Source organism: Fringilla coelebs (assembly GCF_963513975.1).
Source record: "Fringilla coelebs genome assembly, chromosome: 3".
Lineage (NCBI taxonomy): Eukaryota > Metazoa > Chordata > Aves > Passeriformes > Fringillidae > Fringilla > Fringilla coelebs.
In genome coordinates, this window is record NC_140030.1 from 5347297 (window position 1) to 5482205 (window position 134909).

The following is a 134909-nucleotide window of genomic DNA, read 5'->3' on the forward strand; positions in this document are numbered from 1 at the left end:
CTCCTTGCCAGTGTGGGTGTTCAAGAAGCAGAGCAGACCTTGGCTCTGTGCGAGCCCTGCTCAGCAATAACAGAAACACCTCTATGTTATCACCACTGTGCTCTGCACAAATCCCCAGCACAGCCCCCTGCCAGCTACTCTGAAGAAAATTAACTCTACCCCAGCCAAAACCAGAACAGATTGCTCCAAGCCCTGTCCAGCCTGGCCTTGAGCACTTCCAGAGATCCAGGGGCAGCCACAGCTTCTCTGGGCGCCCTGTGCCAGGGCCTCACCACCCTCACAGGGAAGAATTTCTTCCCAATATCCAATCTAAACCTTCTCCTGCTAACAGTTCCTCTCCACATTCCTTGTAGGAGCTTTGACCAAGCTGCACCTGGGCAGCTCTCACCACCATTCCAGGTCATCCCCTATTCCAAATTCTGGATCAGGCTTCCAACTTAAGAGGTGAACATTTCCCTCTGGGAAGGCAAAATCTGTCTCACATCGATATTCCTGGGGGTAAATACTCTTGCCAGGGTCAGAGTGGTCAGAGTTGCCCTTTGTGAGGTACAGAACATCCAGGGACCAGCTCTGGAAGGAATCTACCCCAGTGGAAACGAGAAATGTGCTGCTTTTAGATACCCAAACTGAGCTGAGACAAATCCTGCCCCACCAATATGACATGATCACTTCGAATAAAGTGATTTGTTATAAATAAATACCCAATTGTGAACATGGCTTTTTCTAAAAAAAATAAAGAAATAGGGTTTTTTCCCCTCCTTTTAGAAAGGAACTGAATTCCTGTATAGTTGATAAAAATGTTTATTAGCAGTATTGCCCTTTTGTCTCTTTTCTACTCAGTTAAAAAGCAAAGAAGCAACACTCCATCATACCCTGGTACCCCAGCTACTGGTTTTGTCAAATATACAGGAAAACAGAGACATTCTAATTCACAAATACTTCTAAAAACAGTGGAGGATCTCCATCAATTGTAATTTAAACCTCTCCTTGTGTCCCAAAGTTAAAATATATCACCCTCAGCCTTGCAGAAATGTGCTTGTGGAGGGATGATTTATAAATCATTCAGTAACAGACGATGTTACAACTAAAGCAGTGGGAGTTTTGAAATACCTACATCAGATTAGGCTTGTGTTTATTTCAAAAAAAGCTCTGATCTACTTTGGATTTTTGGCAGGCACAACATGAGCCCAACATGAACTACTGTAAATCAAAGCCTTTTTTGAAAGTCAAACTTGGAATGTTTCCAATCTCAATTAAAAAACATTTGATGTCTTTTGGATTTCAATTTTTAAAAAATATTTTTGTTCTTCTCATTTACTCTGTCCAGACCTGTCCATAACAAAGATCCCAACAGGAACTAATGAAATTGTAAATGTTTTTATGTTTCTTTTATTTGCGGCCCCTTTTTAAAATGTATTTTTTTCTCAATGATAATATTTTAATAAACAAATTAAAGGAGAAAAACATTCACAGCCATCCACTTAAATTAGTCAAGATTAACATTTCATATGCATTGAATAGTTTATCTCAGACATAAGTGGTAGCAAAAAAGATAGAAATCAGGCAGCATTCAAAATCATGAAAGCTATTCAATGGAAGTTTTCATGCCTTTTCTCCCTCACCCTTCCAAGATTATCATACACAAATTACTTATGAATAACTCAGCTGCATTTGTGTGGTCTAACATACAAATCCATTAGCAAAAGAGCTGCTGTTTAAAGTTAAAGAAACCCTAATATACAAACATTTTTGGTTAGATAAAAAATATAAATATCAGAGGAAGATACACTGAGAAAACATGTTCCATCCCAGAAAACACACTGCAGCTCTGGGCTCAGGCTCTCTAAGTTCTGTGATATGGATATTTTGCTACAATGGCCATTAGTGTTTCCATAAATGTTATTTCATGGGTGCAAAGCCTCAGCCAGACTTCACTTGAATTGTGTTGACACAGGGCTGCAGTGAGATGCAATGTTAACCATCCTTCAACAGAACTAAAAGGTGTTTATTTCTGGGCTTGATCCATATCTGTCTCAGCATTTCGTAGCTCGACTTGCCACATTCGGTGACATTCAATAAATACCTCAGTGAAGGGAATGTCACATAATTCCAGGACATGTTGTTGGCTCTGAGCAGCCCAGGGTTACCTAAGCCTTGTCATGGCTCTGTCAAACCTCAGAGCGTGATACATTTCTGTGACAGACCCTGCACAAAACCCTGCAGTGGAAGGAACTCACTGAAACTTTCCCAGTATTTCTGTCTGATTATTTTCTGAGTTGGGGAAGCAAAAAGCGAAGTTTTCAAAACGAGGAGAAGTGAGACCCAGGAATGTGCTGTTTCATGACAAGGCATCTTAGCTTCAAACACCTCAGTCTAAGTGCACCTGTGTGAGAGGAATTTGTTACCTATAACTTTGTATATTTTAAATGCCAGCGCTAAACCACCACGAAAGAGGTGAGCTTACTTGTTGCAGTGTCACAAGAGAGGGAGTCAGTTAAATTCCTGACTGGGCTCTGAGTGTTGTGATTCTCGACATGGTCTGCAGCACACTCTTCTCATCCTTGTTTTACTAATTAACTACAGATTACTTACCCTGACAAAGTGCCACTCAGCTCCAAGCTGAGGAAGCCACATTTCAATGTCTATAGAGCAGCAGTGCTGGTCTCCATACTCAAATGAGATGACAAAGCTCCCTTTACAGCCAATGTAAGTTCTGGTCAACACCACCAATAAAGATAATTTTCCCTTAACAGCATTTCAAGGTGTCCTTCCTGACCTTTGGCTACTCTCCAAAAGAATTTTGATTTCACTTCGATCTTGTTATTGTTTCTGCTGATTGGGGGACAGTGTTTTGTGGGTCTTGGGGCACTATATTCCTATTACTAAAAAATAAATAATCTTCCAGTGATTCTCTATCTTTTTGAAGTTTATTCATTTTGTGTCTAATTTTGTCATCCCTGTCAGCAGGGTCTGCAAACAAGGTCTAAATTTCAACCTCCCATCCTGATTACCAGATGATAAGGGCCAGTATCTCCAAATCAACAAATCTTCAGCTACTTAGTCTTAAGGACAAGCCAAAGGAAAACAATCATTGCAGAATCACAGATGATATAAAGTGCTACAGCCGTGGGTTGTGCAGCTGGCTTATGTGATAGGTGGCAGAGGCTGTCACAGCTTTGCACTGTGTTTTCTCTTGTCCTGTTGCCTGGCACCTCCTCAGCCCCACCTCTGATCTGCAGACCATTTTTGTGCAGTGTCACCAAGCCTGAAAAAGTCCATGTCACTGACCTGCCACCAAATATGCTCAAAGGGGTTCAAGCTGAAGCTTGGATAAATTGGGGTTTATCACAACATTCCTTGTTCGCTCTTTTGTGGCAGCCTACATGGTAGGAGGATAAAAATTGTTAAGGCAGTCATTAGGAGCTCATTAGGTGTCATTAGGGGGTCAGTTGGGTTTTTTGGCACATATTTCTGAATTTGTTGCAATCATCACTCTGCTAATCTCTGTTCTAATAATGTAGATAGGGAAGTAATTATATATTTTATGAAGAAAAAGTGTTACGGATTAGTCCACATTATCCATAGCTTAGAATAAAAAGATGACCCAGTTCACTCCCTTATTTTTCCTTTTAAGTTTGAATTAAAACCTACCTGAAATAGTCTTATGTTGCTATACTTTGGCTCTTTTATCACCCAATTCTTCTTCTGAGTCTTTTTTTCATGCTTGCCTTTCAATATCTCTTTGCAGCATTCCAGCTACATATTTGAATATTGCAAAAGCTGTGAGTAAAACATTAGAACAAGAGAGCACGAGATAAAAATTCCCATTTGTGGATACAAACCTCCTTAAATTGCCATTATATATTTTGATGATTTCTTAGCCTGTGGGTGCTATCACTATAATTTGCAGTGTATAAGTTTTAATAAGTCAATTATAAATGTAATGTATGCTGAAAATATCACCACGGTAGCAGCTTAATAAACAGAGCCCTTTTTTAATCTTATCCTCAAAACAGAGTTAATGTACCGCTCTTCTAATTTATAATCAAAATGCAAAACAAAATTCAGCTTAACAGTTATAGAGTAGCTGAGGTGCTTCATATCATTAAATTGAAATACCTGAAGGCAAACCTGTTCTCTGACTGTAAAAGACACCAACCAGCTACACGTGTATATGTGGATAATTCACATATTTGTGTCTGCATATGCATGTACCTGCATTTACTTCTACCTACATTTTCAGATAGTTAGGAAACAGATATACACATATTCCTCTGGAGTATATGATTTCTCAGCAAGGCACAAAGTTTATAGCAGAATGAATTTGTCATATCCATGGCTCCAGCGCAAAAAGGGCATTTTGCAGAATATATGAAATCTGGTTCTTAATAAGGTACAACAAAACCCCAAGGAAACTCACTCACAGAGTCTCAGCCTTACATGAACATTATTATTATTTTTCTAATTCCCACAGCAGTCGAACCTATGTTCCTACAGGGTATTACAGTCATAACCTGTCTTCCTGAAGTGCCTGAATTCTTTACACAGCCAACACTTCTGCCTTGGGAAAGGCCAGGTGTGTCCCTGACAGCCAGGTAAATGGAATAATCCCCTGATAGAAAACCTGAATCCTTGTTGATATCTTTCATTTTGGAAAGTTAGTCATCCAAAATGAGATGTCTACTCTGTGTTATTCACTTAAGCTCCTTCTCCTCTGTGTGAGAAAGATTAATATTTCCAAAAGATTAATATTTCCATCTCTTCTGAGAAACCTGAAAGCTGAAGTTGCCTGGAGTGCTGATTTCTCTCTGCTAATTACACAGGAATCTTTGGTGATTAATGTAAACTTCATGCTTAAAACCGAGGTTGTTTCATTCCTTTCATTCCTCCATCCACAATGTTAGAGGATGATCTGCCACATAGCAAGCTCAGGATATTGTATGAGTAACCCTTTGTGTTAAATATGTGTCAGCTTATAGGAAATCAGACCTTCTGTTGTTCTTTTAGCACACAAGGTACTTGAAAAAAATTTATTTCCATTGATGTCTTCTGAAAATAACAAAATTACATGAAGGCATAATTCACATAGGATTGCTCAACCCCCTGCAATGACTTCTTAGTTATTATTTATAACACAAGCACATGGGTATAAACAGTATTTACTGAGAGGCAGCAGAATGAACTTGAGACAGAAGTTAAACCCAAAAGATGCATCACTCATTCTCCACAGAAAAGTCTTTTGTCCCATTGCTTTGAGTGCTTATCCCATTCCCATTGCCATGATTAAGCAGTGTCCACTTTGAGTCCAGTAACATGACATACTTTTCAAATTTAATTGCATTTAAAGAATTGTGTGGGAAAACTTTAATTTGACTGAATGTATGAAATTACCATTTGTTGTAAGATGGAGGCAAATGAGAGGGATGCCACTGATTCAGGTGGTGACACGGATAAGCTCTCCAAAAACATCTGGAAAACCTTGGTTGATTCCAGTTTCAACTTATACCAGAGCAAGGGCTATACCAGAAAGAAAAAAAGCAACAAAACAGTTCCAGATACCACCCCTGATTTGGTCTTTCCTCCTCTCAGACTGACATCTCCAAAGCCCTAAAGGTAGGGTTCAGAGAATGGTTTGATTTGAAAATTACCTTAAAGATCACATAGTTCCAACTCCCTGATATGGAAGGGATCAAGTGATCTCATATTAGACATTCATATGATACTTGTCTGCTTCTAAGCAGATTATTTTTTTAGGAAGTCTTTCCCTTATAAAGGGAAAAGGAGTACTTTTAAGACAGAATTCATGTGATGTATTACAAATGTCTAAGATAAGATGAATAGGAAACTGAAAAAGCCAATTTCTCTCTTTTACAGGACAGATAGCCTAGAAAACCCTGAAGACATCAATGCCCATACTCAATCCCTCTTCAGGGTGTAACCTGCCATGTTCTCAGAATGCTTTTCTGTGTAATTTGCCTTGTTCAGTACACTCAGGCACCTGTGCTCCCCTTTTTAGCTGCATCTGTGATGCAGAGGGACAAAGGCATAGCAAAGCATGCTAGCTTTCCCTGGGATTCAGTAGGAAGCCAGAGAGCCCATCCTCTACCTTTGTGTTCCAGGATATTTCTAAATTTCTAGCTCATGGACTACATCTCCTTTTTGTTTGGAAAGTGTTTGGAAGATGAAGAAGATTTGGATGGGTGGGTAATTTTCCTTGTGTGCAACAACAAATAAGGAAGTTGTTGGGATTGCAGGGTCAGAGGGAATGTCCTGACTCAGAGGGCTGGCCATGAACATGACCAGCACCATCTTCTTTCCATCAGTTTCCAGCGCCTGAGGGAGAAACAGGACATTGGGAAGACTTTTACTCCTTTATTTTATCAACGTAGTAGTAACACCCCTGTACCACAGGGAGTGGCTGAGCAATTTCGCATCCAGTGTGACTAAAAAGCATGATACTTCATGAAAAAGAGACACATTTTATGACCTTTTCTCAGTTATGGCTGGTGTTACATGAGGAAGATGCACTTAGATGTGTGTTGATAGCCCCTGGAAGTCTTCTGTGCATAGAGATAAATTGAATTGACAAAAACAAGCAATAGTTTTGAACTGAGATTGGACTTAGGAATTGTAATGGCACAAGAGAAGGAAATTTCTAAAAATTATTCTTCTATAGCTTCTGAAAAGATATTTTGATTTTTTGGCAAAGTTTTCTTTTTAACTGCCTTTTTTCCACCTGTACTTGTTGAATCTGAACTTTGATGGGTCATATGAACAAAATACATTTCGAATGCTGTCTACACAGACCATCTAAAATCTGGTAGTCTACTACAGTCACTGATGTCCTGTGCTGAGCAGCAAAATCTTTTGCAGGAAGGCTGAAGAGAAAACCCCAAACAGCTCAAATCAAAAAGCATTTGCTCTGACAGATGAAAGAAATAAAATAGAGAAGTAAAGGACATCCCAAATTGCAAAATTCAAAACGCATAAAAAAGTGGTGTTGGGTTCAGCTGGGGTAAAACGCCATCACTGTTCCCAATTCCCAGTTCAAAAGCCTTGCACATAACCCAGGACATTCCAAACATTGTCATCAAACAGGCTCATTCAATGTGTTCTGGTGAGAAGTTTTTCTTTCAAATGGATGAAATTCCTGTGAGAGCCAAGGAAATCTATCAGGGAGCTTTATCTATTGTCCAGACTAGAGGCAAAGAGTGGGCTCACTCACGGGAGGGTTAAACATAGGGGTCTCTTGGGGGTTTCTATGTCTTGTCTCTTCACTCCTGCAAGTCAAAGAGCTTGAATTGCTCAGACTTTTCCTCTCATCCATGTCCTCAGCAGAGGCAGCAAGCCCAGCTCCGGAGTCCTCAGTCTAGATGAGGATATTATCCTCAGCTTTAGGAAACCTTTCTGTTTTCCTCCTGCAGAGATAACTTTACCCCACCTCAGCGATAATTCCAGCCTTCCAACCAAAAAAATAACCTAGTAAGGAATAGGCAAGGACATGTTTGCCAAGACTCACAGATCATTACTTTTCCTGTCCACTCCTCTCCTCCTCTCAGCTTACCTTAAGCTTACATGGAAATCTGGAGAACTTAATGAGAGATATCAGAGATAATCTTTCCCGACACTTGCAAAGCGTGCCTTGCCTTCCAGACAGGATTTCCTCAGTCTGCTCAGTTCTAGATAGGAAACCATCCTTCGCTCTGCCAGTACCACTCAGGCACAACAAGGGAGAAAGGGGCATTACACAGAACATTTTCTACTGCTGTGCCGTATCTCATTTACTCTTGCTACTGAAATACACAGCCTCTAATTAGCTCGTCCAGCTCCGCTCTTTCTTTTTTTAATCTGAGATGGAAAAAGGAAAAAAAAAAAAAAAGTCATTTATTACCGACTAACATTCATTAAAACTTGTAACTAGTTTGTTTGTTGAAACCAGACGGCATTTCCTCTCCTTTCCAACCTGCCACTGTGTGGTATATTCACATATAAGGCATCAATAATTATACAATGCATTACAAATGAGCTTTTAAAGCCAGGATGCAAATTAGGAATGTAAATGTGGCTCCTAAATTGGCTATGTTAATATGAAATATGATTCTTTCTAATAGAGTGGGAGTAAGCCCCAGTGGTATTGATCTTTTCCCTTTTCTGCTTGAAACCCCCCAGTTAAGCAGCAGTGTCTTTTCACCTCCCCTCGCTGAGACTCATCTGGTCAAGTCGAACTCTTTCCTCTTATTTGCCTGTGCTGAGCCATGAGCACTAAATGAAGCGAGTAATTTGGTGCATTGTTGGGGGGGACGGGAGGAGGGGGACTGGGGAAGGGGGGCAGCTGACAGTGAATGGTGTCAGCTGCAGAGGCAGCAGAAAAAGCCGACATCTTAATAAAACAGCCTCGGGCAAAATCCCATTAAAGCCTTCAGAAGCTTGTTTCCCTGCAGTTGAGCAGGTAGGCGTCGTGCACTGCGTGGCAGCCCTGAGTGCTCTCTGGGAGCCCAGTTCAAAAAAAAAAAAAAAAAAAAATAGGGGGAAAAAAAATTGAGTGCTTTTTTTCACCCCCCCGTCCCTTTTCACCCCCCCGATCTAAATCATCCACCAGCCTCTGCTCCTCAGAGTCATTTGCAAGGCAGAGAGAGAGGGAGGGAGGGCGAGGGAGCGCGGAGCGTGTGCGCCTTGATGTGCGGGGACCGAGTGCCGGAGCAGCGGCAGGAGCTGCTGGCGAGCGCCGCTCGCCCATTAGCGCTCCAGCGCAGACCTCGGGCTGACCTTTGGAGAGCAGAGGGAACGGGGGGACACGGGCGGAATGACAATGAGGACACGCTGGGGCACCGCGCCCTGCTCGCCACAGCCGCCGAGCTGAGGATGGATGGATGGATGGATGGATGGATGGATGGATGGATGGATGGATGGATGGATGGATGGATGGTGACACCTCTGGCCCGGCGGCATGGGATGGGGCCGGGGGAAGGCTGAGAACAATGGGAGAGGATAAAACTCTCCCCCAAATCCCTAGCATTGATTCCAGATAGATATATGTGAGGAGGAATTGATGCCTTAGGATTTTAGCTTTTCTATTTTTCATATATCTGTAATCCTGCAATTCTTTAGTGTATAGCTCTAAACTCCATGTAGAGTGTTAGCTGATGTCCCTTCACATTTTGGTCAGACAAAACTGTTCCTCTCTAGGCCTGGGAATCAAGGACACCTCACTGCCTCAGGCCTTGAGAAATGTAAACAAAAGTGGGTTGGGGTGCAGCAAACTTGGGTAAATGACCTCGTTACCTGAAGCTGTAACTGGAAGATTAATATGTGAATGGACCAAATTTATAAAAGTATGAGAACCCGTGACCCATCATCCATTTTTTGGGTATAGCCCCTGGGGGTGGGGGGAAGCTTCATCTGCCCTAAATGTACCTGAGAGCCCTTCAATAAACATAACCACTTTTTATTATCTTAATTTTGTCTAGCTGGTGTTTTTAGGTAATCCCAAAAGGCATCAAAATCACCTTGTGCATGTTTTGCTTGAAAGAGCAGTGGATGGACATAATTCAGATACCACAATGCCAGGGACTGGACAAGCAAACAGAGCCAGGGAGATCACCAATGTCCTTCAGCAATCATGGCTTCAATAAGCAAAAAGACCCAGACACAATTAAAATGCACAATTAAAAATTTTTTTCAACCCTTTTTCAGCCTGAAGGCACCTCCTCAGTGCCACACACATCCTTTGCTTGATGATGCTTCTTCCTCATAGATGAACTCTGGGTGTATGGACTTCTGGAGCATTTCTAGACACTATTTATACACAAGTTTAAATTGCAGAGGTCTGGTGGATATTGACAGTTCAATGCACAGGGAGGAACAATTCTGCCTGACTCACACCATCACACAGCTGATCTGACTCTAATAAAGCATGGCAGCCTCCTAAACAGATAGAGGATGCACTTTGTACATTTGAAAGACCAGTCAGGTCTCTTAAGAGAATAGAGTCTGCTTTGGCTCAAGATCACTGTACCTCTGCATTGTATATTTAATGTTTGATGGGTGTCTGGCTAGGAAAAAATTGTGGCTTTCTTAAGTTAAATCAATTTTATCTGTTCTGTCAAAACCATTTGGGCCTGTGAATGACCCCGTGCTGAAAGAATTTCCTTAATCATCTGGAACTTGGTGCAGCAGCTTTTGTTCAGCTATCAATCATTTCTACTGAGGGCAAGGAAACAAGAAGTCAGCTTGGCTCTTATTTTAGTCAAAAATTACAGTTTAATCTGCACACATTCTGACTTCATTTCCCTCTCTGTAAATCACCAAGAGTAAGAGCCAAGCTTTTGCTTTTCCCAGCCTCTGCCATAGGTTGTAATATTCGGGAAAGTACCAGAAAGAACAATAAGATTTCTGACAAGTGGACTCATTCCATTATGGCTAAATTACTTTGGTTTAGCCAGAATCATAAGACCAAGCTGAGCCATCAGCTGGGTACATTTCTTCAGCAGGAGCTTCTCTACATTTCAGATTTTCCCTGGAGCTCAGCTAGAAAAATCTCAAATCATTCATGTACTCTGAATTCCTACTTCTTTTCCCCCCTCTCTTCTTTACCATCTTTATTCACTCTTTATCAATTTCTCATTTTCCCTATTTCCTTGCCTTCCTCGCTTTTTATTTTAAAATCTGTCTTTCTACTCTGGAAAGTCCCAAAGCATTTTCCAGCCTGCAGTTTTAAAGTTTGATTCCCCCATGAGTGCACATCCACTGGCAGAAGTTGAACGAATGGGATTATTCCCTCACCTCTGAAATGCAGCCACTTCTGAGGTAGAGCACTGCAGCCACTCTGTCTTCAACATGTGCCTGGGTCTCTGGAGAGGGAATGAAGGATAACCTTTTCACCTGAAAGTACCTTTTTCAGGTAAGCTGAATATAACTTGGAATCAAGCCAGAACACCACAGTTAACAACTCACTCTGAGCATAGCCTGAGATTATGACCAGAAATGTCAGAATATTCCTTTGATGTCTTTCTAATGGACCTGTAAGTGGAAACTGCAAACGTTTCATCTTCCTTTTATACGTGTCTGTATTTATTGCAACTCTGTGTGTCTGTGCCTGTGTGTGCACACTCCAAGATTTTGGAAGCAGAGCCCTCTGGAAAGACAGATTCAAACAACCAGCAGGGAATGCTTTCACAATGGCAATGTTTTTAGTTCATTCATGTTCCAGTGGATCTCATCATATTTGCAATCCTTTATAATACCTCTGTGGAAAATCAAACAAAACTGTGTGGTACAGTCCCAGGAAGGGCTTCCTTCTGGAGTGAGATATTGTTATTTTGATGGTGTGACAGTAAACACACTGTGCCTCCATCACCTCCTTTAGGCTCATTTGCTGGTCATGGATTGTTTCTACAATTCAATCTTGCTAAAAAGTCATTTAAATATCAATAAAACTGTCCTCGAAGTCTGTTAATGCTTTCTCTTTTGTACACACCCAATTCCTTTGCCCTTGTACAAGCTCTCTGGGTCCTTACCTTTAGCTACATTTATGTCTCCAGAAGTTCAGCTTCAGAGAGAATTTTTCTGCCTCCTACCTGAAGCTTCACCATGGCCAAGACAATGAGAGGAAGTCCTTTAAGTTTACAGAAGAGACCATGAAAGGGTCAAGAATGAAGTAAGCTCAGGGAAGATGCCACTTTAGATCTCAAGACTGGATGCCTCTCTTGGATGCCACTTCCATGCCTTGTACTGTCTTGCTGAATCATGTGATCAAGTCACCATCTCAAGCATTACAGTGGTGAAAAAAAGACAATCTTTGAGGTTATACAAGTTTTTTCTGCAATTTTATGGTGAGGTGTTTTTGCTAAACCAAAGCAGAACATCTCCAGATCCGAATTGCTGAAATTCATGTAAAGTTTGCCACAGACAACCATTAGAGAGAGTAAAGTCTTTTTTTGGGAGCAGCAGTTGCCTTCAAATGGAAAACATCAGCAGCAAGGTTTTGACACTTCATTTATTTATTTTTTCTGTGTGAGTCAGAACATTGAGATTATGGATTTTTGACCCAGCTGCAAGAATCAGGAAAATCCTAGCATCGTTTTCCAGGCTTTGTGTTTTTTTAAAAGAGAAGTAAATCTGTCTTTTGTATGACCATTGGATTGACTTTTATATGAAACTCATTGTTGTCTGGTTCATTTGATCTCCAAAGGGTGAAGGAAAATGCAGTTAATTGGTTTAAAACTCCTGTAAATAAGGAACCCTAACCGTGGCTGAGGTGTAAAAAGGACAAGAAAAATTTGTTGCTTTTCCCCTTTCATCAGTGTAGTAGCATCTTTGCTACTGACAAAAGACACAAATCAGCAAAAGGAAACCTGGCATCAACAGACGAAACAATACTGGGTGAGTCAGAGCCTTGATTTTCCTTGGATCTGTCAAACACGCCCTTGTGTGTCTGGGTGCACATGAATAAATACATATGTATGCAAAAATATGTAATGGCCTGTCTGTTATGTGTTTGTATACATTTGAATCAGGTGTAAACACCAAAGCAGCGACGGTGCATTTGCACATTCAGGTACACTTATTTCTTGAAAAGCCACCAAAACCCCTCCTCCCTTTCTATGTTCATGCTTCCACACTTCTGTGTACAGGAGCACACTCCTTTCCTCCTGTTTACCCTTGTCAGAGAACTTAAAAAAAATATGGAATTTGGTATTCCATCCTGGTGGAGAACTTAAATCTACAGTGCTGTTCTTTTTCCTGCCTTTTTTTTTTTAAATAAGTGTAATCAACAAAGAGAAACTGTTCCAATTTTCTTCAGCTGCTTGTGTTACCTCCTGTGATGAATTCTTCAAAGTGTCCATAAGGAGGTGTCTCTCAAGTGTGTAGTCCCTCACTCAGTTACCACCAGGGTTCTGTGTTTGAGGAAGGTGTAACACAGAAATAATCCAGCTCTGTCCTGATCCACCAGAGATATGAGAAAGAGCAGAGCCACCATTATGTGATCTCTTAATGTGCTTAACAGGTATTAAAACCACAAATAAATTGTCAGGTTGCATAAAGAAAGAGGTATCTCAAATAAAAATTTTCCTGCATCATAAACACTATTTAATTTGCTGCATGAATTTTAAGTACCATTTCTCCATGGTCTATTTACACTGAAGTCAAAAGGAAATCTTTGACAATCTTCTGGATTTCTCATCATGTGAAAAATCCCATTGAATTCACAGGATGTACATGAGCAAATACTTAAGCTTCTACACACACTGTCTTAGCAGGATCAAAGCCTAAGGTCAAATCTCATTTCCAAAAAGCTTTTTGCCTTGCGAATCAAAGCAGATTTAGTGTAAAAGAAATTCTCATTATTGCCTTCTCTTTCCATTCAGCCATGAAATAACCCATATTCCTTGGAACAAAAGTAGGTTTTGGGCACAAAAATCTTCCAGAAGAAGGATGATAAGGAACACAAGCCTGTATGAGATCCTGTTTGTCTCAAGACAAGGCAATTAACCTGTGATTTCTTTATAATGGTGTAAAATGCTATATTTTAAATACATACACCTACAAACTCTTAATCAAAACATTGCCTACTATACATAAATTGTTTTTCTGTCTATAAGATATCACCTTAAGCTGATGCTCTAAACTAAGCAGTTCTGCTCTGAAAAATGCTGAATATTTGAGCCAGTTTTATCTTGTCGTAGTCACCTCCTGCTTTCCATATATTCAAAGAGGGTTTTTTCCCAGGGTTTCCTGTGAAAACTCTCTCGTAATTTTGGCACAAGGATTTCCTGGTATGATGTGTGTTTTGGGTAGCACAGGAAGGACCTGTTCCCCCTATTCTCATCAAGTTGCATCAGCCTGGGGGCTAGTACCTGCAGGTTGTTCCTTTGGTAGTAAATTAGTGTCAGGACAATGGAATCAGATGCCAAAATTACCTGTTTATAGAAATATATAATTAGAGCAGTTCTTGACATCTTTTGGCATGGACCAGCTTGCACTCACCCCCTTCAAATGGTGAGTGCTGTGGTTGGCCTCAGCACTATTCCAGAGGAGCAGAAGGGTGAGTCCAGTCTATTTTGAAAGACAAAAGACATTATTAAATGTGGCCAGAGAGGAAGCTCTGGCAGTTTCAGTTTACTGGAAGAGACTCTGCCTTAAATTCCATCAAAATGCTTTAAATGATCCTCAGACTGCTTGCCAGAGGGGGCTTTGCCTCCACTGCTCCCAAATGCTCTTCAATCCCCATGTGCAAGGCAGATCCCAGCCATGGCTTTGCTGGGAAAAGCCCAGGGTGGATTTTGAGGACAGACATACATGCAGGAGTCTCTGTATACCCACATGGGTGTGAAGATGTTTACATAAATATGTCCTTATTCTGAATGGAATTTTAGAATGCAAGCTTGATGCAAACAAATGGAAGAAAAATGAAAAACTTCTTGACGTTCACATTTGTTTGGGGCATAGGGGGGTGTCAGAATGAGAAAAATAACTGCATTTTATTGAATTCATAAATTCAAACAGAATTTTGTTGGAGTGTTTTTCTGGTTATAGGCAAACTAAGCACATGGATTCATATCCTCCACTGAGCAATATCTATACAGTTACCGTAGCGCAATTTTGTCTTCAGATTAGTTAGGGGTAATTCTATTTTGGTTTATAAAGTCAATGGAGCATGACATTGTCACAGGATAGTGGTATCCCACTGCTACCTCGTTTAAGCAATCAAGCAAAAAATAAAGCATATGTTACACCTTGTAATGTATTCCTCATTCTTGTATCCTTACACTATTCTCATTGTCATAATGATCCAGTATACCTTTATCTGCTTGGACTTTTTATATAAGTTAGCTTCTCTCTAAGGTTTACAAATGAATAATTTAACCAACAGCCATGTACTATATATTATTTTTTCACCCAGAAGCACAGCCTTCCTGAGTTACAGTCCACAGAAGAAGGTTCAGCTACAAGAGGAATGGCCTACATCTGACAGCAAGCTTGGGCTGCTGCTCCTGTCGCCTGCCTGGTCTGTGTTAGGTGAGCCTCAGTCACTGTGCTCCTCTCAAAAGAGTGACTTCCACAGACTATTTCTGACACACACGAGGGCAGGAAGGCACCTGAGGCTGGTGTTCAGCAGGATTCCAGGGAAATAGCGTGTGACTCCTGTAGGAAATGAGAAAGGAGATCAACCCTTCTCCCACTCGACTGAAAAAATGCGAGGGCAGGTTTATGCTTAAAGTATTTGATGCAGATCAAAATGACTGTGCTGAATCCTTGGTTTAGCCCTGCGAGACTTTGGGTGAGAGACTTTGCTTCTGAAGCACTTAGGATGATGCTAAAACATGCCAAAACCTATGAAAATTTCTAGAAGTCTAAAAAGCCTAAAAATTTTCTAAAACCCTAAAAGCCATTAGGAGTTATGTCCCTGTTAGTTCTCTTTTGCTTTATTATCTCATTAAGAAATAATTGCAAGGTGAAAAAAAGGAGTAATTTTTCTCTCTCTGCTTTTTCTATCTAGATGGAAACATCATTGTTGACACACTTCATGCCACTACACATTCATGTCAATCTCTCTCATAAGCAGCTCAGAAAGGTGCTGCTGTGGCAGTATTACCAAATAATAGGAACCTACATTCACAGTTTCAAAGTGAAGATGTGGAGTCTCAGTTAAGTTTCTAAAACATCAATGCCTCCAATGAAATTCTAAATACCTTACAGTGTTTTACTTCTCCTCCACCCATCAGTGTAGAAGAGTATAAAACCCATCCGTGTCCTGCATCACAGATGCCACCCTGTTGGTGTTCCATCCATCCTTGGTCTCTTCAAATAGTACCAAATGTCAGTGCAGAGTCAGTCCTTGGTGTGCTCTCAATTTGTTCATCAGTAAAGACAGTTAGACAGGACATTTTTCCTGAACTTTTAGTATAATTTGACTAAGTCAACACTTTGACCTTTTTAGTGGAGTCATTAGTGTGTTATTATTTCATAGATTGTTTTAAAAGGCATTTCAGGCTATATGTCCTGACTTTATGCTTTAAAAGGCGTTTAGGGCTATATGTCCTGACTTTATCCTTAAAGCCATAAGGAGAATAAAATTACAAAATTTTTCTGTGAGGGTGGTGAGGCCCTGGACAGGTTGCCCAGAGAAGCTGTGGCTGCACCATCCCTGGAAGTGTCCAAGGCCAGGCTGGATGGGGATTGGAGCAGCCTGGGATATGGAAGGTGTCCCTGCCCATGGCAGGGGGGTGGAATGAGATGATCTTTCAGGTCCCTTCTAAACCAAATCGTTCTGTGATGCTTGCCCTACTCTGTGGTACAGCGGCAATAGTAGTAGATATGCTGCTAGATTTTTTTTATTTTTTAATCTTGGATGAAACTGGGGAGCCTGGGAAGTCTGAAATTAAATTTGAAGTTCTATGCTGTAAATGGAACTTTTGTTTTGTGTTTTATACAGTATGTTGCACATAAGAAACTTTACCCATGGCCAGTACTCTTGAGGAGGGGACAGAGAAGGCTGATGAAAGAAACACTGACTTGTAGCAAGCTATTTTCTTACTTCAGTAGGAAATAGAAGAGACAAATTTCAGTTCTCCAAGTCCAGTCTGCAAAATTCTTATTCCTTTAAGCTGCACCAGGATGTGAGGAGTGCATGGGAATTACCAATCTGATATAACTTCAGAAATGTTCCTTCTTTGAAGAAGGGTCTGGTCCAGATGATCATCCAAGATTCCTTGTAACCTAAATGGTTCTATGACTTAATTTTTTTTTCTTTCTCCACTTGGGAGCCCTGTAGTGAATTAACATATATGTGATGATCTAGAGCCTGAGCCTAGAAACAAAACAAAGAGTCAGTCAAATTAACTGCAGCACTTAGATGAAAAAAATTCCTTTGTCAAGTTCACTGTTTTCTTTGTACGTCTACAACAGAATTGCCATATTTTGATCCCTTTTTCAGCCAAGAGCTCAATGGAAGTCAATGTAACTCCAAGCTGTATTACAAAGGTTTTATCTCAGTTTCCAAGGCTAACTATATATGCAAGTCACAGACTCTCGATTTTGTACTGAGAAACCCAAGATTTATTTTTTTTTCCTCTGTCAGAAGCCAGGACACTAATCCTGGAAAAAGAAAAAAAAGTATTGATCCCATACCTATTAATTTAAAAATATGTGGTTTTGAACTGAAGCTGGCTTTGAGGAAGCTGTAATGAATACGAGTCACGATCCAGCATACTTTACTTCTTTTGACTAATGCCCTTTTCCATAGGAACTGTGAAAGGGAAAAAAATATCTTCTTTTGCCGTGATTCTTTCTTATTTATATACACACTCTGGGGCAAATGACTTTCCTGTCACTGGAGGGACATCAAAAAGGAAAGCAGTTGCAAATTTCTCACAAGAGCTGAACTTCCTGGAATACTTTACTTGGCTTCCAGAAAATATTATTTAAAAAAGTGGTTTCTTAGTTTCACTTGCTCCTTGAGGCAGGTGGAACTGAGAAATAGCTAAAGGGTGGTTCCATAACTAAAGAATTGTCTAGAGTATTTTATCTTGATTTTCTAAAGTATTCAGATCTGTCTTTTCAGACTCGTTTACTATTAGTTGGACTTCCTGCTGATAATTTTTATATATTTTTTAATTCCCTGCTTGAAATAACATAAATGCGAATCATTTTTCAAGAAATTATTCATGATCCTTTTCTTTTTTTCTTTTTTTTTTTTTTTTAATTTGGCATTTTGAGACCAACATTTTGAGCTCATCAGAAAATCTTAGGTGCACAAGAGGTCTTAAGAATTTAAATGTGTTTGGCTTACTTCTAATTTCTATTCATAATCAGGGGATGATAGAGGGATTTTTATTTGTTTCTATTTCATCCCTTGAACCTTATCATCAGGCCTGATTCAGCACCTATTCTGTGATAATTCAAGTGGTGAAAATCCATTCAATATTGGTTATAATAGATCACTAGTAAATTGAGTGAGATTTTTTTTTTCCTCAAAAGCTTTTATAAAGTTAATACTAGCTAGAAAATGACAATATTAAACAGTGAAAATTGCTACAGCAGACATAAACATTTATCACGTAGATTGAAACATAATTTTAGGCAAAACCTCCTCCTCTGTTACCAAGCTTTAGTTTTAAAAAACTAGGTGGTCTGATTGGAGGTACTGCTCTCCAACGCTGCTTAATACTTTGGAAAAAAAAAAACAAACCAGAAGAAAATAATAATAAAGGAATTTTGCAAAATTTTGCCAGGAAATATATTTATTTCTGTTCTAGAAGATTATTGCATGGTGGTATGGGAGCAATGAGATGGGCACTTCTGGAGTCCCATGCACCCTTTGGAACAGATCATATTATTCATAAAGTGTTAAAACCTTACTTCCTGGTAAGTGGTGATGAGATTTCTGTAGCTTCTCAGAAGAAAAAATCCAACTCTTTTGTAAGTTTAGGTTTTTGTATTTGGATCATATAATAAGGTTTTTGTGCAGCCCCCTGCAAAGTTTGGGGTTGTTTACTCTCTCACTTCTACAGAGTTTGAATATAATACCTTATCCCATCTTTTTCCCACCAATAATTTCAGCCTTGCCCTAGGCCAGTAGACCACCTTCATATAATTTTTGGCTTTAGTGTCCAAGTGATGGAAGAGTCCTTTCATTCAGGGTATATATTAGATACCAGTCTGCTAGAAAAAAAAACAATTACTGTTATTAGATCATACTACTGTTTTATTTGGCATGTGTATGTTTATATATATAAAAGATATATATATATTTAAAAAATATATATAAATATATATATAAATATATATATATATAAATATATATATATAAATATATATATAAAAAAAAAATATATATATATATATATATATATATATATATGTTTACACTGTAGTGGAGTGCTGGATCCATGCAGTTCAGGGAAATCCTTTCTCAGCTCTTGCAATTTGAATCTCCCTGCCTAACAGTATTTTTACCAAAGGCATTCCTACTGCTGGGGAGTTTAATTCTACTTACAGACCACCTGTTTCTGTGTGGCAAGGAGTATTTTCTCCAACAGATCCTAAATGCACTGTGAATGATCAAAGTGTTGACTCAAATTTATTACATGAATCTAGTGCAGTTCCCTTTCCTCAGTGAAAGTCCTTCAGAGAGGTTTTTAAGAGCATCTGTCAAGAAGTAAGTCAGAGTTAGTGCACGGGGTTTAGAATTAAGGAATGGTAATTTTAACAGCAATTGTTCTTGGTCAATAATCTTTTTCCTGTGAGGATGGTGAGGCCCTGGCACAGGGTGCCCAGAGAAGCTGTGGCTGCTCCATCCCTGGAAGTGTCCAAGGCCAGGGTGGATGAGGCTTGGGGCAAGCTGGGATGGTGGAAGGTGTCCCTGCCCATGGCAGGGGAATGAGATGAGTTTTAAAACATCCCTCCCAACTCAAACTGTTGAATTGATTCTGTGTGGTTGAACTTCTGGGTACGTGACTCAGTTTCATTGAGTGTTGTCCTGCTACTCCAAGCTAGTAAAAAATTCCACATTCTTTCCTACACCTTCACTGCTCTGCTGTAACTGTTGCCACAGCACTAACTGTATGCCAAAACACACTACATTAGTGCACTTGCATTTGTATTCAGGACAAACTACCAGTTCTAACCTAATTTCCTTATAGATGCTACAGACCTCTAGTTTAACTACAGCAGTATCCTGCCCTTGCCTTCGCTTTAGACAAGAAACTCTCTAATTTGATAAAAACCCACACATTTATTTTAGATTGCCAGACAAATTCTACTGGAAGCTTTTGCAAAGGGGGCAGGGAGGGTTTCTTTCCAAGGGTAACAAGCAGCCAGACAGCAGAAATTGTTTTGGTCCCTAAGATGCTGGAGCAATTGAGCCAGGCTCGAATCTCTCTAAGGCATCGCTGCAACGATGTAAATATGAGAAGCCACAAAGGTGACCTAGAATTTTCTTCCTCCTCCCATCTCTGGGGTGGAAAATTTTCTGCCGTTGCCTCTAGATGTGGTTTCTGCCAACCCTCTCTCCATTTTCATCTTTGCCTACAGAAGTCTCCGTGGAGGCTGGTAGAAAGGGATAGCTGGGCACTGAGAACTTGTCATATTTACTGCTTTATCCTCCACCAGTCTGCAGGGGAAAAAAGTTGCTGTGAAAGGTGAATAGATGGAGCAGGAAAGTGTCTGACTTTGGAAGGGAACATTTAGTACAGAGACTTTCAGACTTTATAAAATTTCAGCTACAGCTCTTTTCTCCTCCCCATACACAGACAAAATCCAGCCAGCATCTCAACCAACCTTTCAGAACCTTTTTCTGGCTTGAGGCTAATTGCAGCTCTGCATTCTGGGAAATACAGAGGGTGTCCCAGCCATTGAAACCAAGCCTTAATTTGGACCTGCTTTCCCTCCTTATTAAACTGTTGGTAATTTGGTACATGAGAGGGCTGCTCCTGTGAGCAAGAGACACGGCCCCCTCTCCATCCTCTTATACTACAAAGCTTGCATTTTTCATAGTGGATTAGCAAGTCTAGACATCTTATAAAATGTCAATGAATGTATGGATCTTCAGTGTATATTTCTCAGGAGAGCTCTGCTTGTTTGCAATGCCGCTCTCCCAGCCCGATCAATACAGCCACAACAGCCTTCTGCATTTTCTGTCAGAAAACAGAACCCTGCTCGTTGGATTTTTTATTTTTTTCTTCTTCTTTCCGAGGCAGTTAATCAAATAGTGGAGGTAGAGAAAACAGAAGGTGGGCGGGGAGTTGGATGGTATGCTGAGCACCCAGGGAAGTTGTGAATAAAGTGTTTTATTTTAATTATTATTACTAACCACGGAGGCACGATAAGAATTATCAGGAGGAAAATCATACCTCAGGGGCGAGACAAGGACTGGGGAAGAGAAGGGAAAGGAGGAGCAGCTGAGTGCAAGAACCCCCACGGGATGTGATTATCTCCTGATAACAACATCCCCAGACTTATTGCTATTATGAAATTTCATTTCTGCATTTTTTTAATATACACAGATACATATATAAATTATTTAGGTGAAGTATTTCAATTCCCCGCAAACCGCGAGTTTGCATTAAAATGCTTCAACTGTGAGATTCCCAGGTATATTAATTTCCACTCTTTGAGGATGTTGAGCAGTCCATCAGAACAAACTCTTCATCCTCAGCTGTTTTATGATATTATCACAATGTATTTGAGTTGGGGAATGGTGGGTGGAACAAGTTTTCAGAGAAATAGTCTTGTTTGGGTTCCATTTGGTTGCTGGAGGGGAAAACTCCGCATAAAACGACTCTGGCTGTTCAGTAAGGCATCCTGATTTCTTCTTATTATTATTTTTTCCCCAGCACAGTTCTATTTCTTGTCTCCTTTTAAGAAGTCCCAAGTCCCCTCCCCATCTACTCTATCTACTCTAATAACAGAAAGGGGGGATTGCAGTCACATGACACATGGACCTCAAGGACTGTGTGTTTTGTATGTTGAGTTTTCTAGCAATTATATCCAAGAATGAGGACAGCTTTATCTTGTTATTTAAATCAATCTCACAATTTCACTTGTGATTAAAATCTCTTTAGTTCTGAAAGATACTTTAAAAATCCACCACATTTTTTTGTTGGACTGGCCCAGATTATGTTGGTTCTTTCTAATTACCTTTTAATTTTTCCAGAAACTTTTATTTCAATTCAAGGCTTTGACTGCAGCTTACAGGTGCCATTTTTGGTTAAAGTTCATAGAATCAACAAATGGTTTGTGTTGAAAGGGACCTTAAAGATCATCTCATTACAGCCCCCTGCCATAAGAAGGGACGCCTTCCACAAAAGCAGATATCTTAGGAATCACTGCAAATCACAGGGATCACTTTGCTTATTGGGTGAGCTTTAAAGCCCTTTGGATGTAGTGAAAAACTCGGTGGCAACTTAAACATGAGATCTTGGTGTCAATCACATAAGAAAGTGGAGAATATTTTTCTTCCTTTCTCATTAAGTTCACAAATTCCTTTAATAATTCCTTTGTTTGGTTGTTTTGGTTTTTTGTAATCCCAAAAATTCAACATCAGGGAAAACACTGGAGTTTAATGTGGCCAAAACCATAGAAGGCTTAAGATGCTGCAAAGAATCAAGTGAGCTAAATCTTTTTCCATAAAGTTTGGCATTCTTTTTCTCTTTTCTTGTCTATGTGCTCTTTGAGCTATTCCCTTTTTCTAAATTATTCATTCCCTATGGAATTATTTGGGAAATCTACTGAAATATCTGGGGGAAGGTATTATACTCAGCCAACACAGAGTTTAGGGAAATCTTAAGCCAGTGTAAAAAGACATTTAATACTCTTAGATCTACGGTTATGGTTTTGATATGGTCTCCTTTCTGTTCCATATCAGAATGAGTGAGAGCCTGGGAGTGTAATATTCTGTTCCAGTTTGTTATCTGATAAGGCTTTGACAATTATATTTTGCTATGAAATGATTTGCAGAAGGGAAAATTCAGACTGGGAAAGAGAAATTCTGATGAAGACCATACTGATTCTTACTTCCATTTCTGCATTTGCAGTAATTTCACTGCTTGATTTGTGTGTTGTTTTGATGCTTTTTATCTCTGCTGACATCTCTGGAGCAACGCCTGATACACATTTGTTCAGGCAAAACCCCAATCAGCCCTGCAGAATTCATCTAATTGTTCCCCTTCACTACTGTAGCACAGAGGCATGAACCGAAGACAATGTTTCCTAGGGTTTTTTTTTTAATCTACTTGAATAATTTTCTGAGAAAGGAACCCAACACTACTCCACTTTTAATTAAATGAACACTTTCAGCTGTAGAGATCACAATACAATTGCAACCTACGGACTCACTGATCTTAGTTGCTCTGACATCACTAAGAAAATCTTACACCACTACAAACTAAAGATAACACTACAGATCCTCGTCTTACACAGCCTTCTTTAGCTCTGTTGAAATCAATGGAATCATATTTATTCTATCCCCGGTGATGCTCTAGCTCAGGATCAGCACCACAAGCTTAGGTAGCAGGATCGGCATCCCAAAACAAAAAGAAATAAAAGTTAAAAATAAACACATATATACATGCAAATATATGTATATATATACACATTTATATGTGTATACTCAGGAATAAAGTTGCAGAAGATTTCAAGATTTCAGGAAACTCCATAATTTTGGATATGAAGAGGAAATGCCAGGCTTCGATAACCCAGTCTGGGTGGATGCTCTCAGAGCAGTCACCCCTCTGCCCGTGAGCCTCAGAGTTTTGCAGCAGAAAGGTGATACAATGGATGCTTTGCTGTTTCTAAGCTCTGATTTGCTCCATCTAGTGCTGAATCGCCGAGGACTCTTGTTTAAAAGGCAGAAATAAGGTTAAAGAAAAAAAATTTTAAAAGTTGAAAACTTTAAGGGTTCCATTAAAACTTAATTGGAGCAGATTTAGGACCATGATGTTGTTTTGATAGAAGCCCTAGCAGAGACACCAAACAGGTACAGAGTCAAGTATCACAGAATCACAGAATCATTTTGATTGGACAAGACCTCTGAGATCATTGAGTCCAAACTTTAAAAGTTGGAGGAAAGTAAGAAAGTGTTATTAATTTAAGTATTTGATGGATATGCAAACATTCTGCTTTGCTAGAGCACAGAAACACTCAGCCCAAACACCACTAAAAGACCTGATATAATTTTGCCTCTATAAAAATGTTTCAAGTCATTTTGAAGCTGGACAGGATGTTGTGACCATAAACTGCTTTTCTTCAGAGGGTGTAGCTAATTTTCAGGAGAAGAGGGATGCACTTCACAGAGCTCAAAGGAATGCCACAAAACTGATCCTTAGGTTGGAAAAGAAGCTCTGCGATATCAGGCTTAAGGAGCTCAACTCAGATTATCAAAGGGAGAGTGGAGAGGTGAGTTGATCACTGTGTAATGTTCTTAGAAATGTTTGATAGCAAACAGGGAGCTTGTCATCCCTGCTAACAAGGGCATAACAACATCTGATGTCTGAAAGATGAAGTTTACATAAATACAGTTTATTTAAATAGGATGGAATTCCCTGGCACTTAGAGGATGTGGCTCAGTGGCACCTGACCAGTGCAAATGCACTTGGCTGTTGGATTTTTTTAAAGTGTAATTTGACCTCTGTTTACCCATATATTTGTATTTAGGTGTAGGAATGTTTATTTGGTTTGTGTCTGCAGCAGCAGCAGCAGGAGGAATCCAAATGCCTCACTTCAAGTACCTGGAAGGAATCCATGGTGATGCGTCTTTTGCATGTTCAGGAACAACACAGTCTATATTTAGGCAATGCTCACAATTCCAATTCATGTTTCTGAATTTTAGCCTGATATTTATTGTGAGAGAATTTTTTTTGGAGGGAATATCTTGCTGTTGATGCTTTGCTTTCCTCTGAAATGTAAGAGGTTTTTTGCAACTGGAAATGAGATATAATAGAAAGAATTATTTTGATCCCGGTTCTCTACATATTTGCCATCTACACAGAGCTGGGTATTTGAGTGAGATTTGTTCAGTTCTTATCAGTTCTTCAAGAACCTGACCTCCCTCAAGTCTATGGGGTTTTTAGCACTTAAACTCTTCTCCCAACACATTTTGTCTTCCGCTTGTCTGTGTTGAATTTCATCTGCCACTGTGTTGCCCAATTACCTACAGTAGTTTAGTTAGGTCCACCTGGAGTTCCCACCAATCCTCTTGGGCCCAGATAACCTAAATAATTTTATGTCTGTGTCATAATAGCCATAAAATAATTCTGTGTCAAAACAATTTTGTAAATTGGTGTTTCAACATTTGTAACAGGAGAGCTTAGTCACATATTAACCAGCAGGAAGAAAGTCTCTCCTTTTTATTAATGTCTGCCTATGAGTTCAGTGTTTGGAATGCAGTCCTACCTATAAATCAACATCAGAGACTACAACCCAGTGTGTTCAAGAGCTTTGTTTAAACATCAAAAGAAGAACACAGACAAGCGCTATGGTAGAAATATAACTAATCACTTGCAAATACATCTTTCCTGTCAGTAGGATCTTAACCTTTTTGTTTAATGTTACTGCTGGAAAATGCACTTATTTACAGTCTATCTATTTTCCTTAAAGCAATAGACAGGTTTGCTATGAAAAATGATCATATTTATTACTGCAATAACACAAACAGGACTTTAGAAGCGTTCAGTTGTGGGAGGTTTATGGAATCTTGGGAATTTCGAGGCTTCACAATGATTAACAAGAACAGGAATTACTGAGATTGCCGAACATGTTTGGCCAGCCCATCACTTGATAAAACAACAGTTTGCTAAAAAGAAGAAATATATGTAGGGCTTTTGCTCGTTTGTTGACTAGTAATGAGCACAACATGATTGCATGTGGCACATTGATTATATCAAATTAACTTCACACTCTTCTCCTGGCTTTCTTAGCTCGTAGGGGACTCCACTAGGATTTAGCCACAGTGTGCAGAAAATCCTAGAATCTATAGACCATTCCCTTTAATTTGAATGCTGAAGATTATGGATAAAAGATTGGTCACTTCTAGGATTTAAGACTTCAAAGGAAAGGAAAATAAAGAGAGACACAGAGGGGAAAAATACAAACAAAGAGCTCCTGTGAGAAAGAAAGGGAAATGCAGACTCCTACAAGATGTGGGGCTGGGTTCGATAGAGCTCCTGAATCTGATTTTCCACTTACTCACACAAACTCCACTGAACTCAATGGCATTACTCCTCTTTTACACATTGGGAAGAGAAAGCAGAATCAACCCCATTTTTCTACTGTAGCGTAATTCATTGCCAGCAAACAGAAAAAAAAAAAAAAAAGATCACAACATTCCTGGTTTGCTTTCATCTTTTGGGCTTGATGGTGTTTCAGTCAATACAAGATTGTCATTGATCAGCAGCACGCGCTTTGTCAGCGGGATCAGGACCTCTGTATTCCTTGTAATCTGTTTTGTAGATAACAAAAAGTGCTCTTCCCAAAGGTGTGAGTTCTAATGCAAAAATAAATTTTAAAAAAAATGGTAGTACATTGGGTACAGTGCCTTCCTTCACATGATAAGACTTGTCCTAGCTCTGTCCAGATACAAACATTCCAGCAGGGTTGGTCAGCTCCAGAGTATTCAGCCCCAGGTGGGAAACTCTGGATGGCACTGCATTGCACTGCCCACTTTGGAATCCAAGGTCTTACCATCTGTTGTGGTTTAACCCCTAGAGGAATCTGCTCACTCACCTCCCCCTGGTTCAAAGAGGGAGAGAATCAGAGAGGTAAAAATGAGGCATCTTGCTGGACAAAATAAAGACAGTTTTATAGGTAAAGTAAAGTCTGCGGAGAAAGGCAAAGCAAAATAAGGAACTCATTCCCCATTTTCTGTGGGCAGACAAGTGTTCAGCCACATCCAGGGAAACAAAACTCCATCACATGTAATGTCTGCTTAAGATGAGAAGACAAATGCCAGAAACTGAACAATCCTCACCCTTTCTTCTTCTTTCCAACAGTCTTTATTGCCAACCATGACACCATCTGCTCTGGAATATCCCTTTGGTCAGTTGGGGTCATTTTTGCCCCCTTCCAATGCCTTCTGCACCCCCACCCTCCTTTCTGGTGGGGTGGGGTGAGGAACAGAAAGACCCTGACTCTGTGTGAGCCCTGCTTAGCAACAGCAAAAATATCCTTGCCCTGTCAACGCTATTTCCAGCACAAAACAAACACAGCTATTGTGAAGAGCTTTAGCCCAGCCAAAACCAGCGCAGCCTATCCCTTGTGCAGACACACAGCCCTGTGGTGATGCACCACAGGTGTCACGAGACGTGATGGAGCTGCCTCCACTCTCCACATGCATTTATTCCATTCCTTCATCTCACTTTTGGCCTCAGTAGATATTTTTCTCCAATCTCCCAGGGGCTTTGTGTCACTCAGTTTGGTCCTCTCACTTCAACCCCACTATGAGTCAAGAGCACTGGCTCCTTTTAGAGGCTTTTTCACCATCTGAAGAGGAAATAGAACCCAAATGCTGATGGCAGAAACCTCAACTTCCCCTTGAACTCAAGGAAAGAACTTCAGTGTGTGCTGTACTACTAAATTAGGCAACAGACATGTTCCTAAATTTGAAGCCATGAATTAGTTTTCTATTCTCTAAGCCTTTCTTTTTCAGGTTTTGTTCTTTCTACTCTTTCTTACATTTTCTCTCCATTCTTAATACCATCAGTTAGCAGAGGTCTCTCCTTTCAGTCACTAGTTCCTGACTCTTCATATCCTTCCACCTCTGCTCCACTGTGCATCTCAAAAATGAACTGAAAAGCAAAATTATGACCTTCTATGGGCTTTTATTTCTCAGTGTGAGTTTTTTCTAGTATTTTGGCCTAGTAGCTGTTTATTCCCTATTCCTGTAGAACACTTCAGGCTTCAATTTAAATGAAAGCTGCCCTGACAAATAAGACTGCCATGAATTGCCCCTGTCCTAATGTAAGCTACAGTGCTTTCATTTCCTGGAGTGCTAATGGTAAAAACACAGCACTAGTGAGCATCACAGGCTGTACAATGCATTATAAATAAAGGTACATGCACTACACTATTCAAGATAAAAGATATTAAGCTTACTGTAGGGGTACTGTAAAATTTAGTGCTCAGTAGAATATGCTAGTAGTCCCTAAAACAGCAGTCAGAAACTCACCAGGCACAAAGACAAAGCAAATTCAAGAAAGAAACTGTCAATAGCACATGCTCTAGAAACCTTCAAAGGGTTCAGGTCTGATCTATTTGCTCTTATTCAGTTACACTTTTTTCTTTTTTTTTGGTTGGGTTTTTTTTTTTTTTTTTTGGTGAGCTGCTCCATTGAAACCATGGTGTGGAAAAAAAAGAGCATTGTGCAATGGGGAAAAAGTCAGCACCTGCAAACTCTGCAAAAGAGCTCTTGCCAAAACCATGCTGCTTGAGACCCCGTCAGGTTCAATAATGCTCAAATAAACACGCACCCTCCTTGGGCTGTAACCCCTCCTGCAGCTTTAGCTCTGGATTGATGCAGTACCTGACCCTCCAGGATCCTGGAGAGCTCAGTTTCCTAAGCTGAAACAGAAAATAAATCTTGTCTGGGGCTTCACTTCATTGACTGCAAATTTTATGGAGTTTGTCAAGGCCACGCACCGGTTCCTACACTTGGGTTGCAACAGTCCTGTGCAGTGCTGGGACAGAGTGCCTGGAAAGCTGGGAAAGGATCTGGGGGTGTGGTGACAGTGGCTGAACATGACCCAGCTGTGCCCAGGTGGGCAAGAAGGCCAAAGGCACCTGGGCTGTACCAGGAATATTGTGACCAGAGCAGTGACTGTCCCATGTGCTGGGCAATGGGAAGCCCACACCTGAAATCCTGTGTGCAGTTCTGGAAGGGCCCCTCAGTTCCAGAGGGACATTGAGGGGCTGGAGCGTGTCCAGGGAAGGGAACGGAGCTGGGGAAGGGTCTGGAGCACAGGTCTGAGGAGGAGCAGCTGAGGGAGCTGGGAAAGGGGCTCAGCCTGGAGAAAAGGAGGCTCAGGGGGGACCTTCTGACTCTCAACAACTCCTGGACAGGAGAGTGCAGCCAGGTGGGGATTGATCTCTTCTTCCAGGTACCAAGTGACAGGACAAGAGGAAACTGCCTCAAGTGGCATGAGGAGAAGTTTAGATTGGATAATGTCGTTACATGTGTGGGTTTTTACAGCAGAATGCCGAGAACTTTTCCTCCAACAAACGTACATTGTCTCTGATGTTCTCTGATGTTCTCTGATGTTCAGGTGCACAGCACTAGCTACATAAGCAAAGCATTTGCTTTTGAATTCCCATCCATGCAGCCTCATAGAATTTGGTTTTGCCAAAATATCAAGTGTTGCTGATCACTGTCTGGACCCTCATATGCCATTATTTAACTCTAAATTTCCTTTAAGTTACTGGAAATCTGCTATTTGCTCTGCAGTACTCTGCACCCCTCCTGTCATGCCATTAAATCTTCAGGCCTATTCAGATGTATTATTCATATACTCATTGCTTCCAAATACAGAATATCAGATATAACTCAGCTGGGCCTCCATCCTGGAAAAAACATACCTGTGTTATTCTCAGCACCCGAGCAGAGAGGAAAAGCTGGAGAGAGTCCTTAGTCTTAAATTGTGCTTACCTGCTTCTAGGATCATGGCTCCTGTCATTAAGGGCTGAAATAGCAAAGTATCTTGGTCTAATTTATCACTTCTTTATTATTCCCTTTAAAAATATAAGTTGATTTTAAAATAAAACATCCTTCTGAAGTGAAAAGTTCAAACATTTAACTTGAAAAAGAAAAGTCTATTCCAAGACATCTAATGTTTCATCTTTTCTAAAGCTCTATTTCAATGAAACTATTGAAAAAATGTGATTGAATTTGGGTGTATTTTTGTTCCTTCCAGGAAAATGCAGAATTGAGTAGTTCCTGCCTCTGAACTGCTCAGCTACAAACTTGCACAAAGTCCAGGGGTTTATAATAGAAAAATAAGCATAAAATAAGGGAAGAAATAGGCTAAGTGAGCATACACATCACTGTTCAGTGGGGTGCAGTGCTACTTGAGAGCCCTCAGAACATCCAGGTCACCTAGAAGGATGACCAAGTGTGAAATGGGGATTCAGATTCCCATTCCCTTCTGGAGCAGCAGGGCAGCAGTTGGCATTTCAAGTGTGATTAAACACCCTGGAGCTGTGTCCAGCATTCTGCATGACCATCACTCTATTGGTTAACCAGCTCTCAACATGCAGCTGGCAGAGCAGGATCTGGTCATGAGTCACAGAATGGAATCATTTAGGAAAAGCCCTTCAAGGTCATTAAGTCCCCATAGATGGGGACATTGGGTCACCTGCAGGGAAGGACCCATGTTGAAAGTGAAGATTTCCATTAGATTGTACTCTCTGGCTTGACCACCACTGTCTCCAACCCATTCTCCAGATTCCACTGGCTTTTGGCTAAAAGAAACAGTGCCAAGGAGGTGAAACAGTGGAAGAAGTGGTTGAAAACTGAGGTGTAATTCTACAGGACCAAATAAATACAGAGCATCCCCAAAGCATGGGATGTGACAGATCTGAGCACGTAGTGATCCTCAAAGCTGGGGAGATGGAGCTCCAGATCTCTGAAAGCTTTCAACAGTAGAGCAAAAAAGAAGTATACATATATACATATGCACACACACATACATACATACATATGTACATGCATACAGAGATTCGTATATACATATATAAATATATACATACACTGTGTGTGCCTCAATTTTAATGATTAAGGGAAAACTCTACTCTCTTATTTATGTCCTTGGAATTTTCCAATGACCAGTTCAGGAGCTGTGAGCTAACCATGCTTTCCAATGGCCTGTGTGCAGCGAGACAAGCTCCAGCTGAAAGCTCTGTGCCCAGACACTAATCAGATTAAGGACCTGCAACACTCCAGCTGGAGCCCTTCGAGCGCAGGCAGCGTGTTCAGAGGCAGGGGCCGCTTGAACAATATGTGCCTGTGCATAAATCCACCTTCCACTTCTGCCTGGCCATGGGGCAATTGCCCATCCATTGAGAACAGGGCATTCCCTGCCACTCCGATTACCTCCTTCCCCTGCAGCCACTGGAGCTCTCGTGGATGCTTGGAAGGAGGCGCTGGTTTTATGTGAATCAGAGCTGATGGTGCAGAGGCCTTTGGGAAATAATCAATTACTGTGTTGGAGCAGCGCCTGGTGCTGATGGAGATCTCTGCTGACAAAAGCCCTGCCCTCACAAGGTGCTCAGCGCTGGGTCCTCATTTTGCCTTTCACACCTTTCAGGACAGGGCATCCTGATGCAAATAGACCCAGCAGAGGCTTCAGCTGATCTGGCCTTCGGTGTAAATTCCTTGATTTACTCTGGCAATAGCAGGACTTGGCACCAGGACCTTAACTTGATTTTTTTTTAAATTATCTAGGCCCAACATGCTTTGATAGATTCTGTTTTAAGAAAAGCTATGTAATTGCTCATAAGCAACTAATTGTCTTATAATGCAGATTTAGCCATTATTATAGTTTTGTTTTATTTTGATTTAATTGCTGATGATTGTCTTATTTGTGTTTCTTTAGCCAAACTCCCTGATTGGAACATAAGGGCACTCTTGTGAGGCTTTTGAAACGAAATATGCAGTGGTGCAACAACAATTCAGCCCTAAGCCCTTTCCCATTAGTTATAATAAACACTGTAGCTAATCCTAAGCAACACTAAGGGACGCTTGAGCTTGCAGACTGTCACATCCTCTCAACGTGCTCTCCAAGAAAAGGCGTGGGGGATAATAGCACAGTGCATCTCCTCCTAGTGGCAACGCAAGGGACATCACAAATTCACGGGATTCTACCACTGTGACAGGATGTCATTTCAATTGCCTTATTAACCATATGAAAAAATATATCACAACAGTGAGAAAACTTCTCAGTTATCTATATCTTACCCCTAAGGCTATTGTCATGAGCCAGTGGCATACTAAGGGAAGAGTACTAATTCAGTTGTCAGCTGCCTTGCCTATTAAACAGGAGGAAAAAAATACCAGCAACAAAATTGAAACAAGTAATAAGGGTAAGAGAAAGGTCTGGATACCCTTGTCCACTCGATTTCTAGAATTAAACAAATACAATTACTTCTCCTGTTTGCCCTGTCACATAGCATTGTACTTGGAGTATCATGCTGCCTTCTAATTGAGTATTTTCTCTGCTTAAAATGGTACATGGATTGCACTTTAAAAACGTAAGTGCTGGAATATTATACTCCAGGTTCATGACCTGCATTGTAAACCATAAGAGGATGAGCAATGATCAGCTGAACTAAAACATGTTCAGGGCTGGAAAGAGCAGGCTCACTGCTAAGGATTAAGGAAATCTGTTGGCTTCTCTGTAGATAATCTGGGTGGTTTGATTAACCATAGACAAACTCTTCATGGCAGGAAGTGAACAGTCTCCAGGTGCTGATTGTACAGAGATCAGAGAGTTTTCTTAGAAAAAGGCAATGAGATGATTGTTTGTGCCCCTGCTCTTTGCAGGGGCACTGCAGACAGGGTTCAGTTTCCTTATTTTTGGTGTCACTTGGGAGGACTTTGCAGCTCCCAAGGACACAGATCTTTAAACCCAGTGCCAGACCAGACCACTCTGTGCACATATCACAAGATGCCTCAAATGTCCCCATGACCACATTTAACCAACTGGAACCTACCATGAAACCCAAATGTATAAACAAATTTGTTAATATTAGTGACTGGTAGTGTTTCACTCCAGTTTCAGAGCACTGTGCTGGTGTTAGTAGTGGTGCTGGAGGAGGTGTAAATCTGAAAAGTGTTCTTTTCAGAAGATATAATTTTTTTCCTCACAATTTTGGTGGCTGATCTGGTTTGAGACATTTGGGGAAGGTTAATTTTAAGACTAAGCCACCCAGTGTGTAATGCATCTGCCGAGCCAAGAGCTACTATGGATACCAGGAATATTTGCCTGGACAAGCTGTGGCTGCCCCATCCCTGGAGGCGTTCAAGGCTAAGTTGGATGGGGCTTTAAGCAACCTGGTCTAGTGAAAGGTGTCTCTGCCCATGGCAGATGAGTTGGAATTAAATTAAATATTTAACTTGTCATCCAACACAAGCTGTTCTATGATTCAATGAGCCCTCCTTGCCTTGGGTCACATCTCCAGAAGGATTCAGGAATCCTGTAAGTTCATGGTCCATAGGCTTAGGCACATGTTGCTTCCCCAACTTCTTCTCTGAATCCACTTTTCCATCACCTTTACTGTATTTTGTCATTTGCACTTCTGCCATGGATACGTGCAATTCTACACCTTTGTTTTGTTGGGATTTTACAGGGGTAAGTGACTACAAATTAATGGTAAATAGTCCTTTCAGAAGACAGAAAAAGGTCATTCCAAGCCTACAGGAAAAGGGTGGAACTATTTCTAGTTATGTGAGCAGGACCTCCACTCTTTCCTAGGTACCAGCTAGTTGCAGAAAGCCCACTGTAGGTTATGCAGGATGATAACTGGAGCAGGAAGGTGTTCCAGTGAAGATTGTTGAGTCTGTAACCATCAGAGAGCTGTTAATTAAAGTCCAGCTATGGAAAGAAGATATTCTTTCTCCAGATGGAGATGTGGTCCTGGGTGATCTGCTCTAGGTGGCTCTGCTTGAGCAGAGAGGAGAGGGACCAGATGACTTCCAGAGGTCACTTCAATCTCAACCGTTCTCTGATGGAGCAGCAGCTGGTTTGGAGCCTCTGGCAGAACAGTTCTAGAGCTCTTGTACCCTCTTCACCACCTGAATCCCATAGGAGTCTCATTTTTATGGAGCATTCTCTGTACCAACTGTCCCAAGAGGTTTTGGGTCCATCAAGCATCACAAAGTGGAGACCACTCTGCCATGACCCAGCTGGTTTTCCCAGGGCACACCTCAACAGAGGTCCCAGGAGAAATCAGGATGGCCCCTGCTGCAGCTGGCCCCAGGGGCAGAGAAAAGGCCCTCACACTGTTCATCCTACCAGTAGGAATGTCACATTTAGCCTTCCCTGCATTGTCATCCTTAATAAAATCATAACAAATAAAAGTATGGCACCCATCTGACCTGCTGGATTGAAGATATTGGGAGGTAGGATAATTGGTATTTCCAGGGAGCAGGAAGCCAGTCTGGGTGGTTCTCTTCACATTATACCATGGTAATGTTGCTATCATTCAGAGTACTGATATCCAGTAACAGCAGCTTGAACAAACTTATAGCTGTGAAAATAAGTTAAAAACCTCTCCATGGAGATATTTCACTGAATAGTTGTTCTTAGTATTCATGAAGAGAAATATTTATTTGTCTGAAAACATAGATCCAGTTCCTTTCAGTAAATTATTGCAGACAATACAGAGTCAAAAGGGCATCTTTTTTCTCCTTTTTTTAAAAAAAAAATTATTTGTAGCAAGCCTTCAGCAATTTGTAATTAGATCTTTCATGCTGAGAGAAAAAAAAAGGAGAAAGAAAGGGAGAGAGAGACCCATATTTCTGCAAAATCATTAGTACTTTTGGCAGCAGAAGGCCGGATCCTCAGCTGGTGTAAATTGGAGGTAGCTGCAGCGAAGGCAACAGGGAGATGCTGATTGACACCACGGATATCATTCCCACTGGAGCAGCAGCAAAGGGTGGTGAGCCTGTGTTAGATCAGACACTAGAATGTTTGAGAAGAAGATGGAGATGAGAGATATAAGACAAAGAGCAGAGCAGGGTACAGACTTGTGGAGTCCTGAAGAAATCAGGCCTGTGGACAGGCAGGAGAAAATGGAGAGGAAGGGAAGGATTGAGAAATCTGATAGCCACAAAAGTCTGCTAGAAATCTAAATGAAGGGGCAGGAGAGACATGAGGGTATTGAAAAAAGAAATTTAATTTTTCAAGCTACTCAGAATTTAACAATGGGTGCTTGAAAGAGTATTGGGGAGAGATGAATCATTTCAAGTCTTCTAATAATCAATTACTGAATAGATCAGTTAATTTAACAAGGGCTAAAGGACCCTTTTTATATTCATTGCTCTAATACAGTATCTCCTGGCAGTTCTGGTTTTAGCCATAAAACTGAGTCAGAAAAAGCAGTCCAGCAATTTCTCTGAACCTCCCAAGTGGGACAGAGAAGAGATGCAATTATTTAGATGCTGAAAACTTTGCAGCAGGGGGGAGGTATGGTCATTGACCACACTGATACTGAAGAATGTCTCATATCTACATGGTAATATACATATTTATCTACAGAACAGTATGTGAAGGAGGACTATTGGACTATCCCATGCACTGGAACTCAATGAAAATTGAGTGAATGATTCATGTCCTGGTCTCTGCATTTTTCATGACAAAGGCTCATCCACATCCAGGTGTTAATGAAATCTCCAGTTTCTCTACAACAGAACCATCACTGTTTGCTTCTGTTTCTTCAGGACAAATTACCTACTTGGGACCATTCCCAGGAGAGTTAGATTAATTTATATTGTCCTTCATCTCTGTCCCTGTGCTTTGCTTCACACTTCATTGAGACTTCAGTTGCAAAAGTGCTTTTCTTTCAAGGCAGGACTGTACAGCTTGCAGGGAACTGCAGTATCCTAAGCCTGCTAAAACTGTCCTTGACCAATTGATTTGGGAGTCTTTTACTAGGATCTTGTAAAAGATAACCTTTACCCCAGTTAGTCATCTGGATTTTCTACCATGGTCTGTGGAGGCAAATCTCTCCAGAAGGTGCTTCATCGTCCTGTTGATGTTCCTGTTATTCAGTGTGTCCCAGTCTCATCTATATTTACCTCACAGTTAAAATCCTTGTTTTTCAGGGGGGAAAAGAGAATTTTTCTTTTGAGAAGTAAGCCTTTGTGTGTCACACACACATTTACTTCCCAGCCTACACAAGCCTGTCTCGGAATACCCAGTTCCCACTTTGAACTCTTCCCATTTACAAGCTGCAGTCTGCGTTCTCCAAACACGCTTCTGGATTTTCTACAAGTAAACTATTTCTGCATATCAGACTATCAGTTCCTCTGTCCATCTGCCTCATTCATCTTCTTCCCAGCTTATTTTTTTTAGCGTTCTTTTTGCTGCTGTATCCCTGTGCTTTTCTCAGGGGAAAAAAACAAGCCAAACTGCCTGCAGGTTAAATTGCCTGGAATACTTGGGTGAACAACAGGTCTGAGGACATGGAAAACATTTTTTGCTTAAAAATATCGAACAAATGTCTGTGGGAAAGTTCTGGCAGTGTGACCATCTGTGTATTGACATATGTTTGCTGTGGAAGGCTGGATCCAGCATTCAGTGCTTCAGTGGGAATCTTGAGTGCCCAGAGTGTGGAGGGCTCAGCCCTCTGTGCCATGTACAGGTCTGAGTCACACAGCATGACCTAAACATCTTCACAGGTGGGACAGAAACTCCAGAGCACACAGAGTGAGTTCTGCTTGGAGCAATCAGTGATTCCTTTTAAAAAATAAGAGAAAAACTTCAACCAGGTCAAAAACCCTAAAAGCAGTGATTATCCTGTATTACCAGTAATAAAAACTTTGCAATCTGAATTGAAGAGTGAAAAGTCTCATTTTGTCCATGAAAGAAGATTGCCGCTTCCTTCAGAACATTACAAAGCATTGAAATTTAGAGTCAACACTGTCTTTTCATTGAGCAACCACTTTAAATCAACTTGGCGTGTAATCCAACAGAATTTATGGGCTTGAGAGGGGCAGAAAAATGAAGGTTTTGCTTTAATGTGTCTGGGGGAAAGTCATGGACTGTGTAGCTGCATCTTTGAAAGGCTTCACATCACCATTAAAACATAAGGCATTACTTAATTTTTCTTCATCTAATTACTGTTTTATGCTGCACTGTGGCACGGAACTTTCCAAGTCATTGTGCCAGAATTAACATCTTTCCCACAGCCAGTTTTGCCTTAACGGTTATAACACAACGAAGTGGGCTTTGTGAAGGCCCAGGTTACCCTTAAAACTCTGGGGTTTGATAGAAGAAGCATCAAGAATGGTGTCTTTCACTGTGATGTGTCTTTGCCTGGCTGAGATTGGAATTACAATAGGTGAGACTGCACAGTGAAACCATACATTAATGGGTCATGTATATTAAGCAATTTAATCCAACCCTGGGGTGCCCAGCACAGGAAGGACATGGAACTGTTGGGCAAATCTAGAGGAGTCCACCAAGTAGATAGAGAGGTGGAGAACTTCTGCTATGGGGAAAGGCTGAGAGAATCAAGTCCTTCCAACACAAACTGTTCTATCATTCTATGAGTCACTGAATTTTTTTCTGATTATTTGAAAGATATTTGCTCTGAACTCAAAAGAAAATATCATTAAAAGAGAAAAAAAGATGTTTTGATCTGTGGTTTATTGAGTTTTTTAAACTCTAATATGTATTTTTAATTATCTGTGTTGAAACAATCATAGAGATATTCCTAATTGTAGCTTTCAGTTTTATTTAAAAAAAGCATTTTTTGTCATGGCTTTTTGCAAGCACTACCATTTACCAAAGTATTTTATTAAAAATATGGGTGCGAAAATTAATGGGAAGTAGGTTCAAAGGCAGGGAATGGGTGGGTGGAAGTTCTTTTTTAAAAAGTCAAAGAAAAAAAAAATTTATATTCCAGCTAGAAGTTTCCCAGAGAGTATGGCATTTTTCAGGACTGTTCCAACTGCTCTAATGTTCTGATTGCCTTACCCAATTCCAGGATGTCTGACTGGGCTCATGTGCCTATTTTCAATCTTAAATTTCTTCACTGGGGTTCCTCCTTGGGAATTCTGTTAAGAGTGTAGGAGGTAAATCACACAGGAACCACAAATGCTCTGTGTAAAGGAAGCCCTGTGACATTTAAAATGCCTCTCTTGAGCCAAGGTGTCTTTCCCAAGTAAGGAGAAAGGGCATTGCCCTTCCCTATTTTTTTTTCATCTGGAAGTTTGGATTCATTCATTTTGGAATAATAAGGAACAGGAAGCTCTGGATGTTGCTGGGGTATTTGCTTGGCTGTGATCCATGAGGCCAAATCAGAGATATTTTGGTGTCTGGAAGTGTAGGGTCATTTCAAAAAGGCTCGAAATTTTAGCCACATATTTCAGCATACAACAACCTCTGGAAATTCCCAGTAAGGCACATAATGAGCAAAAGGCATCATCCAAACACTACTGACTTCAGTATATTAAATTTCATTATGTTAATTTTAGTAAATAAATTCCTTTGTAGATGTTCTCATATCCCTGTCCTGGTCAAAATGATTTAATGACTGAGCACAGAAGCATAGAGAATCTCATGGCAAGAATATACTTTTGAAAAGTTGTTGATATGTTTTCTCAGAGGGACTTATGGGGAGATTCACCTGTTTGGGAAGGGGGATGGTGGACATAAACTCTTAATTGTCATAGCTGATTCTTTTGAAAAAATGTTACGTCCAGTCTATTCTTTGGGCACCATATTTTTTTCCCTGACATCACAATTTTTTTTCAAAAAAATTGCATCAAAAAAGAGAAAGAACAAGTGTTTTCTGCTGGTCTAGGCAATTTACTGTGCCAGAATCTAATGAGACATGAATAAGGCCAGAAATGCACATCCTTTCACTTCTTTAAACTTTCCAGCTTATAGCTGCTTCTGATTTTTCTTCAGATATCAGCACAAGTTTGCTGCGCTGTCAAAGCTTGTGTAGGATCACATGGCTCAACACCAGCAAAAATCCCTTATTTCATTCCTGCCTTTATTCTGGCCTAAATGGATGGCTCTGAGTCTGAAAAATAAACTGCTCTTTCCAATAGAGCAAGAAAACCTTTTCTGGCTTCCCTTCCTATCTTGACATATTAAGGGAACAAACAAAATCCAAACCCACAAAACTCCTCAGGACTAGCATCTAGTTTTTGGATGCTATATATTTATTCATTTCTTTGGTTGGTTTTTTGCAGTATATTTCCTCAATCACCAACCAGACCAGGAATTTCTCCCAACAAACAAGAAAAAATGTATTTAAACAATCAATTTCCCTGCTCTGACACACTGCAGAAGAGTTCAGTGATTAGGGAGGGGCAGGAAAAGGTGGTCAGATAAGACAGGGAAAAAGCAAGAATCCTTTTGGGCAGCTCATGTTTATATCATTTGTGAAATTGGGATCAATGAGCTGGTCCAAAATAAAAACCAATCCCACCCAGAGTAGCTAAATTTACATGCTTGTGGAAAATATCCTAAATGCATTTTTGTGAGGAAAATAATCTATATAAATGGCAGAATTAAAAAGGAAAATGTACTTGTCTTTTAGGTTAGCAGCACTACTAATTTTTTCCTCCTAGAAAATTTCTAGAAAGTCTAAATTTAGAATTTCAAATATGAATGCATGAAACAACCTCACATATTTGGCTACACATACTCATGTAAAACTCTAGCAAGTCCATGGATGTGCATCCATTCATTTTATTTATTTATTGTTACTCAGCCTTACATTTGCAAAAGAATCATAAATTCCCTAAGTCTGGAAAAGACTTCTAAGATCATCAAGTCCTTCATATAAAATACATAAAACTATAAAGGCGTATTCGGACCAAAATAGTGAAGATTAATCTTCTCCTCACTCTAGAACACGACAAGGTGTTTTCTGTACTGACAGCAGTTTTGCTATCCACAGGATCCAGTATTTCCATAAAAATAAATTAAAAACAAGTAATGATGGGGTAAACTCAGACCAGAACAGTTTCTTATTCTCCTGGTATCCATACAATTCATAGAGGTTATGATAATGGTAAATTATATGAATTAAAATGGATTAAAATAAATACTGCAAGTGTGGAGAGACCTCTCAAAATCATGACCTGATAATATTGATTAATTGTATTAAATTATATGGGCGTCAATTAAACACAGATTTCTGGCTGTGCTGTACTGAACTGGTAGCTGTAGAACATTTGCACTGGTTTTTATTTTTTTGACCTTATCTTAGCAAAAGCTGTCCATATTCAAGATTTTATGTCAGGAATATTGTCTTTTATTTCACTGCAAGTAATACATGTGGAAAGAGGAAGCACAACTGAAGGCTTTTTATGATCTCACCCACATTATTAGGATCAGGCTTGAGTTTTCACTTTCCCCAGCGAGATTGTTGAATCGCAGCCTGGTAGGACTGTCAGCTCATTCCTGTGTATTCCTCATTCAATATTTGCCATTCAATATTCCCTGGATTCACTGGAAATTACATGGGGAAGACCAAACTTGTGCTAAATGCCAAGTCACAATCTCTGCTTTATATTGAAAGTGGAAACAAATCAACCACCTACTCCTGACTCAGAGCGAGCCTGGGCAAGCGAAACCACAGAATCATGGAATCAGGTGGGTTGGAAAAAGCCTTTAAGGTCATCAGGTTCACCCGTTAAACTAGCACTGCCAAGGCCACCACTAAGCCACATCCACAAACCTTTTAAATGCCTCCAGAGATGGTGATTCCACATCTTCTCTGGGCACTCTGTTCCAATGCTTAACAAATGCTTCCTTTTCAAGAAGAATCACTTTCTAATAATCAGCTTAACCTTCCCCTGGCTCAACTTGGGGGCATTTCTTTTGTCCAACACCCACTTGGCTGAAATCTCCTGTCAGGGAGTTGTGCAGAGCCAGAAGGTCCCCCCTGAGCCTCCTTTTCTCCAGGCTGAGCCCCTTTCCCAGCTCCTGCAGCTGCTCCTCACCAGACCTGCGCTCCAGACCCTTCCCCAGCTCCGTTCCCTTCCCTGGACACGCTCCAGCCCCTCGATGTCTTTCTTGTCATGGGGAGCCCAGAACTGAACCCAGGGTTGTAGGTATGGCCTAAGCAGTGCCCAGCACATGGGGACAATCAAAACCATGTCCCACAGCCGCTGCAGGAGCGGTGCCAGCTCTCTGAGCTTGTGGTCGGCACCGCTGCGCTCCGGGGAGCTGCCGGAGTTTTCGCTGTAACAGCATTGCCACCTAGTGCTCCCGCCGTACAGTTCAGCCAGGGCCCGGGAAACGAGGTGTTTCAGCAGCCAAAAGTACAAAACAAGTTTGTCTAAAAGGGTTCTTATACTTCGAAGGAGTGGACAGGCTGACAGAGATACCCTGGGGTTTGGGGGTGATCCAGCTTGGTTAAAGTGCGTGTAAAGGGCTCCCAGGAGATGAGAAACTGATACAATAACTGCACACTTCTTAAAAAAAACTAGAGTTCAACATATGAAATCTATCTGCTCTAAAGCTATAAATGAAATCCAAACTGGTCATCCAGACTCCTTAAATAGAGACAGAACAAAATACATCCAATCTACATGAGAATTCATTTATTAAAATCTTGATTTATTAATAAATATGTGTTTATTGATGAGCATGCGTCTATCAGTATTTATTGCAATAAATACAATAAATATCCTCTCTGTGTTTTCATTCTCTCTGCTCATTGTCCAGAGAGCCACAGGGACTCTGAATGGATGCCTGACTTACAGGTAGGTATTTTGGGTGAGGTGAGTGCAATTCTACACTCAAAGTGTAGACTACAGCAAAGTTAGGAAAGCAGTGAGAATCTTTATAACCGTGTGTTTTCGACAGGCTAACACCCCTCCTGTACAACAAACTTTTTGTGAGAGTGCAGGAACACTCCACTTCTGAAATAAATCAAAGCTTGCTTATTTTTGTAGTGATGTGTGAGGTGTAGTTTCACGCTGCCTTTTGAGGAATTTGGGGTTTTGAACATTTTAAATTGGATCTCAGTAACTATGCTACTATAAAGAGAGAAAGGATACCTGCAGGGGAGAGATAGGATTTTATTCCCAAAAGAAAACAACATAAGAACATCTATTCTAGAGAGTCTTGGGGACAAGGTTAAAAGTTTTGCTCACTGTAACTGTGTTGATATGAGTTTTTGCCAAGTGAAATTGCTGCCTTTTCTGCACATTTCCAGGTCTACTACAGGAGGGAGATTCCTGGCAGGAAAGATGTGGAGATGAGATTGAAATGGACTGGCTGCAGATCGTGCTCTTGAGTTGTTCCTACACAGAAAGATTTTAAAACTCACTTAAATCACCTGTACATTTTCGTACAAGATCTAATTTTGGGCACTGTCACATTGTTTTCATAGACTCATAGAATTTTTTTAGGGTAGAAAAAGACCAGTAAGGTCATCAAGTCCAACTGTTAATCTAACATTGACAAAAACTGCCAAGGCCACCACTAAACTGTGTCCCCAAGTGCCACATCTACACATTTTTAAATCCCTCCAGAGGTGGTAACTCCACCACTGCCCTGGGCAGCCTGTCCCAATGCTTGGCACCATTTTAGTGAAGTCCCAGACTGGCTTTAAGCAAAGACAAGGTGCTTTAGCTAAAGTCATATTGGTCTACAAAGGCTCTGAGAGCATGTAAGTATCTGATGCTAAAAAATAGGACACCAGATCTTACTGTCTCATTGGTACTAAGCTGGGAACAACATTCTGAGGAATACCTCTACCACAAAATTTAAGTAAAATATAATCATCTTCCCCTTGTGTATGCTTTCTCACTGAACAATTATATTAATTGCAACACTGGCATGGGTATATTAAATAACTCTCTTGGAGTGATTACCCTTACTGCTACCAGTTACCCTAATAAAAATACACACAGAATTGTGTTTCCTGCTTCTCTGAGGCAAGATGTGTCTGTACAATGATAGAAAACACAAGTCATTAGAGTTCTGGTTTGAAATCTCCCGTAAATGTTGTTCCATCAAAACCTCTAGGCAACTTGGATTTGGATGAATCCAAATGCAGCTCAATCCGTCACCATGAGATTTCAGGGTTACTCTGTTGGCAGTGCCCAAGTTACATGGGGACAGTTCAGATAGGAGCTGCCTGGCTCAATAATCCATGGAGACAAAAGTCCTGATATTTGTGATCCTTTACAGTGACATGCTCAGTATCCTACAGCTGTATATGCAAACTTAAAGAGTTTAGCAAATCAGCAAATTTTCCTTCTGGGCCTTCTTGTTCTTGAACCAGAGGAGTATTCCACTGTGCCTCAGCTGTCATCACATGCTTGACAGATTTTGGAATGGGATATAACAAGGTGTCCAAAACCATTGGAGACAGATTTTGGTCCTGCACGATACGATCAGCAGCAACTTGGTGTCTTTAGAAAGCATCATGTGCCCTGGAAAACTGGCAAGGGGAGTTTCCAGCTCCATACATGACTTTGTAGGAGCTTATAGAAGTTTCTACTCCTTTTAATGCTTTTACAATGTGTTTTTCCTTCTTTTAAAAGTAGCACAGAGACCCCTGGTATTTCTCTGAAATACGTCTGGTGTTCTAAAATTTATCATTATAAGTATGATGCTTATCTGATATTGGTTCTCTCTGTCATATGGAGGTGATCTTTGTCATCATACCATAACCTCCATTTGTGTAAATAAGAGATGAACAAAGCTTTGTTATTCAGATAACAGATTCAACTTGGGAAAATCTGTGTTTAAAGCAAAACTGGAGCATTCCTTGCATTAAGAGTATATAGAGTTGGCCCTATCTCAACCAATCTTTGACTTCTAGATTTGAATATTAAGGAAATGTAGAGAAGGTGTCAGGTTGGAGTTCAGCACTGCTAAATAAAGGGATTTTTTTCTGAGACATGGCAGGGAATTGGAACTACACAATTTTTAAGGTCTCTTCCAATCCAAACTGTTCTATAATTTCCTGATTCTCTAAATGATGGAAATGTACCAGATCAATCCCACTCAGAGCAGGTATTGCTGTAAATGACTTCCTGCAAAGTAAGGTAAGGATGAGCTCAACCAATTTATTTCCCAATAACATTCTGGGACTCACGACCATACTCAAACCATTTTCTGACCTCAGAGTTATGAATAAAAATTCCTTCATGTCAATATGCTGATTGTCCATGAACTTCAGTCACCTCAGTCCTGGTAGCACAAGGCTGTTCAGAAGGAGGAGCTCAGGCACAATGACAGTGGCCATTAATAATTGTGTCCTCATTTCATAGAACAGAATGAGTAACCTGAATTAAACTGTTACAGTTGTAGCCAAAAGTGGAAGTGCTAGAATACTGGTATATGGTAGGCCTTGCTAGACTAAAAAGGAAGACATTAAAATCTTAATCAGTGCAGTTCAAAATGTTCCCTTTTTATAGCAGATTCACTGAGAATATTTTTATGTAGACACAAGATTTGCAGAAATGGCTTGACCATTAGAAAAAGGCTGAAGAAAATTCCAAGCTGCCAGTCCCTTCACCCAAAATAGTTTCTTTATCATGGTCACCAAACAAAGAGATCTCAGGACTGTCAGCAGTGAGGTCTCATGTGCAGAGGTCTGCTCTGTGGGGTACAAGAGATTTGGGTTATCCCTCATTTGGGGTGCCATTGGAATCAGTTTACCACATAAAATGAGGTGTACTTCTCCACAGGGAAGAGCAGAAACAAAATCCATTGGAATGAATTTTAAATTGATATTTTACTGAAGCTGGTAAACAGTAGGGTTCCTCCAAGATCCCTAATTCCCAAATTAAGAAGCACAACAGACTGTCATTATGCAAACCTGCTTAAATTCAAGTCCAAATGAGTAAGCGACTAAACGAAATAAAGCAAATCTTAGCTTTGACTGCAAATAACATATTTACAAATGTAATGTTGAAAAAGAAAAGTAAAATAAAAGTCATATTGGATCAATAAGAACAAAACAAAGTTGATTTTTTTTCCTCCTTGTTTTTAAATTTTGTGGGGAAAAAATCCTGTTTGGGAGTTTAGGACTGGAAGACAAAATATTGCACATTGTAAGGCCAAGTGAAATGTGCTGATATTTAAGAACAAAAAATCAGTGTACTGGATCAGACCAATATCCTGTCTCCAGTAGGAGCCAAAAATTAATGCCTACGTACAATATTCCTTCAGAATTCTCTCCCAGACTGCAGTAACTTACAGCTCAGGGGTTTCATGAGAATCCTGCTTTTTACAGAACACCATAAACTTCTTGTCTACAAAGCTGTATGGGCAACACTTGAAATTATCAGAAGATTAAGCCCTTGCGATATCTGATATCGGTGTCGGAAATAGGGAATTCCATTGGCTGGCTGCCTGTTCCATGATGAAAGACTTTATCTTAGCTTGTTTTAAATCTCTGATCTGCTCTTCCACTGGATCCACCTCACTGTTGCACCAAGATCATGATCAGTGTAGTCCTTCTCCAGTGTACACATTTTTATTGAATTAAAAGGAAAACATCCCCAAACATAGTTTGCTGAATAAGCATGACTTGTTTCTTGCTGTGAAATGGAAAAAAGGAAAATACTTGTGTCAAAACCACTCTTCTCTCCAGCTGCTGGAAGGTACATAAGACTGGGCACCCCTATAGCCACCACTACTCTTGTGTGTAGAGGGGAACATTTTTGAACAGAAATCCCCACTGAGAGCTGAAAACTGCTTTGGCATCACAGCAGATAGAGAGTGGAATTCTGGTCATGGCAGCTATTGCTGGAGGGAAAAAAAAAAAGGTTTTTTTAAAAAAAACATGTCTCTGACATCATTTTATGGGCAATGATGCCAAAGTAAGGAAAAATTTGCCTCTGTGACTGAAGCTTTCCTGCATATTTCCTCTGGCTTTGCCCGAGGTCTCTGATTTCCTTTCATATGTCACTATTTTTATTGTGGCTACAATTGGTGGTGCATTTCCTATCTGAACCCAATGACCCCATTTCTGTAGCATTGGTGCATGCTTCCCAGCTCAGAATTGGTAGATGATGACATGCCAAAAATGATGGAAAATACTTCCTAAGAAATTTTTATCTCCCAGCCATTAAAAACCTGTGTGCCAGGTCGCGCACATGTACACACCCCTGAGAGTCCTAAATAAGATCTCTAAATTTCAGAACCATAGAATCACAGAATGGTTTGTGTTTGGAGAAACCTTTAAGCTCATCCAGTTCCACCTCTGCCATGGGCAGAGACACCTTCCATGATCCCAGGCTGCTCCAAGCCCCATCCAACCTGGCCTTGGACACTTCCAGGGATGGGGCAGCCACAGCTTCTCTGGGCACCCCGTGCCAGGGCCTCAGCATCCTCACAAGGAAGAACTTCTTCCTAATATCTAATCTAAATCTCTCTTTTAGTTTAAAACCATTCCCCCTTGGCCTTGTCTTTTCTGAAGCATACATTTTCTCACCAATCTGCATTCAGATGTCAACGATTAAATTGAGGTAAGAAGATGAGAACCTCCTGTGAGCACCAGTGTTGATCCTTATTCATTTTGAAGAGCAAGGAATACTCAGGAAGAAATTAGCTTCTTGGTTTGCAGATCTCTGCTGGATGGATATAAACTTACTTTAGAAGGAGTTAATTAAGTTCTGTTGAACATTCTGGATAAACTGAGGCATTCATTCTGGACTTGCAGATTTTAGGAAGACAAACCAATCTTTTTTTGGTCTGATTTCCAGTAGGTCCTGTCTCCCAGGACCTCTGAGGCACCTGGCCACTACGTGGACATGGGCTTTGGTGGTGCTACCACGCAGGTAAGAGCAGGGCAGTGGAGGAGGTGCAGAAGAGCAAACTCCCACCTGGCCATGGATCACCTCTGTGTTCAGAACATCCTAAAGGCTCAGCCCCAGTGTTGACTAAAACCATCAGCAAGGAACTCTGTCATGTGAATTTACACAAAGCATATTTCTTGGGTCAGGCACAAAATCAAAATTCCTTTAAGGAAGACGAGACTTTAAACACTTGCTGTCGGGGAAAAAAACTAAATCTCCAAAGGCCTTATCTCACACATGATACAGTCACAAACATCTGCTTCCGCTTCAGTTTTTCCTTCTGTTAAAAACTAAAGAGAGTGTTTCCAGATCCCTGGAGCAGCTGTCCCTTTTAAGCCACATACACAGCAATATGACACACACTGTTGGCCTGTGGATGGGAAAATGCTGTATTTATCAAAACAGACATTTTTTATCTCTTATTTTTGGACAATTGTAGGGTAAAGAAGTGGAATTCTATGACCAGACTTTTTCATACAATATTTTGAATTCTGAATTAGAAACTGGCAAGTGTATCTGGTGTATTTCAGGAGTCTCATCAACAGAAAATGTGAGATGCAAATTCAACTTAAGCCTACAGTTTAATCCTCATTAAGGGACTCATTGGTGTCCACTTTATCAGAATAATGAGATAGAAAACAAGAGTCCTGAGGGAGGCCTTAATTAGGAGTTTTGGCAGGTCTGTTAAAATGAGTGTATGATGACTGATTCAGGGGTTTGCTGTCACTGCATTTTCCTGCTAATATGCTTTTGCAAATATACCTTATATTCCTATGCCTTAAAATGCATTTGGGGTCTAATTCAAGTAGCTCTCCTCATTCTGTGGTTTTTCAAATCCTTCCTCCAAATTCCTGCAGACCTTCAGTCCCCCTGCCCAGTCAGACATTAGGACAAAAGCATTACTTGCAGGGCTCCTTACAAATTGTTATGTGTTGATGGCCAGTGGGAGAGGTAGTTTGTATCTTACAAAACTGATTGAAGAAAATCTAAGGCAAAAGGAGAGGAAAAAAGTTTCTGCTTAGGACTCTCATATTCTGTTCAAGCAGGAGCAAATAATTTATTCTCTTTATGCCTCTAATCACTGCCTAGAAAAAGGAACAGATTATTTTTTCTTGCTTGTGTTACTTTTCTTATTATTGTTTCCTCTTTTAACCTTCCTTAGACAAAGCCTTTATATTGTGTGTGCACAGACCTCAAACTCCTGCAGCAAATCCTCACTACAGCACATTCCTGTTGGACTGAGCACATCTCCCTTCTCTGCTTTCTCCACAGCTCAAGCACCACCTGGCACCAGACTTGGCTGCTACTTTGGCCAAATAAATGCTATTTCATGGACAGGTGAATCTCCAGAAGCTGAATGACTCTGCAGAGCTCTGATCCCAGAAGCAGGGAAGGGTTTTCAGTACATCAGACAATCAGTGGGTCAGGAATGTCCCAGGCCTTCAGCTGCTGGAGTCTGGGGCAGGTACTGGAGAAATACCTGCCTGTGCCAGCCTTGCTCTGGCTTTCTCATGACTCTTTTACTACCCAGCAGCAGGCTTTCCAAATATATTTCCAGACTTTTGCTCTGACTATAAAAGCAATAAATTAAGTTTCATCTGTTATGATTATACTAGCAATTGCATTTAATAACAATTTATTACTCTAGTATAATTCTATGGCTATAAAACTAGCCAGGGACTTCTCCCTGATGCAAGACAGAGTTCACATCCTCACAGATCAGCTTTCTCACCCTCCACAACCAACAACTGCGCTTGAATTTTCTACCAGCCATGATTCCTGTGTGCAAACCCCGAGATGCTCTGTGGCTGATGCTGTTTGGAATGGGCCAAAAACGAATCCAGGAATCATTCCAGCAATGAACAGTGCAATTTTACCACAAGGCACTGCTTGGGGCTGGCTCTGCCTTAGGAGCACAGCTCCACTTGAAAACTTTCCTCATGAAACTTCTTTGAAATCCATGATTGGCACTTCCCTTCTTGCTGTACTGTAATCAAAGTGCTCCAGCAAAGTTGTTAATTTTTTATTTTACAACATAAAATTCATAAGAAAACTGAGAAAACTCGAGCAACTGGTTGAAAATCTAGAAGATAAAATGGTACTTAAGCATTTTTGCTGTCACTGAACTAAAAATTGTTTCATTTCCTCTGTATAGATACATACAGTACTTAGTACTTACTGTTGTGTATTGTTCTTCAAGTAAATAATAAAATGTGAGCAAAAAGTGAAAGTTCACAAAATATTTAATCTTTACTTTTAAAATGTGTAGGATTGGATTGAAGTTCTACTCTTGACTTTTGGACTTTTGGTCATATTTTCAGTACCAATTTCTTCAGACAATTGTTTTCTGGAGAAGACAGAGGAACATGATTGGCATAATTTAACTATCACTGTCCTAGAGGAAAGAGTGCCCTGACTTGGAAGAGGGTCTGTTGAAATATTTGCAATAAGAATGTAGAGAAAAGTGAGTTATTTCACTGCAGATGCTTGGTATGGAACAGTCAAAGGGACCCAACCCAATACAGACACTTCCTTTATGGCAGAATTTTTATCCTTAATAAAAACAGAGATAGATGTTCAAAACTCAAGAACATTTTGGCTCATTCTGTTCTTTGCTCATGACTCAAAGGGGCATCTGGAAGAGAGGAGAGTGATCCCACTGGGATCAGGTGACCAAGAGGTTAAGCCACCACAGGCAAGGACTGGACCTTCTACCTCCACCTCCTGTCAAGGCCTCTCCATGTTGAAAATTTTCCACCCATTAACTCTGTTATTCATAATGTAAATATTAAAAGAAAAGCAAAAAAAAGGTAAAAATCCAGCAGTGAATTTTTTTTCAAGGGGAGGTTTATTGGATAGTAGGAAAAAATTATTCACAGAAACAGTGGTCAAGCATTGGAAAAGAATGTCCAGGGAAGAGGTGGAATCAGCATTCCCAGGGAGATTTGAAAGATGTGTAGATGAAGAGTTGGAGGCATGGTTTAGTGGTAGGCATGGCTGGGGGAACCATTGGACCCAATGATTTCAGAGGTCTTTCCCAACCTTAATGATTCCATGATTCCCAATTCAGAGCAATAATTACTCCATGATTGAAAAAAAAAAAAAAACCAACAAAAATACATTGTTTTCGTTGGGTTTTTTGTTCTGGTTGACTAAAATACTTCAGCAGAAATAATCCCTTTGTAAGGTAACATAACTTGTCTCTCTCTCTGGATAGGAGATGGGGGGGAGGTCCCTGTCCTGGCCAGGAACAGGAAATATTGGGTTATCAGTCCCAATTTGCAAAGCTGTGCTTTGTATGAGGACATTGCATAAGGCCTCTGGAAAGGCATCCTAAATGTTTCTTTTCTTGAAATGAAAAAATTTGAGATAGCAAATAAAGACAAGAAGGATGTCCCACTTTTCTGGCAAGGCTCCAGTTTGATAATTGCAGTTTCACCTTTACACATTCCCTGGGCAATTTTAATTGCAAAAGCTTATGTGTGTGTCCCTCTTGAATTCACGGGGCATTGCTCAGTTCTGATTCATGTTTGCCACACTGACTCCCAAAATATAGTGAATTTTCCTGGCAGAGCAGAAGGATGTGTACTAAGGTTCTTTAACTGTGAAATTCCATACACTGGGAAATGCTGTGTTCACATGTGCCACATTCAGGAAAAGATCCTTGGATGATCTGAGATCACAGGAAGGCTGTATGTCTTCTAAGACATTTGTATCAGCTTAATAATTTCAAACTGAAGTGTAGCTTTTATAGAAATACCCTGTTGCTATGATGGGTAATATAAGTCTATATGCCATAAAAATAATTTATATTTCCACATGTTATTTTTCTTATTATTTAGCTATGAATGAAAAAAGATTTTTTTTTCCTAATATCACCTTGCCTTACATTTAATTCCAGGCAGTGTCATGAACTTTTCACTATGAGGCAGAAGATTCTTATGGTTCCTGATATGGTTCTGTGCATGTGAAATAAAAATTCAGGGCTGTCACTGTTTAGCCTTGGAGATGCATTAAAAGAGGTGGAACTCCTTAAGTTTTCCAACACAAGGGTTTCAGTGCTAGCAGTAGCTTCCCACATGATTTTCAGTTTTCCAGCATCCTTTTTTAATGTCTAGAGATCCAAACTCAATAAAGTATTGATCTCTCCAGTGATGTGCTTGGAGATAAATTCACTGCTATTCATTACTGACCCTATGTTATATATGTAAGAATATTATTAATTGTCACCCCTTCTAATTTTTTTTTGCTTGCAGATGATGAACCAAATCTTCAAATAGTGTTTTCATGTTTAGAAGTATGACTTCTCTTCTAGTATTATTATTTTTTAGTAACATTTAATTGATGTTGCTCAATTTTCTATCATTACTTACTATATATTACATCTAATAAAAGATTATTAATTAAAAAACAAACAATTTAAACATGTTGATGCTGAATAGGCATGTTTGACTAAATATTTCAAGTCACTGTACTTGCAACAACCAAGTTATTTTACCTCTGAACAATTCACAGAATTCTTTATGTTGTATCTTTTCTTCCCACTCAGGAACTTGTTGGAATAGTGGTTCTGCTTGCTTACAGATTTGGGGATTTATGGGCTTATTTGGTACTTCTGGGCATGCAGCAGGTAGTTAGTCAACTGTAACAGCTCCTGAATCCCAGCTGTGCCTACTAAGCACATTGAAACCTGAGAACATTGGATCTGCTGCAGACATTTATCCCAAAAATCCCTTATCAGAAATCCCTGTGCTACACTGCACCTCTGAAAAACACTGTTTATAGCAGAAGAGTTTTATTCAGACCAAAGAAGTTTTCCTCTGCCCTACAAGCCACCTCTTGACATCAGCAGTTTCTCTCCCTCTTTAAGCATCCCCATTTGAGGGACAATATCGATAAGGTTATGGAAAATCAAGTGTGGAATCACCCAGACATTTCAGATTTCCTGGAGGGTTTCCAGCAATGCTCTGCCTGTCTGCACCACATTTGACTCCATGGTACCTGCACACCAAGCTGAGTCAGAGGCACTGGAGTTGCTGATGTTTTTTATCTCTGAGAAATACACTGTAGATGATTTCAGAATTGCCTCAGGGTCTTATTCGTGAGGTTTTAGCGCGCATCGGTTACAAGGGGAAAACAGTATTAACCAGAAACCAAACAGAAAATAACTAAACTGGGTCATTCCACAGCCAGTTATTAGAAGGGCTTTCTAATCTCTCAAAGGCTTTCCTATTTCTGTCCAGACACTGGTTTTATAAAGTGTCCCTTTGGGGAGACAACTTGCATCTTCATTTTCCACTCCTGTCTTTCACACTTTTGTGGAAACCTTTGCAGTCATTAATCACCAGTTTGCAGCAAAACAAGCAGAACCTCTGAACCTGTCTCACACCAGAGTGCCATTAAGAAAAACAATTTGCCATTTAACTCAGTATTGTTCACATGTGAAGTTTATCTCTCCTAATGAGACATTGTTCTCCATGGGTATTTTTTTTCCCCTATTTCATTATTACAGCTCCCTTTAGGCAGGTTTCCCTTGAGTTTTAATTATGAAAACAACACCTGTTTTCAATGCCACTGTTGGAGTTTTCATCTGCTCCAGAGAAAGCATTTGGCTCTCTGTTATCTCCAATGTCTTCCACTCTCTGCATTGATTGCCCAGAAAATGCTTTATCGATTTTATCTTGACATTTCAGTGAATGCCTCATCTTCCTCATTCTTCCTGCCTCTGAATTTTAGAAAGAGCTACTTACCTTTGCTCTCTCTGGGCTCCCAATTAGGGAATACTTGTGATTTTCCTTTTGGGTTTTAAACCCCTCTGTGATCAGACCTTTTGCTGCTGTGCCCTGTGCAGCTTTTTGAACCTGCTCTCCAGGCCACGAGAGAAATTGAAGGATTTTTTCTTTTTCTTGGTCTTCAGTCAAACCTTAAGACATATTGCAGTATTTCTAACATTTGCTCTGCTTTTAAGCTGACTTTATGAGTTGTTTTCATCCTCCACATTTATGTTGGTTTGTATTAAAGAGCCTGGTGTTGTGTCATGTTCAGTACATCCATCTAATCATTAAATTATGCTGTTGGCTCCAAAATCTTGGGCAAAATTTTTTTCCCTAAATTATTCTGGCTATATTTGAAGTGTTATGTTAGTCTTCTATTATACTGGAAATAATAAATAGTGGTGAATAATAAAGCAGTTTTCACCTTCACTGTCTTCTGCCTTTAATCCATATGTAATCTTTCATCACTGCTGAGGGGCAAATAAGGCAAAAATAATAATTTTCACAATGTATTAATAATAACAGTAATAATAAATCAGCTCCCATCTAGCAACTTACATTGAAAGAACCAAGAAAGTTAGTTTTAGAACACTGCTAGGCTTATAAAACATTAGGATGCTGGACAGACCTGAGCATTAAAGAAAAAGACCTATACAGAAATTTCTGCATTTTCCTTAAAGAAATGGCAGCCACTGTGTCAGAGCCAAGAAACATCCTGACTCCCAGATCTGGATTAAGCAAAGACCTGGGTAAGGTTGATATCTCAAAGCACAGCCATGTGCACAGGGAGTTTGGGATCTATTTTGTCCAGCACTAACCCAAAGAGCAAGTGACTTAAACCAGAGGTTCAGCTTCCTCCCAGAGCTTATAAAAATAAATAATCAAAGTATCAAGACACTTGTTCTTAGAAAAGGATGGATCATCCCCAGGTCCGTCCCTCTCTCAATCTGACATCAGAGGAATCAAACTTAGATTGAAAGGTTAAGTTTTTTAGGCAGGGATTGGTATTTTCCACCATAAATCTTGCTAACAGAAGTGGTTTCAGGTGTCATATTCATGTTCCAAATGAGATAATCAGCCTGGCACAATAAAATCATCTGTGTAATGTTAATGGAACACAAATTATCACCCCTCCTTCCATACCTCATTTAATGATTGTGTTATTTCCCAGTTAATTCCCGGTCCTCCCATTCTCAGAAATCCAAATATAAATTAATAAATTAAAATTTAAAATATTAATTAATTAATTAATTAATGTTTTATAAATAAATCAAGAAGATCAAGTAAACAACATTAGCAACGTTTTCTTTGGCCTTTTTTAGGGTGTTTGCAGATGAAAAAGTTTAAAATTATGCCATGTCTGTTTATTTTTTTCTTCTCTAGTAATGGTAAGTCAAGCCAATTTCATTTTCACCATGAATTTTTTGGATCAGCGTTACCTCACTGATAGAAATAAATTCCATAAAAATTTCTCACCCTGATTGAAAATAAGCAAGAGATTGAAATTAATCTACTCTTAGATTAAAAGTAAATAGTTAAATAGGTAGATAAGCATTGGAAGAATGTTATAATAGAAAATTTACATTGACATCCCTCCTTCCATCTTCTCCACCTTCTCATATTCCTTCCAGATCTCATTTCTCTTGAAATATATAAAAAATTTCTTGAGGACAGATCTTCAATTTTGGATTTATTTGCAAAAAACTTCCCTTTGAACGTATGCATGTGCATATTTGTGAATGTATATATCTACATACATCTATATATACAGCATGATTTCTGGGACAAGCTAAAAAAAAATTTTGGTTTAATTAGATCTCCATGTCATTAAAATATTCTGTTCCTCAAAATGATGGTTAATTTTTTTCATTTTCTTATTTTGAAGACTGAGAGGAATAAAGGTGATCTTAAATAAGAGGAATTCTCATGAACAGCTCCCATACAAAATTCACAGATCATATTTTAAAATATTATTTTAAAATAAGTAATGGAGAAAAATAAGTCTAATGGAGAAAAGCATACTTAAGTGATCTGTAAAACACAGAATTAGCAGACTTTTCAGTTTGTTTGGAAATGCTGTGTCCTGAGTCTTCTTTGCCATTCCAAATGCAAATGGAAATTTCAGTTTAGAGATGGTCATGTGCAGCATCTTTGTATCTTTCCTGCCACTTGAAAGAAATGTGGCAAATTCCTATCAGAGGATATGAATATAGATTTAAGCCTTATGAATATAGATTTAAGCCTGCATTCTGATTTTTGTCACAGCTTTTGAGTTCTTAAATTCAGGTAAGCAAAAGTAGAATGAAGTTTTCCTCAACTGCACAGGACTTCCTGAGCAGCCCATCACAATTCCTATGACAGTCTGTTTCAGAATTGTCCCAGTTTTCCAAGTCCCATCAGGTCAAAATGTTTCCCCTTCAACCTGGCAAAGTAAATAAGGTACCTCAGCTTTTCTGAAGCCATAATTACAGCAGAAAATTTCAGATACAGTGAAAAGGCAATGAGGAGTTGTAAGGGCCATCTATTGTGGTAAGTGTAATAGTGGATCATGTGGGAAAGGAGCTGCATGATAAAAAAGGAGATGAAGGGATCTCACAGTGGAGACTTGTTTTATGGGAGGGTTTTCAAGTTTTGGACTTAGGAGTAAATTTTTTTCCCCAGGGTGTTCACAATATGTCCTGTAGCCTGTGGTTCAGGCTCTTCCTAGAATCTGAAAAATGGGGATGTAGTAAAAAAAGAAGTGAGACAGAAAGAAATACAGGGAGAAAATCTCTTAGTCTTCCAGAAGTTTTACAAGCTCTGAGCAATTCACTAGAAATTCACTCACTCTATTAATAGCAATATGAACCTGGTCTAGTGGAAGGTGTCCCTGGTCATGGCAGGGAGTTGGAATAAGAGCTTTGAGTTCTCTTACAACCCAAACCATTCTGTGATTCTATGAGGAGTCTATATTGTTGCAGAGAAAACCCCACAGATTCCTATTTAACAGGCATTAGTATGATCTGCCCTTTAACATGTTGTGAATTTGATTTACATCTTTTTCTTATTTTTTTAATCTGAAAAAAAAATCCTATTAAGGTCTGAACGAGGACATTCCAATGGAGTTGCTTTGGTTTTGGTTTTTTCTTTTTAATTGCAGGAAGAAAAAGGCAGGAATAACATTTTCAGCTCCCCATGATCCCAACAATTCAGATGACTCACATGCACAAAGTCATATCCCTTAAAGCACTGGCTTGAGGGAAACTTTGCTAAACAAACCAAACATTCATCAAGGGATAATTGCCAGCCCTGGATAAACGTGCAGAAGCCAAAGAAAGCTGAGGGACGTTTTATGTTGGCAAAGGCCATTACTCATCGGGTGGCAGTTGTAGCTTTGGAACTGCAAATGCTGCTGTGCTTTGTTAACTTTGGTATTCACAACAAAAAAATAAATCCAACAAATAAAACAACACAGGAGTGTAACAAAAGCCCTGCTAATGTTTAAATTTTATAGTGAGATACAGCCACCAGGCACTAGCAGAGAAGAATATTTCTGATTGGCTACCAGCTGTTGGAGCTGCATAGATGAGCTGGAAAGCAGCAATTTACAAGCTATTTCATATTTAAAACTGTTAAGTCCTGTGCAAAACAATGTTTTCTTTCTGAGAAAAACAGCAGGAAAAAAAAATATCCCCAGAACAAAGGAAACATTCACTAGAACAAATTCTCCCACCACAACAACAAAATTCAGATTTCTCTTTCTTTTTTTGAAATACTTTATTTCTACAAGTGAATTAGTGTCATTTCTTTATGTTAAAAATCAGACTTGTTCCTTAGAAACATTAATTACTGCCATGTCATGAAGTGTCACAGTTTAACTTGCAACTCATTTTTTAATCATTGCTGCATCAACAGAGTTATTTTAATACAAAGTCTTCCAAAATTTCTGGATGCAGCTACGTAAATTGTGATTAACTAAGAAAGATTATGGTGCTTAAACTAGAAAGGAAGTAATAAATGTTTATTTCAGGAAAATGTAAAAGATTTGTGCAAAACCATTGCATTCTATATATAGTCCTTCATTTAACAGCTCTACAAACCTGCAAAAGTTGGTTCTTGTTGAAAACTGCCAGGCTACATACAATGAAATCTGGAGTAATAACACCAGAGAGCTGTCAGTCAGCCATCCATCCATCTAATTGGCTTCTTACCATCTTTCCATCATGTTTTTTTTATAACTGGTCGCCTCTGGCTAAAATGCAAATCATGAGGAAGAGCCGTCTAGAAAAAGCTGCTGCTTTCTTAATTATCTGTCAGAGTATGGACCAGTGGACCCTGGGCCGTGGAGTGGAGTTATGCTAAGCAGAAAGGCATCATGGGAATTGCAGTGACAGCTCATTTTCCTCCTGTGTTTTTTCCGCGTTCGAATGACAATGCAGAAATACGGGTTTTTCCCACACTTTCTCTGAACACCTGGGCCAATGCTCAGGGGAACACAAAGCCAAAACTGTCACATTTCCAGACATGGTCTTATTGCTGTCACTGTGACAGGATTGTTGACAAATGCCAGCAGTCATCTCAGCATCTTGGGAAATGTCTGCCGTGGTTGTGTCAACAGCCTGACAGAAATTGTTAATGTTTAAACTTCTTCCACTGACAGAATCCTGTCTTGCTGACAGTATTTGTCATATGAAACTCAATCTTTGTCAAACTTGCTTAAAAATTAACACTTCCTCCATTTCTTTTGCAGCTAACTGCCTGTGTGCTTTTTTTTCCCCTTCCTTAAGTAATAAGATTTCAACAAGGTAATATTCCACAGTCCACAATGAGTCCAAGAGCACAAGCACATTATGAACTTATGGCCAGCTTGTCCTTTTGACCTCTGCTACAATGATAATTATGCTTTTATTCCTTGCCCATTTTTTTTGCCTTAGGAATCAAAGTTCTGAATTATTCAAGAGCCATAAAAATCCTATTTCTCAGTGTACAATGTGGAAAATCAATTAAACAGAGTTAGCTTAGCACTTATATAAAAATCAAGTTGCAAGTTTGTAGACATACATTAACTGAGTCCTTCTCCAACTCCAGTTTTGAAGGTCAGTCCAAATGGACAGAGAATCAGGAGCAGTTAAGTTGTACCTGAGCACCTCATTCCAGCTCTAAATTTGAAAGTTCATCAACACAGAATCACAAAATGTCTTGGGTTGGAAGAGACCTCAAAAATCATCCAGTTCCAACCCACTGCCATGGGCAAGGATGTTTCCCACTGGATCTGAGCCCCATCCAACCTGGCCTAGGATGAATATAGGCTTGTACCAATGAAAAAACAAGCCACATGCTTAAGGAAGAAAATTTGAAGGATAAATGTGCAGCCAGAAACGTGGAGACCTTCAGAATGGTTCAAGGCACGGTCATGGAGCTCCATTAGGAAGAATTTTGCCAATGCATCCATATTGATACCCAAGCCCTGTCCCCTGGTGGAATTATGCAATCCATTGATATTAGGATCTTGTTAAATCAGTTGAAAAACCAAACCCTGTCTGTTCACATGGATTGGGCATTCAGCAAGGGTGATGTCCTGGTTACATTTTAAAGCTAGATATTTATACCTTCTCCCAGTGATTGCCTTCACAGAAAATATTTAGTGGGCTATTCTCTAACCTTTGGGGGAGTGAACCCATTCCACTAGTAATTCTGGCAGAGCCCTGATCTTGTGCCCCAAATGTTTCATTAATATCAGATATTGTTCTTTGTTTACCTTCTCAACATGATTTCTGCATGTTGTCATTTTCTGGCCACTGTAAAGGACAGAAGCAAGCCCTAGGCAGGCAAAGAGTTGCTCACAGGTAGTACTGATATAAAGCAATAAAATCAGAGAAATGGAATGTGGGCCAGAGAGGTAAGGCTGCCTTTTTCTTCACTGAATCTGCTTTTCAGTGTGATCTTCTCCAGTTGCATAGGCTGAAGTGCTAAAACTTGGGTGCCTGAAATTAGTTATGCAGCACCACACATAACAAATTAAGTAAGTAAAAGCATCTGACTCTTCCACTGCTGTCAGTAGTGGCTAAAGGTTTTCAGCAACTCTGTGAGCCAGGTATTTCCATAAGCACTGGGTTCTTAAATAACTTTTGGCATTTGGTCTAAATGTTGAGTTTGGACTTCTTATTGTCACATCTTTCTTCTGCTGCTGGGTGGTTTCCTGTGCAAGGTATGAGAACAGCTGAATACCTAAGGATGAGCCCTGGAGAAGTCAATAGCCTGAGCAAAGGACTGCCTGCAAGACTAAGAAATGTGAGAGAAAAATGAATCTGTTTTCACAGTTCTTAATCATATGGACATTTATACACTTTATGTCACCCAGAGTTCTTTCACCTTCGACTGGCAAGAGAGATTAGGCAGTGCATTTTCTGTGAAATACTGGGATTTTGGGTGATGAACCTTCCAGCACCATGATATGAGTAGCTGATACTCACAGAAAAAAAAGGTTTTCCTGAAGAACAATCAAGATATCAAGGAGGAGTGGGCTTCCATTAAGAAGCAGCTGGGAAAACATTCTTCATGGTTCATGTATGATTCAGCAATTCTTACTTGAGCTTAAGAAATTATTTAAGAACAAGGCCTTATTTTGCCTGTATCTTCGCTGTCATACCTACCAGACTGAAGTAATTATATCCAGCTACTCTGATATGTCTAAGAAAACAAGAGCTATAAGATTAAAGAAAGGTCTGGCATTATTATTTCTTATTTTGAAGTGATTTGTATGCCTATAATCAAAGGTTTTCTCTCTTATACATCCTAGAGAGTGAAATAAGTCTAAATGGGTTTGAAATCTTGAACTTTTAAAAAATTCCTCACAAAAAAGTGGAGATATTGACTACATAAACATGACCTGAAATTTAAACACTGTTAAATTGAGATATATAAATTTTTGCCAAGCTTTCCTGAATTTTGCATTGTCTAATCTCACAAAGATTTGTTTATGCTGCTATATTTGAAGCTGGTTATCAGGCAAAATCAGTTTTTTTCTTCATACAGGAATGATGTCAGATGAATGTAGCAGATGGCAAAATTCAATATTGCCGATGTGATCTGTAATGCTAAGAAAGCTTCAGTTCAGAAATTTTAAAATTCTTCCTAAAGCAATGACATCCCTATTTATGGGTAAATAAACTCAACAGACCAGCCAGAGTTCCAAAGGTAAGTTTGTACTGGTGCAAAGATGTATTTATGGGACTTTGTCAGAGCCAAGAGGTGAACTGATTTAGGACCCAAGTTCCAAATCTCATGTTCTCAGAATCTTGCCCTGTGCATAATAGAAATAATCCCATATGTGTCTGTCAGAAAGCATGCTAGAGAGTTGGAAACAAATCCATCCTGCCATTCCTGAGTTAGCTCTGGGTGAAAGTTATGTGTGTCTGTACAAAACAAAACTCTGGTCATAAATTCATTTGGCTTTTAAGCTGTCTCTGTCAAAAAGAAAAGTTTGGAGGTTTAAACTTGATTTCTAATTTTCATTTATTAAATTTGCCTGGAAAAAGAGAGGGGTTTGACTGCTAAGAAGTGAGGAGTGCTGAGCAGTTTCATACCAGACACGAGCAGTGCAAAGACTTGATCTGCGCAGATGGGATCCTACCAGATGTGAGGTGCAAAGCTCAGCCCTGCAGTGAGAGATTTTGGATCCACGCAGGGTTCATCTGGAGGCTGCTGGAGCTGAAAGATAGACACTGAAAACTTAAAGTGGCTTTTTGTACTCCCTGGCCAGCCTTGCAGCAGCCTGCTCTTCCCCAAGTATTGGCGCATCTGCGCGCAGCTTCTGGGAGTGATCACCTGCGCCGAGCGAAACTGAAAATCCTTCATTCTCCTTGACACAACCAAGATGATGTGAGGAAGAGAGCAGAGCTGAAAAGCCTGTGAGAGCAGAGCAGAGCATCCAATATACAGCCTGAGTCCTGGGCTAAATAATTATCTCAGGGTATTGTATTATTTGCATAATTAAAAAGTTTGGCTGAATTTCCGACACGCTGTCTCCTACATGGGGGAGGTGGTGGGGGCGAGTTAATCAGCAGGAGGAAAGTGAAGGTTAATGAATTGTTATTCAGATGGTGCAGGCCCTGTGAGATTTGTGGATAATTGATACCATTTGGGAGCTAAGGCAGAGTGGAAGACGAGAGAGGAGCTGCTGCAGCAGCTAGACTGGAAAAGAGCAAGCAAATGATAACTTAGCAATTATCATTTTTATGGGTTTGTTTGTCTTTTTTTTTTAACTTCTTTCTCTCTCTCATTCTTTTTAAATTTTTTTGTTTGTTTTGAGTTCCCTCATGAGTTCAGTAGAATTAAGATGGATGCAAAAGAAAAATAAAAAAAAATTAATATCTGGCAAAAGACAATAGCCTTAGAAATCTCATCTGGAAAATTGCCATGGAGGGTGGAAAAGATAATTTAGTGTGTGCTGGAAGTATGATAGCAGCATCAGGTTTCAGAGGTTCCTTTCACTTCAGTATGGGATTTTCTCAGCAGGCCAAATTCCCCTTTTGCAGAAGCCCAGGGTAAGCCCTGTACACCCTTAGCCTGCTACTGCTGATTGCTCATGCTATGAAAACATTTTGAGGACATGAACTCCAGCACCACTGCACTCAGCGCTGTCCAAAAAGCTCATATCCCAAGGACTCTCCTGTTTTAATCAAGAAACCAGCATGAGAAGAAATCCCTGAGGTGACCTGTAGCACCTAAAGCTGCAATCATGTGAGTAAAAGAAGCCACATATCCTGAACTGGAGTGCTATAAATCAGCAACTTTAAATAATCCTTCTGAACCACCTTGCAAGGGGTCACCAAGCCATCAGAATTTGACAACATTAGGAAGATATGAGAAACACCACTGAGAGAATTCTGTCCAGGCACAGCTTTAAGATAATTGTGATTAAAGATTGGCAAGGAGGAAGTGTTATCCATCTTGGACATGTGTCCTCGCCAAGAAAATTATTTATAATTTAATTCAGATAAAATTATTTCTAATTTAAACTATTTATTTAAAAGCATCAGCACATATAATTTAAGCCAGGCAATATCCTCATAATGGAATTATTTAGGGGCTCAAAATAAATCTCAAGGAGATCCTTGACACTGGCTGCCTACCAACATCCCTTTGAGACATTTCACAGACACATTTCAAATGCTTACTTTTGGCCCACAATCAAAACCATATCAACAAACAAGTTGATTTTTTTATCAGTACAGACACAGAACAAAAAGTTATTTTAGCATCAGCGCTGTTCTTATAGAAAACTGTTAATTTTAATGTATAAGACTTCCTTATCTTTCAAGTAATCATCTTTGGGGGTCCTAGGTTTCCTGAATGGAAATCTGTCCATTCTCTGCTGCTCCCACTCCAAAATCAAATGGATGTTGAATATTTGGCCTGCAGTGAGTGAGCATTTTGTGAAGGACTGAAATCTGTGTTCCACACAGAAAGGTGGAGAGGAGAGATTACACAAAGCAGGGTAGGGACAAATTGCTTCTGTTTGTTGCTTCTTATTTAGATGGAATCTAAATAAGAGAACTGAGGAAGGGTTTGAGTTGGAAGGAACCTTAAAGATCCTCTCGTCCCCTGCAGGGACACCTTTCACTAGACCAAGTTGCTCCAAGCCTGCAGTTAATGGTGAAAATCACAGGTAGAAAATAGCCTCAGAATTATTTTCCTCTGCTTCTAAGACATCTCACATTGCTGTGGTAGAAACATGAGACCTGTAGATACAGAATGTTAGCACTAAGTTTGAGTGCCAAAGGTTTTGATGTGATGTACCATGTAATAAAGGAGACTATGCAGTGGCTTCAATTTCTGCGACTTGGCAGAAGAGGGGCTGCTAAGCATTGCTCAGGCATTGGAACAGGCTGCCCAGGGAAGTGGTGGAGTCACCTGCAACTGCTCAAAAGGTGTGTGGGTGTGGCTCCTGAGGATATAGCTTGGGGCTGGACAGTGATGTTGGATGAATGTTTAGAATTGGGGATCTTAGAGGTCTTTTCCAAATTCAGTGATTCTGTGAAAACACTGAAAACTCTGAGATTTAGTCTGATTTTAGGAAAAGCTGATGTTCATCTGTAAGACATGCCTAATGTATTAGTAAAGCCTAGTCTACACATCAGCTAAGAGGAAGAGGAACCCAGCACAGCTCTTACTGGTATGAAAGAGATAATTTCCTTTTGGTACCATTCATTATTGCCTTACTGGAAAATCTGTATGTTGCTACCAGAGAAAGCTTGTAGCACCCACCCCCCAAGAATGGGGATTCTCTTTCTTGGTTTTGCAGCAAACCCACACAAGTTTCACCCAAATGAATAAGATCAAGAATGATATTTATTTGAACTTTAATAGTACTTCCCATCTCTTCTACTGATGTTGGTCTAGAACAACTCCATTTTCCTGTCATGTCCCACAGAACACATATTTTCCTTTCTACCTTGGCTGTCTGTCTTTGAACTCTTTTTTTTTTTAATCTTCTTTTCTTTTTTACTTTGTATTCTTTCTTTTTTTTCCTTTTTTTTCATATTACAAGTTCCCGCACCTTTGAGACCTTAGCAACTTCAGGAAAGTTTTATTTATTTATTGAATAAAAAATTCAGTGGGAAAAGAACACACACTCACACGTACCTGTATGGTGGGAAGGGGAGGGGGTGCAGAATCTAGGGCACAGCTTGCTGTGATGAAAAAGATGACAGGTGCCCCCCACTGCAAGCGTGGGACTGAGAGACCGTGGCTTGAATTTAAGGAGGATTCGAGTGACTTCAGGGAGAAATCTTCTACCTGCAACATTTCCTTGTAGTTAAAATACACAGCACACTGCTGCAGCTAGTTATAGAGACAGGCAAGTGTGAAAATTAATTTAAGAGGCAGTTACACAGATTTTGGGTGAAGGTCTGAATAATGAAAATAGCACTGCTAGGGACATATTTTTGGCTGATTCCAGTGCTGAAATACACTGTAATGTTGGCTGATCTCAATTTAATACAATCCTGCAAGCAGGTGTCCTTGATGGTGCTTCAAGACTTCTTGCAAATAACTCCTTATGTCGCCACTTTTAAAATATGTGGGCAGTATTGTTGGACAGAGCTCATAAAATACAAAATAAATGAAAAGGAAAAAAAAAAACAACATGGCATTTGCACTGAGGAGTGAAGAATATGAAATAACTGGGTTATGCTCTAACAAAGAGCATGGTGGGAAATGCAGCTCAGCAAATGTATCAGGGGAACTGAAATAAGAGTTAAATTAAAACTTTCTAGGTTGATAAATGTGCTCTGGGTCACATAGCAATGATCAGAATAAAAGGTTGGATACATGGAGAGAGTTACTGACTCATTGCTATTTCCCTGCAGTCCATCATATATAAAATACTGCTATTTGTCCTGTCTTCTGTTCCTATTTTTTAAATTTTCCAATATTTGGGTGCTACTGCCTCTGACTCAGGAACTGCCTCCATCCTCATAGCAATTTTAGACACAGTTTAATTAAATAGGCACATCAAATCACCATGCTGAGAACCTGAAACCTGAAAAACATAAATATAAAGGAAGATTTCTGAAAATCAGACATATTAGGCACAATTATCAAAAGGCAGGATGAATCCTTATTGCTTCAGCTCAGTAAATCCAGTCACACTTGAATTTTCACATCTATGTTTAGTTTTCTAATACTTGTGCAGTCAGGATAAGCTAATAATCAATATTTCCTCACTGTTAATAAAATGGGACAGCTTCAGGGGAATATTCTACATTAGATATTATGTATTGTGGTATGCTGAATAACTCACTCAGGATGGCTTTTATTTTTTCCCATTGACAACCTCCACTTTCAGCTTAGCTTTCAGACCTCTATGCTATCAATATACTTTGAATTAGTAACATTCCTACATAGCTGAATTTTAGTCAAATAAAAATACACAGATAAATCCTACCATTCTACCATCTTCAGTAACAAATTTAAAGATTTTGTTCCTCTCTTTATCAATCTCTACTATTTTTTATGGTAGCAAATACCTGATTTGCAAAAGAAGCAGAATTTAATGCAGTCCTAAGCCTTGATTTCTCCCAGAAAGAATATGTGGAGTTTTGCTGCAGCAGATGCCACAGCTGACCATTCAGTTAAAATCTTTCTGCTTTATGGATCTAGTGCAAAATTGAATCCAGTCTGTTTGATTAGCAAAATCCAATTAGTTTAAAGCACAATCACCTGCTCTTGGAGTATTAAAATAGAAAAGGATTTTAGTGTGTGGAGGAGCTGAGCTTTCCAGGAGCCACCAGGGATATCTGTCCTTGTGACAATGGAGAGTAGATAATCCTATACTATGACAATTTCTTCTGTTCCAATTGGTGGAAAAGCAGGAGTGGAAGAGATTGAAGCCTTCACAAGCTTTTTTGCCCAGCCTAGTGCTTTACCCCAAAGAATATTTCTTCTGCATCGACAGCTGCACAGCCAAAGCAGCTCCGTCTGTTAAAATATGCAAATGACCAGCATGCATCTTTCCTCCCTCTCCTACTGGGCAGGGAATTCTGAATCTAAATTTATGGTGGAAAAAATCCCAGAGAATCAGAGTGAAGTGAATCTCAAACTGGGGGAATGCAGCGCATTTGGTTGGATAATGATTTCAGCAGAGGGAAACAAAAATGAACAGGGACAGGCATACTGGTTCTAGTAAAGAAATGCCTCAGTTTAGATTGGCAGAATCAGTGGACAGGACCAAAGATCACTGAATTTGGGGGAAATTAACAATTAATTCAGAACACTGAGAGCTCATTGAAAGAAAATTTAATTTTGAGTTATCACTAAAAGTACACTGAAAGAGAACATAAACTGGTGAAATGGTCTAAGCTGAACAAGAAAATTCAATTTGCCCAGATTTTATTCTTAATTAATTTATTTATTCAAATAAGAGATCTGCATGGACTCCTTTCTCTGTTGTGTGTTCATTCATTTTGCCTTTTGGTCTATTTGGCTACTGTTAATGTAAGCAATGATTTAGGCAAGGTAAGGGTACCTGATCATGTCAGTTCAAGACACCCAGTGCTGGCCTGTCCTTACAGCCACTAACTGTGGTGTCTAACCTCAGCTTTTATTCAAAACCATTATTCAAAGTCTTAGCTATAAATTTTAATATTTTCTGAAAGAAGTGAAGATTAAAGATTAACACATTACAACTACGAGGAACGTTTGGTCTCTCTCTAATTCAGATTGTTGTGGTACTTAGCATTACAAATTCAGATCTTTATTCAAAGAATAACAAATTAACAAGCTGGAACATGTTAATGATACATCTGACCACTCAGTGTAAAGTTATATCACACTTGACTTCATAAATAAAGAAGTTCATTTTTCACTGTTCTTTATTGTACCATTCAGAATTGACTCATAAACCCTCCACTAAATGAATCTGGATCTTGTTATTAACCTCTTTAGTCATATCTCAAAAACTGCTTCCCAGAGTCATATTTTTTGAGTCTTTTTGGAAAGCTCACCGAAAAAATCCAAAATGTTTTCCTTGAAGTCGGGTTATACTATCTTTATTTACTGTAGTTGTCTTGTTTCAGTTTCTTCCAGTCCCTCCAAACTTTCCCTTACCATGATTTTTAGAATATTTTTGTCTTTACACCCTAAGTCTCAGCAGGTGAAGGGGGAAATGCCAGAGGATTCTGTCTTTGTTTCCATGGTCATTTAGACACCTTGGTTAGAAGAATTAGAAAGAAAAAGAATATTTTTATGGTAATATTTGGTGCTTTCCTAAAACAGTGATCTTAGGCACATGTTGCACCCTGGATACATCACTCTCTGAGAGCTTTTCTTAGAATGCTGAACACACTCTAGTTCATTCTCTAGTTTTGGGGCATTTTTTTTGCATGTCTCAGTAAAGTTCTAGATCAGAACAAAAGTTTCTGATCCCTATAGTAATAGGTAAACTAATACTTCTATGTTTGCACTTTATTGAATTTGTATGGAAAAAAAACAATGAAGATAACCTGAAAAAAATAATATTTAAGCTCTTTTTTCAAGATGTAGGTCATGTCCTTTTTTTTCCCCAATAAAATTCCCTTTCAGCTTTAGTCCAGCCACGAAGAATTGGATTTGTGGCCCCTTTTTACTGAGGGAAAAGCAATGGCACATAATCTATACAGCTGTGCATGCAGCATCTGGCAGAGGCTCAGCAGGTTTTTACTTGCCAGCTAGCCACAGTTTTGGCTGGAAGAACCAAAGTTGTCTCAACTTTATTGGCCCTAATCACACCAACACTTCTAAATTGCAGTGAGTGCTGACAAAGTCCTTTCACTCCCTAGCAATGACTTTGTGATCTAAATTTGTTGTCCTTAGAAATTATTATGTTCATAATGCTGACAAAAAAACTTTGCTGACATACCGCATTTATGTCAGCAGATCTCAAGGATCTTTGCAAAGGAGGTCAGGATTTTTATGCCCATTAGCAAACAGGGAAACAGACATAAGCAGGTGGAGTGTGTTTATTGAGGTTTTATTTCTTTGTAAAGTATATATTTAAAAAAAAAATAGAAAAGAACAGAACCCAATTCCCCAGACTCCATCTATACAAACAAACAGCTCCACGGCACAGATTTGAGCTGGGTGCCACAGTCTTCCCACCATTTGTTGGCAGATTCCTGAGCAAAGCATTGTCTGGAGCCAACAACCATTCTAAAATGCCAGGTCCCTCTGGTGAAAGGTCATTTTAGTTGCTGGTTCTGATTCATCCCTTAATGTAAACCCATGCCTCTTCTTATGATGAGCCCTATTTTCTCTACATAATCAATGGATTTTTTTTGCTTGGCTTGAAATAATCACAAGAATTTTTACAACTCTCCAATTCATAGAATCACAGCATGGTTTGGGTTGGAAGGAACCCAAAAGATCATCCATTCACAACACCCCTGTTTGTCTTTCATTAACATGGTTGTCTTTGCCAATGCTGTCACACCTTTCTCAAAAAAAACACCCAACAGATTTTAATATAGAGCAATGAATTTTAAGATAAGAATACTAAAATGAAATAAAATATAAACAGTTGTTCATGCCCAATGTGAAAAGCAAGAATTAAAGACATCAGACCTGAAAAGGTGAGATCCCATGAGAGTTCAGGTCCCTGTTTTGCTGAGGAAGCAAAAAGAATGTGTGAATAAATCTCCCATGTGGAAAGAAGGCAGCAGGCAGTTCTAGAAATTAAGATGGAGTACCTGAACACAACAGCTACATTGACTAAGCCAAGTGTCCTCTCACTGACAGGGACCAAACCAAAACTGGCTTAAAAAACAACAGCAAAGATAAGCTACCATCCAAACCTTTCCTACTACCTTTCCTAATAGCCATATATTTTTAGTGATGATGTTCAGAAATTTTCCAATTGAAGCTTTTCATTTTTCCCCCCTCAGCAGGATATTAGATTATGTCCATTTCACAGAAACAAGTTTTTCAGTGCATGAGAAAGTATAATTTTCAAGGATTTTTCTATCTCAAGAGCATTCCAAACTGTGAGTTAACTTGCCACTTAAGAATGTGTAAAAAAAACCTGCTTTGGAAACAAAATGCTTTAAAAGGATGAAAACAAACATTGTTTTTGACCTGATCCAAAATAGTATCTATTTTGTTTTATTTTGTCTAGTAAAAAAATCTTTGCTGTTTCACTCTCTCATTTTGTACCAGAATTGGAAAAAAAGTGTGATAATTTAAAATTATCATGGTTTAGACGCACTTTTCTGCCAGTTCTGATTTTGAGTTATTCACCTCTGTCCCACTGCCATCAGAGAGAACATAAAAAATCCCCATGAAGTCTTAAATGTTCAATATATTTTATACGGATTCAGTAAATTTTATATGGAATTAGGAAAGTGCAGGCCAATTCCACCTGCTGGGGACAATCCCTCCTGGGTTTTCCATGGAGGTGTCACTTCATAAACTGGGAGCAAAGTCCACTGAAGCTGAAGCTCTGCTCATGCCATCATCAAAATAACCCCTGTGTAAGGGAGACAAATAATCCTGAATTGTTCCTTTGAGATGCTGGGGTATCTAGAGAGACCAACCAATTTCTTTGAATATCTATTTCATTTTTTTCCCCATACAGAACTGTATTGGATGTAAAATTCATTTCTAAATCTGAAGGATGTCTCCAATTTGTGATACTTCCGAGCCCTGACTTTTTTAGTTAGAAAAGGTGATAGTTCCTCAACCTTACCTAGAGTTGATATTTTCTATTCTAAGAAAAACTATGTCATCAGAGCTGACTTTCCAAAATTGCCCAGTCTCAAGGACACCAATACAAATACAATTACAGAAGTGTTTAATTATATCTATTATAAGGCCCATAATGCAAACTTAAGATGATAACAGTAAAAAATTTAGCAGCTCATCTTTAAACCAAGATTATCAAGTTAGGTTGATTAAAGTGATGTATATAAATCTACAGAAAAATTTCTTACAAAATACCCCTTCCATCCCTGGAAGTGTTCAGGGCCACGTTGGACAGGGCTTGGAGCTACCTGGGACAGTGGAAGGTGGCCCAGCCCATGGAAGGGACTTGAAACTGGAGGATTCTTAAGGTCCTCTCCAACCCTAACCATTCAGTGATTCTATAATTCTATGATCACACAGTTTAGCAGCACTTTTCAAGATTCCATGGATAGTGAATAGTTTTACATACAACACTTCTGTTTTGTTTTTTGAGATATTCTGGCTGAATAAAGTAAACTGTAAGCACTGTAAATTGTTTGGCTAGTATAAAAGTTTAAATGCTTGAGCTCAAAGATCCAGATGCCAGCAGAAATAAATCCTGGTGTTATCCCTAGCTTTTTATGCTACCTCAGCTTTTTGCCAACTTTGGTCATAATTGCAGCATTAAATAAAAATAAGTTTTAGAGACTTTAAAAAAGATTAAAATCTCAATAACAGAAAAATACCTTTATTTTATACATTAATAAATAGTGATTTGCATAGCTCAGACATGGATTTATACCTTAGGTCTAGGGCTGACACCTATTCCTATTCCTCATCAGAGACATTTATTTTAGATAGGTGTGAAATGTGTGTCTAATGCTGAATCATGTCATTTCTAAATCATATCAAGGTCCTGATTCCTAGGAATACAATATAGTGTGGGGTTTTTTTTATTATTATTGTTGATTTCATTTCAATTGTTTGCTCTCAATGGGCATTTTGCCATTGAATTCCTTGAGCCTTGGATAAAGCCCTCAAGGAATGGCAGTGTGTGACGTCCTTCCCGAGGTTAACCCAAACCTTCCATTTCTATGGCCTATTAACCACAGGAGACATAAACAAAAATACAAATCCTTCTCATAATTCAAGGAACTGCTTACACAGGGGTGATTTTCCAGAGTCTCAGTTGCACCTAAATGCACCATGAGATTAAGAAAAGTCTTTTCCCAAGCAGTTGCTGTGCAGGTGCTTCATCCAACTGTGACTTGGCAAACTTTTCTGTAGGTTTACACAGTCCATGGTTTTAAGTATTTCTCAAATACTGCACAGCAATAATTAGCAGCCAGAGGCAAAATAATCATTGCTAGATTCATTTAATGCTAAAGCCAAAACTAAAATATTTTGTGCTGGTTGAAATGTCAGACCTTATCTGCATTATTGTAAGATCAGATGGAAAAATAGAAGTGCTATTAAACATGGCTCAGAATAAGCCTCCAGTTTGTAAATGCATTAATCAGAATGTAAGGTGTGCCTTCTAGTGGATAGAGAGGGACAGCTGAAATGAGCAGGTTGAGCTAATATATCAGCATTACTGATTTATGAGGGAATGCTAATAAATAAATCAGAATTAAAATTAATAAATTGAATCAATGTTAAAATAATGTGGGTAAACATTAATATTTTAGCTCAATTACAGTCATGGGAAGTTTTTAGCAGAAAGGGGTTGATAATGCTTCTGATCAAAATATCTAAAAGAGCAAAAATAAACCAGAGGAGGTGTTTTCTTAAGGCCCATGATTTCCATGAACTGTTTCACTTTCTAAAGATTTCTAAAATTTAAGCCATCTTTTTTCATCTAACAAGTCTTAAAAAGTTGCTTGTAACCATTTTATGAAACTTGAAATTTCATCCACACATGTGAGAGAAGCTACACAGGAGTGAAAATCTTCCACCAAATGGGTCCAAAAATGTGTATGACTGGTTTTCCTGACAACCACACCACAGGAGCAATTTCATAGAATTACAGGAACTTAGAATGATTTGGTCTGGAAGACACTTTAAAATTCACCTAATTCAACCCCTCTGCCATGGGCAGGGACACCTTCCACTAGAATTTGCCATGTTCTACCCACCAAGAATTTTCTTCTCTGAATTATGGTGAAAGGACACTGAAGGATGTCAAACAGCCAACTTCTGCTTGGTCACTTTTCTTGTTGGTAAATTAGGAGCATTAGAAGTGGCTGAACTGATCTAATTTTTTTTCTTTAAATTTTGAAAAAAAAAAAGAAAAAGAGATGCTCATCTCAGACCTTGTATGCCACGTTTCAGCAAGGAGTGAATTTTTACGGTCAAATTACAAGCCCCTGAAAATAGGAGTTTGTAATGGAAAGGCTGATACAACCATAACTATGGTATTGCAACTGCATCACTATAAGAAAATTGGCTTAGATAATATACCCTTCTGGAATGACTGCGGTTCTAAATGATCCTGCATCGCCATAAATCTAAGCTAACTCAGTAATTCAAAATTACTAAAATTTAAGTTTAGTAGCAATAAGCAATAAACTTATGGCTATTGCTATAATAACCGCTGGTCTGTGCTCCTTTATTTCACAGCAGGTGGTCTTTGGGCTGGTTTGCAGCCAGAATGAAAATACTTCCAACTAATTGAAAACTAATTCCTGAAGTTGAGCAGAGGCACATTTCCAAACTTTCACACAATTCCCTTTCACTAACAAAGAGCTTGGTTATTTGGAGGTTTTTTTTTCCTTTCCCCTTTTCTCTTTAATCAGTGCCTAAGCATATTGTCCCTTTTTACACTGTTTTATACTAATATATTATATGATGACAGCTGACTCACTGTATTTCTGCAAACTGTCAAGGGAAATGCACTGAGGAACATGTAAGTTCCTCTAAATACACTGGGTCCCTTTACATCATCCTGCACCCCCCACGTCTCTTATACACCTAAAATTCCAAATGCTAAAATCTCACGCCTGTCTCCTGTCAGACTGATCAGCTTCATGCAGGCATGACTTTAGTGACTGATTCAGGCCACCAGCAAATGAGAAGAAAATGAGGTTAACAAAGTCTAATTCCACAATTTAGCAGAGTTTGAAATCTCATTTTTCTTTCTCTGAAAGTCATTGAGGGGCTGGAGCGTGTCCAGGGAAGGGAATGGAGCCGGGGAAGGCTCTGGAGCACAGGTCTGAGGAGGAGCAGCTGAGGGAGCTGGAAAGGGGCTCAGCCTGGAGAAAAGGAGGCTCAGAAGGGATTTTCTGGCTCTGCACAGATCCCTGACAGGAGGGGACAGCCAGGTGGGGTCAATCTCAGCTCCCAGGTAACAAGTATCAGCAAGAGAGGAAAAGGTCTCAAGTTGTGACAGGGGAGTTTTAGGTTGGATATTAGGAAAAAAAATATATAGAAAGTGTGGTGAACCACTGGAGCAGAGTGCCCAGAGAAGTCAGGGAGCTGCCATTCCTGGAAGTGGTCAAACAATATGGGGATACAGCACTTAAGGACATGGATTCATGGTCAACATGGTGGTGGTCTAGCTGGGCAGTCGGACTGCCAGCTGAACTTAAAGTTCTTTTCCAACCTTTATTCTAATAATGCTGTGATAGAGGCAACACAGCATCTATATCCTTTCATGACAGGCTGAGGCATAGAGTCATAGAATGGTTTGGGTTGAAAGAGCCCTTAAACATCATCTCATTCCAACATCCTGCCATGAGCTGGAGTGCCTTGCTCTAAAGCAGGTTGCTCACAACCACATCCAGCCTGGCCTTGAGCACTTCCAGGGGTGGGGCATCTCCTTGCTGGGAGATGCCTCAGCAAACTTTTGATTAATTGGCTCAGTTATTTAATCCTTCAAGATGCAACAATAATAAATAAAAATAATAATAACTGGGACCTAGTTCTTCCATTCTTTAAACTCATGTTATGTTTGTTTTAAGTGCTCCTTGGTCTGCAGCAATACAATCCCCTAGGAAGCAAAATGAAAATCAGAGGTCTTGCCAAAAAAAAATTTTTAAATGGGTTTTATTTTTTGCCAACATTGCATGGGACTCTGTGGAAGACACTTAACAAAATCCTGTTATCTGTGTCCATCAGGCTCAGGAAGGTGATCCTGCCCCTCTGCTCAGCCCTGGGAGGCACATCTGGGGTGCTGTGTCCAGTTCTGGGCTCCTCAGGACAAGAGAGACATGGAGCTCCTGGAGTGGGTCCAGTGCTGGGCAACGAAGATGATGGAGGGACTGGAGCATCTCCCTGAGGAGGAAAGGCTGAGAGAGCTGGGGCTGTTCAGCCTGGAGAGGAGACCCAGCTGAGAGGGGCCCTCAGCCCTGGGTGTCCCTGTGTGCAGAGAGGGCTCAGAGCAGGGCCCAGGCTCTGCTCCAGGGCCCAGCAATGGCACCAGAGGAACGGGCAGGGACTGATCCCAGCAAGTTCCACCTGGACAGGAGGCAGAACTTCTTTCCTGGGCAGTGACCCTGAGCACTGAACAGATTGTCCAGAGAGGCTGTGGAGTCTCCCTCACTGGGGATATTCCAGAACTGTCTGGACACAATCCCACGCCCTGTGCTCTGGGATGGCCCTGCTGGAGTAGGGAGGTGGCACTAGAGGAGCCACTGTGGTCCCTTCCAGCCTGACCCATCCTGTGCTGGGACAAGCCAGCAAGTGACTCCTGCCAGAGTTCTGCCTCTCAGACTGCCTCACTAGAAGCCCTACAGGGTCATTATTATTTCATAGAATCAGAGATTTATAGAATGTGCTGAGTTGGAGGGGACCCACAGGACCACTGGTTCCCACTCCTGGCCTAGTACAGAACGCTTTAAATCCCACCCTGTGTCTGAGAGCATTGTAAAAACAGTTTTTGATCTCTGCCAGCCTTGGGTTGTGACCACTTCCCTGGAGAACCAGTTCCAGTGCCCAGCCATCCCCTGGGTGAAGAACTTTTTCCTAATATTGAACTTAAACCTCCCCTCACACAGCTTTCAAGTTACTTCCCAGTTATCCTGGTCACCCATTATCTTGTTTTGTGGTTTCTGGAGGCAAAGAGCTGCTGCACTTTGGCTGCAGTTTACAATCTCTTGCCCATCACACTCATATTGGTATGACAGGGTGGGAGTGTCAAAAGCTGGGGATAGGATGTTCTGGCAACAGCACTGTGCTGTGTAAATGAGAGTGATCATCGAGTCACTACTTTTTTTCAGGTGACCTTTCTAAAAAAAGCTTACATGAGAATTTATGAGAATCTAATGGATAGCTGGGAATGCCTCAGGTACTAATTTTCTGAGTCCAAAGATATAGAATTTTTTTTGTTTGTTACAGAATAAGGCTTAATCCCATATTCATAAGTCAAAATATAAGGACATTTTCAGACATTTTCAAAGCCTCTGAAGGCTCAGCTCTGAACCTCAACCCTACATATGAGTAAACTGTGTGGGTTGACCTCCATGGAAGGAGTTGATGAGATAACAGTTACCATGGAATCATAGAATCACAAAATGGCTTGGGTTGCAAGGGACCTTCAGGATCATTTTGTTCCACCCCCCTGCCATGGGCAGGGACATCTTCCACTATCCCAGGCTGCTCCAAGCCCCATCCAGCCTGGCCTTGGACATTTCCAGGGATGGGGCAGCCACAGTTGCTGTTGGCAGTCTGTGCCAGGCCCTCACCACCCTCACAGGGAAGAATTTCATCCCAGAATCTAATCCAAACCTTAAAGCTATTTGTTCTGGTCCTGTCACTCCGTGCCCTTGCAAAAAGTCCCTATCCAGTTCTCATGGAGCCCTTTTAGGCACAGGAAAGGGCTTTAAGTTCTCTCCAGACCCCTTCTCTTCTCCAGGCTGAACAGAACAACACCAACCCTCTCAGCCTGTCCCCACAGCAGACAGCCCTTTGATCATATGGGTGGCCTCCTCTAGCCTCCTTCCTGCAGTGAGCATCCTTCTAGTGCATGGACCCCATAGCTGGATGCAGTATTCCAGGTGGGGTTTCACAAGAGCAGAGCAGAGGAGAAGAACTGTTGGGCATTAAAGGGAAAACCTTATAAAACAGGGCTCATTCTCTGCACCTCTGAAGTCTTCCCTTGTTGATGAACCACAGTAAGAATTTATCCTTCTCTCAGAGCCTTTTTTCCCCTCCTCCAGCAGGATGAAAATCTGGGGAGGAGGAGTTTTAAAAGAGAAAACACTACATAATTTGGAAGACAAGTACAAAAACACAAGTAGGAGATTTGTGTAGAAACGAAAATAAGACTCTCCATAAGAGCCAAGGTGAATGGCAGAGAAAGCCCTGGGCTGGTGAATCATCTTCCTGTTCTCAAAAATGAAGACATTTGAGAAGCCCAACTGTCAGTGCCTGGTTGGTGAGCAAAAGAGTCTGAATTCATCAAATAAAAGGACAAATTCTCTACCAATGGAAAACCACCATGCTGTTGACTTCAAGTCAAACTGTGCCAACTTGTGAATTCATCCCAAACTGGTAGCTCAGCTCTCTTTGGTAATGACCTTGAATAGATTCAGATTGGTGTGAAATAGATGGAAAATGGTCTGTAGCCTGTTATCAGTGCATTTCCCTACTCCCAGCCTTTAATCCCATGAGAGTAGCAGAAGCGAAAAGGTTTCAAACTTCTTATGAAAATATTTTTCCACCATGCCTGTTCCCTAGCCCTGTCTGTTCTCCTTTCTCTCTGCATAAGCAGTTTTAGACTTTATTTAAGTGTCGCATTTCCAAGCGTTCACGACTCTGTACAAAGCTCGTCACACATCACTCATGCCTTATTTCACGGGTTGAGCTGGTAATTAGCATATTTCACAATTAGCCAGTGTATTTGCTTTGCTAATTTCATTCCATGATGAAGGTGCTAACTTGGCGTGAAGCTGTAATGTACTGGTTGATTTATTAAGCTTCCTCTGATGGATGAAAATCACATGCTGTGCCTTTACTGTCGGGGAAAGTTAACAACATCCATTTGTAAGAGATGGTATTTGAAAAGTGATGTTGGTGTGATTGAATGTGTGAATCTGTAATGAAGCCAAGTCAGATAGCTCCTTCCCCATAAAATAGTATTCAACTTCTGTGGTGGCTCCTTTTTGAAACTGGGCTTTTCTGCCCAGATTCCTCCCTTGAACTATGCAAGTACCGAATACTCAGCAGGTGTTTAGCACTCAGGTTTGTTTCCAGCTTCTGTTTTCCAACAGCTGTAGAGGAGTCAAGTGACTAAACCCCCCAAGAGTCAGAATCCTAGATTGAGTGCTGAAAGGACAAAGCATTTGCTGTTCTTTTCTTAACAAAGCTGCACATAAAATGAATAATTGACTAATTAGTCAATTTATCCATCAGATCACAGGTTTTCAAGACATCCTTTTGAGAGAGAACTCCCTTGTCTATGGCCTTTAATTGTGAAACTTGGTGCAGTTTTGTCCACATAATCTTCACCTTTCTATAGAAAAATTTTATTTTGTAGTTTTAACTATAATATTAAATGAATTTTGGTGAGTCAATTCTTTGTCCACAGAGCCCATGGGTAGACCACATGGGAGAGGGCTGGCATAGGGAAAGCTTCTGTGTTTTCATGACCAGTGTGTGATGTGATGTAGGAATACATGTGATGCTGGGCAGTGATGATGGGAGGAGCATCTGAAGCAATTTTTTTCTCTGCTAATTCTGCATTTTGCTTTTTTAGGATTCAAAGGATCTTTTCTACTCCAACCTGCACGGTTAGCCAGTCTGCATGTAAAAAAATTTTTTGTCCATACTTTAAATATCCCTGATTTTAGCACATTCCAGAGAGGATCCACACTCACCTGAAGTGATGTTTCTTGTAGAAGGATCCTACCTCGCCTCATACTATTCTGTGGCTTATAGTTGAGCTATATTAAATCCATTCTCCTTTTAATGTCCCAATATTTTCCTTGATTATTTTAACACCTCTAAAGATTATGTGAGAAACGTTTTTGAAAGAGCACTTTGAAACTTCAGATGTCTGTACATCCAGACAGAACAGATAAAGTTCAATCTTTCTCTTAAGCCATCACATTTTATCTTAAATGTGCATTTTCTCCGTGCATCAGATATGAGCTATTGACAAATCAGCATTAACCTGTCTTGTCAGCAGAGTTTAGGGTTTCAAAGAAATCAGATTGTTCTGTATCAGAATTTGCATGTTTCACTACAATGGGAAAGCAGAATTAAAAAGGAAAGAAAGGGTTGCTAAGGCAAAGATCACTACCCAGAATGAGGATTAATTTATTTAAGTGTTAAATAAAATTCTGCTGATGAAGTCAGCATGAACTGATGATCTTCATGTTTTGTTCTGATTTTTCTGCCTCTCCATTCTCTCTGTGCTGGGTTCATCTTTGCTTTGTAAAGCACACACATGTGATATTGTAAGAGTACTAATAAAAACAAAAACTTGGATTCAGGAAAAATTCAAGCAAAATCTAAGATCTGTGTTTGCTTCTAAGGATGTGTGCACCTCCCCAGTCAGGAATGTGCTTAGTTCTGTCACCTTCAGCAGCTTAAAGACAAGCACAGATTTGGAACAGGTTGTTTTCCTGAGCAGCATGTTTGCCCCTTCCTGAATTATATTAGCAGGTTTGGGACCAAGGTACTGCTCTCCTGCCCAAGTGAAAGCAAGTCAGCTGGGAAATATCCAATCTTTCCCAGTGAAAAGCCAGGGAAATATATTATATCAGGAACATTACTGTCCTTACTGACTCTGGAATGTCCTTCCACCAAAATGCCTTCCTGAGTCCCTTGCACCCCCTTACTCCTCTCTCACCACCCCATCCTTACCCCTCCAAGCTCCTTTTATTCCCTGGCTCTCACTAATTCTGTAACTCAGCAGAAGGCAGGAGCTGCTGTTTCACACAAATGTCGCCTCAGTTCACACTTCCAGCTGGGCTTAGAGACCACAGTCATTAATTACTGTTACTCATGTTGTTGTTTATGCTCCAAGACCTGCTTTTTCACCCCAAAAAGAGTTACAAGAAGCTTAAGAGATGCCACCTGGCCAAGCTTATATCACCAAGCAGCGTGTGTGTGTCTCAGTATATTAAAGGTACCTTGACTGCTTTTTTGACTGATTTTTGCACTGTTGATTAGCTTTAACTGGCCAAAAACCTAACCCACCCACCAGATATGAAGTATTACAGAGAAAGAAGGAAATAATTTTCTCTAGGTTATGGTAAATGCAACTTTTAATACATATATTACCAAGAGTTGCTTAATTAGGTTAATCTGTCCAAGAGTTAAGTATGTGCTGTTGACATTATATAACAGTCATATGGACAGAAATATTTTATTTTAATATTTTTAGATTTAAGACAACTCTAAATATTTTTCTGTAGTTAGCAAGCAAGCAAGGTATATTCCTCCTGCATTTTATATGAAAAATAAGGACTGTTTATGTTCTTAACATATGTCATTTATTACAACTGATTTTGTTACCACAATTTCAAATCACATCTCCATAAAGGAACTGAGCTACCACTAGGGCAGCCAACAGGCAAATTTCAAAATTCATGGATTGTCAGGCCTGAAGGGCATCACTACCCCTCTTAATTTTTCTTAGTCCATTAGCTGGACATGGATTACAGAAAAGCTTTTGCAGTAGAAGTTCCCTGGACGGGTGAGACCAATGATTTCCATGAGATTTTGACATCTTTTGCTGAAGAAATTCAATGCCCAAGCCATTGAAATGAGGCTGACTCCAAACTGCTCTATGTGATCAGGTGAGGAACGTGCTGGATCTCTTACTGAGACTGAAAATGGCTGGGAGAAAAACTAGAATTACCCCATAGCCAATACTTTTTTTTAGAAGAAAGACTTCACCACTGCTCTCAGCACTCCAGTACCAAGCAGAAATCCTTTTACATTTCTCCTGCACAAAATACAGTAATGCAGTACTTGAAAATGCATCAGAGAACAGGGGGTGAGGGGGGGAGGAGGGAATTTCTGAGACCTCACAAGTTTAATAATGATCCCAATTGCAGGTTTGTTAATGATCTCAACATTTGAAGCTGACCCTTGATGTTGGCAATCAGCAGGAAGCAAGGCTGGTAATAAAAGGTGATGGGGCAATGCATGATACAATATCCAGGGAAGTGGATAAAGGCAGGGAGGTGGATCAGTTCTGTGGATAGGGATGCCTGCTTCATAGAAATTTTAATGCATGTGACTTCAAGTCTGACAAAGCAGTGTGCATAAACTCAGGTGGTGAAGGCCTGGCCTCTGGTTCCTGCCCTTCTTTTCCATCATTAATCTACTCCCCAATTGCTCAATTTCATCATTCCAGTATTAATCTCTAGGTGCCTTAGGCCTGCATCATTTTAGAGGCAGGGGTGGGAAATGGGTGGGAAATCCTACACAATAGAAGTGAGGTTCCATGACAGGGCAGATACAGTGATACAGCAATAGGACAAGAGGGGATGGCTTTAAGCTGAAGAAGGAGAGATTTAGATTAGATATTAGCAAGAAATTCTTCCCTGTGAGAGTGGTGAGAGTCTGTCACAGGCTGCCAAGAGAAGCTGAGGCTGTCTCATCTCTGGAAGGGCTCAAGGGCAGCTGGGATGGGGCCTGGAGCAAGGTAGTCTAGTGGAAACTGTGCCTGCCCATGGCAGGGGGCTGGAACTGGATGAAAAAATATTTATTTTATTTAAGGTCCCTTCCAACCCAAACCATTCCATATGTGTTTCTAGAGAGTGAGTCTCCTGTAAGACAGGTGAATCCATAAGTCAGTTGGGGTAGAAGTAAAGGGGTTTGGTCAGTCAGGCTGCCAGCTGGGGAAAGGTGCAGACCAAAGCTGAATGCTGTGTCTGAAGGCGCGTCTTGCCACCAATAATAACATTTCCTGTTGTGAAGCCTAACATGAAGGTTGGACTTTATGATCTTGGAAGCCTTTTTTGTCCTGAATTATTTTGATTTTTGGTTTTATGATCCCATGACTGACTGAATCTTGGAGGGTGGGAGGATGAGGGATTGGGCAGTGGTGAGTGGGCAGAAAAGAGAAGGACAGTTCCTGTGGCTTAAAACCTTTCATCTCTGCAGTAGCTAAGTTCTGACTGAAGCTTTTACTGGTGGTTTCTGGGAGAAAAGCATGAAGCTGTCACTCTCCTGTTTGTGAGGAGGCAAAAGAATGGTGTGGGGGACAGCAAGGTGTCGAATCTGCAAGAAAGCAGGGTTTGCTCTTCTGTGCATCCTGCAAGCTTGTCCTTCATGAAGGAAGCATCCTTCAACAGCACCCATGGAGAGAAACACCAGAGGAAGGAGATGAAACTTCTGCTGTCTCTGACTTCAGTTTATCAACTTCAAATTTCATGAGGTCTAACAGGAAAAAGTGTCAGGTTCTGCTTTGGGGTCACGACAACCCCTGAAGCACTACAGGCTGGGCCAGAGGGGCTGGAAAGCTGGAAAAGGTCCTGGGGGTGCTGGTGACAGTGACTGAACATGACCCAGGTGTGCTTGGGTGGCCAAGATGGCCAAAGGCACCTGGGCTGTATCAGCCACAGCGTGGCAGCAGGGCCAGGGCAGTGACTGTCCCCTGTGCTGGGCACTTCTGGGGCCACACCTCAGATCCTGGATTCAGTTCTGGGCTCTTCAGGACAGGTCAGACATTGAGGGGCTGGAGAGTGTCCAGGGAAGGGAACAGAGCTGGGAAAGGGGCTGGGGCACAGATCTGCTGAGGAGCAGCTGGGGGAGCTGGGGCTGTTCAGCTGTGAGAAACAAAGACTTGGGGATCTTCTTCATCTTTGCAACTCCCTGACAGGAAGGTGCAGCCAGGTGAGGGTCGGGCTCTGCTCCCGGGGAACGGGAGAGAGGACAAGAGTGAATGGCCTCAAATCGTACCAGGGATATTTAGATTGGATATTGGAAACAATTTCCTCATCGAGAGGGTGATTAAGCATTGGAACTGGCTGCCAAGGGAAGTGTTGGAGTCACCATTTCTGGAAGTGTTTAAACAACATGTAGATGTGGCACTCGATGATCTTAGAAGCCGTTTCAAACTTTGACGGTTTTATGTTTCCAAACAAACCAGAACTGCTCCGTTTCCCGTAAGCTCCCCCGGCGCCGCTAGATGGTGCTTTTAGCTGCTAAAACCCGCAGTGCTCGCAGGCACGGAACACAATCAATCACACAGGAACTCCAGAGCTCCGGGGAACAGGGATTTTTACAGACCGGAAAACTTATCCCGCATGAAGACCGACAGTCAGAAACGCAGATATAGCCATTAAAAAAAAAAAAAAAAAAAAAAAAAAAAAGGCTTTGTGCTGTATTTTCAGCAATATCAGACACCGGTCCCTGGCTACCCTGGCAGCTGCTGCAGCGAGGGACAATCTGGTCTGTCACAGCAGCGCCTTTTGGCGGTGGCACTGGCCGGGCTCCACCGGGGCTGCTCAGGCTGGAAAGGCTCGGATCAGCCCTGGAAAGGCTGCATGAACACAGATTGCCCTGGAAGCGCCCGTCCTTGTGTTTTTGCAGCCTCCCAGACCATCTGGCTCCCCTCTCGGACAGCAGCCAGCGGGATGCAGGGGCTGGGCAGCCCTGGGGACCCAGCATGTCCCAGAACCACCACGGAACCACCAGGTGTCCCGAGCAGCACAGCCATCCCTAGGGATGCATGTGCTTTAGGAAAAGTCTCCAGTGCTCCTGTTGTTTATTGGGTAGTTGGCAACGAATACATCGCTGGTTTCTCCTCAACTCTCACTTCTTCTCTCAGGCTGTGTCCTGGCCTGGCTGATGCTGCTTCTCTCCAGTCTCACGGGGCTGGACAGAAGATAAAATTGCAAAGTTTAGATCAGGAGGCTGGTGTTTCCTACAGTGTGGGTCCATCAGTTTTTATTTCCAGTTTAGATCAGGAGGCTAGTGTTTCCTACAGTGTGGGTCCATCAGTTTTTATTTTCCATCTGAAGAAAATATGGCACCTCTCGAGAGCCGTCTCTCTGCAGAGAAGTCTGGACTTGTCCCACACTGGGGAAAGTTTAATAAACCTGTTTATTTCACTGCTGCTTGTTGTAAAAGAGGGGAAGCAGATAGTGTAGTCAGAATGGCTGGAACTGTCAGATTAATCTGATTAATGTCTCCTGGAGAGAATAAGGAGCTTCTGCTGTAACAGGATGGGGATGCACTGACTAGCCTGATGCAAGCACGGCTGCTTAAAGGCTCCATCCTTCTCAGCTGGCACTGTCTACTGTCAGATTAGCTCTGTTACACCCAGGTAGGTTCTGTTATTGCAGAATTGCAATTGGAGCTGTGTCTGCCCCATGCCTGGAAGTGTTCAAGGCCGGGTTGGAGCATCCTGGCCTAATGAAAGATATCCCTGCCCATGGCAGGGGGTTTGGAAAAAGATGATCTTTAATGAACCTTCCAACACAAACCACTCTCAGTTTCTGTGGTTTTGAGATTCAGTGATTCCACGGTGGTACACATTGGATAATCAAGTTACTATATTTTGAAGATAATTTCATTTCCTACCTCAGGAGTAAATCTAAAAAAAACCCCTCTTGATCTTCAAAGAGTACCCCAGTCTTTTTTTATTTCAAACAGAGGAAACAACTCCTTTTATTGAAGCTGTTCATTTGTTGCAGTGGCACATTACTCTCCATTTCACATCACTTTTCTCCTTTCAGAAAACCTTCCCAGACAAACTATGGAGAAAAAGAACATTTATATAAGGAGGTCATAAACAATCAGAAAGTGCTGCTATTTTACAGGTGCCCTGAGAACAATCCCAACAAATGAAGACCTTTACTGTTGACTTTGGAATTTTGTAGATTTATAAAAGGATGGTTACAATTTCTGACATCTTTTGTGCAGTACAGCAATAATATCTCAATATCAATATACTGCTGTATTATCCTAAGCCCCCCTGAAGTTGCATGAGAATGGATATTCCATAAAGACAAGATGATTTAAAGGCACCAAGATGAAATATTAGAGATGTTCATCCTTTTGTGTTAAATGCATGTGCAGTGCTCTGCTGTGATTAGTCTGGCTTTGTCATGGACCCTTTATTCATTGTTATTCCTTCCTCAGCTGAAGAGAAAATAAATTCCATAAAGGAACGTGGAACATTCATTTATTATTTATTTTATAACTGGGTTATGGACCTCACAACATATTCAAGCCAACTTGCTAGGACAGCAACAAAGGAAGCCTGAAGTAGATAGATATTTGTCATGTTAGACTTTTCTACAACAGAAGAAACATTTACATGGTAAAGACAAAGCCACCATTTACATTCCAAATTCAAATAACAGTAATAATATTTTCTGGCTCCAGATTTATGTTTCCATCTGGCTGAAGTGACTTGGCAACCAAAAGCATAAGCTTTGTTTCAATTCTTGGTATCAACAAGTACCCTTAAGGCATATTAGGGAGGTATGACAAAAATCTAGTGAATGCCAAAAGCAGTGAAGCTTATAAATTGGCTTGCCAGCATGAGAGAAATATAATCTGCATTTTGTAAGTATGAATATAGAACAAGCCCTGGCATTGCAAGCTGCTGTCAGTCAGGAGGAACTTCCTACTTCTTTTCAGAATATATTTTATTTTATGCCAATTTATTTTTGCAGCATGATTTACTGAACAGAGGATTAAGCACAATGGTGTGGCATAAAACAACGTATGTGTAGTCTTTGAATACAGATTTTCTTATTCCACACCACTGCACTTAGCCCAGCATTCCTTGAGGAATGGATAACTAAGAATGAGTTAATCTCAGAGCTTTCTTGGGCATTAATTTTATTGTCCTAAAAGTGACTTAAGAGTATTTAAAAGCTTTCTGTAATTACAAGACCTTTATCCAGGGTGTCTGCATATCAGAGGCCTTGGCCTTGGATGTGAAATCTTCATTGATGCCTTTGGCAAAATTTGAATCAAAATGTGATTCAAATAAGAAATGGAACCCATTAGTGTGAAGTGGACAATAATGAGTAGGGAATTGTGCTCTAGGATGACCCTGCTTGAGGAGAGAGGTTGGATCAGATAAACCCACCAGTGGTCTGTTCCAACCTTACCCATTCTGTGACTTTGTGATTCCATACTGGATCTTCTCCCTTTGTTAGGGTGTGTCTGCTATTTAAGCTGTTCAGTTCAATGCTGCTTCCACAACTTTCTACATCATGTTTTCATTGTTGAATGGCTGTGTCCTGGTCTCCAATGGCTATGGAAGCAGGCAAGAGGGTGAAGTGAAGCTGGAAGACATCTGTGGTAGGTGGAATTTGAAATATGTTATTGCAACAAATCTTCTGAGGCCTTTTTAAGAGAAACCCATCAGCTGTCTGATCTGTCATTCTGTGGCTCCTGAGCAGTGCTGGATGAAGACATCACCTAATCTGCCATGGACTTGTGCTGGGTGGTTAATCTGGCTCTGGTGGTTAATCTGGCTCTGCTGAAAGTGAATGAAACAGTGGAAGCTGCTAAAACTACCACTGCCAAATAGTCCAGGAATCTGGCCACATATCCATGTTCTGATCCCATGGTGTGAAGCTGGACACATGAATGCTTTGGTATGTGACATACTGGGCCTTGGAGCTTGGCCTCCTCCATTTAAAAGAGTGAGACATAAAATAGTTCCAGATGCTGATTTTTGTTGGTTTTGTTGTTTTGTTGGTTTTGTTGTTTGGGTTTGGTTTTTTTTTGTTTGTTTGTTTCTTTTTTGTTTATTTTTAACATTATCTTTCTCTGAGTTACAGGACTGATCTTCTGTAGAAGGCCTCCCTTGTCTCCTGTTATTTAATGTAAGTTTTCCATGTCTTTCAGCTGGAGGCACAATGGGAAAAGCTTAACACAACCATCTTTCCCCTTTGACCAAATTTTTATTTTTGTCAAGATTTACCTCAGAGGAGAGTGATGGGGCTGAGATCACCTATTGCACCAGGAATCTGAGCTATGTTTGCTGTCATTTCCAGGCTATGGCCCTGAATACAATGAAGCTCTTGGGAGTTATTATTTTCTTATTATGCAATTTATCAAATCCCAGTGAATAACAGACAAACTGCAGTACATTTTCGAGTTTTTCAGATGCAAGTAGGCTTTCAGCCTCCAGAACTGTTTGGAGGTAGAGATTATGGAGAAAAAAACAGATTTTTAAGCTGAGACAAATGTCTCTCGCTTTCTGCTGCCTTACAGTAGAAGAAGTGTCTAGAGATATTTCTGTGTCCCTCTCAGCAGTGCCATTATCTTTGCCATGCCTTCTCCTGCCCTGAGCCCAGTTTCTCAGGGCTGTTCCAGGCTTTGCCTACAACCCTTCTCCCCATTCCGTTGTCCTAAGGCAGGACCAGGCAGATCCTTTCCCAGTCTTCTCCAGAGTGATGGAAGCTCAAGAGTCCCAGGGAATAAATCCTGGCTGATTGCCTTCTGGGCTACACCACAAGAAGAGTGGCCAGAGGGTCAAGGCAGGGGATGCTCACCCTCTACTCCACCCTTATGAGAGCAACACCTGGAGCACTGTACCCACATCTGGGTTCCCTGGTACTGGGAAGACATGGACCTGTGGGAGTGGATCCAGAGGTCCTTTTCCTATAAGAAAGGCAAAGAGAATATTTTCATGAGGGCCTCTAGTGAGAGGAAAAGGCAAAGTGGACAAGGAGCAATTGTTTTAAACTGAAAGAGGAAAGTGTTAGATGAAATATGAAAAAGACACATTTAAAAATTAGGGTCTTGACGCCCTGGCACAGGTTGCTCAGAGAAGCTGTGACTGCCCCATCCCTGAAAGTGTTCAAGGCCAGGCTGGACGGGGCTTGGAGCAACGTGGGATAGTGGAAGGTGTTCTGCCCATGGCACAGGGGTTGTCACTAGATGATCTTTAAGGTCCTTTCCAGTCTAAATCATACTATGAGTCTATATTCCTATAAAGGAATGTAAGAGATAGTAGGTGCTTTTTGGAGACATAGACTGCCATCTCTTGAGTGTTCTGTGGTCCCACTGCAACTTCACAGTGTGATCAGCTGTCAGGGGAAGTTAAGGAAAGGAAGGGGGAAAGGCAGTTTTGACCATGAAATAACTTTCTGAACTCATTCACTGCTCTTCAAATCTTCATCATAACTTCTTGGTCCCACCCCAATGCCCCCCTTCACATCCCTGACACTTCCTGCAAACCCACACCTTCATTCAGAACCCCACTGATCCTTCTTGTCACCCATCATCACATCGATCTCCATAAAAACCTCCACACTGCTGTCACAGCCACAAAATGGGATATTTTTTGCCTAAGACATGTCAAATCAGCTGCGTACAAGGCGTAGAAAAAAGATTTAAGATGCCACAACAGCCTTGGAGAATCACTAACAGTTGCAAACATAGGATTTCAAGTGAGTACAAGTGCTCCTGAACATCTGTATTTGTATGTGTGCATGCACAGCGGGGTGCATCGTACAGCCTATGTGGCAGAGACTGATTCTGCTCCAAGACTTGTCTTACCTTTCTAATTAAGTATTGAGTAGTAAAGGAATTAAATTGTGATGGTTTCTGCACCTGTTTTGACTTTCCTCTTTATGATAAGACAGATCAATTCATGAGGGTTCACTGAAAAAGGGACTGGTCTCAGTTTGGAAGAAAACATGGTTGGTAAAATCAGAGTTCCCTCATTCCCTTTGTTTTCAGTCTTCCAGATGTATTTTCTGCAGCTGGACAGAGAAACACAAGAAACAAAATCAGATGTGCTCCAGGAAATATCCCTTTCCCAGTGAGACTGCACCCAGTCTACAGGAGCTCCTTTCTGAACACTGACTGAACTAAAACTGAGAGAAAATTTAAATTGATGTACATAAACTTTATTAACCATCCAATTAGGGTGATGTTAATTGCAACCAGGAGTTCTCTCTCCCTGACTGTACAGAGAGTCTAGATGAAGAACTTAAAAGAGCTTTACAGTCCATGTCTAAAGTAGAGGAAATGGATCCTGCCTTCAGTGACTCTCCAGATGTTCTGGAGATTCTCAGGCTCTGTACCAGGGATATATGCTTAAAAATATGCTCAAAAAAATATGAGTTGAAATTTAGCTATAGCACTGATACGTTAAAATGAGAGAAAAATGGGAGGGTGGAAGAAATATCACCAAAGTCATAGGATATGAGGACTTTCATTGCTATTTTTTTTAAAATTTAATCATGATTGACCTGCTAATATTCTGGTTTTATTACAATAAAAGGTGTTGCTTACTTTTTTTAGAGGCTCAGGTGTTCCAGAAGGATTTAACATGAAGAACCATTCATCCAGACTTCATTGTGCTGGAGAAATAGTTGGGTTAATTCTAGTCAAATACTCCCTCTCTCTTGCTATCCCTCTTTCTCTGTGTGTATATATATTTTTTTTTAATTTATTTTTTTTTATGTATACACAGTAGTTTGCTGCTATAGGTAGTGATATAGGCACAGAGTATAGTATGCCTACATGGAAGTAAAATGACATTAAAATAAAGCAGCTCTTCCAGAAAGGAGAAGGTTGTTACAGATTAACCAAAATTTACAATTAAATGGGAAGCCCTGGTCAATGATCCATATTTCCCTCTCTTTCCAAACATCCACCCATTCTGCTGAGCACCTTGCTAATGTTAATTTATTCATCCTCGCTGCAATACTGAATCCCTTTCACTTCAGTTGGGCACTGAGCAAGCAACAAAGGGACAAGTTTCTATAGGGACACCAGGATGAAAATGAAATCAGGAGTCAAAAGCAGAAGTTGTTTGTGCTGGGGTTGAAAACATCAAATATTTAACCTTCAATTTAGGAGGAAGAGAAACACAGCCCTTTCCCTCCATATTTTTTTCACTGCATTTTAGTCACTGAAGTGCCATGGGGAAGTGGAACATTGCCAGCAACATCCAGGAGCTTCTGTTGCTGGTATTTATTACATTAATTACACTTTGTTTCATTAAAATAGCACCCAGGCTTCCCTGTGGAGTACAGTCTCTGTGTTACACATAAAGCACATTCAGAGGATGACAAGGAGGTCTGCTTCCTTAAATGACAGGGCAAAGGAATGGCATGTTTGTGAGTCAAACCTGAACCTACTCAGGAATTCCAACACTAACTCTTCTGTGATTCTATGAAATGGACATTCATCTGCTTGTTTGTTTTAGGGTATACCAGCCTCTGGGGAATTTTATTGTTAAAAAACAGAGACATTTACAGCTCTGAAATTACTTTAGGTCAACTAGAGGGATTGGAAAACAGAATTTTTAAAATGTAACCACTGATTCTTTGTAAGTTCCAAGTTATATATGCAAAATAATTTCTCAGTTAAACAAAATGTGTGCCAACACCCACTGGCTTTGTTTAAAACACAAATGAGATTTTGTTATCTGTGGACCAAGACATTATAATGGAGCAATCCCTCCTAGTTCTAATTATAGAAGATGATCACAGAATCATTAGGGCTGGAAAAAAACTTTCAAGATCATGAAGTCCAGCCTTTGACTGAGTATCACCATGAACCATATCACATCTGCTCATTTTCTGAATACTCCCAGGAATGGTGACTCCAGCACTTCCCTGGGCAGCCAATCCCTAACTACTCTTTCAATGAAGAAATTCCTAATATTAAAAAAAATCATATAAGTCTGCAGCTGGACAGGTTTATCCAAGCAGTTTTCTTGCGTGATTAAGCAAGAAGAGACTCTGTTTTCCTTGCACTGACTTTGTAGAAATGAAGTTGGTACTTAAAAATAGACAAAATTTATGTTTCCCCGTCTCAAAGTCATTGATTTTGACATTGGTCAAAGTTAAAAGCATAGTCACCACTGAGGTGAGATAAATTCAATGACCAGGATAACAAGAGTTTTGGCATTTTTATCATTTCCTTGAAGTTTTGAACACACCTATCCAGGTAGCAAAAGCTGTTAGTTTTGAACACAGAATAAAAGGATAGTTTGGGTAAAAAAAGAACCTTTCAAAGTCAACTAATTTAGCCCCTAACATTACTGTTCTGATTATCAAACCTTGATCTCAACCATATTTCATTTTCTACATAAAATAATCTCATAATATCTTGAGGAAATCAGATATCAAATATGTGGAGGATATTTCTGTGTATATGGAAACAGGAAAAGTGTAATAATATCTCACTTAATAAATCACTTTTTAAACAGAAATAACTCATTATTAAAGTTTTTTTTAAGCCTTATTAGAGTCAAGAACTCCAAGAGTTGGGTCAGAGACTAACTTTTCCCATTGAGAAAATTCCTGCTCAATTCCACAATGAGTAGGAGGCTGGATTATATGACTCCAGGATTCTTTCTTTGTGTCAATACCTCCAGAGAACATTCATCCAAACAAGCAAGACGTCAGCCAGGATATCTGATGTTCCTTTTCCACCTCAGTGATTTAGTCACTGCTCCTACCTCACGCTTGTTCCTATGTCCTAGGAGCACCACATTGCTGACATAGATGAAAATTGTGTCAGCAATGTGTTTCCTTGGGTTTTTTTATAAGGACTAGCATTGGTACTTATAGAATATACCGATTTAGTGGGGGTTTTAATGTTTTTTTCTTTTTTCATAGCAGCAGAATTAAAAAAAAAAAAAAAAAAATCAAGAGTCTAAATTGTAGTGCTTGTTCATCCAGAAATTTCCCACATCAGGAAAGTTCTGTGCCGTGAGGGTGAACGGCCTTTTGCTACATGTGTCACTGCAGTGATTGAAACCAAATCCAAAAAAAAAAAAAGATACGTTTGGGAAGGAACTATTCTCCACATTAAGGCAATGAAGAATAATGGTGAATCTGGAAAGAAAGTCCCTGCCAAAAATGATCTTCAAAATGTGGTTTGTGGGTTTGTTTTTGGTTTTTTGGGGTTTTTTGGGGGGGAGGGAGGGTTGTAAACTTTTGCGGTTATATTTTATAAGAAAAGTAATGTTTGAACTAAAAGATTTGAGATTAAAAGGACAAAAAAATCCCTTTTAAAATGTCAGTAAAGAGGAAACTATAAACTCCATGCATGTGTATATACTTGAGTATATATATATATGTATATATATGTGTGTGTGTGTGTATACATGTACACATATACACATATACATATACACATATATATACACACACACATATATATGCACACAGACATACTGGTGACTATATTTAATTTATAGTTATCAGGCTGATGTTCAATGATATTTCTCTTATGGAAAAAAAGAACAGCCAGTTCTTTAAACTTCTGTCCTTTTGCTATGTGATTCACAGGGAAGCACAGGAGATTAATTGCTCTCTACTTAGATGCTACTCTTCAAGTAATTTGCTTGCACAGTAGCCCATTGAACTAAATCCTAAAGGTGCAGCTCTTGCAGTTCTGGAAAACATCAAAGTGAAAATCCCTTTGGAAGCCTACTAGTCTTCCTATTGTGGTCAAAAGAAGAAATTGGTATTTCTAGATTTCACTTCATCTTAGCCTTCAGGAAATACTCAGATCCTCAGTAAGAATCAGGTTATGACACCTTTTTCCCATTCACTTCTAAGAGAAAACAAGCAACTATAATGCAGGCATCTGTATTTACAGGAATGTCATAATACTTCAGTTGTGAGCTCTGTTGCTGTGTCCTGCTCCAATTCAAGTGATTTTATCCCACTCCTTTTATTTGGGATGGTGTCACTGTTTTTGATTAAGATTACAGCATTTAGACAGATAAACCACAGAACTGCAGAATGGGTAAGGTTGGCACAGGGTGCCCAGAGAAGCTGTGGCTGCCCCTTCCCTGGAAGGGTTCAAGGCAAGGTTGGGTGGGGCTTGAAGCAGCCTGGTCTAATGGAAGGTGTTCCTGTCCATGGCACAAGTGGTGGTCTAGATGACCTTTAAAGGTTTCTTCCAACCCAAATTATTCTATTATTCTATTCTAAAATGACATATAGGTGTCTTTATCTTCCAGCTAAATCCCATCCGCTGCTTCAGCTCAATTGCTCTCAAAAATGTTGTTTAGTAATGAAAGTGCTGCAAGACAAAGTTGTCAGCTAGCAATATCACTCTCACTTTTGAGAGAAATTACAAAGGTGACAAAAACACTCTTCAGTTGTCAATATAGTGCTTCCCTGCCCAGCCACACAAGCTCCATGCCAAACACAGGCTACAAAAATCTAGCTGTGCTATTGCTTCATATAGCATTAAAGCTGCAATTGATAAATCTAATTTTTATAGTGAGGATGCATTTGCAATAATAAGCACAGTAGACTGCAATTATAATTAAGCAGGTTCAGTTTTGCAGGATCCAGGAGCTGTTGGTTAATGAAGTTCAATGTGATACTGTCAGTAACCAACATGATAATTGGTTACAGAGAAAAGGCAATTTCAACAAATGCTCCTCATGCAGGTGGCTGGGAGAAATTGCTTTCACTCAATTATCTCTTCAATTATTTTGGATGAATGAAGCAGGATCCTTTAGCTCATTATAAGCCCAATTCCACAATAAGTAAGTAAATATTTTGACACAGTGTTGAAACTTCTGCAAAAGCATCTATAATATTTATAAGCATTGGAGAGGTCACATATTGTATTATCATCATTTGGTGCATGCAGTGCCAACTAAAAGAAATTAATGGTTTCAGTAGCCAATATCACTGGAGTAATACTGTAAGTAGTCAGTAGTTTTCTGGAATATTGTCAGAGATTTTATGGCTTATAAATACCCCTGTCTGGTATCATCTCTAAGAATGGAGCATTAAGCAATAGGATACGTTTGCCCTGGTTATGGGGTAAGCTATATGTCATCATACACCGTGTTGGAAAAGCCATATCTATCAATTTAGGAGTAGAATTTGATATTAATTTACATCAAAGACAAGACTATATTAAAAATATAAGAAAATATGAAATATCAAAAGATTTATTTGGTATGGTTGGGGTCCAAACACTGTCATCTTCTCTTCACGTCCCTGTTTATCCTGAAGGAAGAACAGGAGATTTCCACCACTCTGCTGGCTGCCCAAAAAGCCAGCTGTAACATTTCACTGGAGTATTTCAGAATGAACATCCACAGTCAAAAATTATTGCCAAGATTTAGGTAATCCCTTGCTGCATTTGCTTATGTTTTGTTATTAGTCATTCAATAAAATCACACTCTTTGATGAATTAATTATATGCCTTTGTCAGAGGGTTTGATGGAAGATATGCAGGTGATGCAACTTGCAACACTTCAGAGAATACCATTTTTTTTACCTTTTCAGAGATGAGTCTATCACCTGTGTTCATCTAGCTGGGTTGGATATCTTCTACCTCAGACAGGTATAAAATTCAGATTTGAGGAACTCCTCAGACAGCTATGACTTCCTTAGGAGACTTTTGAGGCTGCCCAACATGTGGCCATGAGAAACAAATGTAGCAGGCATGGAAAATTTCAAGTATTGCTGGGAAACATCTCTCCCAGGCTGGGACCAGGAACCGTGACCTGCTGATACCCAAAATCCACCTGGCCATCTGGGAAACTGGCTTTGGATAGTTCTGCTTGAGCAGGGAGGGTGGAAATGTGACCTCCAGAGGTCCTTTCCAGCCCCAAATGTTCTAAGATCCTTCCAGACCACCAAACTACATGGCTGCTCATTTCCCTTGTATTCATATTTAGAATATTATAACACCTGTTGAATTATAAAACAGTTCCTAAAATTGATCTCAAAAGGGGAACCAAAGAGGGATCAATGTTACAATGGATTGAGTCTCATGGAATCTGGAATTCATGAGATATCCCTGTTGAGAATGGGAAGGGAAGGGAAGGGAAGGGAAGGGAAGGGAAGGGAAGGGAAGGGAAGGGAAGGGAAGGGAAGGGAAGGGAAGGGAAGGGAAGGGAAGGGAAGGGAAGGGAAGGGAAGGGAAGGGAAGGGAAGGGAAGGGAAGGGAAGGGAAGGGAAGGGAAGGGAAGGGAAGGGAAGGGAAGGGAAGGGAAGGGAAGGGAAGGGAAGGGAAGGGAAGGGAAGGGAAGGGAAGGGAAGGGAAGGGAAGGGAGTAAAGAACAAAAAGTTCTCAGAAACAGAGGCTCCAATTTGGATAAAAATTAAGTCCTTTTGTCCTTTTTATATCATAGAGACATGACAAGGCACAGGACATCGCCACTTCAAGGAGCCAATGGATGTGTTTAATTTCAATTTTTCACCTGAACTAGCCAATAGATGATGATAATTTTGGTTCTTTCAGACCATGAGAATGTCTCCAAATTGTTTCCACTTTTTCAGCTGATAAGTGGCTGTTATAATTTCTTGTGCTTAATGATGGTATCTCAAGATGCCTCTGGCTTCTGAGAACCCCAGCTGTACTTTAAGGAGGCCAGATGCAGTTGTCAAGGATGTTTGTAATATGAAAGTTTAGTTCCCAGGCTCACAGCTGCCAGGCTGGCTAGAAATGTCTCTGCCAGTATTTTCTAGCAGATATTTTCTTCTGCTCAGTTATTTTCCCTTTCTTACCAGGCCACCTTTAAGTCTGCTCACACTGAAGCCTCTGCAGGGAAGATCCACTCTCGTTATCCCACCTGCTTTCCTTTTCCAGTTGGAAATTCAGTCCCTCCTGAAAGGATGCAGTTCTCTTAGTGACAATATCTACCTCCTCCGGTATGAGCACCTCTATTTCTTCCTTGGAAAAGGAAGACTTCCTGAAAAAAAAAATCTAAGATATAACACAAATTTAAGCAGGATTTAGGCTGGCTATACTACTTATGTATGCATGATGTTATGGAGCTGAAAGAGGTCAAGAAGGCAGAGGTTATAAATCATTATTGATCCTTTTCATCAGAAGAATAAATGGTAGTGATGATGATGAGAAATGCAGAAAATCTGGAGAGAAAAAAAAGGAGAGGAACTGTGGGAATTAAGGACTGAAACTACTGTTAGCCACTGAACAAAATGTCGAGTGGCAAAAAAAAAAAGCCTTGCTTTGGACTCAATATAACCAATCTGCTTTCTGAGGGGTCTGAAAAATTCCAGCATTCCTTGAATTTTCAAGACTATTACTCTGAAAATAATTTTCTTCAATATGTGTTGCACATGCACACAAGGCTCAATTTGCTCTCAGGTGCTTGCATAACAAAAGCAAGATCCTTGCAAAAAGCCTTGGAAAAATCTGTGCATAAAACAAGTTTCTAAGGTAAATTTTATTTTATCCTGTTAAATGTTTTGCCTCTGCCACGAGCTGCCTTGAAGCACTGTCCCTGTGATGCACAAGGGAAATCTTACCTGATATTTATGGCCAATTTTGCATTATCCACAGTGAACCTGACTGCTTCCCCCACATTCCCAAGGATTATAAACCATGGATCTGCTGCTTCATATTACTTTACTGAATGTTTAGGTGAATCAGTTTCCTTTGTAACATGTGAAAATGAGCTTTTTTAGCAGCCGATTGTGAATTTTCTGGGGTTTTCTGAGATTGTCTGTGCTTATGGGTGACAAAAGGAAAAGAAAGGATATGCAGGAACAGCAAGAAGTCAGAAACAAGAACTTGTGGGACTGCAGCAGATCGATTTATAGTGCTTACAGATTGTGTGCCCAGATAATTTCAAAGCACATGGTATGAAGGGGTCAGATCAGCCTCGTGCCAACATTTTTTGCAGCATCAGGCAAGACTGTCACTTAAGACCCAGCCAAGAGATTTACAATGTAAAATGGTTAGTGCATATGGGCATGAGATTGCCTAAAGTCCCCAGCTGCCAGCGTAGACAAAGCCTTAATTAGCCAGTAATGCTGGAAATTTGTGCTTCTGTGGAAGTTTTCTTTATTCAATAAGCAGTTCCCCAAATAGTACAGAATTAAATACAACGACCATTTGACAAGGAACCAAGGAATGTGGCCTTAGGTCAGTATATATTAACTAAAAATTCAATCAGCTAGCTAAAGGTAAAAGTTTATCATTATATCTCATGAGACATTTGGTACACTAAGTGACTGAGAACATTTTCTTTTCAAAGATTAGATATCTGTGTTTGGGGATCTAATTCCTTAGTGAGAAACCTGATTACATGGCCAGTTTAATAGATCCAGAGAAATGCAGTTTCCATGAAGGATATAAGAAACTGTACGCACTTTTTCTGCAGACAAGAACTGCCTGTCCACATATCTGGGCTAAGAAATGTAACAGGTTCTAGGAATTTAGACTCAGTTCTCAGCAGGCATCAAAAATAGCAGCTTTTATAATTCAACTTTAGGTAAAGCCTCCAAATGACACAAAATCCCTTCAGTGGCTTCTTTTATTGTTTGAATTAATAGCATTTGTTACCCTTTATTTTCTTGATATATGAAATTATGCTGCTGCAAAGAATGTTCAACCTTAATCAGAGAAGTGCACTTTATCTTGTAGTTTTAAATATGCAAGACAGTCCAAATATGTTTGTTTGGTTTTTGTTTGTTTGTTTTCCTTAAGTATTCCCTAACTTGTCTCAGATTCTTGACCTTCTTTTGCACATAGGGAAAAGAAGAGCAGAAGTATAATGACATTATTTCCAAAAATACAAGAATTCTGAATTACTTGCTGTGCTGGAGCAGAGTCAAAATGTATAAGGTACATATAGGCATGCAAGACCAATCAGCCTAATGCTGATAAGAATCATTGAGATGTGTCCAAAATGGTACTTTGAAACACTTGCTCTGTCTCATTTGTGTGCTGTGCTCTTAAATTCTCAGTGAGGTCTCAATGGTTTCAAAAAGTTTCCTTGACAAAAGTGAGAAAACTCTCATAATAGGTATCAGCTGTATTTTTCAGGTGGCTAAAAATCCTTAGTTGTAAGTGGGCACACCTCATGATCTTCTTCAAGGACTGGTTTGGTTAAACTCAAACCTTCATGTTTAATGGACCAACAACATCCAGGACAGTAGTGAGAAATCAATCCCTGGTATTGTTTGAACTACAAAAATTATCTTGCATTGGGAGAAAAAACTTTTCGTTGTGCCAAACCTTTTTTGCTTTGCAACAGCTGTGTGCTGCTAAGTACTATTAATACCTACACTTATTTCAGAACTTGCTGAATTGTGCTATAGTTAAGCTCTCCCTACAACAGATAAGCTTGGAAATGAGTGAGACCAGAATTTCTCTTCCAGTCCCAACACGTTATGGAAGTTAGAATTCAGCTGTCTGAAAATTGAGTAAGTAGTAGATATTAGATTCTCTCTTTGGGTTACAGCTGCTGTTACAGAGAAAAAGATTCCTTGTCTTCTTTGAAACAGATATGAAGAATAGATTTTGTTCCATTTTACATCAATTCAAAATTTCAAAGGGTAACTAATGAACTATGTTTACACTCCTTGCCCCAAAAGAACCCCCTTCAGAAACCGTTCTCACATTTGCAACAATGGACTAAGCATTAAGTGAAGAGTTGATAGGAAATTTTGTGGATATTTGATGTGGCTTTAGCAGTGTTGAGCTGGTGAATCCATTACAGGTCCAGGGAAGGGGATTTGTCTTCCTGTTTGCTTTAAAAAATGTTTGTATTACCAAATGTCTTCATATTCAGTGCATAAAGAACTACCTGACATGTCAGCAGAAATAGGATGTACTGTTATGGCCTTTTCAATGCAGAAGATATGGGAGTTTATATCTCTTTAGGGAAAGAAGTGGTAAGTGGTAAATTATATCTCTGGGAGTGCAATGGCTTCCCACTGCCCAAATGTCATGGCTCCTGTGGACTTCCAACACTGGTACAAAAGCAGGGTCAAACTGCTACAAAAGCAGTGTCAAATGAGCCAATTTCAGTGGAGCAGGTGCAGATGTTTTTTCCAGTTATCTTGTCAGAACAGAACTTTGGGAAGTAAAACCACACATGTCTGAAAACACTGTACTGGTTCCTGTAAGTGCATCAATGATAGTAAAACACTTGCTTTAAGAGTGCTATGCAACTGCTATACAGGAGGTGAGTTCTTGTGGTACAATGCAAATTATCTGTATTTAAAACTATTTCCAAATCTATAAAAACTATGTCTGCTTTACTCTATAGTTACACTATGGACATATTATAATCTTCCCAGTTGGCCTTTTTTTTCTCTCAAGTTTTGCTGCCAATTAACTGGAAATATGTCCCCTTCAAATCTCCTTGCCAATTTAATTCCTTACTGAAATAGCTAGACCCTCATAATCTTCTTTTCTTCTCAATGTTATTTGCCTTGACATCACTCGAGAGAACTCAAGAAAGATCCTATGTTACAAAGTTGCTTCCAGCTTTCAATCACCATTGAATTCTCAGAGAATCTGCAATGTGTTATTTTCTAGGTTTCTGAACACCTAAAGAAAATTCAAGGTATCTTGCCTAACTGCAGATTTCTGGAGATGATCCAGTGTAGCCTTTTTATTTTCCCTGGATAAAAAGAATCTACTGCAGAGAACATTTTATCCTTCTTTTCAGACATCTGCAGTGATGTGGAGCCCTCTTGCAGTTGTCCATTTCTCTTCATCTGCTACATGGGGAGCCTACAACACCTGTTAAATTGTACATTTAATGTGAGAAGATTAAGTTGGGTCAGATCAATTCTACCCTCTGCTGAACTACTGCATATTTGCATTTCAGTGGAGTAATTATGAGTCAGATGAAAACCAGAGCAAAGAAATGTGATCCAATTTCTGCAAAAATTTCTTTAAATATATATAAAATATCCTCTTTTTAATTCTGATGGAATCAAATTAAGGAATTTTTGTACCATATAGACAAATGTTGCATAGGAGCACACTCCTAACTTTTGCTCAGGCAGAAATTCAAAGACTTGAAGAACAGGAAAAAAAAAAAAAGAAGCCTGGAATTTAAGCAAACTGACATCTGTTTCATTAACAGACAACCTGGATAACTTGGGTTTGTGTGTAAGAGGTGTTCATTTGTCATAATTCTTCAAACTGGAGGAACTGTTTAATCAGCTTCAGCAGAGCATAATCCCTTAACTTTGATACTTTCCCCTCACAGCAGTTAGCAATGCAAACACAGTTATGAATACCTGGAAGCATTGGAGCAGATTCACAATAGCAACCTGTCTTAGTCTGCCCAAGTGAAATTGTTCCTGAGACAAAAACAAACATCAACAACAACAAAAGAAGAAAGTACCAAGAGAAAATGGCTGTCATATGGGAAACTCATATTAATTGCCTACAGTCATAGTCAATGTGAACCCACTGAGCAAGGAATATTTAACATCATGATTTGAGCAGTCCCCAGAAAATCAGCTTCTCTGTTTTAAGTCAGCTGCACACTTTAACAACTGGCAGAAGAGGATTTTCACTAAGACAGTTGCTCCATTGATCTGGAAATGACAAGATTTAGGGCATGCATTTACATAGAACAGAGGTGGGGACAGCTTGAAAAGTTAGCAGAGTATGGAAATTTTCAAGAATGTAAACCTGAGGTTTCCATCATGGACCATATGTGTGCCCCCAACAGGCACTGCCAAATAGGTTATCCTGGGTAACTAAAGCTGTTTCAGACTGGCAGTAAGAAAGTCAGAAAAATGAAAAGTAGAAAATGTTGAAAAGAAATGGAGGAGTTATTCAAGCAGATAAAGTTTTAAAAAAAATTATAAAACAGCAAACAAAAGCAGAAGATTTCATCCTCTCTGAAGATCTCTAAACTGCAAGAGAATCAAGTGAATCAATCTCTCCTCAAGACATCTGGAGGAAAGAGAGAGATGGAAAAAAGGCAGAATAACCCAAATCCTTCATGTCAATCCCTGTGATCTCTGTGATTGTCAAGGTGCTCTAGTTTCCTCAGGAAAACCAATATATGACCAATATATGACCATTGTGTTTCTGTTGTTACTGAACCTTTCCCTTATCAGGGCAGGGAAATACTCTCTTCCACAATATTAATGCTGATGAAGATCTCATTTTCTTTCCTCATAAGCTTCACGCAATACATAAACCATGAGATGGGGCCTTTTTTTCTCCACATCTCCTTGTCCCACCTCAATTTACCTTTCCCTTGTGTATTTTTTCCTGCATACCTGCAAGAATCAGTGGTATTGTGGTAATCAATGCAGAATCAATGGCAATTCCTGAGATTTTGCTGGGTATTTAAGAAATCAGTCATCTGGAAGAGTTGTAACACCAAGTGAGCTCCCCTTGACATATCAAATCTCATGGAGATTTATCTTACTGAAACTATGAACTATTTCTGAGCAGACCCACTGCTTCCTAAAATAATTCACTGTTACATTGCAGCTGAATGACACAAGGTTGTGCAACTAATTAAGTGCAGAAAGTGTCAAGAACCTCAGAAGAAAACAGAGCATTTATCAGTGCTGGCAGGACTGGCACGGAAATGGTACAAACAACGATTAGAAAAATGGTGAAAATTTTTCATTCCACCTGTAAATAACTATAAAAATTGTTGACATGACTATTTAATATGAATGGGATTTTTCTTTGTTTCTCTGTTTACAGATTCTTTCATAACCTTGTTCAAAGTTTTAATTAATTACTGAGGAAAAATTTTTATGAAAAGGAGTTTCATCTGGGTTTAACAAAAACAAACTACAAACAAACAAAACCTCTCAAAACCTAAATAGAAGGAAAAAATTTCACTCAAAAGGTAAAATTTTGAGAGCTCAGAAGAAATTATGGTCTTTTACTTCAGTGATTTTTAAGACAGACATCTGTGTCCAAGAGCTCTGCCATCAATGTAGCAGTGCAAGCATTTCCAAAAGCACTAGGTCTGGTCTTTAGTTCTCCAAGTGGGTTAAATCCTGCTCTAATGATGTCTTTTTCAGTCTAATCACTACAGGACATCTATATGATTATCTTAGACCAGACACCAGGCTTTAAAATATGAAAACTTTGTTGAAAAATTATCTCACCATTCATACCTAAATATGGTTATGTTATCCTTTGATATAAAAAAGAAAAATACCATCTGTTTTGCATAACTCTGATCAGTAATAAACCCTTGTTCTTTTCCAAATGGAGTGAAAACTAATATGAAGAAACAATATTCAGTGCAATTGTAACTTATATCGAGTAAGGTAATTTTGGGCTGCATGTGCAGGTCTGGTCAGTACAAAGAACCTATTGAATGGTGAGACAACAGCAAGCGAGATTACAAAAAAATTAATAGAGAAAGGGCACACCTTTGTCTCTAATTGAAGTCCCAAATATACTGCTATGTAGCAAGATTAGGGCATAGTGAATGTGCTCTGTTATTTGCTTCACGGTGGGCTTTGAGCCAGGGAGTCATTCTGCCCGAGAGACAAAAGACACTCTGTCTGCACAGAGATCCTGCATCTTCCCGACACGTTTCCTCATACATTTTGTGAACTGTCTTTCCCCTCCCCTCTCCCTCTGTTATGTGAGCTGTGAACTGCACTGAAAATCTGTCTGTGACAGACACTTTCAGTACTTGGTCAGCTGTCAGACAAGCATGAGGTGAAAGACTTCAAATATGGCATTGGGCTCACAAACACACACACACACACACGTAGAGAGAGAGAAACAGCCATTGCTGGCTACTGCTCATGTCCAAGCATGGAAAAAACAACAGAACATACCAAACCCCCCCAAAAAACCCCAAGGGAGAGAGTGCTTCTATATAAGTTTGAGATCTTGCAAACAAAGAAGGCATATTTTATGGTTTTCACAGAATCACAAACACAATGGGTGAGGTTGGGAAGGGGCACAATGGGTCACCTGCTCCAACATCCCTGATTAAGCAGGGTCATTCCAGATCACTTTTTAGTTTGTGCTCCAAGTGAAATATCCTCTCTGGGCCCTGTGCAATAACAAGAGAATGTTGTCTTCTCCTACAGCACCCTGCAAACACAATGCAATACTCAGGGAAACCAAAGGAAACAGGCCAGGCTGATCTAGTCTGAGATCCGATCCTGAAAAGCTTTCTTTGTAAAAAATCTCACCAAATAGAGCATCTGGGCTGGAGTATACAAGTGACACAAACTCCCTGATTTCTTTTTGACTCTGAGAGATATTTTCGGTCCCCTGGGCTGCAGGAGTCTTTCAGCATAATTTATAAATCTAAACAAAAACCATGGCCCACATGAGTATGTCTCATATTCAAAGGTATTCCTAATGTCTCTGGATACCTGTAGAAAACTGAATTTTACTGCCAGGGATTACAGGAGTCAGGAAATGTTCCTCAAGTGTAGACATTTACAATTAGGTGTGTGAATTTGAATCTTGCCACCAGCTCACTCCCTGCCACTGCAGAGATACAGGCACCTGCAGTGGATGGCTCACCCTTTTTAAAGATTGAGAAAAAACATGTCAAATAGAAATTTGATAGAAGTATCTGAATTTCATCTTCATTGAGCCCTAAAGTGGACCAAATGGCTACCATTTAAACAGCTGAGTGTCCATTCCTCTCCCTGAGGGTTATTCTTGGCTCTCTGAGATGCCCTGCCAAGTCTGAGACAGCCACCCATGGCTGTCAGATTACAAAACATCAATGGGAAGCTCAAACTTTCTGAACCAGTAGCTAATGTTGAGGCAGAATAATTTACAGCATCTCAAGACAGTGCCAGGCACTGAAGTGGAGACAAATGAAATCAAATTTGAAGGAAAGTGACTGAATCAGACAGTGGGCTAAACTCAGTGGCCCAAACTTTGGTGTTTAGTATCATGTACTCCAAAAAAAAGAGAAAGGCAGGCAAAAACACCAGAGCAACTAACTCCTGGATACACTCAAACAGAAAAAGGAAGCAATTGGCAGACAATGCTTGGTAAATCCCCAGAGCTAGAAGCATAGCTGAGGCCAGGCAATTTGACTCATCACATATGAAATAATGGGAATGGGATTCATTTACCTCCATGTAGACATTTAGGGTTATTTTAAGTGCTGCAGAATGTCCTACCTTGCCTCCATCTGACACTCCAGAAGGGGAGTCTCCCATAAGTGCTGTGTAATACCTGTTAGTACCATGCATATGTCTCAAATATGCTCCAGCAAAATTGGCAACAGACGTCCATGTTTCAGCAACAAAATCCTCTCTTGCGCCTGCACTTCCAACTTCCCTGAGCATTTGGAGACCCCCACCTTGCAAGTTGTCACCCAAATAGCACAGAGGAGTGTCAGCCAGTGATGGCACAGAGCAGTGCAGTCTGGTGTGCAATCCAAGATACCCTCATTCCCAGGCAGTGGGAGCACATGGCTCCATGCATGGAGACATTTGTTCCTTCTTTTCCAGCCATGAGGGGATCGGCTTCTTCTCCCAAGTAACCAGCAACAGGACAACAGCACATGGCTTCACATGGCCAGGAGAGGTTGGGACTGGATATTAGGAAAAGGTTCTGCATTGGAAGGGTGGTCAGGCATTGGAGCAGGCTGCCCAGAGAAGCTGTGGGGTCACCAGGCCCAGAGGAATTTAACAGATGTGCAGATGTGGCACTGAGGGACACGGTTCAATGGTAGCCTTGGCAGTGCTGGTTGTTGATCTGAGAGGTCTTTTCCAACTTAGATCACATCAATTCTGTGATTCTATGATTCTTGCAAATAATCCAAGCTTATTCAGTGTTCTCTACACTTAGTGCTGAGGACACATCCAGAGAGGATGGTCAGACCCCTCTGGTGCACGTTCAGCATCAGGCAGTTCCCCATGATGACATTTTTTTCTCAAGAAAAGGTGAAAGGAAATCCTGGCTTTGTGTGCAGAAGTTGAGTTCCATCTGTGACTGAGTCACAAGCTTCCTGCAGGTGAAAACCAACTCTTTTCCTCTTCTTTCCTTCCATCTCATCCTGTAATCAACATTTCTTCCCCTTTTCTGAGATTACTAGAGTGGGCACATCCATTGATTCTTATCAGATATGTCCAGAAATGTCTTTATCACTGACATTTTTAGAATCCTTGGAGGTTCTTGACAGAGAGATAATAATCAGTTTCCTCCCGACAGTGCTGAACTTTCCCACTTCTCTCCACGTCTCTGTTCCTTCTTATTTTTCTTTGTGATGAGCACCAAGCCCCAGTTCATCTCCACGAATTCAACCTTCATGTAAAAACAGAGTTTGCTTTCTCTTCCACAATTTAGTATTTAGTATTCTCTTCCCCTTGCTCTGACTGAATTCTACCTTTTCTCAGTCTTTAAAAGGGTGTCTTTCCCCAACCCGAGAAACCACACAAACCAGAGAGAAGCTGCAGAATTTCTCTCTGAGTAGAAGAACAGAAAAGATTAATTCTCCAAGGAAGTTCATGAGTTATTCCCTTCCTTCACCAAAATTTCCTCAGCTTCTGCTACACGTTCAGCCCAACAAAGTGAGTTTTTAGTATCCTTTTCATTAATAAGTTAAATACAAATAATTAAAATAAAAAGATAGATTTAAAAATATATGAAACTTTAATAAGGTCATTCAATAATCATAATATTATGATTATAGGTACTTCTAGGACAACAGACAAATTTGTTTAGACATTAACTTTGAGATCAAAGGAAACATGTCCCAGAAATACCCGTTCATTTTCAAAGTCTGTGAAAGAAGTCTTCCTCAAATGTAGATGCCCATAGTTATTCAAATTAAATCCTTTTCAGGTGCATAAATGACCTTTATAAAGTGGTCTTGATGGTCTTTGCAATATTTTTTCTTCAGAATGTCTTGTCATCTTCCCTGGTAAAATTTGATTTTAGGTGGATTCAACAGGGATGTGACTATATAAGCTATCAATGTAGGATATGGCCACAGATATAAAGTATAGATTGCAAATACTTACTTCTTAAAAAAATCAAAAAGCACGGTAGAATTATCTCCATTTCTTCCTTACACTGTAATCTCAACTTAATTTTTACACAGTTCTTTATATCTGTAAGTTAATAAAGTTTATTGCACTTTGTGTGTCTGCTAACAAAAAATACCTGACCAAGAAGGTTTATCTTTTGTTATCTTTATATGCATAGGATTCAGCATGACAATATGACCTCAAAGCCATTTGGGATTATGTTCAGGTATCTGATAGCAGGATATGATTTCAAACTTAGAAGAAAATTGAATTAGTCCCAATTATTGTGGGTTTCTCAATCAAACTGGAAGTACATTATTCATAGAAATAATTATTAAGCTCCCCAAATGTGGAAAATTTGAACATTTCCTATGCATGGTGTTAAAACAAGGCCTTTTTGTGGAAGGCAGATCAAAAAGGTTTTGGGGGTTTCCTTTCCTGTGACAGGCCACAAGGTGTAATTCTGCACTGCCATTAAGGAGCACCTAAATGTGTCCAGAGGAGGACTGGAGTAGCCTGGAGAACTACAAGTACTGGGGAAAAACAGATTTGCAGTGTGAACAAAATCCCCCCTGTTCAGTGCATTTTCTTCTCCAAGACAAGGATAGTTAAATAAACACACACAGGGATAAAGAAAACCAGAAATACAGCTGGGTAACAAAATTTTCTGCCACTTAGACACCTTATCAGAGTAAATTTTTAAAATCTAATACTGTTTTCTTTATAATGTACATCACTACTCTTATACACAAGACACTGCTGCTCCTGTAAGTACTCTTTTTTTAGACTAATTCAGGGTTTGCTCAGGCTAAAGACATGAAAAATCACATTGGAAAGAAGAGAAACAGAACTCCATAGTCCAGTGCATCAATCAATGTTGAAACTGAATTTTGCAACTTTTCCATGGATGTATTTCAATGATCCAAGCTCAAAAACGGGTATGAAATATATATTAGACATTTATAAAAATCCACAGAATGCTTCTATTCTATCTTTTTTTTTGTTTCCAGGCACAAAAACCTTATCATAAACCTTGCCTTCCATGACATCTAACATTTTCTTCTTGACATTTTAAAATCAGAATTGGCAACAGCAGGCATGCTGGGAATTAACTGCACCAAAGATCTAAAGGAGACATTATAGAAAAGTGTGGTATGGTGTAAGGATGTTACACAGCCTTGCTATACTGCTAAGATAGTGGCAAACAACATCTCACCCTAAACACAGAGACACTTCTTTCAGATAAATTATGCAAATTTAATTACATTTTTAGCTGCATTTCTCTTGTGATTGCCTGGTCGAGTCGATCCTTGAAACAGAATCCCTCTAAATAAATGCACTGTTGCTAAATGCATTTGCTATGGCAGAAATCCGAAATACTAAAAAATTAATCTTCTTCAGAGTCATGCTGGCTTAGAGATACTGGCTCTGGGAAGAGCTACAGAAGAGCCTGGGGTCTGTGCCCTTAGTTGAAGTTAGGGATGAAAGAGCCATTGACCCTTGGAAGAACAAGTATAATTTTTAAGATGGAAGTACCAAACTTCAGTGATTGACTTTGCAATCTGTCTGTTCCTAGAGATACACAGTGGAGCCTTTGGGCTGCTGTTTTCCAAAGTTTTCAGTGCTTCCATCAGTTTCCTTGGAGAATTAAAGCCCTGGGAAACACAAGATGGAGGTAGAAATAAAAGCTGAGCCATTAAGTTTATTCAAGGATTATTAATATAGTTTGGAATCTCTGTAATGCACTCAAAATATTTATCAAGCCATGTAATCTGAGTCTTCACTGAATTACCTCCCTGAGATAAATGCAGATGATACATAGGAAAAAACCACACTTTTGTTCAGGCTAATAAAAAAATGATATGCTCTAATAATTGAGAAAATTCTTATCATATGGAATATGAGAAAAGAATGTGGCTGATTATATCTTAAATTCCAGTGGGAAAACTGCCAAGTCTTTAAGAGCAATAAATTTATTGACCATTCCATTTGTGTAACAGGAATGGAACTCCAGCTGAGCATCTGGGTTTTCAGTTTGTAGTAGACAGAAAATGAGAAAACTCCACCCATTTCGGACTGAAGAAGAGAAAGGAAGAATACTGTTGTGAAGGTAAAATACCTTAAATGTTTTGACATCTTTAATTCAGGTCTCTGCTTTATTCAGTGAACAGGCATGTCACCCAAAGTTGGTCTCTAAATAAATGAATCATTTAAAAATAATTTTTAGATTGATAAATTTAGTTTAGCTTAATCTTAACCTATGATAACAGTTATTTTTTCTTCCACTGAAAAAAGCTGATTTCTTCTACCTCTAATTCTCTCTCTTCAACCACAAAGCAGAAAATACCAGGAGCATCTAGATATCTGGAGATTGACTCCCAGATACAAAAATAACTTGTCAGAGTGGAGTTTCAGAGGTTTTTGTGATATTTATTCCCAGTCAGGGTCACTGTGTGGCCAACAAGAACAGAACAATACTTTCAGAAGCTAATTTACTAAGATGGGAGTTTAAGGTAGGAAAACAGAAAAGTGTCTCTGTCTATTAAATATTGTGAGAATCTGGACACCTATGTTGTGTTAGATATGTATCATTTGGATATCCAAAGATAGAGGAATCTAAATTCTTTATAGAGTTTATTAGTGCTTTTTGTTCTTGCTGTGATAGGCTCTGGGACCCTGTTCTGAGAACTCTAGAAGATGTTGTAGAAATAAGAAGGAGCAGATGCTTTTTCTCCTACATATTGGATGGCTGGATACAAAATAAAAGAGGGGTACAAATAAATAGGGATAATAAATGGAGAAAATAAAAACAAAATAGGTTTGATCTATATGTAAGACAATATCCACAGACTAGATCTAGCTTACTGCACCGAAATATTATGTAGGCATCAAAACTAAGAAAATACAGAAGAAACTGCAAATGTTTATTGATCACTTTCCCATAACAAAACTAAAGATGTTGAAGATATACCAATTAACAGATTAAATTCATCACCAGACACTGAAGGAGTCGTGGTCAAAATCTGAAAACTGGACAAAAGATGAATGTCAGGAGACAAAGAGAGCTCTACATACCTGAGAAATGGAAACAGTAGCTTATGACTGATGAGATGGAGCTGGCATGAACATTTAAAGACAAGGAATTGCATTCTCATTAGCAATGCCAGGCATAAAGAATCACTATAAATGCCTAAGACTTAATGGGACTTGCTAGAGAAGGGAGGTTTACGTGATCAGCCAGTTTGCAGGTGATGCAAACCTGAAAGGAGGGGGTCCTGGAAAGGAGGGTCTCCTACAGCAGGAGGTTGAGCTGCTGTTCATAGGGACCTCTACAGGCTGCGGGAATGACCTTTAGAGGTCCCTTCCAACCTGAGATGTTCTGGGATTCTATGAAAATAAACTATGGGAACAACATGAGGTGTCATGACAGAATATTCACAGAAATGTCGTTGGGGGATAGGTTGTTGTTCTGAATAATTCTCTCGGGTTAACAGGCAGCTCTTACACTTGAGTGGGGAGCTGATTCACAAGGTTTCAGTGTATATTAGGCAGAGAGACTGACAAACATAACAGGATGCAGTCTTTACCTTATGATCCATTGCTCACTGATCACATGCATAGAGCTTTTCATTAGCAATAGTTATAATGATTATGCTAATAACACTCGTTTCCTCATACAGCAATTAGAGGTTCCCACTGTAATGTGTTGAACTGTTGTACCTGTCAACAGCTAAAATAGGACAAGTCTCACTTTGTTCCTCTCTAGTGTAAGCAACATAAAAATCCCATAACCTTAGAACAGTTTTGGTTGCGCAGGATCTCTGAAGCTCATCTGGTCCAACACCAAGTTCCACTTCAAGTCTGTGTTGTAAAAGGGTCACTCTGCCTTTTCCCTTTCCAACACAGCAGCCCTGCGCTGAGTTTACTCTGCCTTTCTTGTACTGGGGACTCTAAAACTGGCCACAGCAGTCCCAACACCATTTTAGAATTGCTCAAAATTGGGTTTAATCACTATTTTCAGTTAGTGCACTATGCCATGGCCAATCCAGTGCAGTTCATTGTTCATGATGGCTCTTGTGCAATTCCTCATGGAATCGTTTACATTGGAAAAGACCTCTCAGATCATCTCTGGCCATGGTGGGAGGCTTGGAAGTAAACGATCTCTAAGGTCCCTTCCAACCCAAACCATTCTATGATCAAGTCCAACCCCTAATGTATTTTTGTAGAGCTTTTCCCTCAACAATTGGTGTCCCCTCAATTGTTTGCTTTCAAATCTCTTCTGTCAATTCACAGTTCCAGCTTTTTGGGATTCATCTGAATGGCAGCCTTTTTATCCAGCATGTGGACTGCTCCCTGCAGTTTGGTGGCAACCCCAAACTTGCTGACGGTGTGTTTCTCTCCACATAATTACAAATCATCAACCACCCCACAGTCATTTCATCTGGCAGAGCCAAGGTGCTGCTTGCCCAGGTGTGGAACAGCAAAGGCCTGTTCTGAAGGCACATGAGTTCTCAGGGAGAAGCTGAGAACTAGGAAGAGAGGAGATCTGAATTTAAATAGAAAAACAGCAACATTTGATATAAAAGCAGACAATGACAGCTGCTCTGGTCAGCAGTTACTGGAGATTGAGCATGGACAGAAGCAGTCAGTGCACAGAAAAAAGCCCTTTTGATCTGGCAGTGTTCCCATCCATCTCATCTCACCCCATGTACCCAGAAATGCCAAAACAAATACGCATTTTAATGTTAGAGCACATGGTAATCTTTCAATCTTTATCCAGTATTGATTTATCTTTTTAAGATAAATTACAGAAACATCCTTGTCTCCTCTTTTGGCTTTTTCACTATAGGACAGATGTAAAGAAGCCACAGCATGAACAGGAACTTGGCCCAAGGTTTTTTAAACTCCCATGGAAAAATCAATGGACAAGATTCCATCTTGGTTACAACAATGTCAGTCTGGAGGCATTGTTTAAAAAAAAACCAAAAAAACCAAAAAAACTCAGTAGCTAGCTGAGTTTATTTGCATTGCTGGAGATTAGGATCAAATGTTACCACAACTGGATGTGTCAGTCATTAGCAGAGAGTGTTGTACCTGGCCTCCCCATTGACTGCAATTTTAAATTTACGATAATAATCCAAAAATCATTTCAGAGTATTCCATCTATTCCAGTACAAGAAGTAAGAGGAAATTAAAATAGAAGACAAGCAAACAACCTTCTTTTTGGATGAATTTAAGCTTAAAAAATATGCTGTTGTTCTATCTGGTCACTACGTGAATTTTGTAATACCTGTGACGCTGAATCACCTTGTCCTATCAGGAAACAGGAGAGCTATAAATCACCCTCCAGTGAAGAATTCCAGCCAATTCCACAACTTCCTGATGAAGGACAGAAACTTCTGATCTTTGTGGAAACAAAAGGTAGGATTGCCTTGATTTATTGGCTTAAATTATTGTCATTTTTTTTTCCTGTATTAAAATACAACCTGTCATCAGAGGAGTTCTTGAAAAATTTAGGACAGAAGAGGATTTTTTTCAGTGAAAAATAAGGATTATATAGGCAATAGTGTAACACAAGCTAAAACAAAAAGGTGGAGAAAATGTATGGAGAATCAAAAACACCAGAAAAGCCACCTGTATCAAGCAGCATCTTAGTAAATTATTTGTACATAGAGAAAGGGACAGAGAGACGGTCAAACACATTGAATGGGATATACATTCAGCTTAGTAAGTTCTATTGGTTCATGTTTCTATCACCACCTATTTTCAGAGTGGGAAAATTACCACTTTGTTTAATTGACTCCTCTTCTGTAAAGTGGCTGCTAAGTAGCCTTTGTGCAATAATCCTGTACAAGTGCAATGACAGAAACCTTATTCTATTTCAGGTCTTTTTCAAGGATAATAAAAAATAATTGGGATTTTATTTTGTAATGGTTATTCAATTAAATGAATAATTTAGGATACACCTTTTTATTTTTTTATTTTAGAACGAGAGACTGGAAAAACATATTCTCATGAGTTTGCCAAACTCATGCAAACTAGGGATGCTAAAGCACCATCTTTCAGTGGCAGATCCTGGTATACAGATGGATTTGCAGGAAAGTCAGTAAGACTTGGCACATGTCCTGATTTATGTTTGATTGAGGGGGAGCAGGGGAGGGGGAGAGAGAGACTGATTTTAGGACCGGTGCCTAGAAATTAATGCAGAGCAATTAAATTTACATCTCATAAACTGTAAGCATTTGGTTGAAATCAGTGGGATTGCCAAAAGTATGTTAATATCTTGGAGTGGGAAACCCACTGGGTCTTAAAAAGCATTCCAATGGCATTTTGAAACTCGTATCATGTATTAAATTACCAATTATATTTAATTGTAAGTTAATTCATAGATAATATTACAGTGAATGAATACTTTGCCCATGTCTCTAAGTGAGTTTCTTCAGCTTGGTTTGCAAACTAGAAAGCTTCATAATTTCAGTAAAGAGTGTTTTTCTTTAATATGTGTTTTATGCACAAAAACAGTTGCTTTCTACTTGCATCTCATCATATTTTGCACTCAAAAGACATATTTTTGCTTGTAACTTGAGTACAGCTAAAAATTGCCCAAATTCTATTTACTGTCTAGTTAGAAATTAGGTGAAAAGCATATTTTTTCATGATATTGGGAGTAACCTTTTGTTGCTAAACACCTAAGTCAGACAAAGTGCAAAGTTTTGTAACACCTCTGAGAAATACGAGTTAGAGAAGTTAATAAGAAAAAAATTCTGTGATTCTAAAGCCCTTCAAGGAGGCACAAGAGATGTCAAAATTAAAATTAAGGGACATAAAGCAATACTAAGAACAGGAGATCAATGACTTATTCTGTTAATCATTCATATGTTTTCCTCTGGATCAACTAGGTCTTCCCTCAAACACAAGTGCTTGGAATAAGCAACCCTATTTTGAAGGCTGTGAGAGTTTAACTGGACAGATGTGACCAGTCTTTCCAGTTTTTTGGCCTCCAAGCTCCAGCTGCCCACAGTCACAGTCCATGGGCTTTGTTGCTTAGCAGAGCTGGAGCAGCATCCCTGCCTAAGGCTGGGCACTGTGGGTCACCCCCAGAGCAAGGTGAGAGGCTGGTGAAGAACTGGGGCCTTGCTGTAACACCTGGAAAAGAATAGTTTTTCTTAACCACATGTTCTCCACAAGTACCAGTGTTCTCCAGAGCACCCTGTGTTTTATATAAACTGGTTGCCTCGAGGCAAAGGGGCTTTGCTGAATGTGAAAGGATCAGCAAACCCTACTGGCCTCTCCCCAAGAATAATTTAAAACTAAAATCAGCAGCCCTTCAAAACCAAACAAGATAAGCTACTAATATACCTCTGTGGTAACATGCCCATAAATTCCCTCAGAGTGGGAGGCTGGGAAATTTGCCAGAACTAGTAAATTCCACTCTAGTCACCTGCTTGCCTGCCAGAGGGAGGTGAGCAGAAACAAGCTAAATGTAACTCGTGTGAGTGATTGCAGATACCTGAACTGTGCAGTGACCTCCTTGGTCGCTGGAGTGGTGTTTGAGCCTCCCAGGCAAGTGGAGTCTTGGAGTCCAGGGTCTGGTGGATGCTTCTTCAATTAGAATCAGATATTTGTAGAATAACTTGAGTTGGATGGGACCCACAAGGATCATCAAAATCCTACTCCTGGCCCTGCATAGGAAATACCAAGAATCACAATGTTAGAGAAGGCTCTAATTTCTGTTGTCATTTCTTATTGCTTGTAATATAATCAAGACTTGTCTTAAAACAAATAAAACCAAAAAAAAATCTTCCTGAAACATGTCTTTCCCAGTTCTGCCCCAGCTCACATGCAAGATTTCATAGTGCTGATCATTAAGCTTTGAGCAGGTTTTGAATATTGACTCCTACACCCACTGCAGAGATCAGATGGATTCGGGGTCTAATTCCCCTCTCAACCAAAGCACTCCAGTCAGAGCAGGCAAAGGGGAGCAGGGGAGTTTTCAGATTCACCTAGACACAGGAACAGGCTAAGAGCAGCATCCCATCCCATTCTGCAGTTTGAAAATGAGCAATAGGCTTCCTGCAAGAAGGGAAGCAAAAATACCTGTGAGTACTTGTGGAGATATTCCATCAGGGCTACAGCAGGAAGTATGAGATGTAAAAATCAGTTAATTCACAGAAATTTGGAAATGAAAAGAGAGAATTAATTTTATTGTTTTAGTTCTAAAAATGGATGGGAAGGAAGGAAGGAAGGAAGGAAGGAAGGAAGGAAGGAAGGAAGGAAGGAAGGAAGGAAGGAAGGAAGGAAGGAAGGAAGGAAGGAAGGAAGGAAGGAAGGAAGGAAGGAAGGAAGGAAGGAAGGAAGGAAGGAAGGAAGGAAGGAAGGAAGGAAGGAAGGAAGGAAGGAAGGAAGGAAGGAAGGAAGGAAGGAAGGAAGGAAGGAAGGAAGGAAGGAAGGAAGGAAGGAAGGAAGGAAGGAAGGAAGGAAGGAAGGAAGGAAGGAAGGAAGGAAGGAAGGAAGGAAGGAAGGAAGGAAGGAAGGAAGGAAGGAAGGAAGGAAGGAAGGAAGGAAGGAAGGAAGGAAGGAAGGAAGGAAGGAAGGAAGGAAGGAAGGAAGGAAGGAAGGAAGGAAGGAAGGAAGGAAGGAAGGAAGGAAGGAAGGAAGGAAGGAAGGAAGGAAGGAAGGAAGGAAGGAAGGAAGGAAGGAAGGAAGGAAGGAAGGAAGGAAGGAAGGAAGGAAGGAAGGAAGGAAGGAAGGAAGGAAGGAAGGAAGGAAGGAAGGAAGGAAGGAAGGAAGGAAGGAAGGAAGGAAGGAAGGAACTTGAGCAAAAGCCAGCAAACACACAGGAGGAAGATGTATTTTGTATTCAGAGAAACGAAAGCTCTGTAAAGAGAAAATTAATTCTTCATTCCCACCTTTTCAGAGATGATTCTGCCAGCAGTGTTTCTGTGTCTCACAGCTGTGCTGCCTCCATCCACTGGACAGGTAGAATACATATCTCTTCTTTGTAAAATTTGGGTGGTCCCTGAGGCACTTGTAGACCAACTGAAAATGGCTTTTCCAATGCACACCAAACAGATGCAGAGAGTCTGATGAGATATTTAGGATCTGGAAAGCATATATTCTTGAAGTAATAGATATAGAATCTGGAAAGCATTTGTCCTTGAAGTCTGCTTCAATTCAAAACAGTTTTCTGGTTCCACATTTGCACAAAAACACATCTAAAGATTCAGTATTACTTGTAAGTTGGGTCAGAGATAACTATTTTCCAGACATTTTCATACACAAATCCAATAATCTGGACCTCCTAAAAATCAAGCCCTTTTCCCATGAATTCCACACAGGTTTACAGATATCATTTACTTACCTCTCTTCCTATCTCATCCTACAGGTCCTGAGGTACTGCCTCTCCCTTTGCCTGTCCCATCCACTCAGCCCATATCCCTGATTTCCCTCAAACAGCTACTTAACACCCTGAACCCTTGCACACACAGAGTGGTTCCTCACAAGCCAAACTTAGTCTGAAATCTGTAGTTTGCTACTTCTGCATCTTGTGGCTGATGGCTTGACTGCATTTCCCCCTAATTCTTCAATTTCTCCTCTCAATGCTGCAGTCCAGACTAGTTGAGAATTGATGTAAAGAGGAGGCTAAGTTCCTCACATGGCTATTTTTTAATTAGAAAGCATGACAAATTTTATCAGTTATGACAGAATTGGAAGAAAATCTATGGCATGAAAGGTATAAAAATTTTCTGTTCAATGGGATGTCCTAATGAAGTACCACAAGAGACGATCCTGTGATTGAACAACAGATTTCTTCAGTAGAAAAACATTGATAAGGAAGTTTAAAACTAGACAGAAGAGAAACACAACATAAACACAGTTCATACATTCTGATGATTTTTAGATCCTCTTTCCACAAAACATCATTAGGAAATTATAATATTGGCAAATAAGTCTGGTTCTGTTGCCTAAATGTAAGATTATGGGCACAGAGGCATTCCAGGATATCTCAGTCCTCCACAGAGGGTTGGGAGAGACAATACAAGAATCTGTGTTATTATTGCTTAGCTCTACACTGTGGAACCACTGAAATGCTGCTCCATGTGAAAGCACCCCTGGAGACACTTAGGAGACAAAGAAGACCACAGTCCTTCCTGCCCCACTGGGATTATCTCCTTGGTTGATAATAAAATTTTGGTATTTTAATATTTCCTGCACAGGATGCAGGATCTAGTAACATTCAAATAAAACAGAAGTACAGCTTTTTTTTGTTTTTCAATTTAGGAAACTGAAGCTCTCAGTGCTCTGTCAAGCAGCAGAGCAGAGCAGCAAAAGTTGATTGTTGACAGACATAATGCCCTCAGGAGAGGAGTAAAACCAACTGCCAGCAACATGATGAAGATGGTAAGTTGTGTGCTGTAAATCTATTTTTAATGAGTGGTGGACTATATGAGAGATACAGAACTGTATGCAGGGTCACATTATTTTATTTAGCCACAAATTCCTTCTCCAGACCTTTCCTAAGGACAACCAGCACCAAGAGAAACATAAGGCTGGGCAGGTGGGAAAAAAAACTGGAAAAATTTGTGATGTATTGACAGTAATGTCTCCTTTGAAGTAAAATTAAAAGGAAGAGAAAGATCCATAGCATAATTAATTTATTTCTGATGCATTCTTCATCAGGCTTCACAGTTCCTATTCCCTTGGTGCACAGTAACTTTGCACCTACCTCCCTCTCCCCTCAAAAAATGGGATGAAAAGGATTTCGCATTTGATTTTTTTCTTATTTAAATGTAATTTCTAAATGTTACTCCTTTATGAGGGGTACGTATGAGGGGTTATTCATGAGTGTGTGAATGATATTTTCTTCTTTCATTAAGGAATGGTGTCCTGCAGCTGCAGAGAATGCCCAAAATTGGGCCAATCAATGTACTTTAAGGCACAGTCCTCCTAATCTGAGGAGAACCAGTAAGTGCAGCATGAGTGGAACTGAACAACATCACACCTTGTTGATGTGGCCAGTTTGGGGTTTTGCTTGTTTGGGGGAAATGCAATTTTAATTCTGTATTGATTTTTTTTTTTTTGTCATGTGACAAATGGAAATTTCTAGGTAGAAATCTGCCCAGTGAGTGAGAAAAATTCAATCCCATTCTCATCCCAGTTTTACATAGGTATATCCCATTTCTAAAGCAAATGAAAAAATTAAATCATAGTGATAAAGCATATTCTCCTAAATTGTCCATCAGAAAAGAGGGAATCTAGGGATCTAGAGCCAGCTACCAGTTTACATGTGCTGGTTGGAAATGTCTGGGAAAAAAGAAGCAAAAGGCAAAGGTGTAAAACTGGCTGGTGGTGCTAAGCGTAGTTTCTCAGACCAGACTTACAGTTTTTAAATCCCCTGGAAAATTGCAGCCTAAAACTGTCATTGAGGTTCAGATTAACACTTCAGTCAGTCACTGGAAATTGAATTTACAGCTGTACCATGTTAACAGACCAGTGTGTTTCTGATTGACTTCTACCCACGCCATATCTAAGATGTGGACAGTCCTGTCAATATTTTTTCCTAAAATCCAAATCCTCTGGTTTTGCCGGGGTGAATCCCATTTGAGGACCAATGCAGTGGGATTAGACCTGAATAAAAACAGAAGATAAGGGCAGTAGACACTTTCTTGTATGCCAGGAGTAAAATCTGGATTATTGGGATTTTCCCAAGATTACTGAGTTGTGACCTGGGTAATTATTGTGTTGGCAACTTCCAAGTAGCAAAATTACAGCCATGAACCTGCAATGCACCTGTGCAGGCGTTCCTGCAGTCATACAGAATGTCTGCAACAACCAACCACCAGCCAAACAGGCCGTGCTCCAAACTGGCCAAGTGACACCTTCAGTATTTACAAAGAGTGATGATGCTCAGCTGGGAAAAAAACAACATCCTGCTGCCCCATTTAGGATGAGAATTTCTATGGACATCATCCCACCTTTTGCTGGCTTGTTTTGTTGGGTTTTTTCTCATGTGTGTATTCTCTGTGCCTTTTTCAGCACCATTCTCTTTGCAGATGTACAATGTGGTGAAAATCTCTTCATGTCTTCTGCCCCATTTTCATGGTCAGATGTTCTTCAGGCCTGGTACAATGAGGAGAAAAATTTTGAATATGGAACCGGGGCAAAACCAAAAGGGGCAATGTTTGGCCATTACACCCAGGTAGATGTATTTTAATATATGCATTTATATTTCAGGCTGAACAAATAAATGTTAGCTAAGCAAGTCTTATCCTCACATCTTTAAAGGAATTAAATACAATGGAGACATGAGAGTTATCCTGACAAAACAAGATGAAAACTTTCAAAGGAACAGAATTAGAATGAAAATAATTGGTAAAGTAACAAAATTAAAATGAAAATAATAGTCTGAGTGTATGTAGGAGTAAAGAGTAACGATACTGGTATTTCAAGACTTCAGGAAGCAAGAACTCATTTAACATTTGAGAATTGCCCAGACAGTGGAAAAAGAGGGTTATAAAAGTATCAGCAAGGAAATATAAATAGCTTTGTTCCAGTCAACAGAGTTTTTTTGACTCAGAGGAGCTGGACAATGGCTTATCCTAAACTTCTACAGTACCTGCACAAAACACAGGATACAAAATTTCCATTAACTGTTTCAATTGAATGAAGACATAAATACAAAATCAAAGGTTTTATAAACATGTGTCTTGAATTATTATTGTTATATCCCGAATATTCTTTGGTTGGATATGGATTAAAGCAGATTTTCAGTAACATGGGGATCATATTTTTACTATAAAGGGTAAATGAAGTGACTTAACCTCATTGCAAACATTTCTGTGATGCATATTGTATTTAAATGATTTTCAAATGAATATTTTCCATACTCCCATGATTTTTATTCTTATACCAACAGATGGTTTGGCACAATTCTTATAAAATTGGATGTGGTTTTGCTTTCTGCAGCAACACTACGTACAGTTACTTTTACGTCTGCCAGTACTGCCCCGCGTACGTATTGATTCTGATTTTGGTACTTGTTACATCATCAAAATTAGTCAGGAGTTGGTGAAATTTGCATCAGAGCACATCACCAATAGATGAGAAACAGGTCTGAAGTCTGTATTAGGAATGTGAAAGGACAGAAACACACATGAAAAGAGTTGTCAAATCAGAAAAAGCATAAAATATAAAAAAGGGACACTGATTTTCAAATTTAATGATTCCTGCCAAAAAATACTAATTTTCATAATAGTTAATTAGAAATAAATATTTTTCACATTTTACTTGATATGTCAGTTCAGAAAGGCATACCAATATGTACAGTACAGTGAAGACTATAATTAATACCAAAAAACTTTAACAGGAATGTTAAGGTAAAGTGATGATTTCAAAGAGTGCCTAAAATTAATTTCCACATTCACAATATCTTGTTGTGGGTTGACCTTGACTGACCAACAGTAGCTCACCCAGCCTCTCTGACTCTTCTCCCCAACAGGATGGAGTAAATAAAAAATATGGCAAAAAGTTGATGGGTCAGGATGAGGTCAGGCGAGTTCACTCACCACTTACTGTCACGGAAAAAAGAGACTCAGCTTGGGAAAATTAACTTAATTTATTACTAATCAAATCAGACTAGGATAATAAAATGCCTTCTACTAGCCCTCACCTTCTTCCCAAGCTCAGCTTGACTCCTGGTTTTCTCTGCCTCTTCCCCCTCAGCAGCACAATGGGATGGGACTGGGGGCTCTGGTCAGTTCACCATGGGCCATTTTGCCACTCCTTCCTCCCCTTGCTCTTCCTCCACTCCATTGTGGGTCCTTCTCACTGGAGAGAGACCCCCATGAACTTCAGTGTGGGTCCTTCCCACAGGCTGCAGTTCCTCCTAAACTGCTCCAGCATGGATTCCTTCCATGCTTGTAATCCCTCAGGACTGGACTGCTGCAATGTGTGTCCCCCACATTGGTCACAAATCCAGCCAGGAGCCTGATCTAGTGAGGGCTTCCCATGGGATCACAGCCTCCTTCAGGCATCCTCCTGCTCCAGGGAGGGTCCTCCACAGGCTGCAGGTGGATCTTTGCATCCCCATGGACATCCATGGGCTGCAGGGCCACAGCTGCCTCTCCATGGGCTGCACCAGGGAACCTCAGCCCAGGTGCCTGGGCCACCTCTGCCTCTCCTTCTGCATTGACCTGGGTGTCTGCAGGGTGATTTCTCTCGTGTATTCTCACTCCTCTCTGCTGGTTGCTGTTGCATGTAGAACTTACCCTCCCTTGAATGTGTTATCACAGAGCCACAATTGCCATCACATGGGTGAAACTTTGAGCTGGCCCTGTCTCGAACAGAGACAGCCTCTGGTGTCTTCTCACAAAAGCCACCCCGGCAAATTCCTCCCCCTCTCTGCCCACTGACAAAGCGTTTCCAAATAAACCCTGCACACACATAAAAATTGACATATAACCGAGGACTGAGCATAAATGTAACAGTAAGTTACATAAGTAACTGAGTGTAAATCTAAACAACTTTACAATTTAGTTTTCCTCTCAGATATGGTGTAGGGACTTCATAGCTAATGTTGGTAACGTTGATGTTTCAGGGGAAACCTAATAAGTTCAATGAAGACACCCTACAAGGAAGGAGAGCCCTGTGGGGATTGCCCCAGTGCTTGTGAGGATGGACTATGCAGTAAGTTCCAAGCATTTAATTGTGAGCTGGATAAAGTTGATGCTTAAACAATCTCCTAAGCAACAATTAATTTATGCAAACTGAATTAAAAAAAAAATTATTTTCTGAAATACTAGGCCAAAAGCATTATCAAAGAATCACATTTCACCTTGCTGTCTGCTTTACCTAGTGAGATAAACACTTTTCTATGCCCAGGAGAGACAATCTCACCCTTGAACCTAAGAAATTCTAAGGAAGGAGGGGATTTCTTTACCTTTGTTTTTTCTTCATCCTTTGAACAATGGTGGCAGATCAATGGAGGTAACAATGCACTTGATAAGAGCAAGTGGCAAACCTGAGATTTTAGAATTCTGATAGGAAATAAAAACATATGGGCTAAGTCTCACAATGCAAGATTTAATTCATATCGTCTGTTATTGAATTAAGCAAGTTCTCATCACAGGCCGTAGCATAAAGAAAGAAAGCTTCAAAACACCTTTATGGATAAGTAAGAAATCTCCTTGAGAATGCCATTCATTTTCTGCGTGTGGTCATATTAGTGGTTTGGATGATGCTGGGGAGTAAATGGCAACAGAGAAGAAAACATTAGAGACAAAATAATGTTGATGAAAAATGATTCTGAAAGGACATGGTGCGGGTTTTCACTTCCCACTCATGATTAATTTTGTGTTTCAAATTGTTTTCAGCCAAGCCTTGAAAGTTTGAAGGTGCTTTTTCCTAACATTCCTGGCAAAGTGTCCAGGATGTGCCCAGAGCTTCGTCAAGTCCACTGCTCTGCTCCTGTCAGTGCAAAACTGGAATAAAATAAGAGGCTCAATTTTACCTTCCTGGATATCCATCTCCTTAATGAATTCTTCCACAAACATTGATTCCATCCTCCCTCTTCAAAATATGCAGAAGGACTGACTTCAGTACAGTGACTCACACAAAATAAATCTGTAGGTGATGTACATATTCTATTTATATATTGGTCCAGAACATGGTAGAAATCTTAATTCAAATTTGTTGTTTGTTTGCCAGATATATTTAATTATTAGCTTTTCTCATCTTCTTTTCCCAAAATAAACATTTTTTAAAGGTCTGTGGTTCCATATGTTTATTATGTTCTTGGCATACATGGATAGTGTTTGGTCATGTAACTACTTTTAACTTGATTGAAAATTTAAACTATTGTACTGTGTTAACAGGACCAGAAGATAAACAGGATTGCTTGAAATATGTAATTCTTAAAAGAAATTAGGAGAGCAGAGCAGTTTCCCGTAGATCTATTCTGGTTTAGAATCTGTTGCTGACATATGTTCTACTGTAAAATGCTCAGTTGTGAAAAAACACAAAAAATACCCCCAAAAAACACACCAAATGTAGTTAATTTAAATTAAGAATCCTGTTTATAGTGTAAGATTGCATTCAAACACAGGTAACCAAACCTGCCTTGTAAAGAAAAAGGACTGTCTGAGAAAAGGACTTAATTCACAATAACAGACAGTCAAAAGGGGGAAAGTCCCTGCATTTGGAAACTTTACTTTTCATAACAAGTAGACATGTGTTTCAATTTTTTTAATATGTTCTTTCGCTGTATCAGTCATTAAATTACTCATTCCTCACTGACCAGTTCATCATAATTTTCATTCTTTCTTATTACCATGAAATAAAATCCTCTAAACTTCACCAGAGTTGTGACTTTATTAGCATTAGGTGTTGAAGGGAGCCTAAATATTTAGCAGCATGAGCAGAATCAGGTTATGTGAGAAGATTTCCTAAGCAAAAACAGAAGTCAGGCAGGCAACCCTCCATCAGACTCCCTTTCAGAGAGAAATAACAATTAGCATACATCACCCGCAATCCCCACTCGGTGACCTTTGGGATACAGGCATTTTTCTGTGCAGTTAACAATGGGGTTAAATATTATTTCAGTCTCACCTTACAAAGGTTGCACATTCCAGTCCCCTTTTAGTAAGGAAGCTGCTGTCATAATAAGGATTGCAAGTCCCAGAGCCCTTGGCACAGAATGATTTCATCACACATTTGACTCCTTCATTCCAGTGGCGTTTCTTCTAGTGTGAAAGACAAGTATTAAGTTAAAAGTTCAATTTCACAACTCAAAGTGTTGATTATTTGGGTTGGGATTTTTCCTCATTCATCTTCACCACTTTTCCCCTCCATGGCACACTGCTCTCTCAGCTGGAGACAACTCTAAAAGTAAATTAAGCAATGCCAGGGCAGAGGTTTGAGTGCTGGAACATGACTTACTACACTCTGAAATAATTAGCACAGTTCCAAGTAAGAATGATTATGCTGCAATAGTTAATCCAGTGTTGTTATCAATGAGGAAGTGGGCAGAACCATTACCTTCACTCACAAAAGACTCCTTTACCATGAATAATGGGTTAAGAAATCATAGAATCATTAACACTGGAAAAGAGCTCTAAGAGCATCGAGTCCAAACATTTACCTATCACTGCCGGGTCCCTCACTAAACCACATCCCAAACAACCAGAACTGCATATTTGGTGAACACTTCCAGGGGTGGTGACTCCAACACTTCCCTGAGTAGCCTGTTCCAATGCTTGACAACCCCTTCTGTGAAGAAATTTTTTGCCAATGTCCAATCTAAACCTCCCTTGGCACAGCTTGAAGCCATTTGCTCTTGTCCAATTGTTTGTTACCTTGGAGCTGAGACTGCCCTCCACGTGGCTACAACCTCTTTATAGGGAGCTGGAGAGCCAGAAAATCCCCCCGAGCCTCCTTTTCTCCAGGCTGAGCCCCTTTCCCAGCTCCCTCAGCTGCTCCTCCTCAGACCTGCGCTCCAGAGCCTTCCCCGGCTCCGTTCCCTTCCCTGGACACGCTCCAGCCCCTCAATGTCTTTCCTGTAGTGACTTCTGCAAGCCAAACCACAAGTCATTTCTCAGTCACTCAAAAGAGGAAAAAAGTAGTGTAATAAGGTAAAAATCAATCATCATACATCTGACCCAGGGCATAAAGGTCCATAAGCCTGATTTAGATCTCCAAGAAGATAATGGAACAAATTTTTTCCCTGTCATTTTGTAACCAGTAGGGTATTAAATATCAGCATGAGCTGATCTTGCCAAAGCAGACTCTCTTCAGTGAGTCACTCAGATGGGAGGATGCTGTGATGGCTTAAGTGACAAATTCAGGAGGTGTGGTTCAGATGAAAGTACTAAAGCACTGCACATCCATGCAGCTGAACACACACATCTACGGATGCTCCTGAGCTGGGGGAGGAGACAGAGACCTCTGGCACCCCAGGGCCCGGGTGGATGACAAGATGTCCATGACCCAGGGGTGTGCCCTGTGAGCAAGGAGACCCAAGGAGGCACATCTGGGGTGCTGTGTCCAGTTCTGGGCTCCTCAGGACAAGAGAGACATGGAGCTCCTTGGAGTGGGTTTGGTGGAGGGTGACAGTGATGACAGGACTGGAGCATCTCCCTGAGGAGGAAAGGCTGAGGGAGCTGGGGCTGTTCAGCCTGGAGAGGAGACCCAGCTGAGAGGGGCCCTCAGCCCTGGGTGTCCCTGTGTGCAGGGAGGGTCAGAGCAGGGCCCAGGCTCTGCTCCAGGGCCCAGCAATGGCACCAGAGGAACGGGCAGGGACTGAGCCCTGCAAGTTCCACCTGGACAGGAGGCAGACCGAGCACTAAACAGATTGTCCAGGGAGAGGTGGAGTATCCCTCACTAGGGATATTCCAGAAATGTCTGGAAACACAATCTTGTGCCATGTCCTCTAAAACCACTGCTCTATGTGAGGTCCAGCTACTGATGCTTCTAGGGCATGAGAAATATTCAGTGACTGACTACAATACAAAGGGCCATGTTGCAATCAGTGCTGGTAAAAGACTTTAAAGCCATTATAATATGGCTAACATACTTCAAGGCAGTTTTCCTTGTCCCTGGCAGTTGCTGTCATCACTGAGATCCCCAGAGCAGAGCAGCTTTCCTCCTAGCACACCCTGTTCCTGCTTCCTTCCACCTTTCAAGGAGAAACCCTTGATAACCCTGCCTACCTTTAGCAAGGATCCAGGGCAAACAAGGACATGCCATGGGAAGGCCTGTGGAAAGGGATTTTTCCCCATTCCTCCTTGTCACCTACTCCTGAGGGAGCTCCTTGCAGAGAGCTGGCTGCTCTGGGACAGGGCCGGAATTATGTCCCACATGATGGACTTCTTGGTTCATTGTGGAGAAGTACACAAGATGGGTGGGATAGGATAGGATAAATTCAGTGAGAGGGGGCCTACCTAGTGCAGCTTTCTGACCAAAGATTGGTTTGGAATTAGTTCTTCTCTGAGTGCAAGAATCTTCTCATTTGTGCAGTGGTTTAAGAGGAACATGGTGACGGGGACAGCTCAGCCACGGCAGTGTCCTGTCTCTTGCCATTGCAAAGATAATGTCCCTTAATGGCAGCTGGAAAAATCTTGAGGCAGGAAGAACTGAATTTCTTCTTCCTCTAGATTTCATGTCCTTTACAATGACCTTAATAAAATAGGACTCTTGCACTTGAAATATTAATCATCTGAGCAGAAAGGTGCTGCCTTTTCTACTTGTATGGAGATAATCCTTATTGATTTTCTCTGCAACATTTAGCCACAGATAAGATTTTTAGACAAGTGTTATACAATGAAGAAATGAACATTGTAGTAACTCTAACTGGCCGATTTTCAGATGAATTTCCTGACTTTATGTCACTGTCCATCTGCTCTGCTGTATCAGATTGCTGAACAGGTAAGAAATATAAAATTTAAAGAAAACAGAAATAATCTATAGATAGTTTTATATGTTTGTAGTGTATAGTTTTATCATTTAGTAGATGAAAAAGAAAACACAAGGTTTCTCAGGAGATGCATGTTAAGATCATAGAGGGGCCTGAGAACATCTATGTCCCAGCTGATACAAGAAATGCTCCAGAAACTATTGGTTTGCCCCCTGAAATCCAGCTGTGGCACCCAAAATCCTCTCTTTGGCACCCAGGCTGCCCACACAGTGATTTACACGAGAGGAAAGTGTCTCCAAATTAGATGCTAATTGCAACAAATGACTGAGCAAGAAGTGACCTATTTCAATTTAATAAGAATCAAAGATTTAATCCTCCTCCTCCCTCCATGCTGGGGTATACACAAGGGTTAAAGATTTCCCTAGGCATGGCAGAGTGCTATGAGAGGCAGTTAGGACCACACATTTGGATTTAAGCAGCTGTATTTCTCCCTGAGCTGTCTGTAGGGATCCTTTAATCTCAGTCTCAGCCTGTCCACAAACCAGCACTCGCTGTAATATGTTAATAAAAACCCTCTTACTTTCTCAGCTTAAAGTGTCAGGCACTGCCTGTTTATTACCCTGCCTATAATACATCTGGCCGTAGTTTGCTGGGATTATCATTTAGTATCAAAAATTGCTCTCAATTTTCCCATAAGTTTTGCTGTTAATGCTCACCATAGAAGTAAAGTTACCTGAGGTGGGTTGCACAGGTTGGAAGAGGATTATTCCCAGTGCCACGACTACATTTCCTCCTTACTGAACTGATCTCACTTCCTAACCTGGCAGAAAATGATCCACAGCCTGGCTGGGACTGAGACAGACAGCCACAGAAAGAAATAATTCAGGACAATTCAGGACAAGAGGAAATGTTGTCAAGTTGTGCCAGGGAAGGTTTAGATTAGATATTGGGAAAAAATTTATTGACTGAAAGAGTGGTCAGGCATTGGAACAGACTGCCCAGGGAAATGATGAAATCACAAAAAATGTGAAGAAGTGGTGCTTAGGGCCATGGTTTGGTGGTGAACATAGAGCTCCCAGGATCAGGTGCAGCCTCGAGATGAGGGACAGACCTTGAGTCTTTGGTCACACAAGACTCACACCACTGCCACCAGTACTAAGAATATGCTACCTTTCCCTAATCCACCCTTTTCTCCCTCTTCACCAAATCCATATCTGGCTGTGATAAGTAACCAAGGCAGTTTTATCTATCTTCAAGAAAAGTGTCCTTGTGCCTGATAAACTCTTGCTGACATAAACCAGGACACTAACCCAGCAGAAGAATATTCTTCTGGTCAGTTTTCTCTTAGAAGGGGTAACTGCTCTCCTCTAATCACAGTGTCAAAGCTAAAAGCAGGACCTTAGGCAACTGGATGTGCTTGACTTTTATCATGTAGCTGCTGGAATTAAACACCCACATTCACACAAAGACACAACACTTCCTGAGGTACAGGGAGCAGCTAAACAAGATCGTGTTTCTGGTTTAAATGTGCCTTAAGATCTACAGCTGCAATGATCGAATAGAAAACAGGTCAAAAGAAGCACTCGTTAGATGAAACCCCTCTACAGAGCTGCTGCTAACATTTTAGTGCCAGGGGAATACATTGCAAGGTCTGTCATGTGTTTATCTCCCAATTTATCAGAGGAGGGTGTCAAAGGAAACAATAAGAAAAATATAAGCTAGTTACAGACTGACAAGACCATGTTGTCTAGGTTGCCTGAACAGCGACACAGCAAAGTGTTAACCAGCATTGTTAGCAAAATCAGGGATGGGAATTGCACATCTGATGGCACTTGTGAGGAGCAGCCACCATCTAATGAGTGCCACGGGTCTCTGGTTAGTGCTGTGTACTGCTGGCTACATCTGTGAAACAAGGTGGAGATAAAAGATAAGGAATAATAAAGTGGGATGTCATTAATCAGCTTCTACAGAAGGAGCGTATCAGTAGATAGCATTTAATAATGCATTGCCCCAAGCAGCTCGGTGTCTGAGCCTGATCTTATCTTCTGCATAAAGCATCTCCCCTGAGCCCCTGCTGGCTTTGTTCACTTCATGAACTGCAGCATCAGACCTGCTTTGCTGGCAGTGGGTGGGAGCATGAGACTCATCCTGCCAGGAGGTGATACACAATGCATAGGATGCCTTTCTGCTCAATTTAAGGAAATAGCAGCAAAAAACAAGGCCATTTAGGCTAAACCATAACTGCCAGCTCGCCTACCCATTACCAGTTAATGAGAATGAAACAAGATTGTACAGGTTGAGCACTGAAGGCTCTGCTTAGCCAAGATGGACCACACAGCTGCTGGGTTCAACCAAAGCAAATGAGTTTGCCCATGTGTCACTGTGATATTTTATGAAAAATCCCTTTGCCAGGATTTCTTCTCCTGGGAAGCTGGGAAGCTTCAGCTTCTCCCTATTTTCCTGCACTGGAATAGGTTTTGGAGAATTGTTTACTCAGCATGTAGATTGTTTTAATTTAATGACCAATCCCAGTCCAACTGTGTTGGGACTCTGGTCAGTCACTAGCTTTTATTATTCATTCTTTTCTAGCCTTCTGATGTAGCCTTTCTCTTTCTTTAGTATAGTTTTAGTATATATAACATAACATAACATATCAGCCTTCTGAGAATTTGGAGTTATATTCTCATCTCTCACCTCGTCCTGGGGACCTCACAACACCACACCCATGAAAACATCAGGAATATCAAAAATGAGTGTCTCTATTAATTTCCAGGGAAGCAGCAGGCATGTTCCAAAGATAAAACAACAATTGTGCAGCATGCCTGAATATTCCACATCTATGGAATACATATGGTGTGTTCACTGTTGTCCCTCCTCATGACCAGTAAACACGTCGAGAACTGCAGTGCAGACTCGAAACAGCCCCGAGACCCAGGCAGGAATGAGAGTTGTGTGTACACACATGTGCACGTGTGTATGAGGGAGCTGGGAGTAGCTAAGCAGCTGGAGAAGTGGGGGGATGTGATTTTGCATTGTTTCTCACAGAGGAAACACAGCCCATTTTAATCATTCCTGCAGACCCTGTGGAGACACCATCAAACAGGCTCCAAAGGGAAAACCCTGATGAGAAGATGAATCATGTGTCCATCGCAGTCTAACACCTTCCCTGTGTATTCCAGAGGATGCCTACATGCTGTGGGTACATTACTGATGGCATTCTACAGCAGGACAAGTAAATGCTTTCTCCATGACAGTCTGATTTCAGGCTGTTCCTCCTCTCTGACTTAAGAAGGGAAAAGTATTTACCTGATCAGTTTATGAGTAGCTGTGAAAATCTGTCACTTTTCACATGGTGCTAGAACCTCTAAACTGCTCAATGTATCATAATCCCAATCTCTGTTTACCCTGTTCATCTATATTTTGGTTGAATTACCAGAAAATCTTATTTCCTCCTTAAACTGCCTTTTCCAACTATTGCAGTAACTAAAGAATGAACGTGATTAAATGCATCTTTAGGAAGTAAGTCAGACTTGAGAGAGCCTACTCAGAAATTTGGTTTACTCTTGTAAGCATAAATAAAACAAACGAATAATTTGCTGAAACATTTTATTCAGAGCCTTGGCTTTTTTTAATTTTTATCTCCACAAAATCATGCTTTCTCTTCTGCCATCAATAAACAAAGTGCCTGGATTTCTTTCATTCGAGTATATTACCTTAATTACTAAAAATCATTCTAAGTTTAAAAAAGCTTAAAAAATAGTAAAAAAAACCTGTAATATATGATAGGGATATATATACATACCCATATGGGGATGTATACAATATGTATCTCTGACAGGGACACAGTCCAGCTAAACCAACAGATTCTAGAGTGTTTACAGATTTGGCTGCAGATAGTTTTTTGCATTGCATTTTGATGTAAACTCCTGAGTACCAAAACTGCCCAATCAACCCAAGCTGCATCAGCTGTGGAAGGGATTTAATTTTTATAACAATGCATATTTTTATGAGTGAAGATAAGACCATAGGACTGTGTATGGGATGGAATATTCCATGGAAAATACTGAAATCTGGTACCAGCTCTGGTGACACAAGTTGCCTTGATGCTCCTCAGGAGGAAGGCACAGATCCCTTAATTAAACTGGGCCATATCAAACATTGTGTGTATGAGCTGGTTATTTATTTTGTGTGCATCAGCCTGACACACAAGGGGTTCTGAAGCCTGGCCACGCCCCATCAGGCGGCAGTGGAGGGTCCCAGATGATGGACAGTGCTGGCAAGGTCATTCTGCTCCTGCGTCTTTCCTGTTGCCCTGTCACAGCTGGATTGTACTGCACACACGAAACTGCTCAGTCCTGTTCCCAAACTTGCCTTCATTGAAAATATAGGAGTGCCCTCTGGTGGAAAAATGAGCAGTTGAAGCTCCAGTGTCAGTAAAAATAAGCAATTTCCTCAAATGAAAATATCAATTTCTTGCTGGTAAACCAAAAGGTCTTAGTTACATCACTGAATATTTCAAGGCCAGATTCATCACGTTGTGCTTTTTCATTCTGCAGGGAAGTCTTCAGAGTCCTGAGGCTCCAGATGTTCCAGCCAGGAGCAATGGTTTGGTGAAAATATCAGAGGAATGGTTTGGGTTGGAAGGGACAGAAAGATCACCTGGTTCCAACCCCCTGCCATGGGCAGGGACACCTTCCACTGTCCCAGGCTCCTCTGAGCCCCGTCCAACCGGGCCTTGGACACTGCCAGGGATGGGGCAGCCACAGCTGCTCTGGGCACCCTGTGCCAGCTTTGAGTTTTCCTCTAAGAATGAGTTTAATCCCATTGCTCTGCAATCCAGATGTGTGCCAGGGCTTGGCTGCCTGTGTTCCTGATACTCAGGGCTCAAGCACTCACACTTGACTCCTACTACTAGGGAAGGAGCAGGTGGAAAGTGTGGCATTCACAATTTCTGGAAAAGTCCCTTCACCCAGGATTTTTCTCCTGGGAAGCTGAGAAGCCTCCAAGAAAAATGAAAACAATAATAATCTGATTTGCTTCTCCTGTGCTTTGCTCCTTTGGAGAGAGTTTGGAGATTGTTTACCCACAGGGGATTGTTTCATTGGATTCTGGGGCGGTGCTTTCATTCATTGGCCAATCAGTGCCAAGCTCTGAAAAGAGTCACAAGTTTTCATTATTATCTTTTTTAGCATTCTGTAAATATCCTTTCTGTATTCTTTAGTATAGTTTAGTATAGCATTCTTTAATATATTATCATAAAATAATGAATTAGCCTTCTGAGAACATGGAGTCAGATTCATTCCTTCCTTCGTCTGGGGGAAACCCGAATACAATAGGAAAGTTTGCAGAGGGTCAGCAAAGTAAAAACAGAGAAATTAAGTACTGTTGAGATTTGTGTATTCGTAGCTCAGTGATTTAAAAAGGAAAACATCAACATTTAAATGTAAAAAGGAAAAAAATATTTTAAAAGCCATGAAATTGAATTAGGAGCTAATTGGGAATCCCCAGGTTTTTGGGTGTGCTATCAGAGACATCTGTGTCCACAGAGATGGTGGAAACTGGTATCACAGCAGAGCTGCAAGAAAGAAGGAGAAGAGGAGAGGAAGAGAGGAAGAGGAGAGGAGAGGGAGAGGGAGAGGGAGAGGGAGAGGGAGATGGAGAGGAGAGAAAAAATTTGATTTGCTAAAAAACTCAGGTTCTAAGAAGATGACGTTCTTTTAAGGTAAATATACATTAACTTGATTATTTGATAACCTGAACAGAGCTTTTGATTTGTTGCTTGGCACTAAAAGTATCCTTGGAGCTGATGAAAAAATGTTCTGCTTTCGCAATATGGAATATTAAAGAAAAATTACTTTGGCAAATGGCAAGTTTCCTGGTAAACACTCTCTGGCGCTGTGGGAGTGGTACTTCACTGACCCAAAGTGTTTGCTTTCCACAGAGCAAAGGACCAGCAAGGAAAAAGTCTGTGAGACTGAAATCTGCAGATCTGTCATATGACAATGTCACAATCTAAAAACTTTTTATCTTCGAAAGCCAAACAGACATGGAGATAATCCAGGCAGAGAAATTTAAACCCCTTTTTATACACAGAGAAATGCAATAAACATCCATATAAATGGTTTTAACTACATCAGAACAGTGGGATGACAGAGGCGGAGTCAAGGGTGATGAAATTCTCCACCAATACTTTAAGAAGTAATTGAATAAATCTTTAAAGGTTCAAGGTTGGATGAGGCTCTAAGCAGCCTGTTCTAGGGGGTCTCATCCCTACCTATTGGAACGACATGGTCTTTAAGGTCCCTTGCAATTCTGTGATTCTGTGATTTTAACATCCACCTTCATGAAGACAATCATCACACAAAAGTCCTTTAGAGAACTGGGACAATGGATATGGAACTTCTGCCCAAAAAGGGAACCAAGGGAGCATTTGAATTACTGACCTCAACTGATCCAGGGAAATACCGTGAATCAAATTATTGAAAAAGCAATGCATAAATCCATTGAAGCTTTGCTGATGGCAAACTAATATTTCAAACTTCCATCAAGCAAGCCTGTGAGATGAAAAGTCCTCATGGCAGCAAAGTCCTTAAAAGGGAACTTTTACTTTTCTCTTTACATACCCAAAGCAGAAATGTGAAACTGTTACTCTGCTGCTCTAGTATGCAAACTGCTGGCAAACTTCTTGTGTTCAACTGAAAGAATCAAGGCTAAAATAGGGTAATTACATCAAGTGGCTGGGTATGGTAAAGCAAATACAATAAATATGGCATGGAAAATGACAGAGCAGGTTTGGGTTGCAGTGACTCACACTTACTGTGTCCGTAATGCCATATATGGACAAGATTGCCACAAGAACAGTCAGAAATATCATGGTTTGGATAGACTAGAAGCAAAACTAAGTTCAGAGGGAGATATGGAAAAGAGATAATGGGGTGAGAGGGAAGGGAGGAGATGGGCTGCAACTCAGAAAATGGGAGAATGAGGAATAGAATCAAAGAGTATTAGGAAATTAATCAGCTAGCAGCAAGAAAGGGGACATGCACAGACCTCAATGATCCCAACCTGTGGACAGCTAAGGGCCACCCACTGTGAAATCCAACATCCTTTTCATGAGGTCAGTGTCTGAGTGGAATACAACTGGGTCACAGTATTTATATAATTGTAATTTGGAAGTGGATCTAGATCTCAATTTACATTTCAGAGATATAATTAATTGCTTCATGGTTGCACATAAATGCCTGCAACAGCAGTGAATTAATATGCACAGAACCACAGAATTGCTGAATCACAGAATGGTTTGGAAAGGACCTGAAAGATCATCTCATTCCGCCCCCTGCCATGGGCAGGGACACCTTCCACTATCCCAGGTTGCTCCCAGTGTCCAACCTGGCCTTGGACACTTCCAGGGATGAGGCAACCACAGCTTCTCTGGGCAGCCTGTGCCAGGGCCTCACCACCCTCTGAGTAAAGAATTTCTTCCAAACACCAAACCTAACCCTGCCTTCAGTCAGTTTGAAGTCATCACCCCTTGTCCTGTCACTCCATGCCCTTGCCAAAAGTCCCTCTCCAGCTCTCTTGGCTCCCCTTTAGGTGCAGAAAGGTCTAAGGTCTCCCTGGAGACTTCTGTTCTCCAGAGTGAACAATCCCAATTCTCCCAGCCTTTCAAATTCCTCAAAGCTTTTAGTTCAGCTGTGGGTCTGCAACTTGGTGACATTCCCCAGGGTATCCTGCCAGGGCTCCAGATAAAATCTGGAAAGGAACAACTCTTCCATATGCACTTGCAGCATCCTTAGCACTGCAAAGGTGTCTTGGTTTATGTGAGGTGGTGCCAAGTGTCTCTTTATGTGTTGCTACATTGCCACTAGCCTAGAAGATCTCCCTCCTTCTGGTGGGAGAACTTACTTAGATGTAAGTAGAAAATGTAGTAGAAAGCTACTAGTTTCAGGTACCCTCTTTTATATAATTGAACTCTGTTTTATGACTTACCTCAAAAGAGTTTGTTCATTGATTCATAAGAACAGCACTGTATTTGCTTTTCCCTGACTTGACCATAGGAAAGCACCAACATAAGCATGCATACTGAGATACCATTGATACTCGTGTGCACAGCTGGGTACTTTCCAAAAGCAGAAAGCTGTAAAAGTTGTGTATCCATTTCAATCAGGAAATATTATTTCCTTGGCATTCATTTTTCTGCTGGTCATTACAGAGCAGTGTGTTCAAGGTTCATCTTTCTGGACTGTGTGTACATTTTCTATCTCATCACGTCCCTCAAAAATATTGCAGGATGCAGAGACCAGGAATCTGTCTGCCTTTTCAGTACTTTTTCTCAGGGCCTTTCCCAGCAAATAAATGCCCCCTCTTCCCTTTCTCCCTATCAGCAGCTCTGTGGCTCCTGGAAGTCAGGCTGTGGAAAGGCTCAGCTTCAGTGAGGTGTGTGGAAAGACCCCTCAATCAAGATATGCTTTGAATGGGTATTTAAAATACCCTTCGGTTATGTAGCTTCTATTCATCTTCTATCAAGTCATTTCCAGCTTCAGACTGTAAAAAAAGGTGAGTTGTCACTCCACAAAAAAGCTTGGCTGTGGCCAAACTCATGTGGTTCAAGAATTATTACGAGTCAAAATACATTTAATCAGCAATATAATTTCAAATTAATCTTCAAGCTAAGTGGAGTGACTATACATAACTCTTTTTACAGCTCCAAATATTTCTCATTTACTTACTGCAGCGAGTCCAATAGAATGTTCTGTGTGAGACTCACTGACTTGGAAATCAGGTTTCCCTGTTTTCTAATAAATTTTAACATTATTTGTTGTTGCAACAGGTTCTAAGTATTTTTTTACCAATTGGACACCATTGCAAGAAGATCAGCCTTCTTTCTGCATCCTCTACAACAACTCTGGTTTACTTTTATGCCAGATGCATGAAAAGATTAAAATATGTAAGAATTTAAGAAATATGAGCATTTTAAGGAATGAATTTCACACTCATACTTTTTTAGAGTTCACAGTAAAAGGTGCCACGTTGTCCCTACTGCTAAATTACAGGAAATCTTTTTCCAGCGAATACATGCAGCAAACAAAGGGGTGTTAATGAAAAACTACAATTTGTGTAGCCTGTATTTCTCAAACAAGTATGTCTAAAGTTATTAACCATGTAAATTGAACATAAAACCTGTTTAATCCATGATTAATAAAATAATGCCTCCAGGTGATCATTACATTTGAGATATCTGTGATAGTTTGAGTCTGCATTGCTTTGTGTCTTTCACCATTAGTTAGAGGAAGGGGTGTATTCTCACTTCCTTTAAATAACAATAAAAATTAATAAATCACCTATATCAAAAGTCAGTTTGAATTCTAAGAGAAGTCATTATGGTTTGTTTGCTCTGTTTCCTGTTGGCCAGATTTAGTTCAAATAAGGGATTTGTTCTAGAGAATCAGCTGGGCTTTGGTTTGGTTACACCTGACTCTCACAAAGACATATCTGAAAAAAAATTGTGTTGTTCTAATGGTTTCCCCACAGAATTCTTCTCCATTCTTCTCTGTTCACTTTCTGTGTATCTTTCCACTTTTACAACAGGCATTGGTTTATTTGGTTTATGGGAGAAATATGACTGGAGGGATAAAGCTCATCTCTCTCATTGACCTATATCTGATATTTTCTCTTATTCTAATCTAACATTTTAAATATATTAGATTTGTTGCTTCCAAAGGTGACTTCAGAGGTGTGTTTTATCTATTTGCAAGAAAAACTTGAGCTGAAATGCAAGTGCTTTCACTATTGGGTTGTCCCAGGAGATGGAATGAGTTTTACCCGAGATTTCTTTTCTGGAGTCAGAGTGTTTTGTCCCATAGCAGAGATTTAGAAAATGTTTCTAGTGACTTACTAGATCTAAAGTGAAGCTGAATTAACAATCCCTATATGTTTAAAAAAGGACAATTATGCATTTTTACAGTGCTCAGCTTTGCCACATTTCAGCAAAGACTGAAAAGAGCACAAGCACATATTGAACTTTGATATGAGGAATGTATGATTGTTCTGATTGAATCATGTCCTAATCCATTTTGGGCTTCATGAGAATGACTTTCACACACATACACAAAATCCTCCTGCAATTTTATATGTTAGACTTTAAAAGCCCTCTGGAATTATTGTACCACGAAAGAATTATATTCATCACCTGAGGAAACCATGAAATCTTCTTGTTGCAAACTTTCTAGAAACATATAGAAAAACATCTCTAAGGAGCAGCTGGTCTTTTACAGATCACTTTCTGGGAGCACAAGAGAAGGACCAGGCCTCTAAAAGTTTCTGGAGAACAATTTTTTTTTTTTTAATTATTCCATTATACTGTGCTTATGTACAGTTACTCTGACAGCAACTTTTTGATTGATTGACTCTGTTGATTGTCTAATAATAATAATAATAATAATAATAATAATCTGGAGTGGAAGGTGAGTTGGGTTGTGGGGAAGAAATCAGTAATGTTCCTTTTTGCCAAAGTCAGGTCTGCAAAGTGTTCTGACAGCCAAGAAAAAGATCTGTGCAATGTTCTGAACCACACAGAACTGCATGGATTTTAATCTAAAGTGCTACTTCTGCTCTCATTGACTTCAGTGGAAATAAAGAATTGAAGAAAGTAGATTTTTGTCTTCATTGTTTGAGATAAATCAGATTTCTGCAGTTCAGGTTTACACAAGGCCTGGAGGAGAACTTCCACAGTCAAATCACTCAAGCTGATCTTTTTTTAAGAACTTTCCATAGATTTATCTTTAAAAATATATTTGCAGAACTCCATGGAATAAATTCTTAATTTATTTTTTAATTAAATTACCCCACCCCTTCAGGTAATCCAGATGAGGAAGTGGGAATTGCTATGCTAAATTGCTCTTTGCACTGTGGTTCCGGATGTCAGTTTTATTAATCTTTTCTTCCTTCCCAATTATTTCACCCACAGACCATGAAATGTAGCATATCTGACAGTCATCCTTTAGAGAACAAATTGTTTTCACTATTCAAACAGGTGGGGCACGCTTTAAAGAAATACTTTAAGTATCATAATTTCATTTTAACAGTACAAATAAAGCTCAGGTGACTGTAGTGAATGAATGAAAATGGTTGAGTAGGGTGGATGGGGTAAAAGAATGGAATTATCTCTCAGGACATTGGGAATCTGGAGCTGCTGGACTGCCTCCCCTCACAGTCAACAGAAATGCAGTCAATTACTATGGTAGGTGTCTCATGAGGCTTTCAGATGGTGATAACCCTGGTCTCATCAAAATTGTCACAAGCAGTTCAGATAAAAAAGTAACTGCGCCCTTATCTCAGGACATGGAAGGATACGGGAGACCTTATCAGAGGCAACTTCCCGTGAGTGCTGCCTGCTGTGCAAAGGCAGAACAAAGGCAGCTGTGTGTTCCAGCACAGGGGTTATAATGCAATATTAGAATTCTGGCAACAGCAGGCAGCTGCAGGAATTCTGCAGAAATCTGGAAACAGTGAGGCAATATTGACTTGCAGCACGGGCAGCAAACTGCACCCAGTGTGGTGAAAAGGGTGCTCAGTGTGCAACACACCACAGCAAAGGCAAGGACGAGGAAGGGAACCAAGAAAGGAATAAGGAGATGTGCAGATGCTTTATGCCTTCTGATAGCCAACAGACTGCATGGAAGGGAGCAAGAATGGCTGTGTTTGAACAATGAGGGTTTGTCAAAGCTGCCTTTGTGATATTTTACCTTTGCAAACAAAGGTAAAGGTACCTTCTTTGCAAACAAAGAAACTGCAAGAAGGAAGAATGAGCAGAGAGATGCCAGGTTGGATAGGGCTTGGAGCAACCTGGACTAGTGGAAGATGTCCCTGCTCATGGCAGGGGGTGGAACTTGGAGATCTTTAGGGTCTTTTCAACCCTGACCATTTTATGCTTCCCTAGAGCAGAGCACATGCCACACGTCTCTCCAGAGTGAAGATGGAAGAAAAATCTGCAGCCATTTGCAGTAACTTAATCTTGAGCAACATCTGGGGTGAATTATGTGCACAATAACCACAGAATCAGGGAATCACAGAATGGTTTGGGTTGGAAGGGACCTTAAAGATCACCTTGTGTTTGGGCAGGGACACCTTCCACTAGACCAGTTTACTCAGAGCCCCATCCAGCCTTGTCTTGAACCTTTCCAGGAATGGGGCATCCACAGCTTCTCTGGGCAACCTCTTCCAGTGTCTCATCACACTCATAGTCTAGAGTTTCATCCTAATATCTATTCAAAACCTGCTCCCTTTCAGTTTAAAGTCATCCCCCTTTGTCCTATCACTACATATGGTGGTAAAAAGTGATGCCCAGTGCCACAGCCTCAGTGAGCTAATGGAATAAAAGTTTTATTCAGCAAATGGAAGTTCAGGAACCACTTGGAAGGAAACATCACAGTGTTGCTCACAGTACAGGTCATTCTGTGTATAGCTAAGAGGCTAATTTATGTCTCTGCCTCAAAATATTTATCCCACTCTTTTGCCAGAAACAGGAAAGACAATTGCAAAACAACCAGCTCAGAACTCAAGCTTTTATTTTGTGAACACATTAGCATTGTAGCCTGCTGATCAGACTAGAAGTTGAAGTTCTGCAAAAGGACAGGTCTTCTGTCGTCTCTTTTTCCTTACCCTGGAGACAAGGAAAAAAATCCAGAACAATTCAGCTGGATTGGTTCATTTTCAGTCACATGCTCCTTAAGAAAAGTTCTTCTTTGCACAATGGGCAGCCCCAAAGCTGATGTCATTTATTAGCAATAAATATTGACAAGGGAAAAAAAAAGGGGAAATGTATATATATACAACCCTGGACTGGGGAGAGCCTTTCACTCTCCTGCCACATCCTCAGGTACAGAAGGATTCTTGTGGATGAAGGTAATGTATGCAAAACTGAATTTCAGCCTTAAAGATTTTATCCATACAATCTCTTGTTCTTT

General features: G+C 40.2%; 1 protein-coding gene across 1 annotated transcript; it reads left to right on the plus strand.

Moving 5' to 3' along the window:
* Positions 1-45949: 45949 nt before the first annotated feature.
* Positions 45950-117268, plus strand: LOC311151311 (cysteine-rich venom protein TEL1-like; the record flags this gene model as incomplete). The annotated part of the gene is made up of 9 exons (XM_084201665.1): positions 45950-45976; positions 106830-106923; positions 107793-107957; positions 111454-111515; positions 112818-112937; positions 113414-113501; positions 114590-114735; positions 115453-115547; positions 117133-117268. The coding sequence occupies 9 exons, from the start codon at positions 45950-45952 to the stop codon at positions 117266-117268; spliced, it is 933 nt and encodes a 310-aa protein (XP_084057791.1).
* Positions 117269-134909: the final 17641 nt, after the last annotated feature.